This window comes from Lepisosteus platostomus, chromosome 1, assembly GCF_059453375.1.
Source record: "Lepisosteus platostomus isolate fLepPlt1 chromosome 1, fLepPlt1.hap1, whole genome shotgun sequence".
Classification (NCBI taxonomy): Eukaryota; Metazoa; Chordata; class Actinopteri; order Semionotiformes; family Lepisosteidae; genus Lepisosteus; species Lepisosteus platostomus.
Genome location: NC_142611.1, coordinates 69,093,878 through 69,231,136, shown reverse-complemented (window position 1 = coordinate 69,231,136; position 137,259 = coordinate 69,093,878). Strand labels below are relative to the sequence as shown.

At 52.7% G+C, this 137,259-nt stretch overlaps 7 protein-coding genes and 1 pseudogene across 18 annotated transcripts; 3 read left to right on the top strand and 5 right to left on the bottom strand.

The window, feature by feature from the left end:
• Positions 1-1,042: 1,042 nt before the first annotated feature.
• Positions 1,043-11,731, bottom strand: tmbim6 (transmembrane BAX inhibitor motif containing 6). 3 transcript variants are annotated; one of them, XM_088635397.1, is made up of 10 exons: positions 11,581-11,731; positions 9,768-9,864; positions 8,540-8,648; positions 7,843-7,963; positions 7,381-7,429; positions 6,687-6,784; positions 6,265-6,344; positions 5,521-5,621; positions 4,126-4,201; positions 1,043-3,377 (listed from the first exon to the last, which is right to left on the bottom strand). In XM_088635397.1, the coding sequence occupies exons 2-10, from the start codon at positions 9,821-9,823 to the stop codon at positions 3,354-3,356; spliced, it is 714 nt and encodes a 237-aa protein (XP_088491523.1). In that variant the 5' UTR covers positions 9,824-9,864; positions 11,581-11,731; the 3' UTR covers positions 1,043-3,353. The 3 variants fall into 3 exon arrangements, with proteins under 3 accessions (XP_088491523.1, XP_088491545.1, XP_088491535.1); XM_088635419.1 differs by lacking the exon at positions 11,581-11,731 and adding an exon at positions 11,357-11,380; XM_088635409.1 differs by lacking the exon at positions 11,581-11,731 and adding an exon at positions 10,748-10,891.
• A 5,200-nt stretch (positions 11,732-16,931) lies between these two features.
• fmnl3 (formin-like 3) lies at positions 16,932-71,141 on the top strand. Of its 6 annotated transcripts, XR_015939552.1 has the most exons (28): positions 16,932-17,621; positions 38,021-38,104; positions 38,368-38,448; positions 39,403-39,479; positions 42,875-42,958; positions 43,847-43,996; positions 47,366-47,474; positions 48,660-48,736; positions 49,604-49,697; positions 51,275-51,349; positions 52,267-52,377; positions 52,682-52,831; positions 55,153-55,254; positions 55,758-56,085; positions 56,693-56,782; positions 57,252-57,376; positions 57,503-57,705; positions 59,026-59,260; positions 59,447-59,515; positions 59,928-60,008; positions 60,786-60,915; positions 61,443-61,603; positions 61,826-61,927; positions 63,027-63,119; positions 63,616-63,742; positions 65,217-65,324; positions 65,863-65,903; positions 68,202-71,141. XR_015939552.1 is itself a non-coding variant. In XM_088635368.1 (27 exons), the coding sequence occupies exons 1-27, from the start codon at positions 17,508-17,510 to the stop codon at positions 68,238-68,240; spliced, it is 3,132 nt and encodes a 1,043-aa protein (XP_088491494.1). In that variant the 5' UTR covers positions 16,932-17,507; the 3' UTR covers positions 68,241-71,141. The 6 variants fall into 6 exon arrangements, 5 of the variants coding, with proteins under 5 accessions (XP_088491494.1, XP_088491473.1, XP_088491486.1 ...); XM_088635368.1 differs by lacking the exon at positions 65,217-65,324; XM_088635347.1 differs by lacking the exon at positions 65,863-65,903.
• A 1,584-nt stretch (positions 71,142-72,725) lies between these two features.
• Positions 72,726-74,851, bottom strand: LOC148678628 (uncharacterized; annotated as a pseudogene). Its single transcript, XR_015939546.1, has 2 exons — positions 74,736-74,851; positions 72,726-73,403 (listed from the first exon to the last, which is right to left on the bottom strand). The product of XR_015939546.1 is annotated as an uncharacterized LOC148678628 (transcript).
• A 3,661-nt stretch (positions 74,852-78,512) lies between these two features.
• Positions 78,513-87,526, top strand: LOC148678627 (uncharacterized). The gene is made up of 6 exons (XM_088635325.1): positions 78,513-78,863; positions 82,274-82,354; positions 82,922-82,957; positions 83,764-83,925; positions 84,371-84,454; positions 85,367-87,526. Exons 1-6 carry the CDS (start codon positions 78,768-78,770, stop codon positions 85,985-85,987), a joined length of 1,080 nt encoding a protein of 359 aa, XP_088491451.1. The 5' UTR covers positions 78,513-78,767; the 3' UTR covers positions 85,988-87,526.
• Positions 87,527-88,075: 549 nt separating this feature from the next.
• LOC148678626 (ras-related protein Rab-5B-like) lies at positions 88,076-97,209 on the bottom strand. 2 transcript variants are annotated; one of them, XM_088635301.1, is made up of 6 exons: positions 97,064-97,209; positions 94,708-94,959; positions 93,605-93,756; positions 93,247-93,369; positions 92,079-92,172; positions 88,076-91,191 (listed from the first exon to the last, which is right to left on the bottom strand). In XM_088635301.1, exons 2-6 carry the CDS (start codon positions 94,865-94,867, stop codon positions 91,067-91,069), a joined length of 654 nt encoding a protein of 217 aa, XP_088491427.1. In that variant the 5' UTR covers positions 94,868-94,959; positions 97,064-97,209; the 3' UTR covers positions 88,076-91,066. The 2 variants fall into 2 exon arrangements, with proteins under 2 accessions (XP_088491427.1, XP_088491437.1); XM_088635311.1 differs by having other exon boundaries at positions 97,022-97,127.
• Positions 97,210-99,281: 2,072 nt separating this feature from the next.
• cdk2 (cyclin dependent kinase 2) lies at positions 99,282-108,713 on the bottom strand. Of its 2 annotated transcripts, none has more exons than XM_088635279.1 (7): positions 108,284-108,713; positions 107,479-107,556; positions 105,465-105,585; positions 104,054-104,224; positions 102,970-103,071; positions 102,073-102,276; positions 99,282-100,831 (listed from the first exon to the last, which is right to left on the bottom strand). In XM_088635279.1, exons 1-7 carry the CDS (start codon positions 108,397-108,399, stop codon positions 100,727-100,729), a joined length of 897 nt encoding a protein of 298 aa, XP_088491405.1. In that variant the 5' UTR covers positions 108,400-108,713; the 3' UTR covers positions 99,282-100,726. The 2 variants fall into 2 exon arrangements, with proteins under 2 accessions (XP_088491405.1, XP_088491415.1); XM_088635289.1 differs by lacking the exon at positions 108,284-108,713 and adding an exon at positions 107,840-107,972.
• A 5,906-nt stretch (positions 108,714-114,619) lies between these two features.
• Positions 114,620-128,929, top strand: pmela (premelanosome protein a). 2 transcript variants are annotated; one of them, XM_088635263.1, is made up of 12 exons: positions 114,620-114,779; positions 119,664-119,765; positions 120,472-120,618; positions 121,311-121,451; positions 121,954-122,115; positions 123,142-123,459; positions 124,098-124,478; positions 124,891-125,064; positions 125,875-125,974; positions 126,837-127,042; positions 128,128-128,218; positions 128,352-128,929. In XM_088635263.1, the coding sequence occupies exons 1-12, from the start codon at positions 114,716-114,718 to the stop codon at positions 128,515-128,517; spliced, it is 2,052 nt and encodes a 683-aa protein (XP_088491389.1). In that variant the 5' UTR covers positions 114,620-114,715; the 3' UTR covers positions 128,518-128,929. The 2 variants fall into 2 exon arrangements, with proteins under 2 accessions (XP_088491389.1, XP_088491380.1); XM_088635254.1 differs by having other exon boundaries at positions 128,349-128,929.
• A 3,185-nt stretch (positions 128,930-132,114) lies between these two features.
• Positions 132,115-136,710, bottom strand: LOC148678623 (tubulin alpha-1B chain-like). Its single transcript, XM_088635240.1, has 4 exons — positions 136,558-136,710; positions 133,762-133,984; positions 133,511-133,659; positions 132,115-133,392 (listed from the first exon to the last, which is right to left on the bottom strand). The coding sequence occupies exons 1-4, from the start codon at positions 136,558-136,560 to the stop codon at positions 132,412-132,414; spliced, it is 1,356 nt and encodes a 451-aa protein (XP_088491366.1). The 5' UTR covers positions 136,561-136,710; the 3' UTR covers positions 132,115-132,411.
• Positions 136,711-137,259: the final 549 nt, after the last annotated feature.

The window sequence follows — 137,259 nt, the reverse complement described above, 5'->3', positions numbered from 1 at the left end:
AGACCTGGAGAACGAGATCTCACTCTCCTGTATACTTGTATATGGCTGGAATGACAAATAAACTTGAATGTCTAAACTGTAGTTATAGCAAATTAGAATGTGAAAAAATAAGAAGGGGGGGATATTCATTTCCCAAAAAAAACTGAAATGTAGTACATCAGAAAGTCTGGAAGTCACACTGCCTTGTCGAGGAGCCAAGTCTCTCCCGAGGCTGCTCTGGAGTCACACACCTGTACACACACACACTAGTATATACCCACACCTGTATAGACATTCACACATCCACAGTCACACTCATATCATAGTAACTGTATACACAGTCATGCCTCTACACACACATATACACCCACAGCTGTATATACTGTACATTCACACATCCTCAGTCACACTCACATCACATATAGTTACTGTATACAGTCATTCCTCTACACACACACATATATACACCCACAGCTGTATATACTGTACATTCACACATCCACAGTCACACTCACATCACATATCAGTTACTGTATACACAGTCATGCCTCTACACACACATATACACCCACAGCTGTATATAGTCATACATTCACACCTGTACACACATCCAGTCACACTCATACACACACACCTGTCACACCTGTACAGTCATTCCTATACACCCACACCTGTGCAGTAACTGCTGTACACCCACCCAGTCACACCTGTGCACAGTCACTCTCGTACACCCAGTCATACCTGTACCCACACCTGTGCACAGTCACTTTTGTACACCCACCCACAGGTTTGTGCTTCCTCCTTTTGACTGCTGCTCTATCCGTTCCTCTTCTGTACTCCACTGAAAGGAAACTCAAAAAGGTGATGGGATTTATAGTGAACTTGTTAAAGACAACACCAGTGATTTACTTTGTAGAGACCAGATCACCATTCAGGTCTTTTGCTACACACAATTTTCACAGACACTGTGAATCCCACACACAATTAAACTTTTCTAAACCATGATGCATTATGCGCACAAGACAACTGGCCCTGAACATCAAGCCATGACAAGAGAACAATCTTAATTTAATCCGTTTATTTTAACAAATCTTACATTTACTGAGCAAAATTTATAACCCCCAATTATTGAAAACAAAAATGCTTGAAAATGCTTGCTCTTCACAGTATTGAGATATGCTTTTTTCCCCATTTTTTATAACAGATTTTCACCTATAAAAGCATAATGTCATTTTTTTATATAAAAAAAGCCATCTTTGCCGACAGTCTGGTAAACTGCTAGTGTAATTGGCACTTTCAAGGAGACGAGATTCTTCCCAAGCAGAAGGAAATAAAAGGGGTTTGGCTTCTATGCCGCTGGGGTTCCCCTTAAATAAATGATCAACTAAAGGGCCCGTTACACCTTGAATCTATCGGTCGCCCTCAGAAAGCAGGGGCGCGGTACCCAGTTCTCAAACGTCTTCAGGGCTCCATCACTTAGGCTGCAGAACAGGTCCCGAACTGGCGGAGGCCGTGTCTGGCGCCAGGAGCACGCGACACTTTGCCAGGTGAGAGAGCTCCCAGAGGGACTACTGCCGTTCTCAAACCGCCTCACAGCGGCGGCAGCCTTCTCGCTGCCACTTGTACCTAGTCTGGAATAAAAGAAGCTGCAAGCGCTTCACGCTTCACATGCGGCTACACGACAGCGGTCAAGGAAGTCACTTGGCTTGTGGAGGGTTCAGAAATGGGACCCCCTTCCGCTAGTGCTACCTCAATACAGAGTATTCCAACACTCCTTAGCTTTACGGTCCTATCGCTCTCATCTCCCATCATCTCTCTACTCTGGACAGGCACACAGTCAGTCAGCAGAGAGACTGTGCCAGACATTTCCTCAGTCTCGGAGAAGAAGTCCCCCCGTCAGGAATGCTCTGGGAAGCAGCGTGAGCTGACACAGTAGCTTTGTTAGTTGACCTCGCCCAGCTGTCTGCAGCTTTCAGACCACAAAATGTAAAGTGCTAAAACTAAAGCAAATTTAAGACTTCTTACACGATGCAAAGCTGCAGAGGAGGAGAAGGAAGTTGATCAGACTGGACTGGATTTTCTGACAAAGGAAATAAGACCCTCGTGGACACAGGATCCAGCTGTTAGTGCAAATCCTGTTCCAGGCGATGCTTTGATATTAACGGCTGGAGTCTACAAGGGGGGGAGGGGCTGTAACAAGAGTATCTGCTACTTTAACCAAAGGAAAGGAATTTCTCCCCAAATGTCAGAGGGAAAAGCAGAGCCAGCCTGGCAGCTACCTTAGTACAGGCAGCTCTATTCCATGTTGACACTGTTCTGCAGCTCAGAGGTGTTTTGAAAAATAAAATCATCATTAACCACATCTTCATTCCCTATCCAGACCATTCCAAAATGATCCGCAGAGACAAAATATGGCCACCACTACACTGAGCCAAATGTGCTTTGTGCTTCCTGGATACTCCTGAACTCCACTGGGAATATGCAAGTCCCACTGGATACCAGGCATCTGCTTAACAAATAATGAACATGCCTTCTCAGGATGACAAACTTAAGAAGCCTGGACATCATCGGGCTGATTAAAGGGAGGCAGTCTAAGGCTAGTTAGGAAATTTGAGCAACTAAAGCCCAATGTTCTCCTCTCAGTACCAGGAATCAGAGTTTTGCATGAATAAATGCACATTGTTCACAATCAAATTAAGCCATCATTCTGAAAACACCAAACTCAGCTGAAAAATATCATAGAAACATCTCCTATAGCACTCCTACAAGAGACATTACGCAAGGCTCTTTCAATTTTACAGATCTGCATTTCAAATCAGGAGCGATCGAATTAAGACGCACAAACAAAAATAAAAGCTATTACTCTCACTGACGCACAGGCAGAAATGTAGGAGCAAGGAAGGATGGCTTCGCTTTTAAGTAGTGAGCAGGGAAGACAGAGGAACTGAGATAAATTATGCAAGAGGAGGAAAGAACGGCTTGAGTTACAAACCACCCAAAAGATTTCCAAAGAACCCACTAATGCACTCAGACCCTCTTCCCCAAAAGATTTATGTTAAAGACATGTGACAGCAGTTTTGTTCAGCAGCAATTGCACTGGAAAGCTGGGAAGTCCTCCTCAGTATAACGTTACCAGCTGCTCCACCTGCTGGCAGGTCTGATCACTGCAGCTTTGACATTAACACTGCCATGCAATCCCTTAAGATTCTCCTTAACTGTGAAGCCAAACTCGCATGGGAAATTAATAAGACACTATGTTAAAGAAAGACTATAATTAAGAGGCGGGGACGAAAGCACCAAAAGCGTTTCAGATACTATTCCTTGTCACAGATTTTAATTTGAGAGAATGTTCACAGATTTCGCTTCATTTCCATCTACTTCTTCTCCTTCTTCTTCTCCTGCAGAAGACAGACCACATCGAAAGGTTAAGAGAGGCACCAGTCAAGTAAAAAAAAATTCGATCCAGGATAAGGGATATTATTCACTCTTTAGTTCAATCCAGTTTTCAGTTCAATGGGTATGAAGTTATTTGGAACCTGAAAGCTGAATTCACTGCCCCAGACAGAGCAAGTGTGAAATTCAGCTGAACAGAGACGGCACTAAAACAAAATAATCAATAAGCTCTGCCGGCAGCTCTCTTTCACAATGCACAGCCAGCTGGAGTCTAAAACAATGCCTTCAGAACAAAAGAGCAAGCAAGTGCACAAAAACCCTAAAACAGAAGTAAAACAGCCCTTTTCCAGGTTGAGAAGTTCAGGTGGGTAGTGGCGTCAGCATGCGTAGGCTGCAAAGGAATCAGTAAAGGTTTATTCCAACTGAAAAGAGAAGAAAAACACTTTTGAAATACTGTTTCTTCTCTTTTCAGCATGGAATCAACCTTTACTTGCTCCTTTTTACAGTCGGTTTTACAGTTGTTTTCATTTTTTTACTGTAAGCCTTGGTTGCTCTTTTGCTCTGATGGCAACGTCTCCTGCTCCTCTCGCCTCTAATGCAAAAGCAATTCAGGTGCGAGCCGGAGACCACTGACCCCCCCCCCCGACTGAGAACCCACAACTCAAATCTTTAACTCAAACTCATGGCCATGCAGGACACCCAGCTCCCGGATCCTTTGTCCTTACCCATCCCCAAGCCCCACTGAGGCCTCACCTTCTCGTTCATGGCCAGGATCACCATGAGCTTTCTGAAGATGGTCACGAAGTCCAGGAAGAGGTCCACGCAGTGCCTGCAAAGAGAACACACGACTGCTGGGTGAGCTCACCACCGGGTGTCTGGTGGGATGCAAACACGGTGCCTTGAGGACACTGACTGCTGTCAACAACAGCTTCTTGGATAGGGGACCAAAAAGATGGAGACTCTGCCCCTCTTTCAAGCTGGAGACGAACTGCACAGAAAGGCAGTGGAGTTATCTAGCCCCAGTCCTCCTCAGCTGACTGTCTCAAACCAGCACACATCTGTTAAGACTATGGCTGTCTCTCGCACCAGGCCCAGTGTTGAGCTGCCAACTGAAGAGGATCTACAGGTAGAGATGAGACACCCCCGTACCCAGTGTGGCCTTCCGGTTCTCACAAAGCTGATGACTAAGGAGGGAGTCTCTGACAACACTGACAAATTGACAGGATTAAATCTGCCTTACTCTGTAGAGCATAATCTCTACCTCTTTTACCTCTTAAATATCTGACCCCTGCTTAAGGGTGTTCCAGAACAATAACAAATGATTTTGCCTACTTCACAGCAAGAATTACTTTCCAAGTAATGGTCATTTCTGTCTGACTTGGCAAGAGAAGGACTGCTTTTCCTTCACATGTTAGTAAACTGTCCCAGGCAGAGGAATGACAGCTGTGAGGAGAGGAGTAGTGGAGGCTCTGTTTAGGAATTATATACCACGCAATTCTGGAAGTGTGTCTGCTGAAATTCAAACACACAGCACACAAGGAGAAGCACTTGGAGACAGGGATGATAATCTGCCTGGACAACAATTTCTTCACTCTGTCCTCCTAAGAACTGAAGAGGAAGGGAGAGAGACACATGGAGGACCTCCCAGGAAGTTTTCCGATGTAGCGGACTTCAGCTTTCTGAGAAACTGAAACACAGACAGCAACTGTTTCAACCCAGCCATCAACAATGAGGCCCCACCTAATGGGCTCTGTGCACTACAGGAATAAACAGACTGAGTGCAGCTCCTGGGATAACGGGCCTGGATCACATCCAACGGGCTGCTACTGAACAAACAAGCCACAGCCAGCCTTCATGCGCATCCAGCATGGATCAGGCCTGGCCTGAGGCCAGACTGAAACGAGTACAAAGCAACAGCTCATAAGAGTTTCATCAGAAGAGCCCATCGCCACGTCAGGCCTGGGAACGGGCTCCTGGAAAGCCCCAGAGCTGAACCAGGCTGAACGCCTTCCTGCAGACTCTACAACACCACAGGACCCACAACTACGACCCGGCCGGGTCTCAGCAGAACTTGTGAAAAAGCTGCGCAGACGAACAAATGCACAGCACAGGCTCTTCGGTCATTTTAAATTAAGGGGCAATTCTCACCAAATGTAGTCCTTGTCACCCATCTCTGCCTTTTCAATGATGAGCTGGGTGTCGAAAAGCACAAAGCCACACATCAGCATCAGCCCGATGTACATGTGAGCCTGCAGAGAGAAACAGTGCGTTACTGAACACAGGACACAACATGGCTCCGTTTACTGTCCTGCACAAGGGGAAGAACAATGAACAATACTCTCAAGGTTCTGAACTACATACAGAAGAGCGTGTAAATCACTTTTGAGAGATGCCCTCAAATATCTGTTAAGAGTTTTCCGTGACTCTTTATGGCCTGTCTGGAACTGAAAAGGTCTGGCCTTCTGGCATGTAGTGTCATGGCAAACAGCAAAACGGTTAGTTCCATTAAAGTGAAATCAGCCAGTTTTCTTTCTGAACTACAAGAAATCTATATTTCACATTTTAGTTCTGGTAGTAACGCCCAAAGATTTTAATAGTTTTTCTTATTTGTGGTCTCATTTCCCCATCATGTGGCCATGACAGAGAGGTATAAGCCGATCTAACTCATTTGATATATACCACAGAAGCCATGTGGAAAAATTGTCTTTGATAATGGATGATTAGCCTGATTACACACAGAATATAACTTTAAATACCGCAGCTTATATATTAAGATTCTGTAGACATTCTGGGGATCCAGCTTAAAACTTCAGGACTTTTATGGGCCTCCTGCTGCACTGTGAAGCTCCTCTGGCCTCTTACTGAAAAATGAAGGCAGTCTTGTAGCCTTACCTTGAAGAGCATCACTGAGCCAAAGAACATGTTGAACAAAGAGAGCAGGAACAGGAGGGACAGACCGGACATCAGTGTGCCTGCAGGAAACAGAAGCTCTTTGTGAAGCACACAGACAGATGCCCATCATTTCAAAAGACATTTTCCAGGAACAAAATATCCCAAAAACTGAATCTGCGAGGGGTCTTCGTTTCCAATGCTTGAAAACACATGGTGATTGAGGGCGCCCGGATTGCAGCCCCAGGAGCTTTTGTAACTCCTTCAGACCTGGACAGGAAGGTCTGGCCCAAATATCGCAGCGCTGGTCTAATCAAGACCGAAACAAGGCTACTGAGCCCTCTTCCTAAGGTCTTGTGTACACCTCTGCCTCTCACTCGGAGTTCAAACGGCCCCACACCCGCCAGCGGGCTCCGCAGCCTTACCCCCCAGGAAGAGGTAGCTCCGGCGCTGAGCGTACAGGGCGCTCATGGTGAAGCACGCGAAGATGATGGAGGTGCCCAGGAACGCGGTCACAATGATGCTGTGGAAGAAACATGTAGCCGGTGAGACTTAGGAAAGTTTTGCGTTTCTCTAACAGACAGAAGGGCTACAGGCTGAAAAGCTGGAGAGGTCAGGGAAACAATGACTCATTCACGTTTGACCTCGGCATGTGCCAATCTCTTAGCAGCACGGAACGATAAAAGCTTTTTTTCCTCCTACTGTATATCTTCTAGCTTCAGACTCAATCCTGAAGCTGCAGAGAGACGCCATCAATCAAGATCACAAGGCATTGTTTTCTGAACATGTTAAAACTACAAAGACCACTTCCCCTCTCTGTCTCACTACTGGTGTAAGGAAGGTGGGAAACCACAGATTCTGTTCAATAGTCATATTTGATGGATAATCTATGGTCTTAAGTGGTATGAAAACAGTATATTAAAGTTAAGCACTGCTTTACAGTGATTTCTGTACATGTGGAACAAAAGGTTGCAAGCCCAGGCACAGCAGGCACAATCCAGCGATGCGGGCTTCACCCTGTATGGGAAGAGTCTCCGTGTCGTATGTCATATACGTGCTTTATCGAAAAAGTCAGACGTCATCAGAAAGCAGATGACGACTGCTGCCGACAGGTCTTACCTGGGGTTGATGGCGATGACAAAGTCCATGACAGGGCCTAGCCCGACACCTAGCATCGGAGAGACAGCGCAAGACCAGAATGAGAACCCGCATGGACAGCCAGCACAGACCCAGGGGCAGACCCTGGCATGCACACACCCATCTGCCCCACATCGGTGAGCAGAGCTGGGGCAGCCCAGATCCTCAAAGACTGATCCTCCATCCCCTGCTTCTCAGATGCTCAGAAATATTTTACTGACTCCCAGACAGAAAGAGAGAGCTCTTGTTATGAGCCGCTGCAATTCGCACCCTTTACTGTGAGAGCCTGAGCAGAAGATGGCAATCAAACAGTTCAGAATGTCACTTTAATTGCATTAAAAAAAACAATTAAAAGCAAAGGAGGACTGGTCCATCTTCCATGCAATCTATGTGGGGTCTGCATGCTTGTCTCTTGAAAGGCATGAGACAGGGCTGTGACCTCACCTGTGAAGAATGCAAAGCCCGCCAGGATGCCCAGCCTCTTCTTCTCCGTCTCTGGGCAGTGAGGGGTCATCGCCAGCCAGGCCATCATTCCCAGGGAGCCCAGGAGGGACAGGACTCCGCCCTGGAAGAGCGGCACAGGCCTCAGTTCAAACACTTGGCAAACCCCACTGGGTACAAAACCCCCTGAGGACACCCGGTCTGTATTCAACTCATCTCCGAGAAAAGAAATATGTAAAACAACAAGGTCCGCTACGTGCAAAAACCTCTCTTCATTATAAAAAATAAACCTCCCCCCCAAGACATCACACACATTCCAATGCAAGATGTCTCAGAAATTCAAAGGCAGACTCCCACCACTCTTTAAAGCAGCCCAGCAGTCCGGGCCCTTGTAATTAGGAGTAACTTCTCTGGTTCCAATTAGCCTATACGCCCTCCTCTCACAGTTCACAGATGCAGGACACCTGCAGATCTAGGATGACCACTAACAGATGCAAAGCAGCAGTAAAATATTCCTCCGCTTCCTGCTGACACCTGCTGGATCCAGCTCATCCCAGGCAAACCCATCTGACCTGCCCCCCCCGGCTCCTGGGCTCGGAGGTGCTGCTTTCCATGACAGCCGTGTTTTGCCAACAGCGGAAGGGAGGAAGGGAGGGAGGGAGGGAGGGAGCCGCGGACAAGGCCCAGGGCAGAGCCTTACCTGGAAGAGCCGGGTGACGACGTGGACGTAGGCGCCGGCCCCCGCCACGAACATGCACACGGCCAGGCTGGAGTACACATTCTTCAGGTGCTGCTGGGTGGACCGCGAGCTGCAGGAGAGCAAGGCGTCAGGCTGCCTCTCTGGCCAGAACGGACGCTGTCCGGCCTCGAGGCTCGCAAGCCGGCTTTCCCGACTTTCAGAAAGGAACGGTTCTGGAGCCCCGGCCAGTCCTGGCTCGGCCCATTCTCTTGCGCTCCCCCTAGCTGTGAGCGCTGCCATCGGATACCTACAGCAGGGCACCGCTGCAGGTGGAACACGAGCGACACAATCTCGCCAGCCTGTCTGCTGGCCTTGACATTCAACCGCCCCCACTTTTTAAAAACAAATTAAAAGCTCAGCCGCTCTGGCTTCAAAGTTAGAGAGACAGATGTTCCCCTTTCTTCATTTCTCATTAAAAGAGCCAAGCAACATTCTGGTATTCCTCAGTAGTCCGGCCACGGAAAGCAATTAAAAGAAAGCTCAAGAACACAACTTTAAAGTTAAGGTCCAAAACACAGAATACGTCTATCCTAGCAAGTGTGCTATCTCTGCAGGTTGCCCTACTGGAAACGTTTCTATGGGGTGTCAGTTTAGACACACCAAGAAGCAGCAGGGTTTTTCCAATGAGAAGAATCCTGAAGGTGTCATTTCTGATGATTTACCCCAACACTACAAAGGAACAACAGTCTCAGAGATGAGAGATTAGCACATTGGACCACACAGAGACAGTGTCTTCCCACAAACTGTCAGATTACTGAACTCTACCCCTACCACCGGCTCACACTGATGTTTTTCTCACACTTTTTTTTTTTAAGTTGTATGTTACTTAACTTGTTGCTGCTGCTGTTCTGTGTTTGTTTTTGGCGATTCCTTTAATGTCTTTGTATTGGAGCATACAAGCAAATAAGCATTTCACTGCACATAACAAATAAACTGAACACAGTAATGTTAATAAGACACAGCAGCCACATTCAAAAGAATGTTATGAAGAAATAAGAAATAAAAATGTGATGAGTGCATCACTGTCTGAAGGATTATTTGAATCGACTTTCATCCTAACCCTTCTGGAACAGTCGACCCTGCCCTCCTCAGCCAGCAGGCGTCACGTGTCGACAGACACTTTCAGGGGAAAACCCAAACACCTGCTCCCACCAGACAGAAAATCCCCATCTCAAGAAAGAGTACTCACATCTGTGAAAACTTAAACAGCGCGTCAAAGTTGATACTGCGGTCAAACATGTTCATCTTGAGTCGATGTCTCCGAGTCTGCTCGGTAGCTGGAGAACCTGCAGGGAAAGAGAGACAAGCCAGTGACCTCTCCTTTCGCCTCAGACTGTGTAGGAGCTGGCCTAGTTACTGAGGAACTCAGGTGGAACAAAATCTGAAAGACTATGAGGAACGGGAACAGAGATTAACACCCATGACACAGAGCATTCAGCAGACAAAACACGCCAGTTCTTTACACAGCCAGCGGGGGGAGCCGTGGAGCTCACCTCCCAAACTCCATGGTGGGGTCCCCTGGTAATCACCTTGATGGGACACCTGGGCTGTTTTTCTAGGCCGGGTAGCAAGCAGAAGTGCAAGACGGACTAAACAACCTCCCCTAGCCTGTCAACTTCCTTACCTTGCTGCTCATAACAGGCCTAGTGTGAAAACCATAACGGTTTTGGAAACCACCATGTTTTGCAGCAGAAAGAATACTTTCTGCTTTCACTTTCTCAATAAACAACCCTGCAGCCTGAGGATTAAACCACGGCCTATTTACTGACGTGCCATGCTGTGGGTGAACTTGACACGAGTGAAATTCCCCTCCATAAACGCAAAACTGCTTGTCTTTTCCGAGATCAGACCTTGGTGGGGGGGTTTTATACATTCACTTGGCTCGCTGTTCACCATTCCCGGGTCCGCCGCAGCACCAGGAACACCACACGGCGCTGGAAAGCGGCTCTGGCGGGGATGATCTGATCCCACACACGACGCTGTACCGGATTTAGAAACTGCGGTTACGCAAGTCGCGTCGCCCCTCAGAAAATCCTGCGGCCGCAGCTCCGACTGTCAAAGTCCACCCGCGCTCCAGCAATTTCTAACACGCCCCCCCTTCCACTGCACGACTCCCGAATCAGCGCCATTTCTACCAAACGCAATGACGGTTTTTTTTTTTAATTGTACCTGGAAGACGAGATCGGTGAATCTGCCCATTAAATCGCAGGTGTTGAAACTGCACAAGGCTGCGCGGGGCCCCCAGTGGGGCGGCCGCGGACTAAAACACGTCTCCCGGCGTCTCCACGGCAGCGAGTGACGAAACTCTGCTGTAATCGCGGCTCACACCGCGTACCGGTCACGTACACGTACCGGGACACGGAGGCCGCCGGCTGGACGGGCCGTCCCGGGCCCTGTCCCCGATCCCTGCGGGGGCTGCGTCCTCAGGCCGGTGCAAACCGTAGGCCCCGGACACACCTGCGCCGTTGTTTTCTAAACAAACCGCGATTTTAAAAACCCCAGACGGAAACAACGACGCCCCCCGTGCCCTGCGCACTGCCTGAAGCGGCAGGCGGACGGCGGAATTAAGAAAGAAACGCGATTTTAGTACCGTTACGCCGACGTTTGAACAGCTAAACGCGTATCGGGGATTTATTTATTTTGTAATCGAGTCGGAGCTACAGAGGCCGCAGCGTAAGGATATTAATTGTATGCCGAAGAGACACGAGCCCGGAGTGGAAAGACACGTCGCTGCTTCGCCTCCAGGCTTGCGGCCGGCGGCCATCCGGCTGTACCGGCCCCTCGCCGGGAGCCGCCGCCAGACTGGTGCGCGTCTCCCCCGGCCCAGCGCTCCTCCGCCAGCCGCTCCCCTCCTCCTGGCTCCTCCGCACGCTGGCTTCCGCTCCTAAACCCACTGTCTGTCCCAATCCACACCACCACACTCCCCGGCAACACACACGTCGCCTTCCTATTGTTATTATTTGTTCTTACGAAGTAAAAAAACCGATGAGGTGTGTATTTACCCGTACGTGCAGAGCCTTGTGTTGTCGTTCGCTTCTCTCTCTCCGACTGTCTTGTTCCGTCTTCTCCTCACGCACGTAGCGCGTCGTGACGTCACGGCAGACCCTCCCCTCGGCGTAGCGAACTGCGTGTGAAACTGAAAGTGAGGCGTTTAGGTTCATATATTTTTTTGTGATTTTTTTTCTATAAAACAGGCCGGGCTGCTGGTTATGTTGGATTTAGGCTCATACGCTCTGGATGTCCTATTTTTTTTGTCCTGTTTTAGAGACCTAAAATATCGGTCCGACCGGGATTTGTAAAATTCCAAAAATTGTCCGGGATTTTGTTTTGCTCGTTACTCGGACTGTGTAAACAAGCTTAGCCCTGCATATTTTCGTGTTCTATGCATTACTGGTAGATGAACAAGTAATAGGTTTATTCCATGCTGAAAAAAAGAAGAGAGAAAAAACACAACGTTTCGGCCGTGGAGCCTGAAGAACCTGAAGAAGGCTCCACGGCCGAAACGTTGTGTTTTTTCTCTTCTTTTTTTCAGCATGGAATAAACCTACTACTTGGTCCTTTGCAGCCTACGCATGCTGACGCAGCTCCCCACTTGAGCTATTACTGGTAGATGTTTTGAACTTACACGCAGCGTAGCCTGAAAAGGATTTTTGTGTGTGACTGTTTTCATGGCCATGACAACAACGTTTAACTTGTTTCATTATATTTCAAAATGTTTTGTTAAAAGTGATAATTTTTGCAACCAATGAGGACTTCCCTTAAGTTATGATGTCTTCATTTTTTCCTCAGATGTTGAGACTTTTTTTGGTGTTTAAATGAAAAAAAAAACTTTGTTTAAAATAGGGCTATATTTTTTTTCCTTGTTTGCAATTATGGAAGAGAATTAGCAACCCTGCGATTGTTTAAAAGTTTACCAAGAGGTTTAATAAAAACTAGAGAGTTTAAATTTATTTTTTATTAGAAAAAGATTCATTACTTTGGAGGCATGTGTCTAGTGTCGATTATCCCCCCCTTCCTCTTTGTTTAAACCAAAATATAGTCACCCTAGCTTAAATCTTGAAAGTCAAGAGTATCATCTTAAAATAAATCTTTTTCTGCGTTTTGGTGACGTGCTGTATAGATTAATTGTAGCGTGTTCTCTTATCTATAAATTAGATGATACATAAAATTATCATCAATAATATGATATATTATAGAGCAGGTTTCTGGACACTCCACTCAAGACTCTTCACAGGTAAAGGGGATCCCCTCCACCACCAGCAGTGTGCAGCCCCACCTGGATGATGTGACAGCAGCCATAGTCCTCCAGTACCTCCCCACACACCAGCTCTCAGTGGGGAGGAGAGCAGAGTGATGAAGCCAGTTCAGAGATGGGGATTATTAGGAGTTCATAATTGTTAAAGGTCAATGGGAAATTTGACCAGGTAACACCCACACTCTTTTTGAGGAACACACTGGGATTTTTAATGATCACAGAAAGTCAGGACTTCAGTTTTACATCTCATCTAAAGTATGGAGCCTGTTTACAGTATAGTGGCCCCCTCACCATACTGGGGCATTAGGACCCACACAGACTACAGGGTGAGCGCCCCCTACTGGCCCCACTAACACCTCTTCCAGCATCAACCTTAGTTTTCCCCAGGTGGTCTCTCAGCCAGGTACTGACCAGGCTCACAACTAATAATAATAATTGCTTACACTTATATAGTGCTTTTCTGGACACTCCACTCAAAGAGCTTTACAGTTAATGGGGACTCCCCTCCACCACCAGCTGTGTGCAGCCCCACCTGGATGATGTGACGGCAGCCATAGCGCACCAGTACGCTCCTCACACACCAGCTCTCAGTGGGGAGGAGAACAGAGTAATGAAGCCAGTTCAGAGATGGGGATTATTAGGAGGCCAACTGCTGGGCTTCAGTGGGTTGCCAGTTGTGAGTTGCAGGGTGATATGGCTGCTGGGAATTGAATTAATAAATTTAACAAAAATCTTGAACATATAAATCTAGACATGTAAAAAGTAGTGGCATACAAAGTAGTTTATATTTAAAGGTGTTTATGCATATATGATGAGAAAAAGTATATATATATTAAGTAAAACATAAAATCTACTGTCCAAACTAAGCAGGTTAATAGCCACAGGAGTAAAAGATAACTTAGTTCTAAGTGGAGTCTTGGAAGGAGATCAGGTTCACTGGCAAATTTTACTGGACACCAATCATTTTGCTGGCTACCTGCACAGTCCTGCTGTCTGTCTTTATTGCATGTATTCAGGCTACGGCAGTGAATGTCAGGACAGATTCAATGACAGTTCTATAGAATGAAGTCATTGTTGCAGTGCACATATTAAAAGGGTGGCGTTTTCTCACGAACAACAATCGCTGTTGGCTCCTCTTACATGGGGCTCCCATGGTTTGGGATCACTGTGATGGAAAGAACGGTGTAGATGTACAGCGTGCCTGGGAAGTCCTAACCGTTTGAAAATGTGTACCCGTTTCTGTGCGGGACGTGTTTGTGAGAAACCGGTTTGGCGCTGAAGTAGGTCAGAGTGGGTCGGCGATCCTCACTGCGGGTGCTGCAGAGCTGCAGGGTCCGCCGGTTGTCACGGTATCGGAGCTCTGAGCGAGGCGGTTGCGTCGCCGGGGAGGGGGACCCCCGTCAGCGTGCAGGGCAGCAAGCGGAATTGATTTTCAAACTGAGCAGTGGAAAGAAATGAGGAGAAGCGAAGTTTCGGCTGTGGAGCCTCCTCAGTGGTGTGAGGAAGTGTCCGTTTTTTTTACTGCTTGCTTACGTCAGTCAGTGATGGGCTTAATGGGTCCAAATCGCTGCACAGTAAGTGTCGCTGAGGAGTGAGTACGAGTTAAAAAGAACAAAAACAAGAATAATATACTTCATTTTTATGTAGCGCCTTTAAAAGTGGCTTCTCAAAGAGCTTTACAGAACAACAAAAAACGAATTCCAGTCAAGTCCTTTCAGGCTCTCAGAGCCCAGTAGAGAGGCGAGCTGTGCTCTGTACCGCAGGTGGTGTTTGGTGGTAATTTTGCGGAATAAATAATTACTGCAAAGCAGACGTTTTACTCCAGGGATCAGGATGCAGAGGGTGAGATATTGCAGTGAAAGAGTAGTGAACCACCAGTACTTCCTAATTACTGATTTCTGAAACTTATGAGAATACATGAACCTGATGCAATTATTAATTAATAATCCCTACACTTATACAGGGCTTTTCTGGACACAATGTGACTGCAGCCAGAGTGGGCCAGTACACTCCCCACACACCAGCTCTCAGTGGGGACGAGAGCAGAGTGATGAAGCCAGTTCAGAGATGGGGATTATAAGGAGGCCATGATTGGTGAAGGCCAGGGGGACGTTTGGCCAGGACGCCAAGGTTACACCCCTACTCTTTTTGAGAAACACCCTGGGGTTTTTAATGACACAGAGAGTCAGGACTCTCAGTTTTACACCTCATCTGAAGGACGGTGTCTTTTTACAGTATAGAGTCCCGTCACTATACTGGGGCATTAGGACCCACATAGACCACAGGGTGAGCGCCCCCTGCTGGTTCCTTCTGAACCATACAAGAGGTACATTCATTCATTAGGAAGACCTCTTGTGTCAACAGAGCACAGAGAAACGCAAACTGGTGGTCACAAGTGGATACTACATGGTAGTGAACTTAAAACCAACAACAGGAGGAATTCCTTTACCCGAAGGGTGGTGGGAGTATGGAACAAGCGATTCAAACATCTTGTTGGGACTGATTTTTTAAAAGAAAATAAGCTTTATTTTTATTGACATATACAATTCTTACAAATAATAAAATTGTAGCATACAATTTATACAAGTATACAAAATAGCTCATAAAAGGTTATTGTCCATTATCCAATTTAGCAAGTAGTCGTTAAGGCTGGATTCACGGAACAAAGTCCCTCCAAGCCTCCCGGGTTTCGCCACCTGCTTTAGTCTCCAAAAACCCATCCTGGCTCTGAAACTGCGGTTGTCCGGTTCTCTGCAGGTGGTGCTGTTTTCCCTTCAGGCCCTGTGCTGGGCCCACAGACGTTTAATAATAATAATAATAATAATAATAATAATAATAATTGCTTACACTTATATAGCGCTTTTCTGGACACTCCACTCAAAGCGCTTTACAGGTAATGGGGACTCCCCTCCACCACCACCAATGTGCAGCCCCACCTGGATGATGCGACAGCAGCCATAGTGCGCCAGAACGCTCACCACACATCAGCTATCAGTGGGGAGGAGAGCAGAGTAATGAAGCCAATTCATAGAGGGGGATTGTTAGGAGGCCATGATTGATAAAGGCTGATGGGAAATTTGGCCAAGACGCCGGGGTAACACCTCTACTCTTTTCGAGAAACGCCCTGGGATTTTTAATGACCATAGAGAGTCAGGACCTCGGTTTTACGTCTCATCCGAAGGATAGCGCCTGTTTACAGTATAGTGTCCCCATCACTATACTGGGGCATTAGGACCCACATGAGCTACAGGGTGAGCGCCCCCTGCTGGCCCCACTAACACCTCTTCCAGCAGCAACCTTAGTTTTTCCCAGGAGGTCTCCCATCCAGGTACTGACCAGGCTCACACCTGCTGAGCTTTCCAGCACTACATTTCGAGGGAGGAACCTCACCTGACTATGACTCCATTCTTCCTCTGAGGTTCCCTAGCACCCTCTCCTCCAGCTCTCTCGCCCTCCTCCCTGTGCTGTGTCCTGGGGAGCTGAGGCCCAGGCAGTGTGCTGTGGAGGCCGGCTGCAGGAGACAGCATCATTAGGGCCTCATGGGAACTGGTGGAGGCAGGGTGTCCCGTTGGGCCAACCCTGGGTTTGGTCCTCACCCTGCTATGTCTTCAGAGGTCCCAGGGACGGGCTGTCACCCTGCAGCTACCTGCTGCCATCGGGACAACCAATTTGTTGTTGTTTTTTTAATTCGCAGAACAGCACCCTGCGTTTTATGACGTTTTCCAGATGCAAGAAGTCCTAAGAAAGAAAGTCAGGGGTTTCCTGCACCACCTCGTGTTAATTTAGGTAAACAAGGCCAGGACTCGTGATAACCAGGGGAGTTGGAGAAACACCCCATTGATCCCTTTGAAAGATTTCTACTCATCCCCGACGCAGCCTTGCAGTAGATGGAGCCTTCCACCGGGTGGCAGCAGAGTGCCCTTCTCGGCCGCTCTCTGAAGAAATCCGGGTTCTTTGTAAACAGGGCGGCCAACATCAAAGGCAAGACCAGCTCTTTAGCATACCGTGACGGACGGCTGGTCCGGCCAATCGCGTTGGCCGTGGGGCCTGAAGGGGGGCGGGCGCGGGGGATCTGATTGCATGGAGCGCCATCCTCCGAGCTCGAGCCCCACAGCCTCGCCACAATAATGAATGGAAAGTCAGAGCAGCCAAGTCAGAATAGCAGATATGCGGTCGGATAAAATGATTTCATCAAACCAGGGACGTGCATCCAGACTCTGGTAGACTGGGCGAACCCCACAGGACACGCGAGGTTTGAAGGCTGGAGTTAACGTCTGTGTAGATATTTTAACTTTTTAAAACTTTTTGTTTTGCCTTTTTCTTACAACTTTAAAAAAACAAACTTTTTTTTTACTCCTAAAAGGCGTCTATCGAGTTTTCTACAGGAACGCGAGCTGAAGTAAAGCGGATTTTATTATTATTATTTTTTTACTGTACGTTTTGACTTGCGTTGCGAGCCAGCCGGAGATGTGAAGAGCAGTTTCGGAGGAGAGACCGTAGGCAGGGGGAGCGGACGGACGGATGGATTTGGGGAGATTTCCGAATTGTTTGGGGGGAAACGACCTGCCTGGAACCAGCGGAAATACCCTTTGTGGTGGAGTCTGAGCGAAGGACAGGGCTCGGCTCTCGAAGGGAAATCTGTCGGTGTGCGCCGGTCTTGCCCGGAGCGCAGACATGGGGAATGTGGAGAGTGTGGACGGGCAGCCGGAGGTGAAGGCGCATTTCGTGCCTCACAAGGTGCCCATGCCCGACGCCTGCGAGCTGGAGGAGCGGTTCGCGCTGGTGCTGGTGAGTCGGCTTGTGTGTGTGTGCGTGTGTGTGTGTTCTTTCTTTCCTGCGAGCTTAATTGACGTTTTTGTGAAGAATTGCGGCGGGCGGGTATAATTAACTTCACGGTGGGTCTGCGAGTGGGGGGATCTGATGGACTTCTCGCCTTTGTCTGGGGGGGGGAGAGAAAAAAACCGGTCCCGGGGGAATTGCTGTGTGGCGAGTGGGAGCTGTTCGCACGTTTTTAAAGTTATTTCCCACCTGTTAATGTCGTCGTCGTTGTTGTAGTAGTTTGACACTCGGATAAAACGGTGTTTTGGGTCAGTGTGCGCTGGCATGCCTCTCAAAAGTTGAAATGGAAAAAAAAAGAAATCGCATCTCTTAATTACTGTTATTCAAACGCGCAGCGTGCGTCTCCCCCTCGCTTTCTGGGGCGACTGAAGCCCGACTCGGGTAACAAACTGCCGAAGTTTGGGCTGGGGGGGAGAGAGAGAGGGAGAGTTTTCCGAGTTTTTACAGCCCTCGGAATGACAGAGGCGCAACTTCTGTGGATAAAGAAGTCGCGGTGGACTTTTTTTTTTTGTTCGCTCGACTTTACTTGCTCTCTGCGCTGTGGAGTTGCTGATATTGTAAAATTACGCGACCTGGCCCCTCCCACCGCTCCCCCGCGGGTCTCTTGTTTCTGAAAGCCAGGCGGCCGGGGCTCTGGGAGCGGGGGAGCGGGGGGTCTCAGCCCGGGCTCCTGCCCCGGTGGCTCTCCCAGCGGCGAGCCGAGGGGGCAGGAGAGCTGCAGACGCACCGCCGGCAGGCGCGGGTGTCTCCCGGGCAGGAGCGGATGTGCGGCGCCGTTGCCACGCAGCCGCCTCGGGGGGCGAAAGAAACTTCGGGGGAAGCAGCTCGATGCAGACACTGGCGCAGCTGTGCTTTTATCCAGTTCTGAAAAAGTCCCGAAGCACGGGTGGCGTTGTGTTTTGGAATCCCCGTGCGAATTTCCCACCCCGCGCGCTCTCCTACACGTTTCCACACCCCGCTACACGGCGCAGCGAGCGGGGGCGACGTCCCTGCCGCTGGCGTGTGCGCGGAGGACTCGTGGAATGAGCAGCCTGGAAGACCTGAGCGGGGGAAGCTGGGCGATCTCGGTTGTTGTAGTGTTTAAGTATCGCCCCCGTGGACGCCCACATCAGCTGTGATGATATCAGCCTTTAAGGCGTTATTGCTTGCCGTGTTAAGTTAGGCGCACAGGAGCGACACCAGAGTATGTACGCGTGATTCCCAGATCTGGGCGTCTCCTTGTTTATGTTCGCATGTCCCCTGTCCGTCTCCCCGGTGTGGGCCGGGCAGGTCGGCGGTACTGGTGCGGGACATGGTTGCCATGGTTTCCCGCTGTGCAGCCGCCTCTGGTGCGACTGGAGCCGTTGGACTCACTTTTCGGCACAGAGACGCTTTCTCGGAGGATGGCGTTGGTCTGGCAGGAGAGGGAGGAGGGCAGGGCAGCACGAAACCCCCCTGCCCACGCGGTTTTGTTGTTATTTATCACGGATTCGTGTTTCTGGGGTAACTGTAGTAGCCTGGGAGGAGGGAGCAGGGGGCCGATGAGGCACAGACATGGGAGACTGACTGAAACGTTGGAAGAATGCCCCCTGTGTCTCTGGCAGAGCCAAACACAGGCGAGGTGAGGCTTCTGTTTCTTTAATGGAGGCCGCCAGGCTGCACCCCTCAGAGCCGCTGCTGACTCCTGGCCAGGCTCATGGGAGCCCAGAGCCCATCCAGGAAGTGCAGGGTGGCGCCACACCCTGGTGGGGGCTTGATGGAATAATCAGGGCATTGCTGTGGCCACCCGTCCAGTCAGTCCTCTGACCACCGGCCTGAGGGGGCGGCGCAGAGATTGTGGCTTTTATCACAGTCCCGCTGGATTCACTGGAACTCAGTCGCCCCGAGACTGGGACCCGGGGCGTCGATGTTGACCCCCTAGGTTCATGGCGGCAGAGAAGCAGCTCTCGGGGACGGACGCACCCCTGTTCGCTTTCGCGCTGCCTACGTGGAGCACAGCAAAGAGCCGTCTCCACGGTTTCCCTTCCTCTCTCTCTCTCTGTACTCCACTGCAGAGAGGCTGTGCCTGCCTGCCCTGTGGGCTTAAGTATAGGAGGGGACAGGCCTGGTCTCTCATTACCCTCTCTGAATTACACAGGAGCCCTCTCCGGCCCTTCCTGGCATCGGCGCGGTTTTTCTGTCCCGCTGTTGGCTCGGCTCTTGTCCCGCCCGCAGCTGCGTGTCTCGTCGGCTCTGTGCTCTTGTCCGTAGACTGTCCCTCGGCGCTCTTGTCGGTAGGCGCTGCTGGGGTCCCTGTCCGCTCTGCCCAGGTGGGGAATGAGCCCCTCGCTCTGGACAGCGGGCACCACAGCTCCTTGGTCAGTCCAGCAGGTGTGGTGGGTCCCTTACATGGCAGAAAGGGCCAGCAGAAGAGCAGGGGAGGACCTCGATACAGGCAGGGCGGCCATGTGCTGGTTCGCACTACTGCCTCCCGGCTCCAGACCCCTGGGTTTGATTTCAGACTGGGGGGCCTGTCTGTGTGGAGCATGCATGTTTTGTCCTGCATGGGGTCTCACCGGGTGCTGCAGTTTCTCCCCTCCCAGAGACCTGTGGGTTAAATTTGATTTGTAGCAGTCGATGGTCCCCCTTTCAAGAGCTGTCAGCGGGCTTTGAAGGGTCTCCTTGCCTCTGTGGTTTGTCTGATGCGTTGATGTTCGTCTATGACTTCATTGTACAAATATAACCATCCTGCACATGTTCGAAACGGCTAGTGATTTATGGAGACCTAAGAAACTATTAAGAGTTCTGCTTTTGAGACAAACACGAGTCTCCATCTCAGTGATGGGCTTGTCAACTCCTGCTGCCTTCATTCAGCCAATAAGCAGCATTGGTTTACGCAAAGGGTTGTGGGTGTATGGAGCAAGCTACCCCACCACGTGATTAAAGGCAAGATCCTCGTTTTCTTTCAAAACACTGCTGGGCAGAATCCTCGGATCTGTTCGCTCCCATCTGTCAGGCGGGCCAGCTGGCCCAATTGTCCTCCATCCTTCCAAATGAACATAACTGTGTGCGTGTTCATCTGAAAACCAGCCACATCGTGGGGGGGGGGTTCTGTCCAGCCCACCTGGAGCCCTGTCTCCCGTGATGTGCTGGACAGATTGAGAAGAAGCAGCCAGTGTGGTTCCTGCTGCATCCATGGACAGTCCCTCCACAAGCAGGGAGTGCTCAGCCTGCTCTGTGTTGAGTGAGCAGCAGTTTAATACTCATTACCGGAAGGTCATGGGTTCGAATCCAAGGTCAGATACTGCCATTGTACTCGTGAGTTGTTCCAGTAAATAACCCAGCTGTATACATGGGTGCAAATGTAAGTCGCTTTGGAACAATGCAATGGCCGGATATTATTAGTAGATTAGTAATAGTGTGTATGTCTGTGTGTCCTGGTGTGGTGTGTGGCTGGCAGAGCATTCCCGTTTACAAGCAGCACACGTCAACGCTGGTGGGGTCACGACGATGGTGTCTCAGTCCTGCTGGGTAGTCCTGACTTTGTCGCCCCCAATGCCACAAATTAATGGCTCATTATCTGCTCTTGCAGGCAGTCTCCTCTGAAATGGAACTTCCATATCTGTACATTGGTCACACGCGAAGATCTTGTCTGCCTTAAAAATGTCAAAATGGAAAAGGAAGATAAAGCTTCGAAGCTGTTCAGTTGCAGGGGGAGATTAATTTTTTCTCTTTTGATTTGTTTCTTTTCCCTCTTCTATGAAAGAGGGAAAAACAACTCTCAGCACAGAAACACACCCTGTGTAAGGAGTGAAGTCGTGTCATCGTGTTCTGGTTCACACTGCGCATGGAGGACATGACTCTTGTCAGCACCAGCCAAGTGTTTCTGGACACTGAAGCTCTGCAGTAATGTGCCACTGCTATGCTCTGCTCTGCCCTGAGCTGCTTTTCTCTGTGCTGCGATGCTCTTCTTTCTTCTGCTATGTGATGCTCTGTGCTGCTCTGTTTTGAGCTGCGGTGCTCTTCTGTGCCCTGTGCTGCTCTGTTTTGAGCTGCGGTGCTCTTCCGTGCCCTGTGCTGCTCTGTTTTGAGCTGCGGTGCTCTTCCGTGCCCTGTGCTGCTCTGTTTTGAGCTGCGGTGCTCTTCCGTGCCCTGTGCTGCTCTGTTTTGAGCTGCGGTGCTCTTCTCTGCCCTGTGCTGCGGTGCTCTTCCGTGCCCTGTGCTGCTCTGTTTTGAGCTGCGGTGCTCTTCCGTGCCCTGTGCTGCTCTGTTTTGAGCTGCGGTGCTCTTCTCTGCCCTGTGCTGCTCTGTTTTGAGCTGCGGTGCTCTTCTCTGCCCTGTGCTGCTCTGTTTTGAGCTGCGGTGCTCTTCCGTGCCCTGTGCTGCTCTGTTTTGAGCTGCGGTGCTCTTCCGTGCCCTGTGCTGCTCTGTTTTGAGCTGCGGTGCTCTTCGCTGCCCTGTGCTGCTCTGTTTTGAGCTGCGGTGCTCTTCGCTGCCCTGTGCTGCTCTGTTTTGAGCTGCGGTGCTCTTCCGTGCCCTGTGCTGCTCTGTTTTGAGCTGCGGTGCTCTTCCGTGCCCTGTGCTGCTCTGTTTTGAGCTGCGGTGCTCTTCCGTGCCCTGTGCTGCTCTGTTTTGAGCTGCGGTGCTCTTCCGTGCCCTGTGCTGCTCTGTTTTGAGCTGCGGTGCTCTTCCGTGCCCTGTGCTGCTCTGTTTTGAGCTGCGGTGCTCTTCCGTGCCCTGTGCTGCTCTGTTTTGAGCTGCGGTGCTCTTCCGTGCCCTGTGCTGCTCTGTTTTGAGCTGCGGTGCTCTTCTCTGCCCTGTGCTGCTCTATGCTGCTCAATGCTGTTCTGTTCGGGTCTGTTCTGGTCCTCCTGCAGTGAAGGGGGCTTTCTGAAGTCCCTGCTGTGCTGTCGGCTGCTCAACACGCTTGAGCTAAACACCAGTTTGGGTCTTTGCAGGAATGTTGGCACTTAAATTCATCGTGGTTTCAGTATTCAGTCTCCAGTTTGTCATGTTGCAGTGGTGACTAGTGTGTTGCTGTGCTCAGGGGTTGATCGAGGTCGGCACTGAAGTTCAGCTCGGAGACCACCAGGGGCCCACCAGCTCAAGCCCCTGGCGGCTGTCCCAGCCGATGAGCGAGCTCAGCTCGTGGCCTGCCCCCAGATTCCTAATGGCAAACCCAGCTGTGAGTTAGAATAACCCAGCGGCTCCACTTGCTAACCTGCCCCCCGTCAGTGGCTCCAGGCGAGCGCTGAATGATCAGTATGTTATGAATGCAGACCCGGAGCATTGCACTTTCCTCACGCTGGCTGGCGCAGGTGTGTCCTGTCCCTGCCAGGAATTCAGCCTTTCCGTCCTCCAGCCGGGCGTGTTAACGGTGTCGCACTGAGAGCAAGGGCTCCCCAGAGAGGGTCCCCTCACCTCCTCGCTCTGCACGGCCTCGTGCCCCCACCAGAACCACGTGCGCGTTCAGGCGGCTGCACATCTGGGCCGGGCCGGTCTGGGCTGTGGTGCTCCAGCCGTCTGTGTCTCCTGTCCAGGAGTCTCCCTCCTGGGGCAGTTCCTTGTGCGCCGTCCGGCACAGGCTGCGGTCTTCCCTCCTGTCCAGGGCTGCTCCGCAGGTGTCTGTGTGACGTTCATTTCTCCATGCTGGTTCTGCCCGATGGCAGCCAGTTCTGGACTGTGCGGATTAGTCAAGCCGAGCTCTGAAGCAGGTATTGCTGAAATCCAGTGAGGTTTTCTAATATTGACTGAGCCTCGGGTTATATCGAGTTCAGCTGGAATGAAAACCGGGAAAAGGGGACCAGGATTCGAGAGATTGTTCTTGTATGATCGTTCGATGACCTCAGGAGCGTGGAACTACTTCAGGAATGTGAAGAATGCGCTGTCTGGCGCTCGGCAGACACTGAAAGGGTTAAGTTGGGGCCGGGAAGCTGTGGCGTGTCCTCCCGCAGCAGGACGCAGCGGCTGTGTGAGAGAGCGGGCGAGGACCAGGCTGGACCAGTCCCATCAGCTGCCCGGGGAAGACCTGGGTCTGGCCCCTGTAAGACCGAAGGGCTGCCAGCAGGGCGATGGGCGGGCGGAGCTGCAGTCCGAAGTCCTCCTCCCAGCCTGGCTCAACCCCAGCGTCCTCTGCCCCCTCGCGAGCGGGTCAGGCTCTGGGCCGCGCTCCTCACTGCAGGCTGAAACTGACCCTCCGGCACAGTGGAGGAGCCCTTACCCCCCCACCCCCCCCTCCCTCTCGCGTTTCCCCGCCGCGTCTCGGAAGGCGGCCGGCGCTCGTGGTGTAATGATGTAATGGCTGTGGCCCTGTGCGCCTCGTTAGAGCCCCGGCCTGATCGCTTTAGCAGGCTTCGGAGGAGGGGGGGGTGACACCCTGGGGTCGGGTTAACCTCCTGTGTGCCAGCCCAGCTAGGAAGTGCAGCTCTTGCCAACAGAGTTACGGGCTCGCAGGCACCCTGGTCCGTCACCGAGAGGCACTGTGGTGCAGCCTGAGCTCAGCTGACAGCAGGCAGGGCCCCAGGGGCAGCGGGTCCTCACCGCACTGCTGCTCTCACTGGTCCAACTGCAGGACCCCAGGGGCAGCGGGTCCTCACCGCACTGCTGCTCTCACTGGTCCAACTGCAGGACCCCAGGGGCAGCGGGTCCTCGCCGCACTGCTGCTCTCACTGGTCCAACTGCAGGACCCCAGGGGCAGCGGGTCCTCGTGTCCTCGTAGTGGAGCCACTCGGCAGCCCTCAGGCACGTTCCCTCTCGGAAGATTCCTGTCATGCTTTCAAGGCGGCAACCCTGTGCACCTAGACAGAACTTTGAGAATTTAAATTATTAGAAAAAAAACAATTAGGGAAAACTCGGAGCTCGGAGGGGGTTTTATTTTAACTAGAAAGCGAGAAAATGACCAGAGCAGCTCACTTTCCTTGGGAAACGGATCAGGTTCCCGTCACACAGCAGTGTAAGTCATTTAGGGGCGTCCCTGCAGGCCCTGTCGAGGCTCTGCGTGTTTGACTGCAGCTGCACCAGCAGGGCTTGACGTCCAGGAGCTGGGGGTCCTGTCGGCTCTCCTTTGACAAGGCATGAGAGGTGCCTTGAAGCCGAGTGGGTGAGGAAAGATCGGAAAATGTTCCCTTTCTGTTCCTCAGCTGACGCAGGGTGAATGTTCAGGGTACCTTCTGTACACCAGTGTTCGTGAGACTCTGCGGGGGCCGCTGTCCTTCAGTAACACACAGCAGCCTGTCTCTCAAAGGGAGTTTGCCTGTGATTTATTTCTAAGGTGGAGCTCTGACCTCCTACGCTGACTTTTAAAGGTTTCAGTATATATAGAAACCTGCAGCCTGTGTGATCTTATATCAAAATGGGGGTGTGGCAAGCCGAGTTGAGGACCGATTCAGGCCTCTGCCTGAAAGCGCTGGGACTCTGTGTCCTCATGAGGGAAGGGGCTGGGACAGTTTCGAGGGCACTCGCTATGAGCACAGGGGTGTCCCTGCAGCTCGGCCGGCTGTGTGGTTCCTCTCTCTAGCCCCATGCAGGAATCGCCCCGCTGCTCTGAGGTTTTTAACAGGTCACCCCCCTTTGTCAGCCATATCTAACAGTAAGAAAATATAACTATAGGTGCTCCCCTCACCAGAGGGGTATCGGAGCATTTGGAGGGTACAGGGAGAGAGGGAGAGGAGGTGGGGGGGGTGTTGGGTGGTGTTGAGGGTACAGGAGAGGGAGAGAGAGAGAGGGGACTGGAGGGGGTGTGTTGAGGGTACAGGAGAGGGAGAGAGGGAGGGGGTGTGTTGAGGGTACAGGAGAGGGAGAGAGAGAGGGGACTGGAGGGGGGTGTTGAGGGTACAGGAGAGGGAGAGAGAGAGAGAGAGGGGACTGGAGGGGGGGGTGTTGAGGGTACAGGAGAGGGAGAGAGAGAGAGAGGGGACTGGAGGGGGTGTGTTGAGGGTACAGGAGAGGGAGAGAGAGAGAGAGGGGACTGGAGGGGGGGGTGTTGAGGGTACAGGAGAGGGAGAGAGAGAGAGAGAGGGGACTGGAGGGGGGGTGTTGAGGGTACAGGAGAGGGAGAGAGAGAGAGAGGGGACTGGAGGGGGTGTGTTGAGGGTACAGGAGAGGGAGAGAGAGAGAGAGAGGGGACTGGAGGGGGGGTGTTGAGGGTACAGGAGAGGGAGAGAGAGAGAGAGAGGGGACTGGAGGGGGGGTGTTGAGGGTACAGGAGAGGGAGAGAGAGAGAGAGGGGACTGGAGGGGGTGTGTTGAGGGTACAGGAGAGGGAGAGAGAGAGAGAGGGGACTGGAGGGGGGGTGTTGAGGGTACAGGAGAGGGAGAGAGAGAGAGAGGGGACTGGAGGGGGGGGTGTTGAGGGTACAGGAGAGGGAGAGAGAGAGAGAGAGGGGACTGGAGGGGGGGTGTTGAGGGTACAGGAGAGGGAGAGAGAGAGAGAGGGGACTGGAGGGGGTGTGTTGAGGGTACAGGAGAGGGAGAGAGAGAGAGAGAGGGGACTGGAGGGGGTGTGTTGAGGGTACAGGAGAGGGAGAGAGAGAGGGGACTGGAGGGGGGGTGTTGAGGGTACAGGAGAGGGAGAGAGAGAGAGAGAGGGGACTGGAGGGGGTGTGTTGAGGGTACAGGAGAGGGAGAGAGAGAGAGAGGGGACTGGAGGGGGTGTGTTGAGGGTACAGGAGAGGGAGAGAGAGAGAGAGGGGACTGGAGGGGGGTGTTGAGGGTACAGGAGAGGGAGAGAGAGAGAGAGAGGGGACTGGAGGGGGGGTGTTGAGGGTACAGGAGAGGGAGAGAGAGAGAGAGAGGGGACTGGAGGGGGGGGTGTTGAGGGTACAGGAGAGGGAGAGAGAGAGAGAGGGGACTGGAGGGGGTGTGTTGAGGGTACAGGAGAGGGAGAGAGAGAGGGGACTGGAGGGGGGGTGTTGAGGGTACAGGAGAGGGAGAGAGAGAGAGAGGGGACTGGAGGGGGTGTGTTGAGGGTACAGGAGAGGGAGAGAGAGAGAGAGGGGACTGGAGGGGGGTGTTGAGGGTACAGGAGAGGGAGAGAGAGAGAGAGAGAGGGGACTGGAGGGGGGTGTTGAGGGTACAGGAGAGGGAGAGAGGGGGTACAGGAGGGGGTGTCAGGCCTGTGCATGCAGGCGGTAGTTGAGGCCTTGGCTGGGTGGCAGTGCAGTTTCCTCCTCAGTACAATAGGGCTCTGTCGGAGTGTTGTTTTAAAGGGGCCTAGACTCAAAGGCCAGCCTCCTCTGCACTGTGCTTTTCTTACCCAGGTGCCCCAGGATAGAAGCAAGTCCAGTTCCAGCGATAAACGCACAGTTCTTGGGCAGGTCTCCAGCACACACACTCATGGTGTGCGTACAGAGCTCTGTGATAAAGTCTGTTCTCATGTCCTGGGGAAACGAGCTTCTGACAGTGTCCTGTGTTTTTCTGGCTACCTGATTCTTCAAGGAAACAGGGTGAGGTCAGGTCTCAGATTATGAACTCTTTCTCTTTTTCACTGGGCTCTCACAGACTCAGAGTCTAGTTTTGTTACTGGTCTTGATGCCTGATCTGCAGTAACCCCTAACTGTTGTGCACAAGAGATTTTGTGACCTGCGGGTGCTCGGCCTCTCTTTGAAAGGTGATTGTGGTCTGGCGCTGGTGGATGGGACAGTTCTGCAGGCGGGTGGGCGGGCTCGGGGCTGTGCGGGGGGGGAGGATGATTTATGTGCACCTGAGCGAGATGCTGCAGTCTTCCCCTTGGCTCAGGTATTCTAGCAATGCCAGTAAAGAAGAAGAAGGTGCATATGCACACGTGACACTTTACAGAGTCGCACTAGACAGAAGTGAAGCCCTTGTTGATCCTGTTGGGAAGATTGCTCCCCCCCCCCCCCCCCCCCCCCCACACACACACACACACACACACACACACACACAGACACACACCCTGGCCAAAATCAGGAGGTGCCTGGATGAGAGACCCTCAGATCTGGTACGCCCCATCGCGAGCAGGCTAGATCAGCAGCATGGGCTGTGTCTGGGGCGTTCTTGTGCGCCGTATGCGAGTTTGTTAATGAAAGATATGGCTGACAGAAACGGAACAGGCCTCACTCTGTAACGAAGCTGTGCAAGAGCGGGGCAAGCGGGCTTCACGGACAGCCGCTCGCTGGCGGCTGCTGCGATCCGCGCTCGGCTGGGGCCCTCGAAGAGAGGAAACGGCTGCCTGTGTCGGCCCGCGCGATCCGGAAGAGCGCGCTCCTCGCGGGACTGGCTCTGTGAGAGGGGAGCTCCGCAGCGCAGAGGAAGAGAGCCTCGCTGGTCTGATTTAGAGCATATCGCCGATGCTTTCGTTAAGTGAGCTGGCATTTGTCGCACGAAGGAAAAGCTGGTCTGCAAAGGCTGTAGGGTCGTTGGTATCTGATCCCCCAGTGCCTCAGTTGAACACGTCGCCTGTTCTGCTGATCACAGCTTGCCTGTTCCAGAACACTGCCAAGTGAATGGGGAGAGTTGCTGGACGGTGGGCAGTGCCCACCTCCACACGCCATTATAGTTTGTTGGGTGGGAGGAATGAAGTCGAATGGCTGTAGCTGCACAGTTTAGCTCCGGCATGGCACCGGCACAGCTGAGCTGCAAAAAGGAGTCTGTGTGCTGTAGCCAGGCTGGCTGAAAATAGATCTCGAGGACGAGCTGGTTTTCCGGCCCAGAGGAGGAAACGAAAGCCCTGTGTTTCCTGAGCCCGTCTGTCTATCTCTGGTCCGCTGAACCAGGAGCAGCTCTCACTGGCAGGCTGCTGCGGTCGTCATGTCTGATTTCTGCTCACGATTCTCCGCGTGGCCCGATCCCACACGACTCGAAGGCCTCTTGCGGTTCAGTGTCATAAGAGTTTCGATTGATTTTTTTTTCTTCATTTCTGCATTTTCACAGCCAGCCAGGGGTTCCCAATCCTAATCCTGGCGGCTCGCGCGCCTCCTGGGTTTTGTTCCAGCCGAGCCCTCAGATGCACGATCGAACCCTTGACTGGCCTGAGAACATTAACCTGAATTGTATGTTCCCTGCTCTTAAACATGTTGGAGCTTTAACTGTTGGACTATGTAACAATGAAATCAAATCTCAAACTTGTGACTAGATACAGATATTCCAGCGAAGCCGCTTCTCGGATCCCGTAGGCCTCCAGTGATCTCGTGCGGGTGGGCTGGCATGAGAACCAGTGGGGCAGCGGGACCAGGACTGGGAACCACTTGTTTCAAGGGAAGCTGTCGAAGGGCAGGAAGCGCCACGCCCACTCACCCCTGCAGTTATTCCCTTGTCATCCCACAGCCTCTGGGGACAGCGTGGCTGATCCGCTCCTCAAACTGGAAAGGCCGAAGTCCCCCCCCCCCACTAGGCTGCAGGAATTGGGATCGGGATTGCAGGACTGAATCAGGACCGTGCCGTTGGCCGGCATTGGTCAGGCACTGCCAGACTGGCTGGGTGTCTCCATCCCGCTGTCCGCACGCGCAGAAATCCGTCATTCTCTTCTCCAGGCACCTCGGCCAAGTCTGGATTCCCGCTCGTTGTGAGTGAGAGAAGTACGGGACGGCCTGATGCCGTTTCAGACCTGCCTGCTCCCCAGTGTGTCAGAGAGACTGAAGGCCTGCGGGCTCTTCCTCTTGTCTTCTTTTTGTCTGCCTGACCTGGAGTTTGCCGTTACCGCCGTTGCGGGCGTGAAGGAGAGCTGCTCTCCACTGTGGCGCTGTGGCCGCAGGCGGAGAGAGAGAGGTTATTATTAGCTGTGGAAGTTTACAGGAAACGGTCTCGGTCAGACACAAGGGCACTCTGGGAAAGCAGTCGGGCCCGGCTCTGCTGCTGGGATGCCTGCCACGAGCCGACTCGGCACAGCTCCGGCCCGGAGCACACAGCCTCCTTTGTGCCGCTCTCCCCTTTGTTGCGATCGCGGGGTTCGGATTACCGGCCGGCCCCCCGGATCAGGTGTCCGCCCGGAGAAAGGGAGGCCGTGTTTTCTCACAGCGGCTGTGACTCGGGGGCGCCTGAAGCTCTCCAGCAGGAACCCGAGACGTGTCGGCGGGGGGGGCGGGACCAGGGAGCTCTCGGCTCGCGGTCCGACCGGTATCGCCACACGGGGTGGAGGGCGGGCCGGTCTCCCGTGTTGTGTTCAAGCTTCCAGGGGGATGTGGCAGAGAGAGGCGTGAGCCAACCTGGCTGGGGACCCCACCCATCTCCAGAGTCTGGATCAGCTGAAGCGGCCGTTGGGGACCTGCTGCCGAGTCTGGGTTCAGGGACTCGGCAGCACATGTAGGAATCGGATCACGTTAGGAGGTGTAAGCCAGACCTATTCAGAGCAGGACACGCTGGAGCGGTGGGTGAATACCGTAGGTTTTTGCGTTTTTATGCGCTGGGAGAAACAGCAGCACAAGCACACGGAAGCTCAGCCGCGCTTTTCCTCCTGGGCAGAGCGATGCAAAAGAAGTAATTAGGCTTGCAGTATCCAGAAGCTGGCGCTGGCCTCCTTACACAGCTGATAAAACCGGAAACGGATCAAACTGCTGTGCAAGAGGAGGCCCGTCGGAGGCCCCTGACCTCTGACCTCTGAACTCTGACCGCCCCTGTGGGTGCAGATGGCTCCGCTCTGCACACTCTGCAAGGAGCAGCACCAGCCAATACAAACGGAGGAAAAGGACAGGCCGTAGCCATTTGATCCATTAGGTTTGTTAGAGCTCTTTATTGAGCAGAGCTGCTTCCTGAACAGTGTCAGAATCGCCTTTAACACAACAGTAAAGTCCTAAATGCAAATCCTAGTCGTGTCCTCTTGGAGCTGGGATCCTTGTTTGGCAAGTGGCTATGGACCTCCGGCTCAGTAACTTTTCAGTACTTGAAACAGGCCCCTTGTTGCCTCCTGTATTCTGGAGTAGAGATGCTGTTCCTTTGACCTGTCTGCGAGAGCCTGCAGGCCCGAGTGTGTGCCTAGGGGCCTCCTCAGCCACGTGGCTGGTCTGTCGCCCCAGAACAGTCGCTGGGCAGCCCCCCCCCCAGTCTCTCTGCTCCCCGTGCCCCTCGAAAAATTAGGGAGCTTCTTTCTGCCTCCGATTTGTTGTTTTTTTTAACATCTTTCAGGAGGGACAGAACTGAAGCATCAGGCCAGATCCCCAGCCTGGAGAACTAGCGGTGTGTGTTTCCGAGCGTCAGTCTTATCACTCCGGCTGCAGACGGAGCCCCGCCTTGCCCTGCCTTGCCCTGCCCGCAGCGGCAGTGATAGGGGAGGGAGACGTGGAGGGTGTGGCCTGGGGGGGGGGGGTGGGGGCTCAGCCGGTCGGGATTGGTGCCGTTTTCTCTTTCAGATGGGTACCGGAAAATGCACGGCACGGCAGACCCTGCCGCAGTGCAGACTTCCCTGTGTTCGCAATCCCGAGATCCTCCGGCGTGGAGAGGGACTGCTCCTCCCAGTACTGGTGACCCGCTTGGCTTGTGTGGCCAGACTGGCCTGAGCCTTGATTGCCCAGTAGCCCAGAGGGTGCTAAAGCCCGGAGCTGGAGAACAAGGAGAGCGTTTCTCTTTTCTGCTCTCCCACTCTGAATGGTGGTGGTAGGATGTGGTGGTCCAGCAGTGTCCTCTGTGGTTACTGTTGGGATACCAAGCATCGATCTGGGTGGGAGTGCCACCAATTCCCGGAGTGAATCGGAGAAAACGCTGAAGCTCCAGAAAAAACTCTTCGAGAGGCGTAGCAATCTGCCCACTAAAACCCTTTCATCTTAAGGGATATTCTGAAATTGTTCGTTTACAAGGCAGCACAGTGGTGAGCGTTGCTGCCCTGCAGAGCTGGGGCCCTGGGCTCCATTCCAGACCTGGGTGCTGTCTGTGTGGAGTTTGCATGTTCTCCCTGTGTTCAGGTGGGTTTCCTCTGGCTGCTCTGATTTCCTCCCACAGTCCAAATACATACTGGAGGGATCATTGGCCCTGGTTTGAGTGTGAGCTGAACGCCTGCCGCCTCACAGCTTTTCCTCCAGACTCCCACGAGGAAGTGAGAGCACTGTGGCGTTGCACCTGGCAATGACTCGGGCCTGGAAAATGCCAGGCCGAGATGTGTGAGGTTGTGCTCCGGGATACGAGGTTCTGGAAAGGCTGGCGTTATATTCAACACTGGGGTGCTGACAGGGACATCAAGGCAGTGTTTAAAAAATCAGCTCAGTTTAATCAGGGAGGCTGATTATACCTCATCAGAGAAGAGCCCAGATGCCCTGTCATTGCGCACTCAGTGGAGGTGGGCTGTATTTAAAAATAAATCCTGCGTCGTACAGAGCCAGCGGCTTTTGGAAGAATAGGCTATTTTGTGGTTTGCCCTGACGCAATGATTTCCTGTCTGACTCCCTGTGTGTAATGCTGAGCTCCAGTCTGAGGGAGCAGGGGGGGGTTGTGGACAGAAGAGGCAGAAGGTTGGGGACAATTAAAATGAGCACATTTACAGACATCAGTAATGTGACAAATGACAGGAGCCGTTTGGCCCATATAGCTAGTTACTTTAGTAGTTAATTGATCCCAGGATCACATCCAGCTGTTTCTTGAAAGTAGCAAGGATGTTGACTTTAACAACAAGGCTGGGACAGCTCGTTGCACACTCCCACCACCCTTTGCGTAAAGAAGCGCCTCCCGTTCTGCGTATTAAAATCACCTCCAAATATTTTACACTTGTGTTTTCTGCTTTTGCTGGTCATTAGGAAGACGTCCACTGAGCGGTTTTTTGTCTGTGCCTTTGAGGATTTTCAATAGGAACTTTGGCGTTTGTTCAGGCAGCAAATAAAAACTTGAAGCCATGTGAGCTCGCCCACTCCAGTAGCTATCCCTGAAATCTCTGTCGGCTCCCTGCATGAAAGCCCAGGGTGCTGTCGATGGGTGATCTGGCTCAGATGAGACCTGGGCTTCGGTCGGGACGGGTTCCGCCCCGCCAGCCCTCCTGCATCAGCTTTGACCTGCCTGTGGCTCCTCTCGCTGACCCCTCCGCGCGCGTGCGACGGGAGTCTGGGCGCGACCCCCCCCCCCCCCCCACCGTCCGCTGAGCAGCCACTTCCTGACGGAGAACTCCCTTCCCTCCTCCCGTGTCCTTGCGGCCGCGCTATTGATCGAAATCCCACAGATCCGACGCCGGAGCTGGCAGCTGAGCACCGTCGTGGCCCTGAACTCGCGTGTCGCGGAGGCAGGCTGCCGGCGCGGTAGAAAAGGACAGTTACACTCTCGTTGCGGTCTTTGTTCAGATCCCGACCTGCGTTTTCCTGCAGTTCCCAGTCCACCCTGCTCCCTTTCAAGGTTTCGGCTCCCTTCCGGCGCAGAGGGGCATCCTGGGATCCTGGCTGGGAGCCGAGCGGGGATCCCCTTTTCCCAGATCTCCACAGCCGCCTGCGCTCTGCGGACTGCAGGCATGTCTGTCCGCGCCTTAGATTGTCAAGAAGGTCCTTCGGCCGTTGTTTGGTTTCTAGTAGTTGAGTGATCCAAGTGTGGCATTGAGATGATTCCTAAAGGACCCCCTGTTTTTACAAATAATGATTGAAGCGACCCGCTTGTGGGACATTCCAAGCATACAGGCTCTGGCCCTACAGCTGTAAAGCAGCTGCCCACAGGCTTGGGTAGAGTAGGGCCTCAGTCCGGGGAGAGGGAGGTTCATGACTGGCCGGACAGAGAGTCATTCAGGTCAGCTCCTGAATCCTCAGACCTCAGACCCCAGTCCCATCTGCACGAGACATCAGGGCGTCTTGAGAATCTTGCTTTTGACTTTGCTTCGCTTGCTTCTAACTCTTCCCTTTGTAAATGCATGCCGTGGGCATCGCCAGGGCGTGGCAGGGTGAGCTGGGAAGGTCTTACCCAGCTGTGGCAGCGTGCACCTGGAAAAGTCGGCTTGAACGGTGTTTTTTGCCTTCGTTTCCTGTCCATCAGTCTGAAGGAGAGCCGGTTCTTCAGCCCGTCCTGCTGAGACTGTGCTGCCGATGGAGGACTTTCAGACATGGGGGGTGGGGGCGCTGCTCGTGCCAGCTGGCAGTCTGCCCGGGTGCTGTATTTCAATCCTACCCTTTGTCCGTCCGTCCACTGACACGCTGCCTTGAAAAACGCTTAGTCCCGCAGCCTTGTGGTGCGTTCATTGCTTTTCATTTTCCTCTGACGTGGAGCTTTGAAGTTGCTCTCCTGCTCTCTCGGGGCTCCATTACCTCACTGGTCGTGCGCTGCGGCCTCTTCGTTGCGGTCAGAACAGGCACGCTTTGCTGGTTTTTCAGAACGGGGGCCTCTGTTCCGTTTGCGTAGCCTCCCTCGGGGACTCTCTGTGCGATGTGCTCGGTGTCCAGCCGGGACTCGACTGTCCCTCTCCCCCCCCCCGTAGCTGGTGACGCAGCCCAGACGGGAACTGGTGACTTCTGGGATACAGGGCTGTATCTGCGCTCCCAGCAGGGGGAGCCGCTGGGGAGTCCTTGCTCTGCATTGGTGTGCACTTTCCCTTCCTCTTCTTCTCCAGGGACGTGCTCTGGTTGCAGGCAGAGTCTTTGAGACAATCTGAAACTGCATGCCTTGCGAAACTAAACTGCCTGACTGAGGCGATTCTTCCAGAGTGAGGCAGTAAGCAAGTTGGGGAGGGTCAAGGGACTACAGGACTCCACTGCGGTCTTCTCCCTTGCAGAGTTTTGAGATGATCAGCCTCTTGGTTACTGTTGCTCGGTGTAGGGGTCAAAGGTGTGGTTGTGCGAAAGACCTGGAGTGGATTGGAAACTGCAACACTGACCTACACTGCGGAGCTCCTGGTAGGAAATGCAGCTGGGCTCCCACCAGGCAGAGAGTGTGGTCAGTCAGCAACACCACCACCACACAATCCCTGTGCTGGCAGCCACTGACGCCAGCCCTGGTGCCCTGGGGTACCTGGATTCAGGCCGGGGCAGCTGATGTGCCCTTTGGGGGGGTTGTGTGAGGGAGACAGCTGCACTGCACCTGGCCTGTGGTTCGGACTGTGCGGAGGGCCACAAGAGAGAAGCAGGCCCTTCACCCCTGTGGTTGATTTGGCTGCTGGGAGCTTCTTGACCCACTAATCTCATCCTGCCTTTTCTCAGTCTCCCAGGACCCGCGACCCGGCTCTTGCTAAGCTCCCACCACCCTCTGCGTAAAGTAACGCCCTTAATATCCTGTGTGTGTCCTCAGGTCACTGTTCAGCCATTGGCCTTCCGGGCGGCCTGGACCCTTAACCTTTCAGGATTGTGAATATTTGCACGAGGTTTTGAACACAGACATGAGATGGGAGATGACGATCAGACATTTTCCACGGCTTCTTGCGCTGTAGAGTCAACGAAGGACTTTGATCCATTTTAGCGGCTCGGCCACCGTCCGCTGGCCTCGGTGCCGAGCGAGAGGTCGGCCTCCTGGCCAGGCAGCAGGGCAGCGGGCTCGCCGTGATCCGTGTGGGCGGTGCCCGGTTTGCTCTTCTTCGGGCGAGAAGGAGGAGGAGGAGGAGGAGGGAGAAGGCGAGATGGACAGGGTGCAAGATCGCCGCCTTCAGCGTCTCCCCCAGTCACAGAGCTGGGATTCGGATGCAGGAAGGAGGTCCCGCTGCAGCCCCAGCAAGGGAGAATTTATAGGCAATTTGTAACCATTGTAAACAGGACGCATTCCTTTTTTAATTCTGGCCATCTGGAGCGCTCGGCGCTTCCAGGGCTGTTTCTTGTAGGTCTGGCTTGGCAGCCGTTGCAGTTTTTGAAAGCCGGGACCTGATTTGACAGTTCCTATTGTAATTTGGCCGAAACTCACAGAGAGAAATCTGGGTCTCTTTCCTGCTTGAAAGAAATGTTTTGCTTTGTTTCTTTTCATGCGCTTGGTTTTTCTCCTGGGCAGAGAGCGCTGAAAGCCGAAATCCTGTGTCTGGCCATGCACGTGCTATGGCACTGTTCAGCACCGACGCAGCCCGGCTCGCAGGTGTTGTCATCCCCAAGGGGCTTGAGCAGGCGAGGAGAGTCCATAGGCGCTGCCACGGGCACACCGCTGGTTGGGCCTCGGTTTAGTGTCGCCACCGAAGGTCGGAGCACGAGGGGGCGCAGGGAAAGGCTCAGCGAGTCGGAGGCATAGCTGGGGTTTGAACCGGGAACCTCTAACCTTCCACAATTGGAGCTCCTGGCCTGCTCCTGTCACAGAGCAGCTGACCCTCCCCATCCCCCAAAGGAAACACTCGGGCGCGTGAGGACCCGGACGCTCGATCTCCACACCCCTCGATTATTGTTCATCCCTGCGAGCTGCTACAGCCGCTGCATCAACTTGCTTCTCTGTACGTGTGCTGATTGGTTTAAACCTCCTGCCCCTGCTACAGGGACATGAGCGCGTGCTTGGCGCAGGGGCGTGTCCTCAGGCTGGCCAGGCGATTGGTCCATTAGCTGTCACTCAAAGCTGCTAGAGGCGGGACCTCCTCTAGCACTCCATGCTGTGAGAGTGTGGGCAGTGGCCCTGCGGAGATATCCCGAAGAGCTGGTCAGGTCTTGATCGTGCCTCCAGTGTGACGTGTCCCCTGAGAGGCACTGTGGGACTTTCTACATGACCACAGGGGGCGAGTCTGATCTCTGCACCCTCTCCTGCTGGAATTCCCCATTCAGGGCCCTGGCTGTGATCCACTCCCTCTCCTCTGTCACATCTCCCTCATTCCCTCCCTCCCTGGACGCGGCGACGCCGGCGCGAGGTTACGGCTACCGCTCCCTGAGGAAGTGGCTGACCTGCACCCATGCTGAGCCAGTGACCCCCCCCCCTCTCAGATGACCCCCAAGCGTGAATCATCTGTGCTCTGCAGTTTTGCTTCCTCTTCCTGGGCTCTGTGGGAACCTGTTCTTTGCCAAGTGGAAGCCAAGCCGTCACCGGGCCTGGCCCTGCTGGGTCAACGCCACCTCTCCCCGGTGCCCAGTTCTTCCCAGAGATAAAACACCATCCCAGCACTGCTTCTGTCTTCAGGTGCGGATTGGATAATACACACTGTCCGAGTCCCAGTCACCTAAAACCACCATCGCAGTTCTCCGACTGATCACACTGAAGACGACAGCCAGGAAGGTCTTCTTTGAGCTGAGTTTCCTCTCCTCCCCACTGCTCTCGCCTCGGGGATTCTGGGATTCCGGCTGATGTTTTCTGGCACTTTCCTCGCTGGGCGTGGTGGCTGGCTGTCCTGCTCCAAGATGCCTGTTTCCACTGCGGTCGCTAGGGGCACAGAGCCACGAGGAAAACCAAATGCCATTTTTGCACTAAAATCAGTTTAGACCATTTTGTGTCATTAAGCTCTCTCTATCCCTGGGTAGCAGAACGAGAGAGGAAAGTTTGGGTAAAACCAGAAGTTAAAAAATAAGGGCATCCCCTGCCCATCCAGAAAGCCAAATCTGTTTTATAATAGAGAAGCTAGTCAGAAAACTGGACCTCACCCTGCATCAGAGGAAAAAAAAAGTTCCTTAGATACCCTCGCGTGTATACTAGCGATACAGTCAAAGCCGTCAAAACATGCAGATGTTATGAAACGGAAGAGCTGGTGAGCTAAAAAAAAAAAATCTGAAGCCGCAGAGATGGAATGATCTCATGCAGCTCAGGCCAGGAAGCCATCAGCCAGCACAGGAAGTGAGGTCATCGGCTGCCGCCCAAGCTGGAGCGAGGGAGAGAGATTCTGATCCGTGGGTTAGGGGTCACGGGGACCACCCACCGATTCCAGTCAGGAGCTCCAGCGTACTCACAGCGGCTTGGCAGACATCCCTGGAATCGTCAGCCACCTCGCTGTGAAACGTGGAGAATGGGAGGCTGGAAGTCTCCCGCCTTTAGAAACCTGTGGCTGATCTGCACTGGTAGACAGGCCGGCTGTAGGGGACAGCCTGCAGGTCTGTGTGCAAGGCCGGCTGTGCACTTCTCACCTGGAAGAGCTGTGGGTGGTGCCTCTCAAGTCATAGTCTGCTCAGTTTAGTCTGCAGGCACCTGACTGACAGATGGCCTCTCTGTTTCCATGTATACATGCAGGGAGTCTGCCTAGGGAGCCCTTTTCCTCATGCTTCAGCATTAATAATGGTGTCATTTCTTCTAAACAAATGCACAGAACTGTGACGTTTTCAGCTCCCACCTTTTCAGCTGCCAAAGTGCCCCCCCATTCCCCCCCCCCGCATTGGACGTATCTGGGAGTGAAAGTTTTCTGTTGACCCTCCCAGGAAGACTGTGGCCCCTCACGGCCCTGGTAGACATCTACACACAAGAGCATCCTGCATGGGGGACTGCAGAGCAGGAGCGCACTGCCCCTCAGTCCTGGGCGCCATGTGAGCGGCCCGCGGGGGGTCTGGGGCAGGGGCAGGGGCAGGGGGAGGCGGGTGTGATGCCTTGCGGACGCGCATGAACGCGCCGCAGTGATTTAAGCGGGTCCCGCGGCTGTCAGTTCCTCACCGCTGCCCCTCTCTGCCGTTTCAGAACTCCATGAACTTGCCCCCCGATAAAGCTCGGCTCCTGCGGCAGTACGACAACGAGAAGAAGTGGGACCTGATCTGTGACCAGGTAGGGCAGGGCTGTGCTCGGCGGCCGTAATTCGGCTCTGTGCTCAAAATCGGAAGGACAGCGGGAAGCCATCCTGCCGCCTTGACCCAGGTCTGTTGAGCGCCGTGTGAACGCTGTGTGAAGAGCGCTGGGGCTCAGTGGCATTGCCGAGCTCAGGAGCAGTGTCCAGCAGGCCTGGGGTCCCCAGGAGCAGCACTGGCCGGCCTCCCGTTCCAGGGAGGCTCCGGTTCCCTCATGTCGCTGCGTTTCTCCCTGCATTACAGGAGAGGTTCCAGGTGAAGAATCCCCCCCACACCTACATCCAGAAGCTCCGGGGGTTCTTGGATCCAGGAGTGACGCGGAAGGTAGGAAAAGGAGTGGCAGATGACCGAGTGGGTTTAATGCCAGGTTTCTTCTCTCTCTCCATCAGATCGCTCTCCATTCTCCGCCCTCCCCTCTCTCTCTCTCTCTCCTCTCAATTCAAGTCAAGGTGCTTTATTGGCATGACCGATGGGTACAATCAGTGTTGCCCAGCAAATAAAAATAAAATGAACATGAAACCAAATAAAAAAATACAAATAAAATCTACAGACATTTACAACAAAGGCACATCATAATACATCCACAAGCAAGCATGTGGAGCATTACTGGGAGACAGGCTCACTGTTCCTCAGGCTGTGACAGGAGATCACATACTGGGCTGCCAGTTCAACTGAGTTCCCTCCTCCCTCTCCCAGTAGGATTGGGAGCTGTTGTGTGATTCTGGCCTCTCTCTCTATCCCAACAGCTTTCTCCCCTCCCTGCTCTGTTTTCCAAGACTCCTGAACATGTTGCTTGTTTTGATGATTGCAGGCTCCTGATAAATGCAGTTTTGGGGCCCTGGGAGTGGCTCACCCAGTGAAGCCGCTCCCCTGAGCGCGGGTTCGAGCCCCGGTGGTGTCACTGGCCGGCTGTGACAGGGATATCCCAGTGGCTGAGCGCCACCAGGGTCAGGGTGGGACTCGTTGGCCAGGGTGTCCCTGCACCTCCCAGTCAGCTCCGGCCTTTCTGCATGAGCTAGGAATCCTTTTCTCAATTCAATTCAACTTTATTGTCATTAAACTTACACAGGTGCATAGTATAATGAAAAGTGTTTCTCATTGGTCACTCAGGTGCAGTATATAAATAGGACAGAAGATAAGACAATAGACAGTAACACAATAGCAATAACAGTAACATGTAATAACATAACATAAATAACATGTAATCAAGTAATCTGGAGACAACGGAAGTACTGTTAAAGTAAAAGTGGTGTCTCCCTCTCTTTCTCCCTGTTCAAGAAATTCCGCCGACGAGTGCAGGAGTCCACCAAGGTGCTGAGGGAGCTGGAGATCTCTCTGAGGACCAATCACATCGGGTGAGCATGCCACTTCCTGTTCCTCTCGCCCAATCGGCAGCCAGCCCATCGGTACCGTGATGAAGAAACTGTCCTTCCCAATTCCCAAGTGAATGATTAAACTGCGAGTTTTGGCATCTGTTGCTCGTGTCATTATGCTCATATTTTTTGCTTGTGTTTTTACGTTCTTATGATACCACTAGCGGCACAGTAGTATTACAGTTAGCATCTGTCTGGAGCTTGCATGTTATCCCCATGGGCAGTGTGAGCTTTCTGTCTGCTCTGGTTTCCTCACAAAGCACAGGATGTCCAGGTTGGTCAAGATGTTTAGATCATTCCTTGTATGTGTGCAGGTGTGTGGGTACTCTGTGATGGACTGGCGTCCCACCTGAGGGGTACCTGCCATCTGCTGGGTTAGTCTCCTGCTCACTGCACTGCATGAACTGTATTGGACTGAAAGTTTATGAAAATTGATGGATAACCAATATACCAGATACTTATCATGAACAGTGTAGATAACCAACTGTGCCAGACAGCTGCACCCTTCTTTGTGACAAGATCGTGATGTGCAAAACACGAAAGTGAGCTGGGTGTTGTTTGTGAGTTTCTCTGCCCTCCGCGCTGCTCAGCGGCGAGATTGGAATAGTTTGTCGGACACTTACTCCATTGTGCTGGACTTGCACAGCCGGAGCTGGGAAAGGAGCAGGAAAGTCTCTGGGCGGGTCTGAAATTGGCACCGGCTGCTGGAGAAGCCAGCTTTCCTGTGTGTGTGAGTGTGTGTCCGAGCTTCTGGCTCAGGCAGAAGGCCACGCCCAGGGGTGTGGACAGCGAGGGGCCAGAGCACAGGCCTGTTGCCCGACTGCGTGACGTGGGGGAGGGAAATGAATCTGGGAAATGCTATTGTGCGTTTCACTCCCTCTTCCCCTGTCTCTCGGACTGGCCAGGGGGGAAAGAGAACGCCCATTCTGGGTCCCTGCGATGGGCCCCCGGTGCCAGGCTTTGCCCTTTCTCCAGAGCGGTGCTATTGTGCGGCCGCCCACCAGCCGCTTGCGCGGGCAGAGGGCCTGGCTGGGCATCAGGAGCAGCAGACAATGGAGCCAGTGGTCAGCAGCCTCAGAGCTCTTCTCTGGCTCGCTAACCCCACATCTACTGGCCCAACACCCCACACACACACACACATGCGAGAGAGAGATAGCGCCCTTCTTCTGGGGCCAGGCGAACGCCAGGCCGGCCGTGTCTGAGCTGTGTGCCCCCTCAGGCCTGTCCGGGGTTCGACCCGACTGGGCTTTCTCTCCCGAGTCCCCCCCTTTTCTGTAACCAGGGCGCAGGACAAAGCAGGGGTCAGTTCAGGTCTCATTCCAAGCAAGAGAACACAAGCTGCATAGCGTGATTTCAGTAGGAACAAACGAGAGGCGTTCATCCAGCCCGTCCAGTCGTTAGTAGCTAATTCATTCCAGGATCTCATCCAAGTATTTCTTGAAAGAATACTTGGAGGGTATTGGCTTCAACGACGTGGGTGAGTGGCTTGTTCCACACTTATCTATTCATACTTCTATGACTTCCCACAATATTCCAGATGAAGCTTTAGCAGAGCGTTTTAAACCACTGGATTTAAATTCTACACTGTTTTTCCCAAACATCTCGTTCCCAGCGGCGTCTAGAAGATGTAAAGGATGTGCCGAACAAACTCCTCAGTCCTTTACGGGAGTAGGATGCTCTGCTCCGCTCCGGAGTCTCTCAGCCTGACTGTGTGTGAAAGTTGTGTGCTGGGCGATCAGTCAGGGTCGGGCCCTGTCCGATAGCCGGCTGGCCACGGCTCCGCTGTCCTCGGTTCGGGCCCGAGGCTGGGCAGCTGGGCCCCCGGGGGCCTTGAATCCCAGGGTCGGCACCTCGCAGGTCCTACAGGACGGCGGCCGTCTCCCTCGCCCCGGCCGCTCGGACTTGTGGGACGTGGCCTGCCGACCACAGCAGCAGGAATGAGGTCCCAGGCGGACGCACCGAAATCCCACTCGCAGGCCTCCTCCTCCTCCTCCTCCTCCTCCTCCCTGCTTCTGCTCGTGGAGGTTTTGGAAGGTTCCTGGGCAGGAATGAAGCCGCTGGCTGTTTGTACGCAGTGTCCGAACTTTGAACCCTAGCGGTTTGTTATTCCTAAGCATGCCAGGAGAACCCAAAATAGCATCTGGACAGACAGGAAAAGAGGGGGGAGAGCAGAGGGGCTGGGGGGGGGGGGGTAGTGGTAGACAGGAAATGGATGATTTGAGCAGACCCCTCCCCCCTCGCTCTCAGGGAAATGCGACATTGTCTGCGGAGCGGAGGGGTGTCCATGTTTATCCTGCAGTCCTGGCGGGAGACTGGCCTTGCAGCAGCCTGATGCTGCCCACATCACGAGGAGAGCATCTCGGGAAATTAGCTTTGAAATCTGGTCCTCAGGGGCCCCAGGGCTAGAAAGACAATAAATATGGAGCCCCAGAGAGGCATATACATGATCTATATATCCACCCCGAACATTTCTGGAATTACCAGAAACTAAAGAGAAACTGGCCTTCTTCTTCTTTAACTAAGTGCCTCCCACATTCTTTCCAAGCTCGTGATGGGAATTAAAGCATTTGCTTTTAAGCGTTGGAGCTCAGAACAGTAAAGTAATGGTTTACTGTAATGTGTTCTCACCACCCAGCTGCCAGGGCTGTGCGGAACGTTTCTTGGGGGTCACTGACAGTGCTGGGGAAGCTGCTGGGCGACTCTAAGGACCGATATAGCGCCTTGCCAGTGGAGTGGGAAGGGCCTGGCGACCAGAGCCAGTGAGACACCCGAGGGGTCTTCTCAAAGTGTAAATCGTGGACCGGTGTCCACGCTCTTTCGGTATCACGCTCCTTTTAAGAAGAAAACTGACAGATATGTAGTTTTTAAAATAAAATTAACATATTAAATTGGTGAAAGAAATTAGCAGCCCAGGCCCATGGCTTCCTACTTCTGGTGAATCCAACACACTGAACCCAAGCAGCTGCTCAGGAAGTAGAACTGCAGTTGCATTTGGGACAAGGGTTGGAGGTTCTGCTGTACACAAAGAGGTGTGGGTGTCTGGAACAGGCTACTCATGCTGTGTTGTGGGAATCTGCTTCACTGGGAGTTTACTTAGCGTGGACTTATCATCTCTCCCCCGCGTGCGTTTCTAAACTCGGCGCTGTCTGAAGCTTTCTCCCGGCGCTGCGTGTCCAAGCAGGACCGTTCTGAGGGCAGTGCAGGGAGCCCGCCAGCGGCAGGTGCCAGAGGGGTCGGCGGGGCTTCTGCCAGGTGGTGGTGGGATGTTAGCCGCCAGAGTGGCCTCAGGGCTAGAGGAGGCCACAGTGGGAGCGTCACACATGCTCCATGTCCGTGTCTGAGACTGACCAAGCCCGGCGCCCATGTGTGTCTCACAGGTGGGTGCGGGAGTTCCTCAACGATGAGAACAAGGGCCTGGACGTGCTGGTGGAGTACCTGTCCTTCGCCCAGTGTGCCGTCATGTGAGTATGGCTGCCGGTCACCTGTCGCACACCGTGTGCAGTGCTCGCAGGCCTTCTGCACACCCCCTTGTTGAGGAGCAGAGGAGAGTCACCCACACCTGCCCCTGGGACCTCTCTGCTCATACTGTCCCAAGCGGAGCCGAGGATCGGCAAGGGTCTGAAGGAAAGGGCTGATGGGACTGTTTTTTTGGCACAATTTCAGATCAGTAAAGCGCAAGGCATTCTGTTAATACACTGGTCGAGCTCAGCCTGTTGCACAGAACAGTAAAGTAATGGTTCTGGAAGAAGGTTTACAGTAAAGTAATGGTGCTGGAAGAAGGTTTACCCGGACACCCGCACATGAGCAGATGAATGAGCCAGGCTTTCTGCTCTCCGAAGTACAGGACAGTCCAGGCCTTTTGAGATCAGATGCCTGTGCAGCCCAGACAGTCCTGCGGTGTTTCAGGTCGGCCAATGCAGGGGTGCACCACCCCCTGCAGGACAGGCTGGAGAAGCCCTGTCCTCGTTCCAGCCAGACCGGAGCTGTGACTCAGCTGCAGCAGTGGGATCATGTGAAGTCCTGTGCTCATGTCTGCTGTGTGTAACCCACATGTTCCCAGAGGCGTGATGACCATTAGTCATTGTGATGTGGAATGGTAACTTGGTACGATCTGATGTCTTTGTGCAGCTGACTTTCGCCCATTTGTTACAGGACCTGTCAGTCACAGGACCGCGTGGATGTGCTTGAATGCCTCGCTGCCTGCCTGGCAGTCCCCCTGCTTCAGTGGCTTGTGCTGTACTGTAATATGCCATGCTGTACCCTTATCCCAGCCCTCCCTGTGCTGTGCTGTGGAGCTAACCCCGTCTGTCTGTCTGTCTGTCGTGTCTGTCTGTCTGTCTGTGATGCAGGTTTGATTTTGAGAATCTGGAGAATGGGGAGGACGGGGTGTTAGACAAGGCCAAGTCCTGGAGCAGGTCTATCGAGGATCTGCACCAGAGCTCTGCCCAGGCTTTCAGCAGCAGCAGTCTGGCTCGCTCTGCCCGCCAGTCTGTGCTCCGGTATGTAACCTCCCAGCGCCTGCTGCTCGAGCGCGGGAGTGCTGCGCCCGGCCAGGGCAGGGGGGCGGGGGGGAGCTCTCGGCTTGGTGCAGGTCGAGGGCGATGCCTGCGTGGGCAGGTGTCCCACACTCGGGACCGGGCGAACAGGACCTCGGTGGGTTACCGGATTCTGCTGAGGGCACAGGCCTTGCATGAGCGAAACTGCCCCTGGTGGTGCAGGAGGTGGCGGAGGGACACGGTGAGACATGATGTGGCCGGCAGGGGTGGCAGCTCTCCTCCAGGCTGTGCCAACTCTCCAGTAGGGCCCCATGGGCAGAGAATTGCTGTGGCAGGGCCACATCTTTACAAGGAAGGGCTCACTGGGCTCATCCCTCTGCTGGTGCAATGGTGCCAGTGTTCCAGTCCGGTTTTAAAGAGATGCACGGTTCTGCATTAAAAGCCTATTTTAGTTGGCAGTCATATAGCAAGTGTGATGCTGTTTTTGCGGTGCTTAAGACTTCAGCATTGTGCATTCCCATTGCTCATTGCTCTTGCACCCTGGTATTGGCATTAAAATTGGAACAAGTCAAATATCCTCCTCTGCCCCAGTAACATCACGGCCCCCTCACCTCCTTACTCTGACGTTCCACTCTCCCCGCCCCTGGGGCCAAGGCTCTGCAGAATCCGGGGTACCCCCCCCCGTGCGCCCTGACCGTTCCGGGGTAGCAGAAGCAGCTGCGCAGGTCCCCGCGCCCCGCGGGTCAGGGCCGGGGCAGCTGCTGTGCAGGTGTGGGACCCCTGGCTCGGGAGCAGCCGCCTCCTGCGCTCCGCTAACGCGTGACTCTAATCCGAGAGATGCTCTGGCCTGTGCTTGACTGCACTGGAATGTGCGCTGTGTTTCTGGCGGGGTAGGTAAGTTCTCCTCCCTTTCTCTTGTTGCTGTGTTGTGATCATTAGACTTGATTAAGCTGACTCAGGCTGAGCATTGGCATTTAGTCAAAAGAGAGACGGGGGAGGGGGGGGGGGGTCATGTTTCAAAATTCGTTACGAAAAATGAATTTACATGCTATCGAATTCAGCTTCGGATGTGGCTTCCAGATGACTTTATGAAGTCTTTGCTTGCTATGTGGCTCAGCGGAGCGTTTCAGCAATGATGATGTGCGGGTAGCGGAGGTCCCGTCAGCTCTTGGCAGGGGTCGCTGTGCAGCGCGAGCAGGGAGAGCCTCTTAAAGCCTCAGGCTTTGACAGAGCAGCGCCAAGCACATGACGAGAGCCACAAGGAGGCTCTCGAGAACCTCTTGGGCGCCTGGCCCGAGTCGCTGGCCGGGAGAGAGTCGCACCGCACCAGCGCCCCCCTGTGGACAGAGTGCAGCAGGCGCCCTGGCCCTGGCCGCGGGTGTGGGATGGCCCGAGGTGACACGTCTCGGACAGGGGGGGGTGGGGTCCTAGTGGCAAGAGGACGTCGTTGGGCCCATCCTGCTCGTTTGGTCGCTTCGTCAATGGGGTGATCGGATTGGATCTGAGCCACTTGAAGAATCCCGCTGTCGCAGGAGGGCCACCCCTGCTGTCTGACTGAATGGAAGGCATGTCGCGCTTTTAGTGTGAACACCCCCACCATCACCCAGCCCCGCAGAGCGAGCGGCGCCCAGCCCGCGGGTTTGGAGAGAGCTTGCAGTGGAGGTGAACTGGCGAGGCGCCGAGAGGTTCAGGAATGAATGCGGCGCGCTTCCGATGCGTCCCGAGCACCTCCGAGTCGCTCCCCCCTCCCTCCCCGCGGACAGCCTGCTGTCGGGGGCTCCCGCTTCGATCTGTGCAGGAGCCGTGGCCCCCGAACGAACAGGGGGAGCAGGCCGGATTCCCAGCAGCCAAGCAGGGGACCCCGGCTCCGTCGGCCGACGGAGTCTCGGGGCGCCCAGGTGTTCACGTGCTCCCCGCGGCAGCAGCTTGGTGCACTCGTGCGAGGAGCCTGTCCCCATCAAACCACATCCGCCCCCCCCAGTCACGTCTGTCTGCTGCTGCCGGGGACGCGCTGGGGCTGCGGGCAGGAAGCGGTGTCTGTTTCAGAGAAACGGCTGCTGAGCGCGGAGCCGGGCTGCAGCAGCCTGCCTGGCTCTTGTGCTCGCTTGGCTCTCGCTGAGCTTTCAGCTCTCTGACAGGGTAGCGCTGAGCATCAGCATCGCCTGTTTCCTGTCGGGTCACGTCTGGGCCGCTGCACTGCCTGGCGGGGTCTGCTTCCGCGCGCTGCTTTTTCTCCCGGGCTTCTGAAAGCATTGCTGATGGTGGGCGCTGTTTGGTGGAGAGCCAGGGGCTGATCTGGCCTCCTTTCAGGCTCTGATGTCCAGTATCGTTCATCCAGCCCGTCCTGTTCCCTCCGATCTGCAGCCCTAAGATTGTCAGCAGCCGTTTGCAAGGCAGGCGAATGTCATTCGAGGAGCTGGTACCTTCGCGGTGGTATTGAGCCAGAAACCCTGCTCTTAAGCGCCGCTGGGGTTATTTTCCTGTTTGCTGAATGGTGGCTGCAGTCCCTGGCTGTGTAATATGCTGTTGCGAGCCACCTGCAGGTCATTAGGTTTTGATCTTAATGAAAGCAGCTGAGAAAGCTGGTAAATGGGCCTCAGTCCAGTAGCCTGGGACCCACTTTGTGTCTACAGGAAGCTCTTTTCTGTGACAATGAGGCAAGAGCCTTCTGATTCACATGCAAATGAAGTCACTCTGCATGTTTTAGACCTAGCTCATCAGGTGACTCGCCAGCTTGTCCCAGTCCCAGCAGTAATTTAAACTTCCAGTCTTTCAATGTTTGAGTTGAACTCATTGCTGACCTTGGAGAGCAGCAGCGTGGTAGACTTCCTTGTAGCCTCTTATTCACTACAACTGGAGATGTGTCTGACCCAGTTGGGCAGATGCACACAGGGCTCTGGAGTAGGTGTCAAGTCAGACCAATCAGCATGAGAGAGCAGAGTCAGGCGTAGGATGTTGCTGTTTTTCATCTCGTGCTTGAACTTGAGTTTCAAAATAGAACTCATGACTCCATCTGTTGGCTCTTTTTTGTCAAGCCTTTAAAATGTGAGGAACTCACTGCAGTTAGAAAACCTGTAGCACTCTAGGTCTACGGGTTTAACAATGAGGGAACCTCTTTGCTGTTTTTGCATTTGATCAAATAGAAAGAAGACAATATTGATGCCGCTTGAGTTACAGTGCAGAAACCCCATTGCTGTTAATAGACAGTGTTAGAGTCGAGTACGTATTGACCAGTGTTTCCAACCATACTGCCAAGGTATGTAGATTGGTAAAAAGCAAACAGTGAGCATGAAAGACCCTGTCCATACTGCCTTATTAGTGTGTAATACCCACTCTCTTGTGTGTAATATGCACTGTCTGGTCTCCTTGCAGCTATAACACACTGTCCAACAGCAAGACCATCAAGAATTCCCGGCTGGTCAGCCAGAAGGATGACGTACACGTCTGCATCATGTGCCTGCGAGCGGTCATGAACTATCAGGTCAGCAGAGGATCGTGTTGTCTGCACTGTCCACAGGACTGACACGGGACCTCTCAGAACTTCCACTGCAGGAGATTGATGAACAGTCCATAGCAGTGTGATCCATTCCTGGCTTTACAAGCTTTGTGGTCTTGCTGGGGCTGGTCTGATGACGGACACAAGCTTTGTATGTTAACGCAGTGGTGAGAGAAATGCCCTGCTTGCCTGCTTGTGTTTCTGCTCATTTGGATTAGGCACAAGCCCCCTCTAGTGGCTGCTTCTGTACTTGCATGCAGGAATCATTAGTGCCATTTGAAAGTAAGGCCCTGAACCCCTCAACAAAATAATAATAATAATACACTTATAAAGCTCTTTTCTGGAAACTCCACTTGAAGCGCTTTACAAATAATGGGGACTCCCCTCCACCACCACCAATGTCTGGATAATGTGACAGCAGCCAGAGTGCTCCAGTACCTCCCCACACACCAGCTCTCAGTGGGGAGGAGAACAGAGTGATGAAGCCAGCTCATAGATGGGGATTATTAGGAGGCCATGATTGGTAAGGGCCAATGGGAAATTTGGCCAGGATGCCTGGGTAACTGATGCCTGCTGTTTTGAGAAACACAGAGAGAGTCAGGACCTCAGTTTTACATCTCATCCCGAAAGACGGTGCCTTTTTACAGTATAGTGTCCCCGTTACTATACTGGGGCATTAGGACCCACACAGACCGCTGGGGGAGAGCCCCCTGCTGGCCCCACTAACACCTCTTCCAGCAGCAGCCTTGGCTTCTACCAGGAGTCTCCCATCCAGGTACTGGCCAGGCTCACAGCTGCTGAGCTTCAGTGGGCTGCCATCTGCGAGTTGCAGGCTGATACGGCTGCTGGCTTGTTAACGTGTTAAGCAGGCAGCTCAAGTGAAACAGATCTAAAGAATACTGACCTAATTAAGACAGTATGTTGCAACTAATCTTAAAACATTTCATAATGTGGCACAGTTAGTGCCAATTCGCAGCTTGTGCAGTGAGAGGTGGAAGTTATCCACAGCAAAAGACATTAGGCATTAGTGTGGCCAGTGTTTCTTGGATCAGTTGTAGCTCTCGTGCCAGGTGACCAGTGTGTAGGAAAAGCTCACCATGTGGCTGAACTCGGTAGCTCAGATTGCCTTGAGGCCGTGTGTCTTACTGTCCTGTCCCCCTCTCTCTCCAGTACGGGTTTAACCTGGTCATGTCACACCCACACGCTGTCAATGAGATTGCCCTCAGCTTGAACAACAAGAACTCCAGGTAAGGGCAGAGTGGATTCTGCTGTGTGATTTGTGCTAACAGACGCCACTGGGAAAATAAAAGGCCTCTGAATTCTCCAAGTTGAAGACTGCCCACAGTTTCCCATTTTAGAGCTGCATCTGAGGGACATTGTGGATATAGCTGTCATTTAGGAGTGTTTTGCTGGTCTACAGAGATCTGCATGGAGTACTGACATACAGAAGACATGATGGATGGATGGACTAATACCCTCAGTCATTTATTTCCTTTTTTTTAATGGTGTAATGTTAGCATGCCCTAAGGGGTTGGGCAGCCAGTTGACCTTGGACCCCTAAAGGTTCTTTTTCTCCTTACTAAGGAGGTTTTGGTTCCTCTCCTTCTGGTCTTCTGTTCTGTTCCCAAAATGTATGCTTACTTGCATTGTTAAGCACCTTGGGGTAACTTGTTATGAAAGGCGCTATATAAAAAATAAATTGATTGATTAATCTGCAGACGCATGCACTGAGCTTGGTCTGCCCCTGAGTGAAGAGGTGCCCCCTGTTTCCAGTCCCACACACTCTGCCCTCTGGTCTTGGCCCTCTGCTTTGGGAGACAGCTTGTCACTTTGCAGCTGGTAATTTAGAGAACTGTGGACTTTCAGTCCAGGGCTCCTGCCTGATCAGGCTTCAGTAGGGATTATTCTGCAGGGATGCGCACAGAGATGAGCGCTGTTCCTAAGCAAAGTGCATCGTAGAGTATCGGTAGGAGCCCTCTCAGCTCTGTGTCGTACTGCCGCCAAGTCCCAGGGGGCAGCAGAGAGCGGTGGACTCATTCCCACAAGGCCGTGGGCTCAGACCCTCGGAGACGGCACTGTGGAAGCCGGTTCTAATGGCCTGTCGTTTTCTCCAGAACGAAGGCGCTGGTCTTGGAGCTCCTTGCTGCTGTCTGCCTGGTGAGGGGAGGCCACGAGATCATCCTGTCGGCGTTCGACAACTTCAAAGAGGTAACCATGTCGCCCGGCCCCGAGCACCTTTGTCCCGGACTCCGCCTTGCACGAGACCGGCAGTCTCTTCCCTGGGAGCTGCTGCTGTTTGAGCTCGGAGGTTTAGAATATCCTTAATATGATTATGAGGAGGCCATGACTGGTAAGGGCCAATGGGAAATCTGGCCAGGATGCTAGGGTAACACCCCTACTCTTTTCAAAAAACGCCCTGGGCTTTTTAATGACCACAGAGAGTCACGACCTCGGTTTTACGTCTCATCCATCACTATAATGGGGCATTAGGACCCACACAGACCGCAGTGAGCGCCCCCTACTGGTTCCATTAACACCTCTTCCAGCCACAACCTGCTGGTTGAGAGTTGCTGGATGGTTTGGCTGCTGCACAGTGGGAGGGAACTCTGTGTGATGGTGGTGGGAGCAACAGCCATTCGTCTTGGGACCGAGTGCCTTTTCAGGAATGCCAGATGCGAGGAAATGGCTCTGGATTTCACGATAAGGAACTCCGTGTTCCCTCTGGGGCTTCAGTAAATGAGCCTCTTTTTTCTTTCCCCGGAGGCTCGGAGCAAACGCTTCATGTAGCGTCAGTAGTGAGGCCCGCTGATCTGGCAAAGTACAGGAACTGGCCAATTTAGAGAACCGTGGAAGTTAAGAGTGCGCCTGGAGAGCAGCGTTCTAGTCTGGCCAGTCGGTCGCATGGTTGAAGCAAGTCTGCTCAGCGCAGAGATTTAAAACGCAGAGTTTTAGAGCACACCAGCTCAATAAAGGTCAGGTCATTTGTATTCCAATTTATCTGATCAGCTTTTTATAAAGGCTCCCAAGAAGAGAAGGCGGTGTTGTCTAGCCTTGCTGCTTCTGTGTTACAGAATTATTAAAAAGTGAAAATAAAAGAGGTGGGCTTCCTACATGTCTCTCACCTCTGGACCTACCCTGAGTCTGGTGTTGATTCCCCCTCCTCACTTTGCTGCGTGTGGGACCGCAGCTGGAGGCAAACTCTCTAATCTTGGTTTTTTGTTTCTTTCCCAAGAATTCCCATAATTGGGGAACAATTTTCTCCACAAATGAGCACTAGCTGGAGTACTAGGGCAGATTACTATCAAAAAAATCAGAAACCAAAAAACAAATTGGACACCTGGAAGAGGATGAAAGACCTACATCATTTTTGCAAGGAGTGTTGTGTTTTTTATAAAGCATGACACTGGCATTTTTTTTCTTCTTTTAGAACCTCCTTTTAATAATAAAAACATCACTTAAATGTTATCTTGTTCTCTGACCCGGGGAGGAATAATGTGTTTGAAGCAGATTAGGACTGCACAGCGCTCTAAAGCCCACTGGTGAACCGAAGCCTGTGTATCGCTAAAATCGGTCCTCACCTCATTTCCTGCCACAACAGATTAGCTGATACAGTAGACCGCAGTGCGGGATAAGGCAGAGAATGCATTCAAGTATTTGAAGCGGGATGGAAAAAAGTCAAATGTTCAGAAACGGATGGTTATTGTACCTACATTTTAAAAGAATTTAAGTCGTGCTGTTCTTGCCACTCATTAAACAGTCAACGTTTCTTCCCTGTTCGCGGTCAGGTGTGTAAGGAGAAGCATCGCTTCGAGAAGCTGATGGAGTATTTCCGCAGTGAGGAAGGCAACATCGACTTCATGGTGAGCTCATGGCCCTGGCAGCACTGCCCAGGTCCTGCCCGAATGCGTGACGTCAGCGTTTCCGCAGAACCCCAGCCCTGGTCCCGAAGTCTTCTGTCTGCCTCCGAGGAGAATACCGCCAGTTCCGTATCGCTGCCGCCGCAAACATGTTCTGCCGACAACACCTGTGCAACTTAGGGACCTTGTTCCAGGGCGACAGCCGGTGCCAGTGTTCAAAATCATGTCCAGAGGCGCGATCGGAAGAAAACCATCTCACGGTGGTGTGGGTCCCTGAGGGGTCACGTGCTCAAATCCTGGGTGGGCAAAGCTGTAGCACGCTCGGGCAGGGAACATCAGTCCCTCTGCTCCAGTCAAATGCTTCTCTGAGGAAGAGTCACTTGGGATGAAAACATCAGCCACATAAATTGAAATGAGCATCTCGGAACATCTGATTGGGTGCAGAGCCAGTTCATCAATCCCTGGCACACAGGTGGTTTTATATGGGCAGGGAGAGACGTGTGTGCTGTATGTGTGCTGTTGCGTGTCTGTGACTCCTGTTTGTTTTAGTGTGTATTTGTTTTATGCTGAGGGTTGTTTTTCTACAGTGTTGTATGATGATGCCAAAGACAAATATCCACCCTTTTGGATGGACAATAAATGATCATGTCCTAAAAACACACCCACAGTTGGCTATTTCAAACTTTAAATCATCCGTGAATTGCATGATTTGTGCAGTAACGGCTACAGCACTTTGAAATGTGAGGATCCTGAATGGACATGCAGGTTTCCCGGGATAAGTCCGGAGGATCCCCACTGTGCGCTTGAGGGGCTGTTGAGGTTCCTTGATGGAAGAGCTTCTGTCGAGGGGAGACTCCTGGTGTTCGGGGGGCCGTGGGGTGGGCTGTGTCAGCGGCTCCGTGACCGTCTCTTCTGTGCAGGTGGCCTGCATGCAGTTCATCAACATTGTGGTCCACTCGGTGGAGGACATGAACTTCAGGGTCCACCTGCAGTACGAGTTCACCAAGCTGGGCCTGGACGACTTCCTGGAGGTGAGTCCCCTCTCCCAGCGTGCCATGCCATGTAACTCTTTGAAGAAGGGCTTGTGGGATTGACGAGACGTGCTGGGTTGGGCTCTGTGAGAGCAGCGCCCCCTGCTGGCCCCCGCTCTCTCCTGCCTTTCCTGTCCACGTGGGTCACCTCTCCCCCGAGCAGCACAGGGGGCGCGGCTGGAGAGCCCAGTCCCAGAGCTACTGACAAATTCCAGATATGGAAAGACGGAATGGAGCAGGCCAGCTGGCGCGGTGCTGGCGATGTAGTGCTCGAGGGGGTGACCGTGTGGACTCTTCCTTCCAGAAATCGAGGCACACGGAGAGCGACAAGCTGTCCGTGCAGATCCAGGCCTACCTGGACAACGTGTTTGATGTGGGAGGCCTCCTGGAAGATGCGGAGACCAAGAATGTGGCGCTGGAGAAGGTGGAGGAGCTGGAGGAGCACCTGTCTCATGTAAGAGCAGCCCCTTCACTGACGCACTGTGTCACTGTTATTCCCTCTTCTTGACATCCCCAGCGCGAGCACGCCTGCAGCTGTTGGGGTGCGAGCTCATGACTGGGGCTTGGCGCTGTCTCTACTGTGTGTCTGTATGTCGCTGTGTGTGTCTATGTCACTGTGTGTCGCTCTGTGCGTCTGTCTCTACTGTGTGTCTATATGTCACTGTGTGTCGCTCTGTGTGTCTGTCACTGTGTGTGTCTATATGTCGCTGTGTGTGTCACTGTGTGTGTCTGTATGTCACTCTATGAGTCTATATGTCACTGTGTGTGTCTGTCAGTGTGTGTCACTGTGTGAGTCTATATGTCACTGTGTGTGTCACTGTGTGAGTCTAAATGTTGCTGTGTGTGTCTGTCAGTGTGCGTCACTGTGTGTGTCTATGTCACTGTGTAAGTCTATATGTCAGTGTGTCACTGTGTGTGTCTATGTCACTGTGTGTGTCTATGTCACTGTGTGAATCTATATGTTGCTGTGTGTGTCTATGTCAAAGAAAAAAAACTGGAACTTCTGTGCTTAACCGAAACCTGGCACAAACAAACCGGTGGACTCCTGTTTAACCAATCAGTCCCTCCTGGGTATGGTTTGTTTGACCTTCCGGTCTGTCAGGCAGAGGCGGGGGCATCATTGTCATTTACAACCTTTTTTACAGTCTAAGTCCTATTACTATACCTCCTCCCTCTTCTTTTGAGTGCCTTGTTTTAAATGTTTCTATCCCCCAATCTACTATTATTGCCACAGTTTATAGACCACCCAAACCCACCACATCTATTTTAGATTTGATTCCCACCACTTTATTTCAGACCTGTTTCTCTTCTCTCTGTCCCATTGTCCTCAACATTGTACATGAATCCATGAGCACTGGCGTTGTACGGTCTCAAAACTGCTGCCATTACAGTCCTGTAACCCTATCTGTAGATGGTTCTGTACTTGTGCTTCAATCAAAATTAAAAAACCTTGGGGTTATATTCGATTCTGGCTTAACATTCCACCCACATGTGCAGCATACTGTCAAAACATCTTTTTTTCACCTTAGAAATATCACTAGACTATGCCCTATTCTATCATTAACTGTGGCTGAAAAGCTGATCAACACATTTGTGTTCTCTTGAATTGACTACTGTAATGCTCTACTCGCTGGGGTATCTAAATCTACTCTGAACAAACTGCAGTATGTCCAAATTTCGGCAGCCAGAATCCTGACCAGGTCTAGTGCAAGTGTTCACATTACTCCTATCCTGGAGTCCTTGCACTGGCTTCCGGTCAAATTCTGTGTAGACTTTAAAATCCTCTTGCTCACCTATAAGGCTCTACATGGCTTGGCACCTCAGTACCTGTCTGAACTATTATCGCCCTACTCCCCACCTCGCAACCTTCTCTCTTCTAATTCTGCTCTCCTTACTGTCCCCCAAGCCCGTCTACATTGTATGGGTGACAGGGCCTTCTCCTGTTATGCCCCCAAGTTCTGGAACTCTCTCCCCAAAGATATCAGAGAGTCACCTTCTCTAAACTCCTTCAAATCCAGACTCAAAACCCTCTTCTTTAGAAAAGCCTTTACTGAACTGGTTCCATTCTTTACCCCTCTGCTCTTCTTAGGACCACCATCCACGGTCTCTTCTATATATTGTTATTGTGTTTTATCTTGTGTATTCTTTTTATTGATTGTTGTTGTCATCCTGTAAAGCTCCTTGAGAAGCCACCTTTAAAGGCGCTATATAAAATAGTTTATTATTATTATGTCGCTGTGCGTCACTGTGTGTCTATATGTCGCTGTGTGTGTCTATATGTCGTACTGTGTGTCACTGTGTCTGTTGCTGTAAACGTCTATAAGTCGTTGTGTATATGACATTGTGTGTCTGTGCCCTTGCGCTTCGTGTCCAGAATCGTCTGTCATTCCAGCCCTGCGTGACGCCCCCATCGAAAACAATCTGCGCGATTCTCCCTCTGCGAGCATGATGTGCTCTGTTCTCTGTGCTTTGTTTTATAGCCTTCGCAACCTTTAGTTTCATTATTCAGCACCCCAAATGCTTGGAAATGATTCTTTTTAGACTGTGAGCTCAGGGCTGGGGAATTTCCAGAGAATTCCGAGGTGAGAGGAGGCAGGAGGTAACTAAATGCTTTCCCAGAAGCTGCCGTTCCCTGCCGTTCCTGCAGGGAGGAGAGAGGGATGTCTGTGGCGCCCTGGTGCTGTGTCACAGGGCCTGGTAGCTCTCATTTCATATTGATCAGACTGCGCTCGTGGCAGCGCAGTGATCCCTGCCCTCTCCCGGCCTCTGTTACAGCTGAACGAGAAGCTGCTGGACGTGGAGAATGAGAACATGACCAGGGTGGCCGAGCTGGAGAAGCAGCTGCTGCACAAGGACAAGGAGCTGGAGGCTGTCAAGGTAGGGCCACCTGCTGTCTCCTGCCCCTGCCCCTGCCCCTGCCCGGGCTCAACAGGAAGGGAGAGGAGGGGTGCTGGCAGTTTCCGGCTAAGAGCAAGTCATTCCAGTCTGCACTGCATCTCGAGATGCGGCTAGTGTTATTTTCCTCAATCTTTTATCCTGCAAACAAGCTGCGTGTTCTTTTGCGACTCCAGGCTGCACTGACGGCCTGCTGAGCAGGGAGATCTGTAATGTGAAAGATCTGGCTGAGGTCTCTAAGCCTTAAGAGAGCTTAGTGAGCAAGCAGAGCCAAGATGGGGTGGAAACTGAAGTGACGAGGGCAGGCTTTTCATCCTTTAATGTGTCGTGTGCGTGCCCGCAGAGGCCCTCGTCTTTAACACTGTTCCCAGTGGTTACAGCAGTCAGTTCATTGGAACACGTTGGAACGGGTCCAGGATCCGCGGGCTTGCTGGCGGAGTGTGTGGCTCTGCCGTGCTCAACGTCTCCCCCTTGTGGCTGCGCAGGAGACCTACGAGTCGACCAGCTCCCAGGTGCACACGCTGCGGCGCATGATCAAGGAGAAGGACGAGGCCTTCCAGCGGCACTTCAACATCGAGAAGCGGCTGCAGGAGCTGGAACAGCAGGGCAGCATCCGCGTGCGCAAGCAGCCCGACGGGGACATCGCCATCGAACCCCTGGGGGTGCAGTCGGAGGGGCCGGGGGCTCCGGGGGCTCCGGGGGGTCCGGGGGGTCTGGGGGGTCTGGGACCCGGGGACGGCAGCCGTCCCGCAGCCCCTGAACCCCCACCTCCACCCCCGCCCCCGCCACCCCCACCTCTGCCACCTGCACCAGGTACCCTTTGCCCTGCCCTCCAGCCCTGCAGTGATTCAGATAGACACTGAAGCGGGAACACGTTAAACTTCTGTCCTGACTCTTCCTGGTTATGATAAATCCTAGGGCATTACCCAAGTGTCCTGGTCAACTTCAGCCCCTGGCCCTTTAACAAACATGGCCTTTTAATCATCCCCATCTCTGAACTGGCTTCATCACTGTCTTCCTCCCCACTGAGAGCTGACGTGGGGTGAGCGTACTGGTGGTGGAGGGGAGTCCCCATTACCTGTAAAGTGGAGCGTCCTGTATAAAGTTCTGTATAAGTGTAAGGAAGTATTGCTAAGTGGAGAGCCTCGTGGAGATGCAGTTCAGAAAGACAGCGTAGTAAGCGTACGTGTGTTAACCTTGCAGAGAATGCAACAGGGGTTCTGCTTTTCCGGAAAGGTTTTCTCATACAATAATCTCTCCTTGTCGGCAAACACAGCTGGAAGTGCATCACAGCTGTTGTGCGCATATAACTGAGCGGTTAATATTACGGCATGGGGCTTGACATTAATTCAGCTATTAACTGTAGAATCTATGACATCGTCAGTTCCTTCATTTGACTCGTTCTTTTCTCCTTCCTCAGGGGAGTGTGTTATGATCCCGCCCCCTCCCCCGCTGGCCCCGCCTCTCCCAGGAGCCTCGCCTTCCGTCATCCTCAGTTTCGGCCTATCAGGTGAGGGAACTTTCTGAGGCATGGAGCCGTGAGACCAGGCAGGTGTTTCTGCTTCCTCTCCTGAGGTCCTAAGGTGTTCTTGTGTTGTTATTCATTCCAGCTGAAGCCCATCCACAGGGCAGGTACATGAAATTGAGCACAAGATGTTTTGCATATGTGAGAAAGTAGAAAGTAGTAGAAAGTTACAGGAGTGTCTTCCATAGTGCAATATCTGTTAGTGTCTGAATCATGCAAGCCTAATCTGTTAGGGTTGCTCAGTCAATCTATTTGGTCAAAACAGTTATAAAACAAGACAATATGGAGTTCTTCTGTTTGCTAAACATCTTGGCTTAGGTGTTTTGGAAAAAGACCAACTTCACTACATTAAGCCTAAGTAATAAAGACCAGGGTGTCCTGAGAGTTAAAAGCTGGCCGCCCATGCTGTCTCTGTGGGCTTGCTGTTCACGCTCTGATGAAGTTTGGTCTGCAGCCATCAGGATAAAGAAGCCCATCAAGACCAAGTTCCGCCTGCCTGTCTTCAACTGGACCGCACTGAAGCCCAACCAGATCAACGGCACCGTGTTCAACGAGATCGATGACGAGCGTGTGCTCGAGGTGAGAGACTGTGTCCACGTGGTCTGTCCCTCCTTCCTCTCGCTCCTCCTCCTCTCCCTGTCTCTTCACCCTTGTCTCTCCATCGGTGTGTGTCATCGGACATCTTGTGTGTATGTCCCCCGAAAGGAGCTGGACCTGGACCAGTTTGAGGAGCTGTTCAAGACCAAGGCACAAGGCCCCCTGGTGGACCTCTCCTGCACCAAGAACAAGGTGTCCCAGAAGGCCCTCAACAAGGTCACCCTGCTGGATGCCAACCGCTCCAAGAACCTGGCCATCACACTACGAAAGGCGGGGAAGACCACCGAGGAGATCTGCCGAGCCATCCAAACGTGTGTATCCCCTGCCCTTCCTGCACCAGTCCAGGCCCTTGCAAACGATTGATCATAACATCCAGCCCTCCCTGCCACAAACCAGCCCCAACCAAACGATTGCTCATAACATCCAGCCCTCCCTGCCGCAAACCAGCCCTAACCAAACGATTGCTCATAACATCCAGCCCTCCCTGCCACAAACCAACCCCAACCAAACAATTGCTCATAACATCCAGCCCTCCCTGCCTCAAGAAGCCCCAACCAAACGATTGCTCATAACATCCAGCCCTCCCTGCCACAAACCAGCCCCAATCAAAGGATTGCTGATAACATCCAGCCCTCCCCGCAACAACCCAGACCCTTCCAAACAATCAATAATAAAATCCAGCCCTCCCTGCAACAAAACAGCCCCTTCCAAACAATTGACAAACTTTACTTCTTTCACCATACTTTGAGCAAAATACTTTGCCAACCATTCATGCTTCAAAAATGTTTTTGAAAACATATCCTTAAAATGCAGGTAAAATGTTGTAAGGCAGAGTCCCGGCTTTTCTTTCAGCTCCAAATCATCTCTTTTCCAAACTGTGACCAGTGCTCGTCATAACCGCTTGCTGACCGCTTAAGAGTGACAGCTGAATTGCTTTTGCTAAATGTGTGACATGCTCACTGGGAAACTGGCGATTTTCAGTAGGCATTTTAATATGGAGCGTTAAGTTTAAGTGTGTTTTAGAAACTCTTGTAGTTCCTGCGTATGATTGCCTGCGTGTACATCAGACAGCTGTAACTGGATTGTCATTCTGAGATCAGCACTTGGTGTTGCCAGAGCCTGGCAGTCCTGATGTTTGTCTTGAAACGCTTCTTGGGGTCTCGTGAACAAGTGGGAAACGCAGCCCAGTCAGTCTTATACCGTAGGTCACCTGTTTTTAAAGATGTAGTGGAAGAAACACCTGTTGGCTCCTGATAAATTAAGCAAGTACTCTGTTCATATAAGAGGACTATGGACCTTGAAGGCTGAAGAGCACTTAGATTTTAGTATTGAGCTAATTTAAATTAAATGTCATTAATTTAATCTGTTCTAGATTTAATGGTGACCTACAACTGCAGCACAAGGTACAGATCTCTGTTCTAGACTGAAGAAATTGAGTTCCCTTTAACCTGTTCACATACTGTAGCTCAGCTGCCTGACGCCAGGAGCCCGTCCTGCTCTTTCCCAGCCTGCAGCAGCCTGGGCTGGTGGGAGAGGGGTGGTGGTGGTGGTGGTGCTGGGGGGGGGGGTGTGTCTGGTGTTCAGTTCCCCCCGGGGCCTGACGAGTGCCCGCTGCGCTCCTCGCCGCGCAGGTTCGACCTGAAGGCCCTGCCGGTGGACTTCGTGGAGTGCCTGATGCGCTGCCTGCCCACGGAGGCGGAGGTGAAGGTGCTGCGGCAGTACGAGCGCGAGCGGCGGCCGCTGGACCAGCTGGCCGAGGAGGACCGCTTCATGCTGCTCTTCAGCAAGATCGAGAGGCTCACCCAGAGGATGAGCATCATCACCTTCGTGGGCAACTTCCAGGACAACCTGTCCATGCTGACCCCGGTAACTCGGCCTCCCTGCCCTCTGCCTGTCCAGCGCGGCCACGCTGACACCCTGTGTGAGAGAGAGAAAGTTCTTGAGTGTTCTTGAGATGTGGAGCTTTCGAAGTTGAAGGCACGTTGTGTAGCCTTCCTGGTTAATGGAGCTGGCCTCTGTCGACCTCTGACCTCTTGACCTCCTTTTCCCCAGCAACTGAATGCCATCATCGCTGCGTCTGCGTCCATGAAGTCATCGCCCAAGCTGAAGAGGATGCTGGAGGTAAGGTGCCAGCCCGGGCTGTCCCCCTTCTGCCCCCGGGGGTGCCACACAGCCGCGAATCCTGATGGGCAATGGTGGCGCTGGGCTTATCCAGGTCCCCGTGTTCGGCGTTCCATATTTTATACATAAATATTGGATCATGGGCGGGGACACTGTGTTTTGAGGTACCCTCTTTCATTAAAGAGTTTATGTACCTCTTGGGTCCCCCTGTCCTGAGGGGTGAGATGGGACGCCCGAGTAGCACTGGCTTCCGAAAAGGTGTTAAGGCTGAAGCGGATTAAAAGGTTTGAGGTAAATCGCGTCAACCAGGGGCCATTGTCTGGGATGTAGTGCTGTGATCTGCCACAGGCCCTCCGGTGAGTAATGTTTTGTCCCAGCCATCGCAGTGCTCAGCTCCTCTCTCCCTGTGCAGATTATCCTGGCCTTGGGGAACTACATGAACAGCAGCAAGAGAGGGGCTGTCTACGGGTTTAAACTTCAAAGCCTGGATCTGGTAAGATCTGCTGTTGTGCGTGTGTGTGTGTAGGGGGGTATTTTGTACTTTACAAGATCAGGGAAGGAAGGAGGAAAAAGAATCAAGCTGGAAAGTAACACAAAAACCTTGTTAAATAAAGAATCCATCTTTAAAAGTAATCACAGACTCCTACAAACAGCAACCAGAGGCAGAACACTCCGCTTCTCTCACTGTGTGCAGCCACAGAAATGTACATGAAAACATACGATAGGTTACAAATTCTGTAACCTATATCGGGGCCATATGTCAGTGTGCCACATGGGGGCACCCACTGTGTTAATCCTCTGATAACTAGTCTTCAGTTGGCTCTCTTTCTTGATCCAGCAGTTAATTGCTTATCTGTGGGACAGCAGGCTTTGCGCCACGTACACAGCCCACCTCCTGGAGGTCTGGTTGCTGGTGTCGTGATGATCTGTGAATTGCACTGGAGGATCCCAGAGATCCTGGCTAGGCAGCGTGGTGCTGTGTTCAGTACCCCCACTGTCTGTGTAAAGATGCGTCTCCCATTTCTCTTCAAGAGGCTCCCAAACGTAAGGCCTCCCCTGTTTTTCTGGAAGATGATCAGTACCTTTCAGGATTGTTTCAGGAACCTTTTTTTTTATTATTTGAACACAAATCTAATCCAGGGCCACATACACTGCTCCCCTCCCCACTGCAGCAAACGGACACTGAATTTCTGTGCGTGTCTCGGGCTCAGCCTGAAGGGCGCAGCGTTTCTTCACAGGCCGTGTCCTCTCTCTCTCTCTCTCTGCGCAGCTCTTGGACACTAAATCCACCGACCGGAAGATGACCCTGCTGCACTACATCGCCCTGATTGTGAAGGAGAAGTACCCCGAGCTGTCCACCTTCGGGAGCGAGCTGCACTTCATCGACAAGGCTGCCGCAGGTCAGGCCGCAGTCAAGGGGGTGACCGCATGAGGGGTTTCAGCAGAGAATCTCGCCCGCGGGAGGGGGGCTCTGCATGGGGACGAGTCATCGGGGGCGGGGGGAGTCTCACTGTAAGAATCAGGAGCTCAGTAGGCTCTCCTTCTTCCAGAATGAATTGCAATGGGGCAGAATTAATTGCAATCCATGGGCCAGCAGGGTTTATTCCACAGCATTCTGCCCACGGTGGCATTCCTGAGGTCCGGGATTGTGTGAGGGTTCCCTCGGCACACCTTGCTCTTTAGCAGTCTGGGAGGTGTGGCTTCAGCAGCCCTTCCGGAGGGAGACTGCAGCCAGGGGGTCCCGAGTGGCGTCGGAAGCCTTGGGGGGGGGGGTGCAGGCGCTCTGCAGGCAGGCGGCGACAGGGCCCGTTCCCAGCGAGCTCTTCGGCAGCGCTGCAGGCCGCCCCGCAGGGTGGTGAATACTGGGCTGGGGGCCGCGGGGCCGCGGGGCCGCTGTGTGTGTCTGACGCCGCCGGCGGTCTTGCAGTGTCCCTGGAGAACGTGCTGCTGGACGTGCGGGAGCAGGGCCGCGGGATGGACCTGGTGCGCCGGGAGTGCAGCCTGCACGACCACGCGGTGCTCAAGGCCTTCGTCAGCAGCAGCGAGGCCCAGCTGGAAAAGCTGCAGAGAGACGCCAAGACCGCGGAGGTACCAAGCCGCTGCGCAGCCCTTACAGCGTCCCCTTTCGGGGCTGCCCCTGCAAAATTGAAGGGAAGGGTTATACTTCAAAGAGCCCGAGTATCACTTCTCAACCCTGTTCTCTCCTCTCACCCCCCTTCCTCCTCTCCCGCCTCGTCCTTTCCTAATCCTCCCCCTCTCTGCCCCTCCTCCTCCTCCCCCCCTCCCTGGCCTTGCTCTTGTCCCTCGCAGGAGGCCTTTAACATCGTGGTGCAGTATTTCGGGGAGAACGCCAAGACCACCCCTCCGTCGGCCTTCTTCCCCGTGTTCGTGCGCTTCGTCAGGGCCTACAAGGTAAGGTCAGAGGCCCGCCGGTCATCATCGTGAGCCCATGACCGCCTGACCGCAGCCTGAGAGACCCGCTCGGGTCCGCAGGCCTGGAACCCCCAGGAGCGGAGGGACTTCTCTTCGCTGTCTGCGAACTCCATCGCGCTCGGTTTCGGGACGTCCGCTTTGCCTCTGTGCCCTGGGGGTGTCTTTCAGGCTGCCGGACAGCACACTGGAGTGTAGCCACTCACAGGAGGTCACGGAAGGTTAAGTAAATATCCCTTCGTGGAGAGGGCGTCCCGTGGCAGGGTGGCCAGCAGTGGGAGTCGAGATGAGTGTGACCACCTGTTCCAGACCCCAGTTTTCGGGTTTTCGGTGGGGTTGGGCAGCTGGCCGGCTCACTCCTCCATCTGACTCTGCTAAACTGTTTTGCCTTCCTCGCGCACTGTTGGATCATTAGCTCTGGGAAGCCCCGAGGCCTCCTCGTTGCCGTCCCGAGAGATGAGTAGCCCAGGAAGTGGGAACTGAAGCCAAAGCCTCGCGCACAGTCGCTCGCAGGGCCAGAGGTTAACGACAGGAAGGAGCCGCCGGGCCCCACCGCTCCAGCCCCGGACGCCCTGCTTCCTGAGATTGTTCTCCATGGATTTATTACCCCGAGTGCAGCCGGCACGCAGAGGCTCTGCCAAGGGCTGTGCGTGCTGTACGGCCGGCGGTATTCACTGCTTCCCGGTTTGTTTAAGTAGGGGGTTCGGTCCGTACACATGGGGCCACAGCGGGCGCGTTCCTGTGGACAGCAGCGGGCATCGGGGAGCAGCGGGATGCTCGCAGCGAGCCGACGTGCTGGAGAGCGAACCGTAAGGGGGGGCGGTCCCCTGTGTGTGTTACCCCCAGCACCTCAGCCGTCAAAGCCACAGCAGAGGGGCCTGCTCCTGTCTTCCAGCGCCTTCGGAGTAACGCGGGCACAGACCGTTCCACCTTTCGCCCTTGCAATGTACAAAGCACAGTCCTCAGGCGAAACCGGGCCCCGCTGTTTGGCCGATGAGGGCCTGATGCGCCCTGCCTCGCTCCTCTTGGGGTGCGTGTGGGCAGGCCTCACAGACGTCCCTGTGTCTGTCTCTGTGCGCAGGAGGCGGAGCAGGACAACGAGCTGAGGAAGAAGCAGGAGGCGGCCATGCGGGAGAAGCTCCTGGCCCAGGAAGCCAAACAGCAGGACCAGAAGGTAGGAGCGGGCCTGGGGTGGGCCTGACACGGGTCCGAGGTGGCTACAGTTTTTGGAGGGCCATCATCTCTCCTCTAAAGGTGGCAGAAGCAGCAGTTCACAAGGGAACAGGACAGGATTGCAGCCACTGCCGCTGTTTCTAATGTTCAGGGTGCTCTTACAGTTTATTAGCCTATTCAAACCACTACTGTGAACACGGAGCTCCGTGGCGCAGTGGTATTGTGTTCCTGTCTAAATGGGAACACTGGGGAGCATGTTGCCATGACTGGTGACAGACAGTAGAGGGTGCTATGTTGCCTCTTAATGGTTGCATGTGCCTCCTGGGGGGCACCAGTGAATTTTGCTTCCTCTGGTGTGTATTTCACAAAACTGTCTGAAGTTGAATAAGATTGATACTCTTGCACCACATACACTGGGAACCAACGATAAACTGACCATCGGCAAAAAATGTAATGCAAATGCAAAGCACCGATAACTGTGGCTGAACTGCACGCAGACACAGGCGCAGAAGACCAAGCGCCAGCAGCAACAGGACCTGATCGCGGAGCTGAGGCGACGGCAGGCCAAGGACCACCGGCCCGTGTACGAGGGCAAAGATGGCACTCTGGAGGACATCATTACAGGTATGGTGCAGGCGTCTCCCTCAGTCTGTAGGACACCAGCCCAGGTAGGGCGTAGGCGTCTCCCTTGGTCTATAGGACACCAGCTCAGGGCACAGGCGTCTCCCTTACTCTGTAAGATGCTGGCCCAGGTAGGGCGCAGGCATCTCCCTCACTCTGTGGGACACCAGCTCAGGTAGGGCAGAGGGATCTCTGTCACTCTGTAGGACACCAGCCCAGGGATGGTGCAAGCGTCTCCCTCAGTCTATAGGACACCAGCTCAGGGCACAGGCGTCTTTCTTACTCTGTAAGATGCCAGCCAAGACAGGGCCAGGCGTCTCCCTCACTCTGTGGGACACCAGCTCGGGTAGGGCAGAGGTGTCTCTCACTCTGTAGGACACCAGCCCAGGGATGGCGCAAGCGTCTCCCTCAGTCTATAGGACACCAGCTCAGGGCACAGGCGTCTCCCTTACTCTGTAAGATGCCAGCCAAGACAGGGCCAGACGTCTCCCTCACTCTGTGGGACACCAGCTCAGGTAGGGCAGAGGTGTCTCTCACTCTGTAGGACAACAGCCCAGGTAGGGCAGAGGCGTCTCCCTCATTCTGTGGGACACCAGCTCAGGTAGGGCGCAGGCGTCTCCCTCACTCTTTGGAACACCAGCCCAGGTAGGGCGCAGGCGTCTCCCTCACTCTTTGGAACACCAGCCCAGGTAGGGCGCAGGCGTCTTCCTCACTCTGTAGGACACCAGCCCAGGTAGGCCGCAGGTGTCTCCCTCACTCTGTAGGACACCAGCCCAGGTAGGGCGCAGGCGTCTCCCTCACTCTGTAGGACACCAGCCCAGGTAGGGCGCAGGCATCTCCATCTACAGCATCTTTAAAACCACGGGCGTTTATCATTACCAGCATAGCCTTACCTGATGGAAGACAGGTGATCCCATGTCTACATGTGTCCCCCTGTACCCCTGCCTAGCACCCTGCTCCTGTACTAGACTTCTTCCCAGCCTTCCTTCCTGAAACGCCCCCGTCACTGCAGCTCACACACAGCCCATAGTGCCACCCTCTTCCCTTTTAGGCAGAGGGATTAAAACTCCCAAGAAGGGGACTTTGCCTTCTACGTGTGATAGAAAAGGCTCCCTCGTCCTCACCATTAGGAGCTCCCCTTCAAAACCACAGGCTAACATCACAGCTTCCTCGCCTGCTGTGATCTAAATAAGAACATGAAATGTTGCTGCTTCCTGAAGGTCCTGTATTGTTAGAAATAAAAACAGGACTTTGAAGATAAAAGCAAGGGTGAACCGTTTTAAACAGAACTGCCTGGAAGTGGCTCTCTGCGTTCTGCCGGAGGGCAGGAATTCATACCTGAGGTGGTCGGCTGTGCTTAATTGCCTTTACAATCATTCCCTTTCCTGTAACTTGCTGACTTCGACAGGGAAGGGATTTTGTACCAGCGCCCAGTCTGCCGGGCGATGGGTGTGACATCTTCTCTCTCTGCCCGCAGTGCTCAAGAGCGTTCCCTTCACCGCCCGAACGGCCAAGCGAGGCTCGCGCTTCTTCTGCGACGCCAACCTCTACGACGAGTCCAACTGTTAGCCCCCCCTACCCCAAGGTCACCCCCTGCCCCGGTGACTCTGCATGCCGTTAGTTAGAGCTCTGCATGGCCCCTGCCGGTCCCCGGACTCGAGTCCTCCTTACTAACCCAGCCGTCCGGTAGCGGTGCGGCGTGCGTCCATGAGCGCCCTCCACAGGTGAAGTCAAGCCTCTTTACAGAAGCTGTGTGCACACGGCCTCCCCCCCCCCCCGTTGACATCGTGACCTCTTGACCTTGCGACCTACCCGGAAAGTCCTCTTCTGAGGAAGACGGGCAGACTGCCTGGGAAGCTGCTGCAGCTCATCTCCAGCCCCGTGTTCCTGGATGGGCCCACACAGCCTGCCCAGGAATAAAAGCAGCAGCAGGTCAAGCAACAGGTCGGATCTGATGCCTAGCGGGTCGAGGCCGGTGGAAGGCGGTCCTTCCCAGTGTGCGCAACTTTTCCCTAAAGAGGCTTGGCTTTCACGGTTCAGTCCTATTAACTGTGGCTCGTTCTGTCAACCTCCACCTTGTTAACCTCCTTCTCTCCCCCTGCTCCTTGTGCCTCTCCATCTAGAAGGAAGAGCGATCTCTAAGTGTAGTCCTTCCACACAGCGGGTAAGACTGGCAGCGTATCTCGGCATCGCAAAGCTTGCCGCCTACCTGCTACAGCGAGCCTCCCAAACTGAATGACAGGCCAGCTCAGCACAGCTGACTTATTTTTTTCCCTGCTGCCCCATGGGAAATGGGAAATGTAAATAGTTACATTTCGGAGTTAATAAGACAAGAAAAACAAAGACCCTAACAGAAGCATAAGGCTTTGGCAGGTTTGCCCTGTGTTGTCAGAGCTGCTGTGATGCTTTCGACGAGCGTCGTTGTGATCTGTGCACATGCTTCACCTGGACGTGGTCAGGAGATGAAAGGCTTCGGGCTGCTTTGCGTAAACAGCCAGATGTTGTGTTTGGAGGTTTTTGGCAGCTGTACAATACCAATAGGTGGCGCTGTCTGCGGCCTGAAATCCTGATAGTGATCTGCAGGAAGCCCTGAGGAAGGAGGTTGGCTTCCTCCTCCAGCACATCCTTAACCGTCTGCATGGGAGTGTCTGCCTGCTTGTGCTCTGCATTCAACTAACCCCTAACTTGGTTTTGCATTAATGACGCTTACCAGCCTTGATGTGCGCCCTTCTTATGAAAGCAAATATACTGGGCAAAAATATCCAGGTAAATCTTGGCCAGTAGCATCCCTTATCAATATCTCATTTGATTGCAAAAAAACGCGCAAGCCAGCGATTTCTGAAACATTTGCACTGCCTTCCCACTGACAGTGCATTGACTTCACGTGTCTGCTGGTATGTTGACAAACTGTGTGTCCACTTCGTCTGTGCTCTCCTCAGACAATGTGTCTCCAACAAAGCACAGGAGGCGTCTTAGTGTGGCTGCAGCCTTCAGCAGAAAATTGGCAAGCATAGGAAATCCTTTTCAGCACCGGGGAGACACACAGCGAGAGAGATCTTGTTCCATTGCCTTGGCTGGAGATGAGGTTCTACTTTTTGCAACCTGGTCAGCATTGCTGATGTACAGCTAAGAGAAGAGTGATAGCATAAACCACCTGGATTTGACACCCTTCTTTAAAACCGATTGTGACAGAAGACACGTTACTGCAGCCTTTATTAAGGTGTTTCCTCCTGTGGGCAATCAGAGTTGCACATATCTTAGGCAGCCTGTCACATGGCTTTGGCAGAGGCAGTTCTCTCTGTTCAGGTCATATCCCAGGCTTTGAAATGGAAGCACTGTTCTCTCCTGTCCTCTGACCTGATCCCTGCTGAAACGGTACGGGATAAACATTTTCCCACATGTCTAGAGCTGGATGGGCAGAGATAGTCTGTGATGCCAAAGCTGTGTGGCGGAACGCCTGCAGGATGTGTAAGCCAGACCAGGGGGGAGATTTCTGATAAGTTGCAATGTAACGTATCCTGTTCTGTTGAATACTGAAGCTAATGTAGTTCAAGCAGGAAGCTGTGTCAGTGTGCGTAGGCTGCAAAGGAACAAGTAAAGGTTTATTCCCTGCTGAAAAGAGAAGAAAGGAAACACAACGTTTTGTCTGTGGAGTCTTCTTCGGGTGAGAGGAAGACCTCATACTCACACCCGAAGAAGGCTCAGAAGCCCAGAGACGGTTTCCTTTCTTCTCTTTTCAGCAGGGAATAAACCTTAACTTGTTCCTACTGAAGCTAATGCTTCCTTTCTTGTTCCAGTAAGAGCAGGAACAGTACTTTCTTAATTCTGAGGACCAGTCTGTGCACACAGTGCTTTGGAAATTAGTTACCCTGTTCAAAGACCTCCACTGTGGATACTGCATGGTGGTCAAGGTGTGTGGTACCTGGGTCCACTTCCTTTGGCTCTGAGCATCTTCTCACAGCTGTTGAGTATGTCCACTGAGATTCTGGACACAAACTGCAGTCACCCTCAGCCAACGTTGGCTCCCTTCAGTGTGTGCTTCCATCATGAAGGGGCTTGACCACGTTACCCCTGGGGCCGTTGGCGTGAGTGTAAAATGTCACCGCTTGACGGCGTGCAGTTTTCACAGGCCAGCTTTCTAAACTCCCTGCGTGCATGAAGAGGCCAGGCTGCAATGGAACAGGATCGTCCCTGTGCCCGCGGTGAGACTGCTGGCACGAAGTCTGTTTGGGCAGAACAGTGGAGGTGTTTGAAGAAGCGTGACCCCTGACCTCTGACCTCTGTCTTTCTTGGAGAGAGGTGTCTCTGTCCCTCCTGCTTGGCGAGGCCGAGGGAGGGGCACGTCCTTCACCACCTACACCGTCGTGCCCCGTCAGCCTGCAGGTGCCAGTCTCTCTTGCCAGCTGCCATCCGTGGCGTGTGCCGAAGCCATAACCTTGCCCTTCTGCCCTCTCGCCCTCAGACCTCCGAAATCAGCCCTTCCTGCGTGCCGACGCGGTGATCCGCAACGGCTGGAGAAGACTGTGAGACCCGCCGCCATCGGATCCGGAAGCGGGTCCTCTGTGCAAACCGCCCACTCCGCCCCACCCCTCCCTCCCCACCCAAAAACAATCAGAGCCTGCGTTCAGGCATTGCACACTTCCTCCAGTCACAGGCCCGCGTCTGCAAGGAGAGGAGCACACGTTTTAATTTATTCTTTTTTCGAGACTTTTGAAGTTGAGTGGCGGTGGCCGAAGGCTGGGGTGTTCGCCCGCGCCAGAGGCGCTGTGTCCGGCAGGAAGCCGCGATGCGCGGCCCCTCAGACCTGCCCCGCACTGCAGGGGGCGCTCTGAAAGACAGCAGCAGTTCGGCCTCCTCTATGCCCCCAGCTGGTCCTCGGCCGTCTCCACGGAGACCAGAGGGCTGCCCAGTTTGTGTGCTGGACTGGCCCTGTGCTGTGGACCTGCTTTGGCCTTCGTTGCCAGAACCGCCGACGGTTCCCTCTTTTCCAGCTCCGGGTGGGAATGCCCGCCAGGTGCCTGGAGCGCGATGAGAAAACAGACAAGCTAGCAGAACCAAACTGCTGGACTTCTCTTTTTTTTAAAGAAGTGCCTCAATGTTATGACAGTATTATTTTCAAAAGCATCTTGTTCTTATGTTTTTTTAATGTTTTATAAGCCTTTATGTTAGGTTTTATACATTCCTGTTGTATTGTCCTGTATGTCTTAAATATCAATACTGTACAGAAACTATGCAATGTCTTAATCTGACTTCCAGCTTTAAATAAGGCCTTTATTGTGTGCAACATGACTTTCTGGATTCTGGAGGACTAGAGGAAACTTGGACATCTTTATACTGTACTGGCTAATTCAGCCTGTTACTTCTGCATTTGTTTTTACAGTGGCACTCCTAAGTGCTTTCCACACATTCTCACTGGTCATGGTGTGTTGTACAGCTGCTGTGCTTTTACTCTTCTCAATCCCAGCCCGAGTAACAGTCTTGCTGGAAAACTCTGTCCCACTATCCAGGCAGACACGAGGCAAGCTGAGGGCAGTGCAGGTAAAGACCACATCAGTTATATTCCTCTCCCCCTCGTCCGCTGTTGTGAGCTGTCAGGCGTGATATCGCTGCCACAGTCTGGCGTGTCGGAGGGATCCGTTCCCCGAGCGAGGTCTGGTGTCCTTAATATCCAAGACTGGGTCTGCTGTTTTGTGCAGCGCCCATCTTGTCAGACAACAAGCCCACGGCAGCTGTCTGCCCGAGTGCATGCTGGGATTAAACGAGCCCTTGCTCAGGCGAGATCATGCCCCGCGTGTGACAAGAGACACGAGGATCCTACGGCAGCCTCCGTTAAACGGTGGAAGTGCTTGTAAGCTTGCTTCCTAGAAACGTTTACATTTTGAAGAGGGGAAAGGAGCAGGGCAAACGAACGCCCTGCACTAGGCTGATGGAGTCCAGAGTAACTCGACCACGCAGGAGCCTGAGGCGAATAGTACCTGCTCTCCTGATGCTGCTTTTTTTTCTTCAGACAAAATTGACCTGCCTTCACAACAAAATAACCTTTTAAGCGTGAAATTCACTTAAGGGAACTTTTCGTTTCCCACAAATACAAAATGACAACATTTTCACCGATTAACTTGTGGCTCTTATAGCCATATTGCACTCTCGCACCTGCGGCTGTTTAATGCCAGTGCCTTATTCTGTATTGTTTTCTTAAAAAACACAGGCCAAGACTGTCTCTTAAAGCCGAGAATTCCTCTGTGCCTATTGTTGATGGAGGCGATTGTATTTAGCCTGACTAACCCCCTTGGAAGCAACTTCCAGCTGGCAGACCGTAAGGTATCCAGATCCGCAGTAGCTCTCCTCATGACTCCTGCGGGACCCGACAGGCAGCGAGACCAGGGACTCCCAGAGCTGGCAGCCCCCGCTGTCCTCGGCCTCCTGCCGCAAAAGCTATGCAACAGCTCTGACTGTAGCTGGTACTCTTGTTTTAGACAGAGCACCTCTTGACAAAGACGATTCGATGCCAAAGATGAAACGGGACAAAGTGCAGAGTGGATCCAAAGCCATTTTTATTGTCGTGTTCATGAAGTCCTTGAGGCGTGTGCCTTGATTTGAAGATCTGTTCTTTGGCGGGGGAGAGACTGCCGGCCTGCAGGCATTTACTTCAGGTGAGGCCTGACCGCACAGCCCTGCTTGTATTCCCCGTCCGCAGGACTGGTTGGGCGTTACTCCCCTCTGCTCTGGCGTGACTTGCCACCACAGGGGCTGTGCGGGCAGAACCCCCCCCCCTGTCCGTAACCGGCAGTCTCACCTCCCCCTGCCCGGGACACGGGACGCGGTTCTCGCAGACGCCAGCGGATGTCCAGAGCCGCAGCCCGGCCCAGGGACGGTTTACTCACCAGGGGGCCGAGGCCTGGACGCTGGCTGTTGTGGGCTCTTCTGCCTCCGGGGGGCGCTGCTCCAGCGCTGCCCTGTGGACGTTTATCCGGGTTCCTGTTCCGGGCAGCGCCGGGCCAGCGCCTCACCTTGCCGATGCTATTGACTGGGTTTGACCGAATGGTCGCTGGTGAGAAGCTGTTCCACCCGCGAAGCAGAAAAGGAGTGACTGTCGCCGATCTGCTGGCGAGCAGCAGTCCACTGTCCGTCGCTGATGTTTGAGTCAGGGGTGGGCGCTGGCCTCTTCTCGGACCCGCGCTTTCCACAGCTTTCCCAGAATCCCAGTGGACACTACTTCCTTAATATTGTAACATACGTTATCCTTTTTTTTTTACGTGTTGTAAATGTATGAAGGAAAAAAAAGTGTTCTACCAATCCTGTATAACACTACTTGTAAAAAAAATAAGCGAAAGCAAATTTTTGTGCTGCGCCCAATGAAGTTAATAAATCTTCTTAATAAAAGGCTAGCCCGTTCCCCTGGAAACGTGTGCTTTTTCAGTGGTCTGCCATTGCCTCTAACTATGACAGGATTTCCTGTTACCCCAAAAATACCAGGAAACTAGTCCCTCCAAAACCATCGGGGATCCACTGGGGGTTTTATTTTAACATGAATACTTCTCCTTCTACAAACCCCAAGAGAGAAAACTGATGAACACGCACGTGGGCTCCTGCCCAGGGATGAGAGAGCAGCGCACAATGATCAGTGATGGACCCTGCCTCGGACTGTGGCTTTAGTCGTTTACTATGTTGCCTGCTCAGGCGGGGCAGAAACGGTGTTTCCCCGCAGAACAGAACACTTTGTGCAGCTCTTAAAGGGCTTATTAAGCTGTTTTCCATAATGCTATGAAATTGGCTTTCAGAAAGTCTTGGATCAATGAGAACTATCAGCACCTAATGTACGTGAGTAAGAAAGGTCTATGTTCAGTGTTGCACTATGCACAGTTTGTGTTCGTGTGTCCAGAGTGTGTGAGGACATTTACTCTTTGTGCTCAGTGTCGGTATGTGTGTTCAGTGTGTCGTCACCGGCTAAGTGTCCAGTTTTCACTGCAGGAATGTGTCTAGCCCCGATCTTCCCTTCTCCTTCTTCCTGGTGTATATGTGAGACTTGTGCCGCCTTTCTGCCTGCTCGCTCTCTCCCCACACCACTCTCTCTCTCCGGATCCTTGTCTTTCCTTCTCCCTCTCCCATTCCCCCCTGCTCCTGTCCCTCTCGGGCTCCTCTTTGCGCTCCTCTGGCTCAGTCCTGCCACGCTCAGCAGGTGGTCGACCCTTCCACTCGCACGCAGTGGCAGCACAAAACCAGGACAGAAGTGTGAAACAGTGGACAGACCCAGCTGACCATCAGGCCTGACTAACCAGAAGCTGTGCGGGAGGGGTTACACTTTCCTGGCTAAAAGGATAGTTTATCGGTTCATCAATTGTCTGCTAAAGAGTCATCACTGAAGCCAGTGACTTGAATTGATTTTGCTGCACTACACTATGTCTCTCTAGAATCAGGTCTGGAAATTGAGCAGAATACTTGCTTAACCAATTGATAACTTCAAAGTGTTCTTTGTAGGAAGAGGTGATTAAGACTCCAGGACTCAGGCTGCAGGGCCCCCTGTTAAGTCACAAAACCGGTGTGTGGGGTATTCAGACACACGAGTGTGAGGATGTCAAACCCAGTTTGACTGGTGACCTTTGACCCCTGCTGGTTCAACCTATCCCCTGATCTGCGCCTGTGTTTTTTTATCGGTGACGACCTGATTTCTGTGGATGTGCACCGCAGATACTAGAGTCTGTTAGGAATCTGGAATCTGCAGAAAACGAGAAACTGAAGAACATTCACTAAGCTGAGGAGAGACTTCGGAGCCCCAGCCTCGAATCCACTCCATGTGAGCAGAGCAGACGCACACAGGAGGGGTGTTCAGGAGGAAGAGGGGATCCCCATGCGATTGTCGAGACCGGCAAGCTTTTCCCACCCCTGTATGGACAACACATTCATCGAAACAAACTACCCCATATTGTTCCAGTTCGTGGAAAATACACCTTGTGCAGAAACTGAAAACATGCGGAACTCACACAGAACATGCTGCAGAAGTTTTTTTATTGGTTACAGACTTCTAGAAAGAGGTGAAGCAGGACTCATGTAGGCCCGTGCTGTGCATGTACATCTCTGCCCGGGCCCGCGTGCGAGAGCGGGGTTCGTCAGCTCCCCACGTTACTTCTGGCGCCGCAGTAAAGCCTTGAGTCTCGGCAGGTACATGGCAGGTGCCCGGACAACATCCAGGACCCTGATGGCCCTAGGGTCCCAGACGCAGGTCTCCTCCAGCCCCGAGGGGTTTAGGTTGTAGGATTTGGGCGGCACCCAGGCTGCGTCGTACCCGGCCTTGTGCCAGGTCGTCCTCAGGGGGTCGTTCTGCTTGGTGATGGCTTTCACCCAGCCCAGCTTCACGCGCAGCTTGAACAGGACCCTCATGGGAGGGGGCAGGTCCAGGGGGTACCGCTCAGCCTTGCGGTAGTCCCTGCTGACGTAGACGCCCCTTCCCAGCATGCCTGAACTCGACTGCTGGAAGCCGCGTATCAGGATGGACTCGCGGCGTTCGGCCGAGTGCCGTGGTACATGGTGAAGATCTTGAAGCGTCCGCGAGGGGCCTTCTGCACAGAAAGCTGACGGTCCAGCAGGGTTTCGGGGGCTGAGACCAGCAAGGTGTCGTTCTGCAGCCGGGCCGGGTCGGCCAGACCAGTGGATATGAACACGCCCACAACTTCAGGGAAGAATCAGACAAGAGAGTCAGATCCGTCTTTCTGACTGTGGAACTAATCTAGGAATTGCTCATTAAAATTTCATTAGGAATAACAACACCCAAGAATTAAGCGTATTGAAGGTTTTTTGAGTGTTTAAGTCACAGGAAACGTGGATTTACCCACTTAGTTGAGAGCTGACCCCCTGGCCACAGGACTGCAAAGCGAAGAGTGACCATGGGTCAGCTGGAGATGGGGAGGAGGAGGCGGGGAAGGGGGTTACCGTACGTACAGGATTTAGAATGTTGTAGGTGAGGAAATGACATTGGGATTGATTACAAATTACTGACAGCTGAGGCTGTTGTCATTCCTCCTTTCGTTATAAACTCCATTAATGGCCTACATCTTGATTTATAGTCGTATTATAGATTCTGTGGGCCTGTCTTCAGTTTTGAGCTGAAATAATTTCATGTCCATAATGAATCTGCTGTTTGGCTCGGTACTTGCAATGGACACCTGTCTTTAACATTCTTAATTTCTACTGGGCTACAACACTTGAGTTCTCCCAGCTCTTCTGGGTGTGTTCTGTGAATTCTCTATCATAAGGTTAAAGCAATAGGCGGCTTAGCAGCTTTCTGTATTTGCTCTTTTCAAACGTTTCTCCTAAAAGAAAATGAAAGTGAGTTTTGGAAAACAGAAAAAGTATTGCATACAAAAGTGTCCTTGTTCTAAAAATATTGACCACAGTATGCATTATTCTCCACCTGATCTCTCAATATCAGTAACAGCTCAGATTTCTCCACACACACCGTCGGTGTAACGAACAGTTCTTTCCGGACCCTATGCGGACGACACAGTCCGACTGAGAGGGGAAACACTAGGGAAACGTCATGCAGGAAAACGGGGCAGAAGACAGGGGGGCGTGTCCAAGGTGCGCTGGTGCACGGGGGAGGTGTGGCCGAGGCGAACAATCCGAGAGTAGTCCTTAGGGAAAATCCAAAACGCAAGGGTAAGTCCAAAACCAGGAGATCCATCAGAGCAAGAATTAAAAAACCACGAAGGCCGGGTCGGAACCGGCGGACGGGGAACAGGAACGGGACCAGGCGCTTCCTGGTCCCGGACTCGCACGATATGGAAATCAGATGCAGAGCCCGGATGAGCGTCACCGCCTGGCTTTTAAGGTGGGCTGGGAATAGGGAGCAGGTGCATGGAATAAAGTCTTGAGTGATAGGGCTGGAGCACCCTTAAGGAGGGGGAACTAATATCGTGACAGTCGGACTGCAAGTTAACGTTGAAAGTGTAGCCGTTACTTTTTGAGAGTCCTTCTCCTTCTTCAGGAGGAAACAGACACTCACCCAAGACTGCAAACACCATCATGTTTCCGCAGGCCATGGTTAAACACCGAGATGCTATCAAAACGCTCACGTCCACCTGGAAGAGAGAATTTCAGATGCTCTTTCTCCGGAGAAGTTTCTAGAGATGAGGGGCTCACGCTGGGCTCTCGCTTTTACATCTGCTGCCCAGGCCGGTGGGAAAACAGGTCCCCTCTCTCTCCGGGGCTCCCTTGACTCAGAACTGGACCCACAGAGTGAACTGGGAACCCCTTTACCCGTCCTGCTAACACCAAGTGGTCAGCTCTCAAAACCCCCTCTTTTTACACCCTAAAAAAGACAAACTGAGGAGAACGTCTGCTTCACAGTGCAGAAAGAGACAAACCAGCTACAAAGAAGAGAAAAGCAGAGACCAGTGAAGGAATTTACCGTTTCCAATGTTGCTCAATCGGCAGACAGATGACACGTCTTTCATTTGAAGCAATTATTCCCCGTTTCAACAATTAATTGTTCAGGAGACGCAGAATATTCCAACAGTTGTGGAAAGTACAGGAAAACATATTTTCAAAGATTGACCCCAGGTTCAGACTGTGGGTATTCATTTCTACAGATATGTTTGTCTGCACCCCTATTCCCATTGGGTGTTAACGCAGTGCGGGGCGACGTCCCCTTTGATTAACAAAGCGTTGGTTATCAAGACAGCCTGATATAGAGGTTTCCCTTTCAAGTCTTACCTGACAGTGTGAAGAAGGACGCAGGCTCTTCCAATCCAACAGCATCGGCCTGCTTTTAAATGTGCTCGGAGTGGCAAAACAGCAGCTGTAGAGTGTTGTGAATTAAGATAAGATAAATGTTATCGCTTCCTATTTATACAGATATTATAGATTTTTATTGCATCCTTACCTTAGCACTTTTTAGCCCGCCTTAGTACATATTAGCTCATCGCGTTGTGCCCAGTGTCAAGAGGCTTTGAAGCCGGGAAAACGTTGCTAGACAGGGCAGTGTGGAGTAATGCTAAGGGCTCTGGACTCCTTACTGGAGGTTGAGGGTTCAAGCCTCTGCTACAGACGCTGCTGTTGATGGCTTCTGCTCAGTGCTTCATCTCAGGGGCTCCAGTCCACCCAGCTGTACCCAGGAGGGTCACCCCGAGATGGACAAGCAAGGGGGAGGTGACCCCTCAGTCCGCTCTGTCCGACATGTGAACCTGTGGGGGGGAAGTGAGGAATTTACACCCCACACACTGTACACTTGTTCTGTGTTAAGCTGTCAACAATGTAAAAATGAATTTCCCAAGAAAACAGCTGTTCCATGTGAGCTGTTATTCACCTAGATAAGAAATTAGACAGCAGCCGTGAACTGAATGGATGCACTGTCTTTCTGTTTAACTTCTTCAATCCAGGAAGACCTTGACAAGCCGGACAAGAGGAGTTTAGTTTTATTTACAACAGGAAAAATGCCCCATTATCAACCTGTGGATCTCTTTCATGCAGGAAACACCTTCTTTAGAGCAGTGTCTGCAATTCTTCTTGGAGTCAGTCCAGGGAAGAGTCACCACAAACACTCCCAGACCTACAGGAATGTCCTGGACTGACAGGCTAGAGAGAAAACACAGAAAACTACCAGGAGCCCTAATTCCCTTTCCACACACAGCTCTGAAGCTGAACACAAGCAGCAAACTACAAGACATAGACATGTAATAAACATAAAATGTACTGTTTTAGGATTTAATTATGTCTATTTTCTATTTATTATAAAAGCACAAAATTACAAAGTGCACCAAAATTCTGGCATGTTAAATTAAATATATCAAAGTTTTCGAAAGTTACATTAGACGGAAATCGTTTATCTAGATCAATGCGAGGATGTTAGTCATTAAAAGAGACATCAGAAGATTAACAATAACAAGATTGATTTGCTTTAAGCCATGATTTCACTAAATGTTTTTTAAATGTTATGAAATTAGATGATTGTCTAATGCTAGATGGCATTGTATTCCAGAATCCAGATGCTCTTGATGAAAATGCTGACTTTCCGGACTCAGTGGCTCTATACTGTACCAGTCATCTCCAGCAGAGGCTCTTGTGTTTGTGACTGTCAAACCCAGAGTGATATAAAACATTTCACAGGAGGGGGACTAAGATTATTTATGAATATAAAAAACAGGCAGGCATCTGCAAAGCACATGTAAATGATCAAATGACAGTAGATGAGTTATTATAGTTCTTCATTCTGTTATATACTGGTGATGGTGCGTTGATTTCTTGTCCTCAGTGTTTTCTTGTACAATGTAAACAGAGGTCTGAGCATAGTTTTTCCCACCTGTGACCAACTTGTTATACAAGTGCGTATATAATACATGTATAACTTATCAGCATCTGTAGTTCACAGACGTTCAGGTGGGTAGCTGCTTCAGCACACGTAGGCTGCATAGGAACAATGAATAGGTTTATTCCATGCTGAACACAACGTTTCAGCTGTTCTGCTCACACCTGAAGCATCTGTAGTTAGCTGTTTTAGGATATATCCAAAGTTCGTGAGATTACGTTTGACTGTTTACAACCATTTTCACGTGTTTTTGGACATAGGATTTGAATCAATAGCAATCCCAAGACATGTAAAACGAGACGCAAATTTACCATTTTCACCATTTACAACAGTAGGATCATTCATGTCTCCTTCTTCTTCATATACAAGCACCTACAGAGCATCATGTTTACATTCAATATGAGGCATGTATTTGAAAGCCAGTCTCATATTTTTCTCACGGTAAAATTAGTTTAGTTTATGGGATATTTGTTATGTGGATTTTGCATGTACAGTACATAAAGAACTATGTCATCAGTGAACCTCTGTATATTCATTTCATACATACAAGTAGGAAATCAATAATAAGCTGTCTACAAGACCCTGCAACTCATAACTGGCAGCTCACTGAAGCTCAGCAGGTGTGACCCTCGTCAGTACCTGGACCTCCTGGGAAACACTAAGGCTGCAGCTGGAAGAGGTAGTAGTGGGGCCAGCAGGGGGCGCTCACCCTGCGATCTGTGTGGGTCCTAATGGGTCCAGTACTGGGATGGAGACACTAAAATGTAAAAAGGCGCCGTCCTTCGGATGAGATGTAAAACCGAGGTCCAGACTCTCAGTGGTCATTAAAAAACCCAGGACATTTCTCAAAAAGAGTAGGGGTGTAACCCCAGCATCCTGGTCAAATTTCCCCCTGGCCTTTACCAATCAAGGCCTCCTAATAATCCCCATCTCTGAACTGGCTTCATCACTCTGTTCTCCTCCTCACTGAGAGCTGGTGTGTGGGGAGGTACTGGAGCACTCTGGCTGCTGTCGCATCATCCAGGTGGTGGAGGAGAGTCCCCATTACCTGTGAAGCACTTAGACTGGTGTCTAGAAAATGCCTTTCTTAAATGTAAAAAACGGTACACCCCCATTATCAAGTTTGGATTTCATTTGTTCAATAAGCAACAGGGGAAACTCTAAGGAAGTTTGCATTTTACACCGAGAACGGGAGCTACTTCATTACACAGAGGGATGCAGGGAACTTCGCTGAAATTGGGATATAGTGTTCTTCCCAATATCCCAATCACTGTCCACGGGCGTGCTACATACAGCACAGGAGCTGAGCTCTCTTGAGGCTTAGTAAATACATTCTTAGTATTTACTCTCCTAATATCGTAAAGGAATTGATTTTCCAAAGTCGCAGACCGCCAGCTACCGAAACATTATCGAGTCGCGTTTCGTAGAGTAACCGAAGGGCTACAATGCAGGTACTGTAGATGTCAGTTGTTGAAAATGGAGGCTGGGTTGAGAGACAACCCCCAGGCAGGACTCGCCCGTCGCTGAGTAATGTAGCGTTCAAGTCAGGAGCGAAACAACTAGACCAGCCCATCAGCTTTGCTCTTCGGTAACCTCCTCCCACCGCCTGGGCGAGACTTGTTTGTGTTGCTGAAGAGGTAGCAGCCTCACTGCCTGTGTACTGCGCCGGAACCGTGGGCCTTCCTTGGGCGGCTCTGGAGGGATTTTGAGGGGTACCCGCCTGTTTCAGCCATGCCCGCCGGGACGGAGAGAACAGGGACGCCTCGGAAACGCGGTTTATCCAAGGGAATGAGCGAGGATGAGTCCTTGCGGCATATCATTAAAGAGGTGAGGGGGAAAAACACACACATTTACTACGCGTTTTAACCTTGCGTGTGAATGAAAACATTTACCAAGCTCCAACTGTTGTTTAGTAAACTTAACCACACGGCCTCGCTCCTCAAGGCGTTGGCGAACGGAGTTAACAAGAGGGAGGGTTGAAAATGAGTCTTAATACGCGTTTTAATAAAAGTAAGAGTCGGTTTCATCAGGGTATCTGGGAATGCGGTTTAGTGGCTTTGATTCAGCGATTTCCTTTTAAAATTGGGAATGAAATGTTTGTTCTCGAAACAAAGTCTCGGGTTTCCCTAATAATTCGTCAGATTCAAGTCCTTGGGATGACAGATTCGCGGTTAAAATCACAGATGCTCTTGTTTGTAGACTGCCCTTAGCTGAAGACGAACGAAGGTACCGTAAATAACAAAAACGGTAAAATCAGCGTATTGTCTCAGTAATTAAAGAAGGATCACGAGGGGCGACGAAGAATAGTTTTCGCAATACTGAGTAGTTCCTTTTTTTTTGTGCAAGACTTGTAGCGCGTCCTTTGATGTGTTACTGGAAGTAGGGGCAGAACTCGACTCCCTCGGCTCTTGGGTTTTGTTGTCTCGCTTCTCTGTTCGTTTCCGTAATAGGAAACAGCCCACGGCGCGCTTGCGGGTCCCGAGTTCACAGCTGCCCTTTGGGGGTGTCGTATCTGTCCCGTGCCCTGGCCCCAGCTTTTCCATAAGGGTGCCGGCTCGCTTCGCTTCGGCTCTGTTTAGGGAAAAGCAGGCTTATCTCCTGCCTGTTTTTCGCCTAATTTAGCGGTGTTTGTCACCCACGGTCGTGGGGGGAGAGGGTTTGCTGTTCTTGTTCAGCCAGCACAGATAAGGGGAAGGTCCCGACGGGACTGGGCTGTGCTTGTGGCCGGGATGAGCATCTGAGCTCCGGCACACTCGCTTTCCTCAGGAGGGTGGCAGCCTGAAGCCGAGTGCACCAGCTCAGTGGGCATGGCCAATGCTGGGCTGAGCTGTTGGCCCACAGCTGGGACTGGCCCGGTTCTGGCGCCTCTGCAAGCGCAGCACTGCTGTGAGCAGCACTGTGACAGACTCCCTGTGCCCAGGTGTGTGTCTCCAGGGCAGGGGAGGGTTTGACGTGGCTCAAGTGGCCGAGCGATTATCTGACCCCTGCAGGGCGGCCGTAGTGATGGTCAGCTCTGGGTGGCGGCCCAGGATGCTCCGTACCCTGAATCCTGTGTCTGGGACGAAGGGTCAGGAGAGACTCCATGGTGCAGGTCAGAGTCCAGACTGAGCTCTGTGGGGACACGCGGGGAGGACCGATATCCAGAGCAACGTCCCTACGGGTGCCTCCCGTCCCTGTCCCACTCCGGCCCAGACAGGCCTGGGCATTCCCTCCTCGCAGCCCGATCGCCCAGCCGGCGCCATGACTTCACGGCTCACTCGCGCCGGCAGTGACTGTGTCCGGCTGCAGCTCGCCCCAGCCCGCGCCCCGGTCCAGAGCTCCGCGCCCCAGACCCCAGCAGCGTGGTCGGCACTGTAGCTCCCGTGCCGTGATGCTTGCTAACAGGGCGATGAGGGACAGACAGGCTGGCCCCTCCAGTCTGACTGCTTCTCACATTGTGCTGCCCTGGTGACGGTGTAGCAGCTGTCAGCGAGACCTCCGACAAGTCTGCCTCATTGTTTGTGTGGCCATGGCTTAGCTAATTGCTTTATCCAAGGCAACAGGCTGTCAGGTACTGAACGGAAAGTGACACAGTGCACCCGTCCCTCATGTTGAGGACGGTTCAGACCTGACTGCAGACAGCTGAGCTCCGCAGTGAGTGCGGGTTTGGACCGTAGGACTGGCAGGGGCTCAGGAATCTGCTGCAGGGCAGGTAGAGGTGTTGCCCTGGGCTTATTTGTGTGTCTCTTGCACACACACCGGCGCTGGTTCCTCAGAACTCAGGCTGGGCCATCGCCCTTCCCCTGCCCTGTTCGCAAACAGGAATTCAGGGTTGGTGGGAGAAGGGCGAGACATTCTTGCGAAGGGTGTGAGTGCATTTGTGTGGAAAATGCTCAGTTAGTAGCGTTGTTTCCTTTTCTGGAGGCACCCCTGCCTTGTCCAAGCATGGAGTTTTCGCCCCCAAGTCTGGTTTTGTGAAAATCGACACTCCCACACTGCCGGCCTGCTGTTAGTGATTAATAACTTCCGACTGGGGTGGAAATGATGTGATGTGAAAAGTGGGGCGAGGGTCCCCAGCCCAGAAACCCCACTCCGGCGGCCCCCTCGCCCACTTTATGGGGGGTCTGGGTCACCCAGGAGGCCAGCCCGCCTGGAGCGAGTCGTGTCGCTGGGCGTGCGCCGCAGTGCGAGTCCTCTGGCTTGTCGAGAGTCGTTTACTGCTCCCTGCCCGTCTCGCGCGGAGCGGAGAGGGTGTGATCGCTCCTTTAGAAATGTTCCTCTGTGAACTCACACTCTGACAGCCTCGCCTTTGTCTGTCTTATCTTGTGACGTGCGTGTTCGTTTTGTTGCAAGGGTGCAGGGACTTTCGGGGTGGCGTAGCATTAGTGTGGGTGAGCCCTCGGTCTGGTGACTGAGCCAAACCCAGTTGGGTTGGGGCTTCGAGTCCCTGCTGCTGACGAGGTGAATTTAACATTCGTAAAACTGGCTTCTTCGTGATCGTTCTGCCCGAAGGGGTCTTGTGTGGAAGAAGATCAGAGCGAGTAAAAACGGAGCTGAAGGCTGTCAAGCGCAACTCTTAAATTGGCAGCCTGACAGGCTTGGATCGTGAGGCGAGTCAGCCTCACCCTGCGCCCTGTCCCAGTACCCAGCACCCAGATCCCGCAGCTCAAGGTGGTCTTGGTTTCGCGCTGTGATGAGCACTCCAGGTTCTGTGTCAGCTGTGTGGGGAATGACAGGCTGGAGACGACTGTACAGGCTCCCTGACAGTTTTGCTGCCAGTTCTGTTACAGTGGGGCGTGATAATCGCAGAGGGAGAGAGTGCAGGCTCAATTCATGTTTATTCTAACTGATCACTTGGGAATCACTGTTATTTCTTTTAGTTGATCAGTTAAAGCTGTAGTGCTTTAGTACTTTAATTATCATAATAAGGGAGGACTACTTATGTCTTTTAACCGCACATACTATTATGTGATGGTATGGGGTGGACTTGATATGAATTTGGCTATGTGTGATGATTCTCTGCACTGACCCGTGCGAATGTCGAGACCTTGCTGTGCAGTACCCCAGTACTGTATGGTGTCCCAGCACTGTACCCCAGTGAGACGTCTTGGTCAGGTAAGGGTTAAATACAGTGTGAGCTTGCTGCTGCCCTGTGTGCTCTGGTCAGGGCGGGGATCGCTCTCTCAGTGGGGTGTAGAGGAGAATTGTGGGGCCCGGAGGAGACGGGGTGTCTGAGCTCTCGCTGTCCTTTCTTCCAGACCGAGGGCTCTGCCAGGCGCCTGCCCCAGGCCGACAGCAAGCTGGGCTCTGGCCGGAAGCTGGAGAGAGCAGAGACCCAGGTAAGAGCCCTGCAGCCCCTGTGAGACTGAGAGCGTTTCTTTCCACTGCGTGTGCGTGTGCGTGTGCGTGTGCGTGTGCGTGTGCGTGTGCGTGTGCGTGTGCGTGTGCTGCGGTAGTGTGTGTGTGTGTGTGTGTGTGTGTGTGCGGAGTGCGGCGGTAGTGTGTGTGTGTGCGGAGTGCGGCGGTAGTGTGTGTGTGTGCGGAGTGCGGCGGTAGTGTGTGTGTGTGTGTGGGGCGCCGCGGGAGTGTGTGTGCGGGGCGCTGCTGGACAAGCAGTTAACCCGAAGTCTCGTAAAACACAAGAGCTTCAGTAGCACCCAGGTTGCTCTCGGCTCGCGACAGTGTGATATCTCTCCTGGTGTGTCGTCAGAAGAAAGTGTGAGAAGGAGGCAGCCTCACTGACTCAGGGCTCGAGAGTGACTCTCGGTATCGGTGCTAAAAAATGTCTTGCGTGTTGCGTTTGTCTGCTCCAGCAGGCTCCTAAATTCTCAGAAGAGTGTACCCCTCTTTCTTCCACAGGAATGTGACGATCATTCATATATTTTGTATTTTCTCCTTTCTGCCAGTCTGAAGAGGATCTGATTATGGGGCATCCTGAGATGGTAATTATGTCTTGCTGATTACATAGAAGAATAATCCAGACTTTGTCAGAGCTCGTTGAAAGAAGGCAGCTAACTACAGAATGCCTCTCTCGTCTTGCTCTGAGGACCAGAGAGAAGACTGTATGTATGTGTCAGTCTGCCAGTGGGCTGTGAAGCTGTGTTGTCTAGTCCCCGTGCTCTTGGGACCTGCCTGTCCTTCTGTGTGTCTTGTCTGTGTGTTTAAAAATGGTCTGTGCTGTAATGTCAGCCGGCCTGTGTGCTGTCTGTGTGTTTAAAGATGGCCTGTGCTGTATTGTCAGCCAGCCTGTGTGCTGTCTGAGTGTTTAAAGACGGCCTGTGTTGTATTGTCAGCCGGCCTGTGTGCTGTCTGAGTGTTTAAAGACGGCCTGTGCTGTAATGTCAGCCGGCCTGTGTGCTGTCTGTGTGTTTAAAGACGGCCTGTGCTGTATTGTCAGCCGGCCTGTGTGCTGTCTGTGTGTTTAAAGACGGCTTGTGCTGTATTGTCAGCCGGCCTGTGTCCTGTCTGTGTGTTTAAAGACGGCCTGTGTTGTATTGTCAGCCGGCCTGTGTGCTGTCTGAGTGTTTAAAGACGGCCTGTGCTGTAATGTCAGCCGGCCTGTGTGCTGTCTGAGTGTTTAAAGACGGCCTGTGCTGTATCGTCAGCCAGCCTGTGTGCTGTCTGAGTGTTGGCCATGGAGCGTCTCCCAGTCTGCTGCTTGGTGGTCTGTTTTTGTTTGGCAGTTTTAGTGTCCCGGTGAGGGCTGTTTTCTGCTCTCCCTGTGTCTCAATGCCTGTGCCTCCCTCAGCCCGACCTCCAGGAGAGCTATGACGAAGCCCTGCAGGACATCCGGGCCCTGGAGCTGCAGCGGGAGGTGCTGCTGTTCGAGGTGGACTGCCTACGGGAAACGCTGGGGGAGGTGGAAGAGCTGCTGGCCGAAGCCCGGCGCGAGGGCACCGACGCCATGATGGTATGCCAGCCTCCGCCACACGCCACGGCACGCACAGTGCAGGAAGACAGCCGCTGCTGTCCTGAAGAGCCCCTAGTGCTGACCCACCAATGACAAATGGATCCTTTGGACGCTCTTTGCAAGAGATCACTGTACCTGCATGTGTCCTTTTGCTTTGTATGGACTTGTAAAGAACAGTGTGTCTGCATTGTGATTGCTGATGCAGACAGTTTTATATTTAGTGAGAGAATCTGACATGGAGCCAAAGCATCATGAGCTCAGTAACCAGGTATACAGCCTGCAAAGCTGAAGCAAGGTGAAACTGGACTCTGCAGGTCACACGAGCCTGGTGTCCGAGCAGCCTTACTGACGGGCCAGATGGGGAGGATGGCCTCCTCTCTCTTCTTACAGGTTCAGCCTGCGCTGGCTTTGTGTGGCTGTGACTGACTCTTCTGTCCGTTTTCAGGAGCTGGAGAGGGAGAGGCAGGCCAGGACGCAGCTGGAGATCAAACTGGACATCCTGGCGCAGGAAGTGCAGAGACTCAGAGAGGTGAGTGGCCCGACGTCCCAGCCTGCCTGTCTGGGGCTCCTGCTCAGTCCCACCTCTCTGGCCAGCGTGGTCATTGCTGGCCCTGAAGTGGCTTTGAAAAGGCTGCAGACCCCCTCCCCAACAGTGTACTTCACAGGAAAGCTGCTGAATTACAAGCATTGTTCAAACTGAGAGCATCTCGTGGATGAAAGTCTTGTGGCTTTAGGAGACTGGGATGTTGTGTTTGTGGGCAGGACAGTGGCACAGTGGTTCGCACTGCTGCCTCACAGCGCTGGGGCCCTGGGTGCAGTTCCAGATCTGAGGTGCTGTCTGTGTGGAGTTTGTATGTTCTCCCCGTGTTCATGTGGGTTTCCTCCCGCAGTCGAAAGACAAGGTGGTAGTGTAATTGGCTTCTGAGAAAATCAGTCCTGTTGTGAGTGTGTGTCCCGCGCTGGGTTGGGTTTGTGTCCAGAGTGTATCCAGCCTTGCACCCAGTGCTTGCTGGGATAGGCTACGGCTACTTTCCAACCCAAAATTGGAAGAAGCGGTTACAAAATGGATTTGGGGTATTTCGTTTTAATCCTGGAGTCCTGCAACGCCATTTTAATGTGAATGGCAAATCTGTCCGAACCAGGTTTTAAAGAGTCTGTGCTTGGCGGTCTTACAATGAAAGGTTTCATACCCTCATTGACAGCATTGGCTCTAAATTCATGTTAAAAACGTTTACTCTATTTTAGATATGATTTAATTATTATAGATGTAGTTAATAAATGTTTTCTTATTTTTAGATAGTATTTTATATATTCAGATCTTTCCAATGTGGGGATTACAGTAGATCAGCCTTCCTTCCCAGCAGTCAGAACTGTCAGCCAGCCGTGAGCGGTGAGCTCTGTGCTCACGGCGCCAGCTGACCACCTGCCTTCTGCCCCCCAGGAGAAACTGGCCGTTCCTGCGGAGCCCGCTGGCCCCCTGGTCAAGCCCGGAGAGGAGCAGGCGGGCCTGGAGGAGAAGGAGGAGGAGGTGGCGGCGGCAGCGAAGGCGCAGAATGTCTCCCAGCCGGTCAGTGAACCAGACGGGGCCTCGGGCTCGGCAGAAACGGGACCGTCCGAGGACGAGGCCGAAACCACCGATGCGGGGGGCGTCTCAGCCTCATTTCTCTCGAGAGGGGAGGAGGTGCCCGCAGCGGAGCCAGGGGTCCCTACTTCCCCGCAGCGGGGGGCCCAGCAGGAGACTCTGCCCCCCCAGAGTGAGGAGGAAGCCCAGGCAGTGGAGTGTGCGCCCCCCCTGTCTGCAGCGGGGGAAGACAGCCCCCTGATGAAGTTCCAGAAGCTGGTCCACAGGACTCTGGCCCAGCTCCCGGGGCTGCAGGTGGCTACAGAAGTCCAGGATGCAGCTAAAGCCCAAATCAGGTCCCGGAGCAGCCTGGAGCCCCCCCTGCAGACCGAAGGGCCTCCTGAGGAGCCTCCAGCTGATTCCCTCCACTCATCCCTGGAATCCCTGACCAGGAAAGACAGCACTGAATCCAAGAATTCCGATTCCTGCACAGTCTCCTAAACCTGTCGGCAGAGAAGGATGAGCTGCAGAAAATGCAAATTGCACAAGTTGGAGCAGCTAGGCCAGTTTCAGTGCTCTTATTAATCCAGGACTGGCTGCACAGCAGAGCGGAGCTCCTCTCCCAGGGCAATCAATTTCCATTTCATTTCTGTCATGTCTGAGTCAACATGGGCTCTGTCTTTGTGCCTCTCCCCCATGGAGAAGGACCTCTTTTAGCTGGTATAATCTTGGCAGAGAGTTTTTTTTTAAATTTTAAACGATTTAAGTGAGACTTCCACACATTTCCAGTTCCATGTCGAGAAGCAGAATACACAGACCTTCACTACTGTGCATTGTAAACAGGATACATATAGATAGACGTTTTAACTACTGTAGAGGGCTGATGTTTCACAGAGCTCCATAATCTCACAGCATAAACCATAAAGTTAGCTAAGTCACGGCAGTCTGAAATTACCCAGCAGTCTCCAGGAGCCGGGTGGTCCTGGCGGCTGCTCTGGCTCCTGAGACTCACCGTTTCAGGGGAGGAAGATACCAGTGCCTTTGTCAATCTGGACTGTCATCTCCAGCTTCATTTTAATGGGCAGCCATCAGTGAGGATTTAGGGATCCTGGATCTTCTGATTCCTGGTATGATGGATGATTCTTCCACGGACCAAGGCCCAGGTCCACAGGCGCCCTGCAGTTTGTTCACATCTCCGATGACCCTCTCAGGCTTCAGTCTAAATCCTGCTTCTGATCTGATGCGGTTTGTTTTTAAGAAGGGATGGTAGTGGTGGCACCTAAGGGGAAAATGGATCTAGGTCTTTCTCCAGTGCTTCCTCTTGTTATAACTCGTTTCCACCAAGGATCTCGGGAGTCCCAGTCCCAGGAGGTGACTCCGTAGAGGCTTGATCTTGAAGAGGAGAGGGACAGCAGGAAAAATCCTGTTCCTGTTCAGGGCTCCTGTTGACCGGCTGCAGTTTTTGAGCCTGTGTGCTGTTGGGCCTGGTCGGGGAGAAGCGTGTGTGTGCAGGGAGTGTGCTGTGGTGGCGATGGCAGCCGAGGAAGGTCTGGGTGTGCCGATGGCCACTGCTGGGGTGGGAGCATGCAGGCTGGTATTTCCAGCTTCTCGGCAGGTAGAAGCTCCACTTTCTTTTTACTGTAGTCAGATGCTTCCTAAACTGGGACGTGTGCTTTTCTTAAAGTTTGAAGTAGATTAACCACTGACACTCTTAACCAGAGTTAGCCTGTCTTTTAAAATGGTTCCGAACACTTGTGAGCACTGTAGTTGTACACAGTCTGGTTTGTTTAGCGCCTGAAGTAAGGTTTTGACTCACAGGATTCACGCACATATCTTCCTGGGGTGGCTGTTGTCTCACAGGGATGCTGGTGCTCAGCTTTCACAGCAAAGCCATCTTACTGGACATATAGGGAAAAGAGCTTTCACTGCTTTAGGTCAGTTATGGTAATTCAATGCATTTGTCAATTTAAAATGTGTGCTTGTACCACATGTATTGGGGAAACTGCATTTCTTTAAGAATAAAAAAGGCTTTTAAATTTATCTGGCTTTTGATGCATTTGTCAACAAAGGTACTCAGTGCACACCATTCTACAGGAAGATTAATTTACTGCTGAGAACAGAGGCTTTACACAGAGAGGTGGGGGAGTCTGGAACAAGCCATTCACCCGTGTAGTTGATGCTGGTGTCCCAGATTCAAGAAACAGCTGGAGGAGATCCTCTGAACCAAGTTACTCACACTCAACTGAGCTGAACAGACCCACTGACGTTTATTGTAGCGGAGCCAGTAAGGTGATGTCATCGCCCTCCCTGGGCGTAGCAGGGACCTCAGCTGCCTGGGCTGGGGGTGGTCTCCTTTAGCTCATGCGGCTGGTTCCCTGTTGCGTTACGCCGGAGACCCGGGTTCGCGCCCCAGGTGTTGCGGGACGAAACGGGTGGCGGAGGGCACGAGCCCGTGCGGAACCGCAACATAACTGTAACTCACTGTGTTCTTCTCCAGAGTGAGAAGATACAGAGTGGATATAGTGACAAAACTAAACCAAGCTTTGGCCTGTTGCCCTAACAAAAAAAATGGCATAGTCCAACAATATAATAAGAAAGGCAATTTATTTAGTTCATACAAGTAGACAGTACTTCTGTTTGCAGTAATCCTGTACTTACATTAAATACATTATGGTGCCTTTACCGATTGCAGCCTCCTGGCCAAGGAGTTTTTATACTTATTGTAGCAATAGCTTGAATTAAAAAAAAGTATATTGCGGTAAGAGACTGGGTTAAAATACTGCTTTCCCCTTTTAACACAGCAGGCTCCTGTTCTCCCCATGTTTCTCTGCAGAAAGGGCTCAGCTGCAGCTCTGTGCATCAGCAGGGTCCTCCGAGTGCAGACATGACTGCCACAGAAGAGCAGGGACAACACCTCTGTCTTCACAAGACAGGCCAGGCAGTGGAGGGCCAAGGACCACAGCAAGCAAGCAGGGATGCCTCACGCCTGACATTCGTCATTGGACAGCAGCCACTGATCTGCCATGAAGCCGTTTCTCCACCGGCAGTTGACCATACCGCTGCTCCAGTGCACTGCTCAAGCCGAGAACCCCACGTTCTTCAAACCTGGAGCTCCAGAGCCCCTCTCACAGAGACGTAACCACACACACATCCCGCCATTCATGTATATACAGGACCGGTTAGCACAGAAAAACAGTATTTAACATGGAAGAACTTGCATTTATATCATTTCCTCAACCCCACAAGGAGAACACATTTATGTAAGACAGGGGGGAAGGCGGAATGGACGAGCACAAGGATTTGTAAGAGGTGGAATGCCACAAATTTAGCAAGAAAAAAAATGCTTGTCTTGCCTGTTTGACAGGGTGATTGCACAACCTCTGCTCTGACGTGAACTAAAGATCATGAGCACTGCTGTATCCCAGAGGTCATGTGAAGATCGCTGCAGGGGTCACAGGACCCCCCCGCAGTGACGCCTATCAAAGGTCACATGACCTCAGCTGTGTCCCAGCAGCCGGAGTGGACGTGGTGGTAGAGTCGGACCAAGAGTCTGTCTGCACTAGTGCACAGGCCTGTCCTGGGATCTGCTGCAAGGCGGGTCTCTGCACTTCTTGGCTCTCAGTTCCTCTCTGGAGCACAGTCCCACAGGCCTGTATCCTTTCGGTCAAGCTGGCTGCTTGCTTGCAAAGCCAGCAAGCAGATACAGAAACAGAACACCAGCAGTCATCCCCTGTGATGCGCGACAGGGGATCTTATAGCTATCTGCTCCTCAAACTGCACTGTGAGAACAGTGTAGTCCATCTGCATACACACCAGAGGGCACTAGCAGGCCCCCAGCATGCACCGCAGCTAGGACACAGCTGGTGCTCATATGGAACTGAACACTTTCCTTGTGGTTCAAACGCCCTCGCTCTAGAACACCCCTTTCACAGTGCAGTTGTTTGATCAGCCCGCCCTACACCTGTACAGCAATGCTCACGTCCCTGGAAGGCGCATGGGTAACTGTTCCTTAGTGCCTTGTGAGCAAGGCAGTACAGACTCGCCCCACTGCCCACACCCAGCCCCGCCCTGCCTCATGGCAGAAGCACTGGTTAGAGGGCTCATTCCCACCCCACAGGGGAACCCAAGCTCAAGTCACAGGTCACAGGTCTACTATCAGCACAGATATGGATAAACCTGCCCCCTTGGGGAACTGGCCCCCGATTTTCACCTACAATCAGCATCAACGCACTTCTTAGAAATTTGGGAAATTGGAAACAAAGCTCTCACCTTGGTGCACAGGCTGTACAAACTTGAAATACCCATATCTGCCAACACTGCTATATCTAGAATCTGGCCTCCACCACTGTAGAAAACATGCACTAATCGGCATCCCCCTCCTGCCTCATCCAGAACAACAGACCCCCCCCACCACCACCTCCACCAGCCAGGACCCCGCTCCTGGTGAATGTGCATCAGCACTAGCTCGTCCACACTGCTGCTGTAGCCAGGAACTCCTTCCCCTCTCTTCAGAAACAGCAAGGCAAACCTGGCTGCAACCACAGAGCCAGAAGCCGAGGGTTGCCTCCACCGTTTTAATGCAGTGTCAGGTCTGCGGCAGCTCTCCCACTCGGATAAGGCTGGCCGGAGTGTTAATACTAGGCGAGACCCTCCCCTCCGCACCAGGGGCATGCAGGTCTCCCTGCTGCCCAGCAGAGCTCCCCCCCGCCTAGGTCTGCCCAGCCCAGGACCTCTGGCCCCAGCATGGCCAGACAGCTGATCTGATCTCAGCCTCCAGAGCGCACCTGGGCCACCTACAGGGCCTGACGTCAATGCATCCCCCATCAACTTCAACACTCAAGCCTGAGCCCCAGCTCCACCCACTTGAACACACAATCAATCAACACAGGAGAAATATTTTACCCGCCTTCATGGTGCTGCCGCTGTGTAAAAAAAAAAAACACTGAGCCCATGGATTCCCCCCCCACATCATCCCGAGTCGTTCTGGCCCCCCGGGAAAGACTTCGAGAGCAGACCCGCGCCTCGGTGAAGACGCGGATCCACAGTCACAACCCCGTGTTCTTCAGGGAGAGAGCAGGAAAGTCGGGGTCCTGCGCGTCCTTGGCGATGTTTCAGCTGTGTACTAAAGAGCGATGGAGGGCCGAGCGGCCGGTGGGCGGGGCAGTGTGCCGAGGTGACTAGGGACCCGCGTGACCCTGCTGTGAACGACCGGGTTTATTATCAAGGCGATAAGCTGCAGAAGTTCTGGGTGGGGGGAGGGGAAGGCAGGCCGCTGGTGCGCTCACAGCTACACTCTCTCCAGCACCCAGACTGTCTCCGCCGCGGCGTTCTGACCAAGGCCAGACCAGCTCGTGAGAACCGGCCGCACCCAGCCAGCTCTCCCGCCTCCGTGAGCGCAGGCAACCCTGTGATCGGGAGACAGGGGGCGACTCTGAGCCCAGGGCAGAGGCCCAGCAGGTCGTCTGGGGGGGAGGACAGACGTGGGCTGCGCAGGGCTCGGCTTGAGACACAGGACCCTGACACGCGCACAGCCCGGACTCCGGCGGACCCCGCGCCCCCCTCCCCCCGCCCCCGCGCCCCTCAGTTCCCACAGCACTGGCTGCCCGCGGGCTGGCTGGGCTGCCTGAGGTCCACTCCAGCACGGCCCCCCCCGCCCGGGGCCGCCCCTCCGCCACCCTGGGGGTCACTCTTTGGCAACTTCTTGGCTGAAAGAGAGAGAGGAGACGGCGGAGAAACCATGAGTAGGGGGGGTGTGAAACTCAATCCTCTTCTCTCGTGCCCCAGACCTCCTCACACTTTTTGGAAGTGCTGCCCACTGCTAAGGATTCAACAGCATCTGGATGCTCTCAAAACAGCAAACCTCCACAGTGAAGCCCATTGCTTCGTACTGAGAATCGTGAAGGTATCCTATACCTATACATATATATCCTATACCTGCATTTTCCCTCTCTGGTTCCCATCACAGCCCCGAGAGCGGGCTCCCCATCACAGCCCCGGGACCCCGAGACCGGGGAGCGCGCGCCCCATCACAGCCCCGGGACCGGGGAGCGCGCGCCCCATCACAGCCCCGGGACCGGGGAGCGCGCGCCCCATCACAGCCCCGGGACCGGGGAGCGCGCGCCCCATCACAGCCCCGGGACCGGGGAGCGCGCGCCCCATCACAGCCCCGGGACCGGGGAGCGCGCGCCCCATCACAGCCCCGGGACCCCGGGACCGGGGAGCGCGCGCCCCATCACAGCCCCGGGACCCCGAGACCGGGGAGCGCGCGCCCCATCACAGCCCCGGGACCCCGAGACCGGGGAGCGCGCGCCCCATCACAGCCCCGGGACCCCGAGACCGGGGAGCGCGCGCCCCATCACAGCCCCGGGACCCCGAGACCGGGGAGCGCGCGCCCCATCACAGCCCCGGGACCCCGAGACCGGGGAGCGCGCGCCCCATCACAGCCCCGGGACCCCGAGACCGGGGAGCGCGCGCCCCATCACAGCCCCCAGCCCTGACCCACACAGCACCCCACCAGCACGAGCCGCAGAACTGTTCTCAGACCGCAGGAGGGGTCAGCCTGCACGCCAGGGAGCTGGGCACAGCGCCTCACCTATGGCCAGGAAGAGGTCGTTGACGTTCATGGCCGTCTTGGCAGAGGTCTCCATGAACAGGAGGCTGTTGTCATCGGCGTAGGCTTGGGCTTCCTGTCAGGAACACAGACGGACAGGGTGAGGCACAGTGGCAACACACACCGGAAAACCGAGCTGGAGCATCGAAAATAAAACTGCACACAAAGTAATAGAGATGCAGATCTGGAGTCCCACTCTGAAAGCACATAGACAACAAACCCCACGGAGATGGACAGACATGCACAGAGCTCAGTTCTAATGCTGCGCAGCCTGACTGATCAACAATTACAGCTCTCGCAGGCAGGGAGGCCAGTGACCTGTACAGAGCTGGGGTCCCATCCAAGACTGACTGCACTCAAAGGGAATCTGGCCAACACTGGCTGTACTCTTTTTCAACAACAGATACTCCGTTCACATGGGAAAACAATGTGCTCTTTCTGAACAGAGCAGAGTTACAGGTTCTTTCAGCACGCAGCAGGGGTTTATAGGTGCGCCCTGCTGTAAAAAAGGGGTTTCCAGATCATCATTGTGAATAAGAATTTGCTCTCAGTTGACCTACTAGGTTAAATAAGGCTGAGACAAAGGACGTGAGACACAGAGACAGGGAGACAAGGACAAAACACAGTCATCTTCACAAGCACAACACTTCAGATGGTATCACTCGAACATTCGCAAGTGCTGGAGGTCCCGGATATACAGTACGCCAGTTTTATGGAGGAGAAAGTCACAGCATACAGAAGAGCAACATAACAGGGATGCCGTGTACTTCTCATTGACTCTGGAATTTCTGTTCTGTACTTTCACAGGGACACAGCTGGGGACACAGGTGAGAGCAGGCAGGAGGGGACAGGCCAGAGGGGCACAGGCGAGACCAGGCGAGAGGGGGCATGGCCAGGCGCATAGTGAGGACAGGCAAGAGGGGCCGGGCGCACAGGCAAGAACAGGCAGGAGGGGACAGGGCCGGGCCGGGCCGGGCGAGAACAGGCAGGAGGGGACAGGGCCGGGTGAGAGGGGAACAGGCGAGAACAGGCAGGAGGGTACAGGGCTGGGCGAGAGGGGACAGGGCCAGGTGCACAGCTGGGGACAGGCGGGAGGGGACAGGGCCCGGGCGCACAGGGGAGAGGGGACAGGGCCCGGGCGCACATGTACCTCGTACTCCACGGCCCTGCTGGCCGCCAGGTCGGCCTTGTTCCCCGCCAGCGCGATGACAATGTTGGGGCTGGCCTGCCGCTGCAGCTCCTTCACCCACGTCTTGGCCCGTCCGAACGTCTCCTGCGGCCCAAACACACCGTTAAGCCAATACGCACCAACCCCGTCCTGCAGGGGGCGCTCCTGCGCCAACCAGAGAGACAAGGCCACAAGCGGTGAAGAGCTCCACCACACACAGTGGGGCTGCCTACCGCAAACCCGTGGTTTACCAAAGGTCAGGCTGTTGCGCTTTACTGGTTATCTCACATGATTTCTGCTATAGCTCATGCTGCCGAGCCGCGTGTTCAGGGCTCCATACCGCGTTGGTGATGTCGTACACCACAATGGCGGCCTGCGCTCCTCTGTAGTACATGGGCGCCAGGCTGTGGTAGCGCTCCTGTCCCGCCGTGTCCCAGATCTCAAACTTCACTGTGGCGTCGTCCAGGCAGACCGACTGAGTCAGGAAAGCAGCTGGGAGAGAGAGAGGGAGGGAGGGAGAGAGAGGGAGGGAGGGAGGGAGGGAGAAAGAGAATGGCTACAGCCTCAGTGACCACAGCCTGGCCATAGAAACTGAGCGACACAGGCAGACCCCGCTGTCCAGAGAGGACTGCCAGCGGGTAGAGACAGAGACAGAGGTGCACTTCCTACTGCACTGCGACAGATACTCTGGGATTAGACAAACATTCCTCCCCCAATTTACACAGCTAATCCCAGAATTCCCACACCTGCTAGAATCACAACAGGTCCCAATCCTACTGGGAGAGGGAGAACTCAGTTGAACTGGCAGCCCAGTATTAGATCTCCTGTCACAGCCTGAGGAACAGTGAGCCTGTCTCCCAGTAATGCTCCATATGCTTCTATGAAAATGTCTTACAATACAGACATACAAATGTCACTAAATGTCTGTAGATTTTATGCCAATTCTATTTGTATTGCTTTGCCAACACTGATTTACTCATTGGTCAAGCCAATAGAGCACCTTGAATTGACAGAGAGACAAGGGCAAGGAAACTATTTGGAGAGAGAATGAGAATCAGAGACTCATTTCACTGGACAAGAAACATGTGGGGAGCTCATAATTATGAGACTCTAACGAGACTTGACCCATTAAGATAACACAGGTCTTAAGCAAATATTAACTGAAATAAGAGTTTAGTTCATGAAAATAATTAAAGCTAATTAAATTCTCAACTAATCCACACACTGACAGCACTGAGTGACTTGACTGCAGGCTGGTCAGCGGGCCGGTCAGCAGGGAGGGAAAGTGTGCTGGTCAGCGGGCCGGTCAGCAGGTGGGGAAAGTGTGCTGGTCAGCGGGCCGGTCAGCAGGTGGGGAAAGTGTGCTGGTCAGCGGGCCGGTCAGCGAGGTCGGGGGGAGGAAGTGGGCCGGTCAGCGCTGGCATCACGAGCAGGGCCTCTCACCCCCGATGGTGCTCTCCTGGTACTCGTGGAACTGGCCCTTGACGAAGCGCAGCACCAGGCTGGACTTGCCCACGGCCGACTCCCCCAGCAGCACCAGCTTGAACTGGCACGCCTTGCTGGGCTGTGGCTGGCCGTTCGGCCGCAAGGGGCGCCCCGCCATCGCTGGCCAGCAGGGGGCGCTGCGGAGGTCACGTGGAGGGGCTGGATGACGCTGCGACCGGAACGCTGGCTGGAGCTCACCGCCGGGGAAACCTGCGGAGACACAGAGCACGTCCTCTCACCGAAGACAGCCCCCCAACAGCGCAGGGGGGCTGTCTCCTCCAGGCACACCCCCACGCCTGACCACAGCCCCCTGGCTGCCCATCTCTCTCCAGCAGCCACTCACCGCCTACCTGCAACAGGCAGGCTGGGAGCCCACTGGGACTCTTCTCCAGGCTGCTCAGGGTCTCCCCGATATTGGAGGGGGGTCCCCTTCACCCCCCTCCTCCAGCACAGCCCCACCTGATGGACACAGCAGCGAGCCTGCACTGGCAGGAGGTGAGACTGCACCAGCGCAGAGTGGAACCCAGCCTGGAGACAGGGGCTTCACACTCCTCCTCTCAAGAACACCACCCCGCGCTCTGAGCTCTGTTGAACGTCTCAGCTGAAGAAATGAGACTCCTACAGCCCAGTCTAGACCGTACTGGGGTACTGGTGTAGGGATTCTGGTGTAGGCGGAAGAGCGCCCCCTACTAGGCCACCGCAGCCGCAGCCTGGATTTGCAAAGAGATCAGCAGTCCCGGTACTGACCCGGTCCATCCAGCCGTGCTGAGCCCCTGAGGCCTAATGGAGTGACCTTAACCTCACTGCCAGCAGCGCTGCCCAGGAACACTGCTGGGCAAACAGGCATCCAGGAAACCCATCACACTCGCCTCCTCGCTCCCAACAGACGCGGGTCCGGAGGATCGGAGTCTCAGCCCCGAGCAGGGCTGAGCGGAGGGTCACGCTGGGACGGGCGGTGGGACGCCCGCCCGCCCGGTTCGAGTTCACCCCAAAAAAGCCGCGGCTGAACTGCGGAGGCTGGTGTAACCGAGCAGCGGTCAGCAACCCACAGCGCGAAACACGCGGGGAAAAGGGACACGAGACTCCGACTGCTAAGCGGTTTGAGCCAGTTCCGGATTTCACCTTCGTCGGCTTCGGCCGACACTTGGCATCGCGGGGTCTTACGGTTTCTCAGCTGGGGTACAGCAGAGCACCCCCGAGAAGCGAGTTTGATTTAGACGGCCCCCTTTTAATTTCTCCCGCTTCATCAACACGCCGCACAAACCCTGGAGTGGGCCGGCTCGGCCTTCAGAGTTTCCCCGACAGCTCTGAGCCTCTCCGGCTCCGGCACAGGACACGGGACCCAAGCGCCTCTCGCCGAGCCGTACAATGAAGACCAACCCTTTCATTTTCTGTCGATTTCAGTCCCTGGAGCGGAAGACCCATTAACCTCATAGCACACTTAGCCTGAAACCTGCCTCCGATGCCCTGCTGTCCGGAACTCGCCCCGCAGCCTGGCTGGACACAGAGGACAGCCTGTGGACGTGTGCCGGGTGACACGGCCGCCGCTGCCAGAAACCCTCCCCGGAAACAAACGGCTTTATTTACAGCACCGCTGCCTCACTCGGCACCGCGGACGGGCTGATAATGGCCAATAACGGCCTGAGCAGGACCGCCGGTACTCAGCTCAGGCTAACCGGGCAATCCTTTCCGGCAGAGGCTCTCGGGCTCACGGCCAGCGGAGGAAAGGAGAGGAGAGGATTCAAAACACCGTGAACATCTAACACACACCCCCAGAAAGAAAAACGAGTTTCACACCGTCCTCCGAGCGGCAAAACCGAAAGGCTCTTTAAGGTGGGCTGGGAGCAGGAAAGAGCTGAGCCCCGCAGCTGAGACACAAAGCCCGCAGAGACTCGGCTACTACTACTTTGTAGCCACGCCGGCTTCAGCGAGAGGAGCCGAGCCGAGCCCAGAGCCACTTCTCCCCGCGCAGCGCCGGGCTGCGGGCGGGCAGGGAGCTTCACAGACGGCGGGGAGAGTCGACAGGCGCCCGGCCCAACAGCATCACCGGTAACGGAGAGGAAAGAGGGAAGGAGGGAGGTGGTATGTGGAGGTGGGGGGGGTGGAAGATTTCTGACGGTTGACAATAAATATGATTGTTTCCCACCCCCACCTCTGCTGTCTCCCTGCAAGACCCACCCAGCCGCCAGCCCCGCAGCGCAAAAGATCATCCGGCATCAAACAGTTAGCTAGCCGTGGACGGGAATACGACAGGCAGCGCCAGACCCAATACCTGAGGCCGGCCGAGCCCCCTTCTCTCTCCGTTAAGTCCTACCTGTCGCTCCGTCACTCCCTCTCTCTCGATGCCCCGTTGCTTCGCTCTCGGACCTGCGGAGTGTCGCTCGACTCAACCGAACTTTCTTCGGGGTTGATGGACAGGCGCTCTAAGCAATGGGGCGGCGGTGTGGGTGGAGCTACAGGCTTCAGGGACCCGAGACTTGAAGCTCATTGGTTAAGGGCGGTCAACGCCCACACGGAACTGGGCGTGGCTTGGACCTGTGGGTCGTGCAATCCAGTCAAACTTTCAGATGGTGGATGCTTTCGAATTGGCGTGCGTGGGAATGAGGCAGGGCGTAGCTTTATTTCGTTTGCTGGCCCGTCCTGCCATGTGAAAATGTTAAGTAATTTACACGCACAACGCCGTCCTGCAAACGGACTTCCTGAAGAAGAGAGGTCATTTAGTCAACAAACACATCACAAACCTTATGAATACCGAGAGCTGGAGCAGGCGATGCCGACTATTCAGACAGTAATGAGACCTCCCTCCTGTGCAAAAGCACTTTGTAACATAAATAAGGTAACAAGTGAAAGGAGGCCGCTGTGTAGCGAGCAGCTAATTGATCGGTGATCTCACCCATCTGCCTCATGTTCATTTTAAAAGCACTTCCCTGCAGTTTAAACTTGTTTTTTTTTTTCTCCAGTAATAACAGCAGCAGTAAATCACAGTGGCTACAGGGGCACTCCTAATGATACACAGACCCAATTGTCCTTATTTTTCACTTATTTCTGTTGAAGTCCTTTTAATAATCATTGCTATAAGGTACCCTACAATAACATAAACACTGTACTCAGTGAACCACTGGGATGACCCTGCTGGTAAATGGGTTAATGTGAATATTTGTTTATGCATACTAAAGAGAGTCAAGTCTTCTGCAACATGATGATGTTGTCTTCTGCAACATCAGGAGGGATGTTTCCTCTGTGATTTGATGTAGGCCACGGAGGGGCACAACAGTCCTGGGGGGGGATGGACTGGTTTTCCTTCTGCCCGAGTCCTTAATTACCTGATTGAACTCATGCCTGGCTGAACTGGACAAGCCACAGCCTCTCCTTGTTCTAGAGAAGATGGAGATCTTGAAGACTCGTAAACCTGCTGGCCAGCGCCCCCCTGAGGACCCCGCTGGTAGCCCTGCCAGTGGGCGCAGGCCTCCATGAACGAGCCCAGGTGGGGTGGTCTCTCCCTTGAAAGCCGCCCTGAGCTCCAGCTCGGTCAGGCCCAGGTATCTGCTCTCTGCTGGGCACCTGCAGCGGTACGACCAGCAGCCTGGTTCGCCTGCCTGCTTATTTAACTGTGCCCCCAGCCTTACCAGCCTTATCTTACCTATAAAATTCATAAAGTAATGTCCTGTGTCTTGAAAAGCAAAACATAAAGGTTAAAGGTTAACGGTTAAAGGTTCGGTCTGAGCAGCCGAGCCCGGCTGGTGGGGGAGACACTGGGATCACTAGGAAGATAAGATAAGATCACTTTATTGGCCATATACAATTTCTAGCATTAAGAATTTGTCTTTTCGCATACCCCAGCTTGCTCTCCATGAGACACACAGACAGGGAGAGAAGCTTGGGGTCAGAGCGCAGGGTCAGCGATTTATACAGCGCCCCTGGAGCAGCTGGGGTTAAGGGCCTTGCTCAGGGGTCCAACGGAGTAGGATTCCTCTGCCGGCCGCGGGATTTGAACCAGCAACCTTCCAGCCACAGGCGCAGATCCTTAGCCAGAGAACAACCAAACCCACCCCCTAGAAGAAACTCTGCTGAAAGCTTAAAAGCAAACTACTGGCTTTTAGAGAACTGTGGGCATTGAGCAAGTTCCCACTTCCCAGTGGATGAACTGATCGCCACACACAAGTCCAGCTTTTCATATTTATAATATTTCTCCACACACAACACGTATAGAGATTATATCTCTTTATGCAATTTAACACCAATCCTGTTTCATTGCCTTATATTGGTGCACAGCCTACGTGCCAGTCAATACAGCTTGGCAGGGCTGGTATCTGAGCAGTGCAGCCCAAGGGGTGCAGCTCTTAGAGTCCCAAGAGCCGGGGTGCACAGCCCTGTTCCTGATGGGGCACAGGAGCTGCAGGTTCTCACCCTGGCCCGCTTCTAAACACCACGAACTGGGCACCCTCATACCAGAGCACCCCAATGTGAACCGGGGCACATGATGCTCATCGCACACCCTCACCTGTGCACATCCAGCAACACAGACACGACAGTGTGAGAACAAGGCAGTCTTTATCAATCACCCACACAAAACCTCCTTCCTACAACCAGTTAAAACTGACACTCTCACGCAGCGTCTTAACACAACAGAGAACTTGCAGAAAAATCGTTTTCCAAAACGGAAAACACAACCTCAACAGCGGCAGAGAAAACAGGCTGTACCTCCCACTTGTAAAACCGAAAACCTAAATAAAACATACTGGGATTCGGAGTCAAGTAAGAACTGAATTTAATCATTAAAAATAAACGAAAATGGGAACCATCACTCCCCCCCACCCCCCGCAACGCACCTGTAACTCAAACCGATCACAGACTGGGACGTGGGACGCTGGGGAGGACAAGACGCCTGGCGGTGCCTTCTCGTCCTCCAGGCCAAGGGTCACGAGAACGATTTCCTTGTGAGAGCTCTGGGGTGGGGTCGCCCCATCTGCAGAGCGCCCCCTTGTGATCAGACCCCACCACCACGGCTCAATTAAGTTGTCGACTGGGCCATGACCTGCGTCCAGCCTCCCTGCCGCCCTGAGTGGCAGGAGATCCTGGCAGCCGCACGAGAGGAGGGACAAGGAACTCCGACACGGCACTAGGGCATGCTGGGACAGATCGCTGCGCTGTGCTAGGGACAGCACTGCCAGGCCATCCCCGGGTCCTGGGACAGGGGCTCTGTGTCGACTCGGTCTGTGGACAAACACGGCCGCCCCTTGAAAACTACTGCAGCCACCCGGGCCGAGCGCACAGCACAGCGGCTGGGAGTCCAGCCGAGAAACCCTGCCACGCCAGGCGCTGCAGGCGCATCGACACACGGCGAGGGAGGAGAGCCGACTGCGTTTGAACGGGAGGGAAGGAGGGAGGGCTGCTTACCGAGCAAGCAGGGCAAGTACCTCATGAGAACACGTGGCCGCCGCCCTTCAGAAGCAGATCACAGTGCCTCCGGATCCAATGAAGCAAAGCTCAGGGTGCAGGTAAGCTGGCAACTCACGGGTTAGCGCCCCCGAAACTGCGGCCAGCGGCCAGGCACCCTCCCAGCATTTACCGATCAGACCAGGAGAGCAACCGGCTGGTCTGGGGCGGGGCACCAGCCGAACACGACCACGACCCTTTCTACTCAAACACCAGATCTTGGTTGATTTTCTTCACAGCGGCTGCCTGAACTGAACCAGCCCACAGAAAGGAGAATAGAGAACAGGCTCCCGGCTCTAACAACATCACGAGGCCACGATTAAACAGAGAGGCGAAAGCAACCCTAAGCACCAGTGAAGAGCTCAGCTTTCTCAACAGTCAGACAACAAGAGGAGGTTTATGGCCATTCAATTACAAAACCGCGCACCAAGGCACCACTCGGGTCTTTCAAGCAAACAGAGATGAGTCCCGTCTGAAGCCAACAGGGCGTCCTGTCCCAGGGTGTCCTTCCGAATTCGCCTGCCCCGCGGCCGCGCGGCTGTCAGGGGCGCAGCTGCGGCAGGGGCATGGTGACATCCCGGAAGAAGCGGTGGAGCAGCGCGTTCTTGGCCGAGATCCTCTTGTTGGGGTCGTAGTGCAGCATTTGCTTGGAAAAACACAAACAGAAGGAGAGAAATGAGTCAGGGCACGTTAACAGGAGAGCAGGTGAGACTGACTTATTTCTGGGAGGGGCGTGTCCCTCGTTTACCAGACTGCGGGCGCCCGGGTCTGCAGGACTGAGTACCCACTGGTGTCTCACCTCCTTGGTCTTTCTGACCAGCGCCCACCCGATGGCATTAGAACATAGTACATTTAACACCTCAGCATTCTCCCCCCTCCCACCCGAGGACAAGCAAGCTCTGGGGAGTCATGAGGAATAATTATTCCCGTAGTCTGAAGGACCAGCATGCACGGGGGCTGCTCACTTGACATCACCCCGACAGACTGAAGGACCAGCATGCACAGGGGCTGCTTACTTGACATCACCCCGACAGACTGAAGGACCAGCATGCACAGGGGCTGCTCACTTGACATCAGCCCCAGCAGACTGAAGGACCAGCATGCACAGGGGCTGCTCACTTGACATCACCCCGACAGACTGAAGGACCAGCATGCACAGGGGCTGCTCACTTGACATCACCCCGACAGACTGAAGGACCAGCATGCACAGGGGCTGCTTACTTGACATCACCCCGACAGACTGAAGGACCAGCATGCACAGGGGCTGCTCACTTGACATCAGCCCCAGCAGACTGAAGGACCAGCATGCACAGGGGCTGCTCACTTGACATCAGCCCCAGCAGACTGAAGGACCAGCATGCACAGGGGCTGCTCACTTGACATCAGCCCCAGCAGACTGAAGGACCAGCATGCACAGGGGCTGCTCACTTGACATCAGCCCCAGCAGACTGAAGGACCAGCATGCACAGGGGCTGCTCACTTGACATCAGCCCCAGCAGACTGAAGGACCAGCATGCACAGGGGCTGCTCACTTGACATCAGCCCCAGCAGACTGAAGGACCAGCATGCACAGGGGCTGCTCACTTGACATCAGCCCCAGCAGACTGAAGGACCAGCATGCACAGGAGCTGCTCACTTGACATCAGCCCCAGCAGACGGAAGGACCAGCATGCACAGGGGCTGCTCACTTGACATCAGCCCCAGCAGACGGAAGGACCAGCATGCACAGGGGCTGCTCACTTGACATCACCCTGGCAGTCTGAAGGACCAGCATGCACAGAGGCTGCTCACTTGACATCACCCCGGCAGTCTGAAGGACCAGCATGCACAGTCCCCGAGATGTAGCCGCCCAGACACCCGAGCCCGCACTGCACAACGAGGACTTACTGCCAGAAGGTCTCTGCCATCTTCGTCCAGAGGTGGCACAACCTTGGACAGGTCCTGGCGCGCCCACCTCGGGAAGGATGGCTTGTAGTCCGGCATGGAGGTGACCCCCGGCCACACCGTCTCGTCTGGCGTTCCCAGAGTGCGGAATATCCGGAAGAGCTGGTCGATTTCCGAGTCTCCAGGAAACAGCGCCCGTCTGGTGATCTAGGTAGGAAGGAGAGTTATTACAGCCAGTAGCCCGAGGCTGTGAAAGTCTGCAGAAACTACGAGCAGAATTACTGAAGGGCTCCCCAACCCTGGTCCCGGGGAGCCCCAATCCAAGTAGGTCTCATAAACGGCTGATACAACACAGATTTCTAAAGCTTCAGAGCCAATCCCCTGATTACTGAAGGTGGCTCCTCACATGAAGCCATCTAGAAATCTGGAACAAAATACAAAAACGTTTCAGCCCTCGAGGATCAAACTTTCTGTAACTGAGGAAATCTGAGAACTTGCATGCACTTTAAGTCTTTAGAAATTGTTGGCTTAGGGTAGCCCGTGACCCCGCCTTTAACCGGTTTCCGTAGATAACACATCTTAAGGACACTTAAGAAAGGAGTGGCTGGGCAGTTTGTTCCAGACACTCACTACTCCTTGTTCAAAGAAAGTGCTCTGTGAGTCCTACACGCCTTCCCTCTAAATGGCCGCTTTCAGACCTGGGGTCTGGCTTCACTGCTGCTCCTGAAGTCGTCCACTGGGTGGACTCGTTCAGAGCCTCTTGGGCTCTCGTGGGCATTCCTGAAGCCCCCTTGTGCTGCTGGATGTACCATCCGCCTGTCACCTGGCCGCTCCCGGGAATCTGGGAGGGGGAGACAGTGCCATCTCTCCAACAGAAAGCCTGCGGCCCCGAGATCTTACCATTTCTGCAAAGATGCAGCCCAGACTCCAGATGTCGACGGCTGTGGAGTAGAATTTGCAGCCCAGAAGGATCTCTGGAGCTCGGTACCACAGGGTCACCACCTGAGACAGAGGAGACAAGGCCTGAAACTCCTAGCTGGCCCTTCTCCTCAGGGATCTCAAGAGCGAGACTCCTCCCAGGGTTAATTAGTCGTGCTTCTGAGGACTAATAAAAGTTACAAACCAGAGAAGGCCATTCGGCCCATCTAGCGCGTCGAGGAGTTACTAACTGAAATCATCCAGCCATTGAAAGCCGTCAGGGTATCAGCTGCAACATCATGGCTGGGCAACCTGTTCCACACATCCACCACTCTCTGGGTAAGGAAGTGCCTACTGTTCGTGCACTGCCTTGTAGTTTACACTTGTGTCCCCTGGTTCATGTTTTCAATTCTGAAAGAGTCCATTAGGTCATGTTTGGCAGGGCCTTAAAAACTCCTAGTGCATTCCTCAAAAAGAGTAGGGGTGTTACCCCTGTGTGCTGGCCGATTGCCCCCTGGACTTTATCAATCATGGCCTCCCAATAATCCCCATCTCTGAACTGGCTTCATCACTCTGTTCTCCTCCCCACTGAGAGCTGGTGTGTGGGGAGGTACTGGTTCACTCTGACTGCTGTCGCATCATCCAGGTGGTGGAGGGGAGTCCCCATTACCTGTGAAGCACTTGAGTGAAATGCGCTGTATAAGTGTATTAATAATAATAATAATAATAATAATAATAATAATAATAATAATAATATTATAAGCTCTAGCTGCTCCACAGAGAAACACGGCTGAGCAGCTGTGCTGACCCTATTGTCCCTCCATATAAAGGCGTTTTGCTTTCAGCCCTAAATGCTCCCTCTAAACACACCGTTTTCCCTCTTTCCAAGACTTCCCCAGGCATGCAGACACCGTGTCCGGGATATCAAGGACACGTGGAAACTCAGGAGCGATGCACGGTGGCTCTTTCCCCAGCGCCCTGACAAGCCGGTGTGGGGCTGCTGTAGCCCACCGACGCCACCTACAACGTGACTGAGCTGTGCCTACATGGGCCCCCCAACCCTCACCTCATGGGTGTAGGTTCGCACGGGCACCCCAAAAGCACGTGCCAGCCCGAAGTCCGCCAGCTTGATCTCCCCCTGGGCGTTGATGAGCAGGTTCTGTGGCTTGAGGTCGCGGTGCAGGACGCGGTGAGAGTGACAGAACGCCAGGCCCTGCAGCAGCTGGAACAGGTAGCTCTGAGCACAAGATGGGGGGGTTTCATTAGTGCGTCTCAATTCACGGGCACTAGGGAGCTGGAAATTTAAGTGCATGTACAAGTACAGAGATACTGTGAGTGCAAAAAATAATTGAATGAAATGACAAAGCTTGAAGTGCATATAAAAAACAGTAAGAACTAAAACAATAGAAGAAAAAACATTATCCTTATTAATTTCATTCAGGTACAAGTGTACCCATTTCTGCAGCTAGGCAGGTTGCCGAAGCAGTCTGTGTGAAGAACTGTGCCCTCCTTGGATCTGAACCTGCAACCCTACGGCATGTCTTACTGTGGACACAGAGCAGCTGTGTGAATTTGCTGCTGGTATGTGCTCAGTGCTTCCAGTGAACAAGTCACTGTCCTGGGAGCTGAGCTCACTGCAGATGTAGGTGTCAAAGGGGAGCTGCAATGCTATTTTCATACTTCGGGGTTAGAAAGAATGAGAATGAGGGCATTTCAAACCGCAAGAAAAGTAAAACGTACACAGTAACTTCTAAAACCTCCAATCTACGTCACAAAATACAGTATATTAAATTTCCAGGTATGCACAGCACCATGTTCTGCGATTCAGAACAAGGCACCAATCTTCCAGTGAGGTGAGGCGGCCCCGTGACATTGTCAACAAGCAGGCTTGTGAATAAACCTCTTAATCCAATAGAAATATTGCTCTTGATGTCAAGACAGTATTGCAGACAAATACTACTTACTTGTTAACTCTACATGCAGATCACATTGGAACATTTCTGAGGTGGAATATCCACTGTACAACCTGTATTTATTTGATTGTACATCACACTACATTAGTCATCACGGTGACTAGTGAGCAGGAAGGGCCCCTTCACGTCACAATTCATGTGAATCCGCATGCGATTTTGCGACAACATGGCGACTTACAGTACTTTCACAAAGTTCAAGATTGTGTGCTTGATTCTAAATTTGTACATTTTGTTCTGTAACGTCAAGGAATTTTAATTTGGTTCCCCTTTAAGAGCATGACTCGAGTTCCAGCTCAGGGAGAGAGACAGAGTCTCAGGATGTCGGCGGCAGTGAGTGTCGGTCAGCTCAGCCCCGTGCCTGGTGGGGCTCGCTTGGGATACAGCACTGTCGGGGGGTGTCTGCCCCGGACTGACCCCAGGAGGAGGAGGAAGGAGCGCCTATCCCAGAAGAGGAGTCAGGTCCGTCTCTCGCCAGCATGGCCGCACTCCTGACACTTGCCGTACCTTGACCAGCGGCAGGGCGATGCCCGTGACCGGCGTGGAGTCCATGAACTTCTTGAGGTCCTGGTGCAGGAACTCGAACACCAGGTAGAGCTTGTTCTCCGTGTGGATGACATCGCGCAGCCTGCGGGGGAGAGCAGTCACATCAGCACGGACAGCGGCCCTGCTGCCGGGCCTGCGGGCCCAATCGGGCCGCACACGAGGCAGACAGAGAAAGGGAGAGGCACACAAGGACAGAGGGCCTGGGCAGAAACAGGACAGACGAAACTGCACACTGATTAGTACAGATCTGCACAGGAAGACACACACTGCACACTGCCCTGCGCACACACACTGGGTGCACTGCACGCACACTGGGCACAAAGCAACACACACTGGGTGCACCACACGCACACCGTGCACACAGCACACACACTGAAGGCACCGCATGCACACCGTGCACACAGCACACACACTGAAGGCACCGCATGCACACCGTGCACACAGCACACACACTGAAGGCACCGCATGCACACCGTGCACACAGCACACACACTGAAGGCACCACACGCACACCGTGCACACAGCACACACACTGAAGGCACCACACGCACACCGGGCAATCGGGGCGCACACTGAAGGCACCGCATGCACACTGGGCACACAGCACTCAGCACACACACTGAAGGCACCGCACACACACTGAAGGCACCGCACGCACACTGAAGGCACCGCACGCACACTGAAGGCACCGCATGCACACTGGGCACACAGCACTCAGCACACACACTGAAGGCACCGCACACACACTGAAGGCATCGCACGCACACTGGGCACACAGCACACACACTGAAGGCACCGCATGCACACTGGGCACACAGCACACACACTGAAGGCATCGCACGCACACTGGGCACACAGCACACACACTGAAGGCACCGCACACACACTGAAGGCATCGCACGCACACTGGGCACACAGCACACACACTGAAGGCACCGCATGCACACTGGGCACACAGCACACACACTGAAGGCACCGCATGCACACTGGGCACACAGCACACACACTGAAGGCACCGCATGCACACTGGACACACAGCACACACACTGAAGGCATCGCACGCACACTGGGCACGCCGGGCACACAGCACACACACTGAAGGCACCGCATGCACACTGGGCACACAGCACACACACTGAAGGCACCGCATGCACACTGGGCTCACAGCACACACACTGAAGGCACCGCATGCACACTGGGCACACAGCACACACACTGAAGGCACCGCACACACACTGGGCACACAGCACACACACTGAAGGCACCGCACACACACTGGGCACACAGCACACACACTGAAGGCATCGCACGCACACTGGGCACACCGGGCACACAGCACACACACTGAAGGCATCGCACGCACACTGGGCACGCCGGGCACACAGCACACACACTGAAGGCATCGCACGCACACTGGGCACGCCGGGCACACAGCACACACACTGAAGGCATCGCACGCACACTGGGCACGCCGGGCACACAGCACACACACTGAAGGCATCGCACGCACACTGGGCACGCCGGGCACAAAGCACACACACTGAAGGCATCGCACGCACACTGGGCACGCCGGGCGCACACTGAAGGCACCACACGCACACCGGACGCACTGCCTGGGGACTCAGCAGAGCAGGGAGAGGGACCGGGGAGTCTATTTACTTTCTTCAACGTGCTCATTCAAGACGGGGAACAGGAGATGCTCCTTTACACAAAGAGCTGTGGGTGTCTGGAGCAGGCATCCCAGCCGCATGTCTGACATTTATTGTTCCTTTACCTAGTAAACAACCAGACAAGCAAGGCAGGCAGGCAGGCAGGCCAAACGGCTTCCTATCATTCATGATCTCTCTTACAACCGCTGACATACACAAGCTGACAGCTGCACACACAACACCGACAGCAAGCAATAACACCAACAACCTGCCCCCTGCTCCCCGAACCCCTCACTTCCACACCCCCTGTAAGCGCCCGGACTCACTTGACAATGTTGGGGTGATTGAGTTCCTTCAGGAGGGAGATCTCTCGGATAGCAGTGCTGGGGACTCCCTCTGTCTCCCTGAAACACACGCAGTGAGCGACACCACGCTCAGTGACGACCAGCAGGACCCCCAACACTCGACAGAGCAACAACAGCTGAGGGACAGGCACCGATCCCAAGCACCTCAGCCAGAAAGGACGGGGCTCAACCCTGGCGGCCTCAGCCTGGCCTGGCTCAGCACCCTCTACATCAGTAGATACACATTTTTTCCCCAGATCAGAAACCCCCCCCAAAAAACACTTTGTTAACTCAGGACTTAAAGTAAACTCGTATAAAACAACAAGTAAAAATAAGAACACACCACGTCTGCATGGCTTAAATTAAGACTGAAGATTAAAACAAAGACAGGAGCCGGTTCATAGACACACAGCACAGCGGACACATCACAGCCCCAGAAAACTATACACAAAAGAAAGGGACTGAAGTCACCGCATGCCCAAGTCTTGAAGTTCACTCGCTCCGAGCGGCTCGGTCTCCGGTGAGTCCACAGGGTTTATAAGGCGCTTCCGTGACGTGGACGAGCCACCGAGCACCAGAGCGCTGCGTCTCAACCCCCACACGGAGGACCCGGACCCGGACCCGGACCCGGACCACAGATGCCCCGCAGGCGCCAGACGGGTGGCAGAGGAGAGGAGCTCCGCTTCGGGCGGCCGCGCGCTCACTCGCTCGCCCGCCCGCACGCGCGGCGCGCAGACGCCGTAAGGAAACACGCGCGCGCATCAGCAACAGGCTGGGCTCGACTCACGTATCTAGCCGGATCTTCTTCAGCGCCACCGTCTCGCCTGTCAGCTTGTTCTTGGCCTTGTAGACCACCCCGTAGGTCCCCTCGCCGATCTTCTCCACTTTCTGAAACGACTCCATGGTTCCTCCCCGCTCTGTGCCTCCACCCACCCCCAGCCCCCCAAAAAAATCCCTTTTGTTGGCCCGAGTGTCTCTGCCGCCGCTGCCGCCGCCGTCTGACCAAAAGACCGACACTCGCTCGACAAAGAACTTCTACGAGCACTTGCCGGGGGTTTGTGGCTGGAGACGGTCCGCCCGGTACCGATGGGGGAACACGAGAGGGGCCCCAAAACCAAAAAGACCCTCCAGCATTGACCTGTAACCCTCTCCCCCACAGCCCAGAAAACGGAAAGTAACTGAAAACCGCCAATTCCCGCGTTGAGGACGCCCCGCCCTCGGCTCCAAACCCCGGCGCAAGACCCCGCCCCTTTGTTATTTCGGCGTTCAATTGGGAAAAAGCTACCAAGCCACGCCCGCTTGGGACCGAGCCACGCCCATTATTGGACGTAACCCCGCCTCTTAGCCCGGACGTCCCCGCCCTCCACCATACAGAGGGACAAAGCGAGGCCTGTCGCTCCGGAAGAAGTGCGGAGCTGCATATCAACTTAAAGGCAGCAGTAGGCACCCGTAGCAACCCGCCTCAATTCAAATTTCACTTTCCCGAAGTGCAGTTGCTGTGCTCCACCACACCGAAAATCTCGTTCGAAAATTTCAGCTCGCAGTCTGTCTGTGACAGCACACGCTGCAATCCTCTAGTACACTGCACAAGCTGTTGAAAGGTGTTCTGATTTGTTATATTTTTATCGGGGGATTATCAAAGTATTATGTATAGTAGTATTTGCTCTTGATTTGTTTCAGGGATGAATGTGAGAATTAAGATGGACACAAATCTGGTATGCAAAAACCATAATTGCGTCTTTGAAACATAATTTAGGGATCTCAAATATTTTGAAAGAAAAAGACCAAACACTGCCTCTCCACCCTTCAGCTCCAAACACTAGCCCACACTGCAACCCTCTCTCCCAGTGCCTCAGCTCTAACCACTAGCCCACACTGCCTCTTTCTCTCCCAGTGCCTCAGCTCTAACCACTAGCCCACACTGCCTCTCTCTCTCTCTCCCAGTGCCTCAGCTCTAACCACTAGCCCACACTGCCTCCCTCCCTCACTCTCCAATCTCCACCTTCACACCAGTCACACTTTGCCGTTTCTGAGCAGATGTGTGACTGTCATGCAGATGTGATCCCGTGAGCACATGTGCAGCATCAGACAGATATCATAGTCTGTGCCCCCCCACCACCCCCTGTCTCGGAGGGACACTGCTCCAGGTCTTCCCAGTGGACTCTGAACATGCAGCTTTGTTGCTGAATCCTTGGGTGCAAAATCCCATCGCAGTCGGAGTCACAAGAGCTCCCATAATCCTGATTAACTCCACATTCCACACGCGATTTTGTGCTTCCCCTCATGTGGAGGTTTTCCGTCTGCAAGGATACTCTACTCTGCAGGGATAGATCACTATAACTCTTCACACTCACACTGCTGCCTGCGCAGCTACAATAGAGCAGAGATAATCAACACCGTTCGCTTTTACAGTATAGATCCACAGTGTTATGAAGGTGTTATTAAACCTTAGCCATATAGGGATGTGTAATTATGAACCTTTTGTTCTTGTAACTTTTTTACATGTAAGATGTAAGGTCCATCAAAATCCATGTGTCATTTAATTATAGATACATTTGATAATATTGTTAAGACTTAAGAGCCCATAAAATTAAAAACCAACGGGTTTACGTAACTATAAGGGGGGCACAGAGAGTGTTTTTAGTTTCAATTTGTAAATACAGGTTTAGGTTTCTTATTTCTTTCTATTTTGGATGTGGTGGTAATGGCAGGTCAGGAATGATCGACTGGTGTTATGAATGATTTTAGATTTGTATGAAAAAAAATGCCTCAACCCATCGAAACACAAATCCCAAATCTGCAGCAATACTCTTTGACCCTCAGCCCCTGTAAAACTCTGGAGCGCTTCTGTAACAGCTCTCAAGATTAAAGTTTCATAAGAACCAATTACCCCCAGACAGAACTGACCTCTCTGCCATAATCTCTGAACCTGGCTGGACCACTGGGCACGAGTCTCCGGCCTGCACCAGAGCCGGTCGCGACGAGGGGGGGCTGAGTAAGCCATAGCATACCAGGCTCACCGGCTCCAGCACTGCCCTTCAGGGGCACCGGTGCTGAACATCGGGGTACCAGAAACGTTCTGAGGCAGGAATTAAAGGAGACGCCAGAAGCTCGTCACAGTAATCTCATCACAATGCGTCCTCTAGAAAAGCAGCAGAGTTCAAATTCAGGCAGGGCGACGCCTCACGCTGATAAAGACATAATGCTTCCCTTACAAAAGGAGTACAAAGACTTAAAGGGAATTTACCTAAAATCTAAAGATTTAAATAAATAAAGTCCCTTTATTGATTTGTATAGTGCCTTTCATGCCAGAGTCAGCTGTGGTGTGGTGCAGTAAAGCATGGAGTGAGCATAGCAGCCCTACAGGAAACTGTAGTAAAAGTCAGTATGGAAGTACAGTAACAGCACAGGACTGTCAGGGAGAACACGGGGTGAGAAAATCTTTCATGAGGAACAGTATCAGTGTGCAACAGTCCTGTTACATGAGTTCATAAGGTCTTTGCAGAGCCCAGAGATTTAGGCAGAGTGGTATTTCTAAATGGTCAGGTTCTTCTGGGAACAATATCATAAGACTCCATTCTTGTGAGTCTCACCCCTGCTATTCTTGCAAAAAATGCCATTAAAAGCACTGTACGTTTCAACACAAAATCAGCTTGTGCACAACCCAGGTGAGGAATAATCGAACCTTCACCTCCGTTCACTTTCCTCAAAACCCTGCTGCAGATCAGCTCCCGCAGGATGTTAGGAGTATTCATTTATTGTCCAAATCATCCTTCCTTCTCCGAGTCCGGGGGCAGCCCAGGCAGGTTGGCCGGGGTGGGGGGGTGGGATTAAAAGGGCTCATTGTTAAGGGCTCCTGCAGCTTGTCTTGTGACCCCCCTCGCGCAGCTCTGTCAGGGCTGTGTGACTCAAGAGCTCACACACAAGAGCTCCTGAGCCGAGCGCTTTGTGAGGAGGCCTACCAGCATTCGTGGTTGTATTCATCAAGCACATGAGCAGCTCAGTGATGCTGCAGGCAGGGGCTTGGGTGCTTCAGTCTTGTTACGCGTGAGTTTGTAAGGTCTGTGCAAAGCCCAGGAATTCAGGGAAAGAATTTCTTAAAGTTCAAGTTCTTCTGTTCACGCTGTCCTATGACACAGCATTTTTGTAAAATTACCTCATTATAACTATATATATATAAATAACTATTATGAGCCCTGTTAATTTCAACATAAAGTATTCAGAAACTGTTTCTTTGGATCTGAATTTTAATCCTCAAGGACACCAAGTCTGCAGGTAAAAATAGCAGAGAAATGCACCATTTTTCTCTTGGTCTTTGTTAGGTCTTTGGCGAAGTGTCATGCAATTTTGGAGTGCGACACTGACACGTGTCCCCCTGTCACTGCTTCCTGTCCGAGTCTGCGGAACCCTCTTCAGGGCACGTGTTTTCTAAGGGACAGCTGGCGAACGTGGCGCAGGTCTTGGAGGAGCAGAGAAGGGCACACAGCGTGTGTGATGGCTCTGGCAGCAGAGACTGGAAACGGGGTTGTTACAGACATCATCCCTGCAGCACACCCCTGCCACAGCCCACTGTAGTGAGATTTAAACAGGACAATTGAGCAATCTGACTTTGAGCAATCTGCAGTCTGCAATATTGCAATCTGACTGTCTACTGATCTTTCCAAAAATGTTAAATGTGTCACTTTTATAAAAAAATACTATAGTAAAGCACATGTGGACCAGAGTTTCTAACCAGTGTCCCAGTATGCTGACTGGTGACAGTGTGCTGTTGGAGGCTGAATGAGATGGGCACATTAAAAATCTCCTGGTGTTTTTCCTAACCATGGGGTGTGAACCCTGGTGCCCTGGCCTAATTCCGCTCTGGGACTGTAGAGTCTGACCACACCCAAGTTCCCCCTAACCCAGCCACTGAAGCCGTTTCTGACCTGCTGTACAGCTGGACTGCTGTGTGTCGCCCAGGTGGAGCTGCTGATGAGTCCTGTCTTTCGGGATGAAGACATAATGGAAATAATAATAATAATAATAATAAACTTTATTTTATATAGCGCCTTTAAAGGTGGCTTCTCAAAGCGCTTTACAGAATGACAACAACAATAAATAAGAAGAATACACAAGATAAAACATAATAACAATATATAGAGGAGAGCGTGGATGGTGGTACTAAGAAAACCAGAGGGGTGAAGAATGGAACCAGTTCAGTAAAGGCTTTTCTGAAGAAGAGGGTTTTGAGTCTGGAGTTGAAGGAGTTTAGAGAAGTTTTAGAGAAGTTTAGAGAAGTTTTGACTCTGATATCCTTGGGGAGAGAGTTCCAGAGCTTGGGGGCATAACAGGAGAAGGCCCTGTCACCCATACAATGTAGACGGGCTTGGGGGACAGTAAGGAGAGCAGAATTAGAAGAGAGAAGGTTGTGAGGTGGGGAACAGGGCGATAATAGTTCAGACAGGTACTGAGGTGCCAAGCCACGCAGAGCCTTATAGGTGAGCATGAGGATTTTAAAGATGGGATTTGACCGGGAGCCAGTGCAAGGACTCCAGGATAGGAGTAATGTGATCATTTGCACTAGACCTGGTCAGGATTCTGGCTGCTGAGTTTTGGACATACTGCAGTTTGTTCAAAGTAGATTTAGATACCCCACCAAGTAGAGCATTACAGTAGTCAATTCGAGAGAACACAAATGTGTTGATCAGCTTTTCAGCCACAGCTAGTGATAGCATAGGACGTAGTCTAGCAATATTTCTGAGGTGAAAAAAAAGATGTTTTGACAGTATGCTGTACATGTTGGTCGAATGTTAAGCTAGAATCGAATATAACCCCAAGGTTTTTCAATTAAGATTGAAGCTCAAGTACAGAACCATCTACAGATAGGGTTACAGGACTGGCTTTAAGAAGTTGATGGGGGGTGCCAATAAGCATGACTTCGGTCTTGTCGCAGTTAAGATGAGGGAAGTTTTGAGTCATCCAAATTTTTATGTCAGAGATGCAATTAGATAGAATAGAGACAGCCACATCGGTGTCAGGTTTGGTATGGATGTATATTTGAGTATTGTCAGCGTAGAAATGAAAGCTGAGGCCAAGTGATCTTAAAAGCTGACCAAGTGGAAACATGTAAATGCTGAAGAGCAACGGACCCAGTATTGAGTCCTGAGGAACACCAGACTTAACAAGACCAATTTCAGACCTGAAATATTATTATTATTATTTTCATTCAAAATGGACCCAGAAGAAAAGGTGCTGTCTGTATGTGCATGTGGGTATACGCATGTGTATGTGTGTGTGTATGTGCATGTAGGTATATGCATGTGTATGTGTGTGTGTATGCACTTGTGTGTATGTGCATGTAGGTATACGCATGTGTATGTATGCACTTGTGTGTATGTGAATGTGTATGCACATGTGAGTGTGTGTATGCTTGTGAATATGTATGCTTGTGTACATGCACATGTATATACGTGAATGTGCATGTGCGTGTGCGTGTGCGTGTGTGCATGTATGTGCATATGTATCTAAGTGTGTGGGAACGTGTGTATATACATGTGTACTGTATGTCTGTGGGTGTCCTGTTTGTGTGTGTGTGCGTGAAGGAACATGTGTGTGCGTTTGTGTGTTTGCATATGTATCTGTGTGTGTGTATGTACATGTGTGTAGTGTATGTGTGTATATACTTGAATGTGCATGTATGTGTATGTTGATGTGTATGTACGTGTGTGTGTATGTGCGTATGTGAGTGTATATGTGTGTGTGCATGTGGGAGTGTATATGTGTGTGTGTCCGTGTATACATATACAGTGTGAGTGTATATGTGTGTGTATGTACTTGTGTGTATGTGTGGGTGTGAGTGCATATGCGCGTGTGCATGTGTGAGTGTATATGTGTGTGTGTGTGCATGTGTGTGTATATGCGTGTGTGTGTCAGTGTATACTGTATGTGTGTGAGTGTATATGCGTGTGTATGTGTGTGAGTGTGTGTGAGTGTATATGCATGTGTGTGTGCGTGTGTGTTTCAGTGTAGGTGCTCATGTGAGAAGCAGGGATGTCCTGAGGCTGACGGTCTGGTGAGGTCAGCAGTGAGAGGCGGGTTTATGCTAAGGAGCTCAGTGGAGCCCTTTTTAAAGAGACGCTGACACTCTGGTTCAGTCTCTTCGGCAATTCGGCAGGGTCCCCTGGATTTGAGAGGAACGAAAACTTTTTTGAGGAGAAGAGCAGAAAAACTCAGGCCCAGGATGCGGAATTGTCTGCTGGTGCTGGTGGCGGCTGTCCTCGCCGTGGTCTCAGCTCACCGCGAACGTAAGTCTGTCCAACAGCCTCTGTCCAGCCCGACCCTGGACAGGGGGTTCCCCGTGCTACTGTACTGCCTCTTTGTTTGTCTCTGCAAACATGGTTTAGCCAATTTCTGCTTTTTATCTTGCTAAGGTTTAATGTTTTTAGTATAAGTTTACAGAAATGTTGAATCAAAAGAGAAAAATAGAACTAAGCTGTAAAGTGAATATCTCAAAGCTCCTTAAACATGATTGGGAGTTTTAAGTTTTCTTATAAAAGCAGGGACTGGTTGCTCGTCTCATATCTCCAGACACTGCCGGTAAAGTTCTCTCTTTGAGAGACATGGCTATGTATCAGCCATGTGGTTTTTCAAACCTATACCCCTGTTATTGGATTAAAAAAATGTGACTTTTTCATGCACCCGTTTGTTAAAGGATTATTCAGAATTATTGTCCTAAATAAGAAGAAGCAAATACAGGGTTGTCTTTTGATTGTAAATCCAGCTGCAAGCATTTGATAACGGGGACATTAGAGACAACTGTCATTAGAATCCTAAAGCTCTGTTTTACTGTTATTCAGTTTTTAATGGAAGATTCACAAAACACATTAAAAGCTTTAATTTTTTTTTCTCTAAGGAGCAAGATTATCTGCATCCCACAAGAACTCCAGTGCAAATTCTAAATCTGTCTGAAATTCAAGAATAATATCCACCCGTAGACTTCCCTTTGCTCAATTTGTACTTGCTTGCAAATTGTGTGTTTTTACTAACAGCCATTCTTCCAAGCCTCTGTGGCCTGATATTCCAGGATTTCTCATTTTCTTCTGTCTGCAAGTCTCGGTAGAGACTCCCTGCTTTAAAATAACGTTGATCAAACACGCAGAACGGCGCCCAGACAGCTCATGTCAATAACGCAATATTAAAAGCAGTACAGAATGGCAAAAAGGTGCATGAACAGCCGTGATGATGATGGCAGCAGCTGCTGTGATTGAGTGATTTTTGGAGAACAGGCTCTTCTTTGCCCCCTTTGCCCTTTGCAGTATAGGTTGTTAATCTGCGCCACACCCTGGTTTGTACTGTGAGAGAAAATCTCTGAGCTTTTATTGGGTTCAGCTGAGACTAGTGTGAATGAATGTATAAGGGCTGATAATACATCAGCAGTTCAAGACAAACCAACAAACAGCCTCTGGCAGTCACTGGCCTTATCTGTTCTTTTCCAACATCCCTCATCCCTGTTGACTGAACCATGTCTGTGACATCTGGCCATCCATTTTTTAAGCACTTTATCCAGAACTGGGCTGCAGGGGGAGCTGGAGCCTATCCCAGTGAGCATCGGGCACAAGGCGGGGTACATCCTGGATGGGACACCCGTCCATCGTGGGACACACACAGAGGCACAGACACGCACACACTCACACCAGGACCGGTTTACCCAGAAGCCAATTGACCTACCAGTATGTCTCTGCACTGCGGGAGGAACTGTAGCACCCAGAGGAAACCCACACAAACGCAGGGAGAACATGCAGACTCCACACAGACAGCACCCTAGGTCTGGAATTGAACCCAGGGCCCCAGCGGTGTGAGGCGGCTGTGCTCACCACCATGCCGTCCGTAGCACATCAGGCCAAACTTTCCAAACTCAAGTTCATATTCAAATTCAAACATCTGTATTGGCATGGCCAGTAAGTTCCAGTGTTGCCAAAGGATATACACTCAATACCACATCTACATACACTTATAATGCAAATAGATCATAGGACATCTACATACTTACACATAACACTCTCCATCTGTCCCAGTAGGGGTGCAGGAATGCTTGGGCCTGAGGTCAGCAGGAGTGTGTGAAGTGATTGGAATAAACCTAGCACGGCACAGGGAAGGGACACAGGCCAGAGGGAGTCGGACCCAGGGCATTCATTGGGCTGCTTTTCGCCATCTATTCTTTAACAGAAGCAATGAAGGCTAACAGTTCATAACCAACACCTGCTGGAGAAAGCGTACGTTTGTAAAAGCAGTGACTTTTAATAGTGACTATTTCAGAGTGACTAGTTCCCCTGCAGATGCTAAAAAAGAGTATGTCTACTACAGCCCTGATCCAGCAGAGCACCAGTCAAGCAGGATTCCATTAAATCTTGCATTTCTAGAGACGTGAAACAACTTAATTGCAATTAATTAAGCAGGTGTATAAGCAGGTAGTGTTTGCACAGAAATTGATGTGCAATCCTTGTTCTCGTACTGGAGATGGTTTAGAAATGTGGATGCCTGGCTTTCCTGCGCTCATCAGAGCACAGGCCGAGCCCAGATGTAGCTGGTTCGAGTCTGAGCCTATGCGCTGATCTGACTGAGACTGAGGCTCGCCAGTCGACAGTGCCCTGCGGCAGGGGGGCAGGACCAGGGTGCCCCCGAAGGCCAGCCGGCTGTGATGTCCGCCCCCCCCCCCCCAGGCGCCGCTCGCTGGCGCCCTCACTGGGAATTCGGATCAGAAGAGGGAAGGGTGGAGTAACAGGAGAGGGCAGGCACAGCGACGAGCCAAGCTTGGGAACTAACTGTCAGTTTGTTTTTGCCAGGATAACAAAGAAAAACAGAGAATAATCCGTATTTTAAAAACGAAATAAAAACTGTGTCAGCCGAGGGGTAAGGCAGCAAAATTATTTCCTGCTGGCAACTTCAGAAAGATATTTTATTTCAGTTTGAATTATTCGGTACCTCTGGAGTAAACGCGTGCGTATAAAAGGCTCTGGGTCTTACAGGACTCACGGAGCTCTGCTCTGGGAGATGCGCACAGGCAGTTAAGGTTTATGGAAAAGGGCGCGATTTCAGGGATCAAAACTTCGACCCAGACAGCCTCTTCCTAAACCAAATCAGTTTTGCTTTTCTTAGCCATTAAGAATACAAGAGGGATCTTGTGTCCTTTAACGGGGCGTATCTTGAGAGTTCAGAAGCAATTAGCAAATTACTATAACATCAGTGAGCATGGCTAATGAATTTAGTCCTGGGTTTCTTTCCAGAACTAAATATCCGAGTGAAGCCTGCCAGATTGAGTTCCATTATACACAACAAAAAGATTTCAATACCATTCTAGAGAACCGTGGCCTGAATATTTTAGCAAAGTAACAAACTAGTGGCTATAAAAAAACAAAGTATAACGCCGAGATCATTGTTCACATGTGCTGATCTACAGGGACAAAGAATTCTCCTGCCTGCTCCCTTGCAGCCAAGTGGTTCTTAAGTTTGGCTTTGTTTTTGCAGCTGTAGGTTTGCTGGGATTGTTATTTTTCATAAGAAACTCCAACAAGGTGACGCTCTAAAGTCACTGACTGCACTGAGCCCTCAGCTGCTAACCAGCCGCTATCCCACAATCCATCTCTGCAAGAATTACCCAGACGCCATCATGGCAGGCCTGTCCACACTGCAGATACTCCTCACTGGGGCGTTCAGGGTGGGTTAAATTAACTAAGACCTGTAGTTTAGCCCAGGATACGAGAAGGATGAATAAGACATCTGAGTCCTATTTAACCAAAGGCCATCGCTACTGTCCTGTAACTGTGCCCTCTGTGTGCTGCCCTGTGAAATGCACCATAGATTCTGAATGCAAGCACTCAGCTGTAGAGACACCATCACTAGTACACTACAGATGAGCACACCACAGCCCTTTTTACAGAAACCGTTAATGGTCTAATGTCTAGTTTAATTAGCATTAAGAATATTAAGCGAGACGGGGACAACCAGCTGATTTTCGGCCTCAATGGAAGAAGAGGTATGTCCAGAGATACCTCTCTGCTCCCTGTCTCTGGGCTGTGTGGACAAAAACCCAGCCCATCCCATAGATCGCGGGGCCTGGAGTTCGAAAGGCTCGCTCCTTCCCAGAGCCGGGCTGCTGGATTAGGGCTTTAGCGGAGGCTCATCTGACAGTCACATGAAAGGGATTGAGGGGGATTGAGGGGGCCATGTGACTCAGTGCCTGGAACCCCCCTGCTCCTCCTCCTGCTCCTCAGGGCAAGCAGCTGAGCGCAGGACTGATCATGTGAAGAAACGTGGGGTCACAGCAGGGGTTGGGGAGCTGGGTGGAGGGGTGGGGGGCGAATAGGGAGGCTTTGAGCAGCAGTCTTCATTCTGGATATCCAGTGCTTTAGGCAAAAGAGCTTGGAGGAGAATGGGGCTCTACAGCGCGCCCAGTCAAGCACAGAGCCTGGCCCGGCCCTCACTAACAGGGAGATCCACACGTCTGGCAACCCAGGATCTGACCAGTGAGAAAAATGCCCTTTTGTTAGATATTTTCTTAAAACGATTAGGAAACTAAAAACCTTCAAAAATGTGAAGCTGGTTCAATTAAGCTCAAGCGCAATAAGCACTAGGAGACTCTCCTATTCTGAAGGCTGGAGAGCTGCCCAGATTCCTGTGAGCTGCTGTTCCCAGAAAACACAGGTCCATTGGCTTTTCCGAGTTTTATACCAGCCGGGGTTCAGAGACTTGAGCTGCTGTCCTACCTGCAGGACTCCACCTCTTCTAGATCCGTGCATCCGAGGAAGGGTGAGCTCTTCTGCAGTTCTCATCCCAGCTGGGAGCAAGATCCAAGTTAAAAGATCCAAACTGAAGAAAAGGCAGACAGCAGGTGTGCAATTCAGCTCTGAATCCACTTTTCAGCACTGCCGTTGTGACGAAGTCCGTGAGCAAAACCTGTTTTGTTTATGGTCTCAGGAAATCCAGCGGAAAAGAAAAGACTTTCCCTGCTGGTCAAAGGGGTGAGTTAGGGGTTTGTCTGGAGAATAGTTTAGTTTCATTTTTAGAGTCCAATCCGTGTGTGTCTTCCACCAGATCTGAGAGGTTTCCCAGTTAACTGCTACCTGAACTTATCCCTGCATAAAGGATGAGAGCAGAGGCTCTTTAATAACATGACTGTCTTCTCTCTCAAGCACCGAGGGGTTCCGAAGGCTTCATCCGGTACCGCTCCTGGAACTCCAGAATGTATCCGATGTGGAAACAGGGAGACCATCACAGCAGAAACTGCTGGACAGGTGGGAGCACGGCGCATGTATCTGATTTCAAATAACTCATGTTCGCATCACAATTAAGCATGTCTTTCTTTCTCTTTCCACTAACTCAGCAGTATAAAAGAGAACATTCGTGCTCTAGGGACAGATATGCGCATTCAATAAATCAGGCTTTGCTTTTAACCTGTCTTCTTTTGAGCTTTCAAATTCAAATTTCATTTGTGAGAGCTTTACTGGCATGACTGATGAGTTACAGTGTTACAGAAAGTGCATCTCTGTCTCTGTTTCTCCCTTCTGACTGTGGAGCACAGCCTGTCCTCTCTGGGCAGCCAGATCTATCTGTGTCCAGTTTCTATGGCCAGGCTGTGGTCACTGAGCCTGTCCTCTCTGGGCAGCCAGATCTATCTGTGTCCAGTTTCTATGGCCAGGCTGTGATCACTGAGCCTGTCCTCTCTGGGCAGCCAGCTCTGCCTGTGTCCAGTTTCTATGGCCAGGCTGTGGTCACTGAGCCTGTCCTCTCTGGACAGCCAGGTCTGCCTGTGTCCAGTTCATATGAAGAGGCTGTGATCACTGATCCTACACTTTGTCAGGGTGTGTAGGATCAGACTGTGCGCTCTGTTGAGATAACATGTGACACCCCTTCCTCTGCATGGTCCAGTTCTCCTCCAACTGAAGCTCAGAGTCATATCTTTGGGGAGCTCCGCACTCACTCAGTTTGCTCTGTCGCCAGGCGGAGACGTGACCTTCAACATCATTAACGACAGCCCGACCCTGACTGGAGCCAAGGTCTCCTTCAACATCGAGATCCGCTTCCCAGGCAACCAGACCGTGCTGCCGGATGGCCAGGTCGTGTGGGCTGAGAACTGCACAATCAATGGTGAGCTCTTCCCCGCTCTGCGGCTCGCGCCCCCTGCAATACTGTTCGTACCTCAGGACCTGGGCGTGTCTGTGTGGGTGTGACTCGCCCAGGCATATGTGGGCGTGTCTGTATGTGGGTGTATCTGCATGGGTGTGTCCATACATGGGCATGTCCATGTGTGGGCGTGTCTGTATGTGGGTGTGGATGTGCCTGGACAGGTGTGGGGGCGTGTCTATAAATGGGCATGTCCATCTATGGGCGTGACTATATATGGGCATGTGCATGGCTTGCACAAGCATGTGTGGGTGTGTCTGTATGTGGGCATGTCTGTGTGTGACAGCAGTGTGATAATTCGCAGGGGAAGCAAATAAGTGTTGCGCTGTGCCATTTCCTGTCCTTTTCCATGCCCAGTCTGTCATTTGCAGTCACAGCTAAGTCTACCAGGAAAAGCGGCTTAGCTCATAAACAGGAAATACCGGGGAAACAAAGTAGTGTTGCACTGTGCTGTGTTTTCTGGCGACGAATAAGTAGGGATGTGCAGCAGTGCAAGAATGATAAACATCCAGAGATCAAACGCAGTTAGAAAATGTCCTTTTTCTGTGTTGTCTAGTTTGCAGAGGCCAGCAGGAACACTGTTGGTCAGAAATGGAACATGCAGGAGAGCATGAGTTAAATAAAACACTTCCCTTTTCTGCACTCTATCTGTTTAGGGACTCACTTCCGGAAAGGAGAGGCTGTGTATCCAGACCATAATTCCTCAGAGGTATGGAACGGTACCTTTCCAGATGGGACCCCCTTTCCCAGGAACTCCAACAAGAAGCCCAGATTCGTATTTGTGTGGAAGACTTGGGGTAAGAAATCTGACCCAGCCCTACAGCTCAACCCCTCCAAACCTCAGACCATCTATTCTGCAGATACAGTCTGTCGCAGTCGCTGGACATGATTGTCATGTCGCACTGTTGTGTTGGGCCTCTGCTGGAAATCCAGTCTCTCCTGGATGATAATAAATGCTTGAATGCAATCGGATAATAAAGTTTGAATTGAAATATTGGGTCTGGAGGAGAAGACATTTAAAGGGGTGGAACTGTGGAGGTCAAGTGGACATTTCAGAGCTTCGCACTTGAGCCACAGGTAGCATACACATCCAATCAATCCCATTCATTTCCTTGACGTACATTTGCAGAGTTGGGGAGAACAATATCATTTACTTGCAGTCCACTTATTTTTCAAAGTCTAGTAGGTTTTTCTTTGCTTGTAAAATATCACGTTGTGCGCAAGTGAGGCAGCTGTCTGATGATTGTGCTCCTCTGCGTACTGCTGGAAGATGCCCATGTGTCTGTGTCTATGTCCCAGGACGGTACTGGCAGGTAGCTGGCGGCCCCTCTTCCTCCCTCACCATCGGCACAGGCAATGTTCCCCTGGGCTCCTACAACATGGAGGTGGTGATCTTCCACTGCCGCGGCAAGGACAAGTTCATACCCCTGGGGTACGCCTCCAGCCAGTTCTCCATCACAGGTAAGGGTCCGAGCGCCCAGCCGTGGAGCACTCAGCCTGGATACAGGCCAGTCCAGGTGATCTTCCCATTGTAAGAAGTCAGCAGGTCAGCAGAAACCTTCTGTGGCTCTTGCACATCGAGACATTGCACAGTGCCACTGGACACCCTGCTCACCAGAGACACCCTGCTCACCAGCTGGGCATGACCACCCTTTGCCTTGAGTGAAGTGCTGACCACTGATTGTCCAGCTGCCCCTGCACCGTCTTTAAACCACAATGAGAAAGGGAAAGAGAGATTTATATTTGATACTAAAAATCAGTGAATCCATGAAGTGATGTACTGTACTTTTTCCCACTGGACAGGAAGATGCTTAAGCAAGGTCTTACATACAGCTGAGGCCCTTAGTGGCCTAATAGAGAGCTTGAGCCAGCAGCCATATCGCCTTGCAACACCTGGCAGCCCACTGAAGCTCAGCAGCTGTGAGCCTGGTCAGTACCTGGATGGGAGACCTCCTGGGAAAAACTAAGGTTGCTGCTGGAAGAGGTGTTAGTGGGGCCAGCAGGGGGCGCTCACCCTGCGGTCTGTGTGGGTCCTAAAGCCCCGGACACTATTCTGCAAAAAAAGGTGCCATCCTTCAGATGAGATGTAAAACCGAGGTCCTGACTCTCTGTGGTTATTAAAAATCCCGGTGTGTTTTTCGAAAAGAGTAGGGGTTTTTCCCTGCTGTCCTGGCCTTTACCAATCATGGCCTCCTAATGATCCCCATCTCTGAACTGGCTTCATCACTCCGTTCTCCTCCCCACTGAGAGCTGGTGCGTGGGGAGCAGACTGGCGCATTCTGGCTGCCGTCGTATCATCCAGGTGAGGGTTACACATTGCTGGTGGTGGTGGGATTCCCCATTACCTGTAAAGTACTTTGAGTGGAGTGCCCTATGGAAGTGTAAGGATGAATTATTATTTGACGCTGGGCTGTGGTCCCAGTGGAGTTTCCAGTCAGTACGCCTGAACGATGGGACCCGCTGACGATCGCCTCCTGTCTCCGGCAGATCAGATCCCGTTTGCCGTGTCCCTGTCCCAGATGAATGATCTGAACCAGTCCGACAGCAGCTTCATCCAGAACCGGGCCATCGCCTTCACCGTCACCCTGCACGACCCCAGCCAGTACCTGCAGGCCGCCGACATCTCCTTCAACTGGGACTTCGGCGATAACAGCGGCGCCCTGATCTCCCGCGAGCTCACGGTCACCCACACCTACCTCACGCCCGGCTCCTTCCAGCCGCAGGTGGTCCTGCAGGCCACCATCCCCAACGTGGGCTGCGGCACCACGGCGGCACCCACCTCCTCTCCACAGGGGGGCTCCACCGGTGAGCTGGGGGGGGGGGGGGGGATGTGTCACAGTGTTGTAGGGCGTCTCCTTCTCCTTCCAATTCATTGAGAGGTTTTTCCACCATTTTCATCTCTTGTAAAAGCAGGAGCTGGTCTAGAAGTAAGCAAACAGCAGCTGGCATCACTGCAGAGACAGCAAGAGGAACAGAGATTTAAACTGCTTTGAAAACATTTGGAACATCAGAGAAGCTAACAGATGAGAGAGCGCCAGTGCTTTGTTGCTTGTCACTCAGACTATTTTACGTTTTGAGGAAGATAGACTTCACAAGGCAACGTGGCGTCCCACTGGCACACGAATCTAATCAAGCTTTTTTCCCCAGGCATCTGCTGCAACAACATGGCTGAGCAGCTTGTTCCAGACACCCACAACCCTTAGTGCAAAGGAGAGAATCCTAACCTTGGTCCTGCTTATATTCAGTGCTGATTTTTCATTTGTGTCCTCTGCAGTTTCCTCATGGATCCCATAGTTTTACGAGGTTTAAATTAAAAAAGGTCATGAAGGAGAACAAGTCATGTATAATTCCATGCTCAAAATTGGAAAGAAGAGACACAACATTTCGGGTGTCGAGCCCTAATTCTAACCCCTCCTCCTGTCCTCTCCTCTTTGTCTCACCAGCCCCAGCTGACCCATCGGCTTCTCCAGCTGCTGTGACAGTTAACTCGCCCACTGCAGTCAACATTGATCTGGCTGTGCCTGTCTCCCCCGGCGACGACATCGCCCTGGCTGCATCTGCGCAACCGGCAGAAACACCTGTGGAGGGAGAAGCAGCTGCCTCAGCTGCCCCAGCTGCCACTCCGGTCGTTTCAGCAGCTGTGCCGTCTGCACAGGACCCAACTCTTCCAGCTGCCTCAGCTGCTACAGCTGCACCAACTGCTCCAGCAAACACAGTCCTGCTCGAGGGCACAGTGGCCCTGGCTGCCTCAGTGGAGGCGGGAGCCTCTGTCACACCTGCAGCCGCAGGAGAGGCAGTCCAGACAGCGAGCCCGGAGATGGCAGGTGAGACTGGGTGGCATTACTGACAGCATCTCCACTCCGCGTGCTTTTCAGTGTCTACCTGAGGAGATTCTGTTACAGGTGTTGCACAGCCATTTGCTAAGCCAGATATTTTAAAAAGCCCCTGACTGAAGGTATCTCAGTGCTATAATGGTTGGGGGAACTGAGGCTATTATCAGCACAACACAGATGAACATGCCCAGTGCAATGGGCTTCAGAGCACTACGTGGCACTTTGCTTCCTCTACACCCTTTATAAGCAAGTATGATCAGGCTGTGTCATTGCCGAGGTGTGTAGACACTGTGGCACACAGCCAGGATCAGAGGGACGATTCCAACAGCTGTGCAGCAGGTATGACTGGCGACCAGCTGCTCCTCTGATCGCGCACTGCAATGACCACCCTGTCACTCCTCAGTTGCCCCGGCTGCCTCCACCACAGTACTGGCAGAGGGGGGGATCCAGGCAGTGACTGCCACGGGGGCGGAAGACGTGGTTGTGGTGGTGGCCAAGCGCCAGGCTCCAGAGACTCCCGCCAACGGCTGCTTCATCTACCGCTACGGCTCCTTCTCCACCAGCGTGGACGTCATCCGTGAGTTAGGGGCTGGGGCTCTGTGCGCCAACTGTTCTCTTCACTATAACACACTGATCTCAGCTATACTGATACTATAACACACTGATCTCTGCTGTACCAATACAATAACACAATGATCTCTGCTGTACCTATAGTATAACACACTGATCTCTGCTGTACCAATCCTTTAACATGTTGATCTTTGCTGTACCGATAATATAACACACAGAACTCTGCTCTATCAATCCCATAACATGCTGATCTCTGCTGTATCAGTACTATAAGACACTGATCTCAGTTGTACCAACACTATAACACACTGATCATGGCTATACCAACACTATAACACACTGATCTCGGCTGTACCAACACTATAACACACTGATCTCGGCTGTACCAATACCATAATAGTCCAGTCTCCCCTATATCCAGTACTACACTATTAACTCCATTCTCAGACTGCTCTAGACCGTCATCGCCTCTCAACAACAAGAACACCCCCATTGTCAGCTCTCTCCCACTAAACTTTCCATTCTCAGATGTCCAAACTGAACTTACAAAGACCTGAAAGGACAGTGTTACAGCTCAGCATCTTCCCCCATGAAGGCTTTCCATGGTACAAGCTAACAAGACGTGGGCAAGCTTGATGAGGCACACAGAGCACTGGGCAGCAGAGAGGTGTATAGTCAAGCACGGGTGCAAACTGACTGCTAGCCTACACATTTAACATGGTCCGGCCTATACATTGTTTGCGCTCCCCCAGTAACTGGGTGTTACCCTGAGCTGTCCCTGGAGCAAACTGACCTGGCTGTGTTTCTCCTTTCCCAGAGGGCATTGAGAGCGTGAATATTGTGGAGGTGGCCAATGTGGTCCTGGAGACAGAGGAGGAGCAGAACGCTGTGGACCTCACTGTCACCTGCCAGGGGAGGTGAGGACGTGCCTGGGAGCCTCTCTGAGCTCTTCCTGAGAGTCTCTGCTGTCCCCTGTGTGTCTTCTGCTCCCCGGTGTGTCTCCTGTTCCCCAGTTCTCCTTTGTTCCCAGTGTCTCCTGTTCCCCAGTTTTCCTTTGTTCCCAGTGTCTCCTGTTCCCCAGTATCTCCTTTGTTCCCCACTGTCTCTCCTGTTCCCCACTGTCTCTCCTGTTTCTCAGTGTCTCCTGTCCCCAGTGTCTCTCCTGTACCCCAGTGTCTCTTCTTTGTTCCTAGTGTCTCCTGTTCCCCAGTATCTCCTTTGTTCCCCACTGTCTCTCCTGTCCCCAGTGTCTCTCCTGTCCCCAGTGTCTCTCCTGTACCCCAGTGTCTCTCCTGTTTCTCAGTGTAGGAGGTACCACTTCTCAAACCTTGCCTTCATTGCAAGCAGAACCAGTTGTAAAAAATTTCAGTGCCCCTTTTTATGTGAACAGATCTGGGGCTGCCAGTCACCAGCCAGACTGACTCACTAGTTTGACTTTTGGAGGAGATGAAGGAAGTCCAGAGAGACGGACTTCCTGTGTCCCACTCCTCCCCTAGACACCCACCTTTCTTTGACCTGCGATCCCAGCATGCACTGGGCGTCCCACAGAGGTGGTCTCAGTTAGCGCTGGCAGTGCCCACCCTCCCAGAGCGCTGCACCGAGGAAGCCTGGCATTGGACAGTGGCAGGCGCCCTCCAGGCAGGCAGGTGGAGGCCAGGCTCGGGCCTCTCTGCAGGGAGACCGACGCCGTGGCCCTCAGCCCGTGGTGCGTGTGGTCTCGACAGGGCGGCACTCCCTCTCACGCCTCGCCCCTTCTCTCCGTCTCTCCGACCCCTCCAGCCTGCCCAACGAGGTCTGCATGGTGGTGTCCGACGCGGACTGCGCCATGCCCGTGCAGACGGTGTGCAGGGCCGTGCAGCAGCTGCCGGAGTGCCAGCTGATCCTGCGCCAGTTCTTCAACGACACCGGCGTCTTCTGCATCAACGTGACCTTGACCAACAACGTCAGCCTGGCCGCCACCAGCGCCCGCGTCAGCGTCACCACAGGTGCGTGGGGAGGGCGCCCCCTGCAGGCCTGACGTGGGAGGCCCCGGGAGAGCTCTAACTTTGATCCAGCCTGCCGCGGCATCACCCTCGTAAGAGCGTGAGAGAGGCGACAGATGAGAGCAGGTCCGTCTTGCCTGACTTGGTTGCACTGAACAGGCTTTGAAGTAGGTACTGGGTTCAAGCAGGGAGCTGCGTCAGCATGCGCAGGCTGCAAAGGAACAAGTAAAGGTTTATTCCCTGCTGAAAAGAGAAGAAAGGAAACACAATGTTTCGGCTGTGGAACCTTCTTCGGGCGCGTCAAGTGTGTCAGTTTGTCACACCTGAAGTGGATCCACAGCCGAAACGCTGTGTTTCTTTTCAGCGTGGAATAAACCTTTACGTGTTCCCGAACAGGCTTTGTTTCCCACAGACTTCCTGCCTGCCTCGCCAATTCACCATCACCCTCCTGAAGAGTATCTCCCAGGCACTGCTGTTACCAGCTCCACCTGTCCCTTAAATCTGTTGACTGCTGTCTGCACCAGAAGGATGCTATTGTAGGGATGCAAGCAGTCACAGTGTAGTCCAGTGCAGGCTTGAGATGAGTTTAATTGTGCCGAAAAAGGAAATTTCCAGAGAACGCTGAAAGAGACACACAAGGGGCATTTCCCACAGTGCCCTGAATCACAAAGGTGTTACAGAGGGTTTTACAGTCCAGCTACTATGAACAGGTGTTCGAGTCACCATTACCAAAAATGCTTCTACTTCGGGCCCAGTGCCTGTTCTTGATAATGTTGATAACAGCAGCAGACTGAATGAAGAATTCACTCAAGCCAGATCAGAAGAAATGGCCCCAGGCCAGAGTCAGGTTTCTACATTGTCTCAGAAAAAAAAAGATTTAATATCAGAGGCATTAGGTATTTCTTTTAAACTAAGGAACTGGTACCCCTGCCCCCCACTGGCGACACTGACGCTGCCCAGCTTCGTTACCCACCAGAGGGCACAGCTGTGCCAGCTCCCCGACAGGAGTGCTCCAGATATCCGTGAACGGAGACCGCTGTGGGTTTCGTGGAGCCCAGCAATGACCGGGACTTGTGTTTCGGTTGCAGGTTCGAGCTCTTCCACTGCTGGCACGGTGGCCATGGCGCTGGGGATCCTAACAGTCGCCTGTGCGGTGGCGGCAGTAGCTGTGACCTACAGGTGAGCACAACCACAGCATCCCACACCCCAGTGTGCTGTGCTGGATCGCTACCCAGCATGCCATCCACCACTCACACCACCCCATCGCGCCCACGCCAGCCTCAGACCCGGTGTCTTCCTCTCTCCCCAGCAGGCGCACCAAGCAGTACCAGCCACTGAGGGAGGACCCCGCGGGCAGCTCCTCGGGCAGCTCCTCGGGCAGCCCCAGAAGGTCCTCGTTTCCCATGCTGCTGTGGAACCTGCTGGGCCGCCAGCCAGCCGGAGAGAGCAGCCCACTGCTGCAGGGCCGGGTGGTCTGAACCGGGTCGGAGCCATAACCCCACCACCCTCTCACCCTCACACGCACACACACGTACACACTTGACATTCAGCACCTCTGTAAGTTTAATTTGAAAATCTGCAGCTCTTCAGACATGTCATGTCTTCATGTCAGGCAATGTCTGGGAATACTGCACCAACGATAAGCCAAGATTTAAAAATACCTTAGCACATCTGCTGTTTTGACAAAGTAAATCGGTTACACCTTCAAACATAAGGGACACTGGCTTTATATAAACCGTCCGCTGCCTGTGTGGAACTGTAATCATTTTCTCCGAAAAGTGAACAATTATTAAATTTCTGTGGGGGTTGTTGCCTCTCGAGGGAAAGATCATTGTTGTGTGTTTTTTAAATAAACAGTTCAAAGCCATTTTCTTCTGTACGGCATAATAACACCTGTCCTGTTGCCATTGTCTCTTCAGTCCGTCTCTGAGGTAAATACTGATGCCTTGATCTGCAGTGCGGTTGTAATCTTACGCGTATGTCCTTTCTCCGGTGTTCAGTAGACAAACTAGCCGCTGCGAACTGAAGACCCGGAACGTGTCCAGACCCGGCTCTAATAAACCTTGATCTTACACCCCGTGGCGTTTCCCCTCAAACAGGGTTTGTAGCAGAAAATAGAACAACGGCAAAACACAGTTTAAAAACGTTAAAATAAGAAAAACACAAAAGTGTTCAGATTACAAAAGCATCGAACCTGGGTGTAACGGGACATCACCTCCGAAACTTAAGCCCAAACCTTGCCGCTCGTCCTTACAGGCTCGCCACTGGGCCACTCATGCCTGTTAATTACACTCACCTCGAGTTTAAGTGGCAGAGACGCTCCAGTTGCGCATTTGAGTTTGACAAAAAGGCTGTGAATTTAACCCTGTGAAGTAGTAATAGCTTATTTCGGCCGCAAGAGGGCGGGGTTCGCTGGGGAAAAAAAAGCAGCCACCTCACATGACGACGGGCGCAGCACAGCAGGAGCGAGACTGGCAGAGCATTGTGGGAATCTGCGCGCACTGGTATAAGAAAAAGCAAACATGCTGGAAACGTTCACTCTGAAATTCGTTTTTTTTTTAATTCAAGTTATTGTTAAAGTGTCTCTAACACATACCTTGGAATCACAAGTTCTGCGGCTGAGCTTCGGAAACCGTATCGGAAACGTCGTTCACACCAGCTGGTTTCTGAATAAACGTTTATTCCAAATACAAGCATGTTTAGTTTTTCTTGAGTGGTTTTTCTCGGTGTGTATTGACAGCTGGTTACACAAGGGATAAGGGGAAATACTTGACACCTGAATGCATGGTTGATTTCTTCTCTGTTGTAGATACAGCTGACTTGGTAATGGGTATATATTTTCATAAGGTGCCGTTGGCCCACTGAGAGCAGACCACCACCTCGTACACCTGAGAGGACAAACAGAACCTGCTCTGGTAAATAATGTGAAAGTTTAGCCATCGTGGCCTCTAGCCAAGACACAGCTTGTTTCTCCCTGAAAAACATAGCATTACATTTAATATAGCGCTTTTCTGGACACTCCACTCAAAGCGCTTTACAGGTAATGGGGATCCCCTCCACCACCCCCAGTGTGCAGCCCCACCTGGATGATGCAACGGCAGCCATAGTGCGCCAGAACGCTCCCCACACACCAGCTATCAGTGGGGAGGAGAGCAGAGTGATGAAGTCAGTTCATAGAGGGGGATTATTAGGAGGCCATGATAGGTAAAGGCCAGGGGGAAATTTGGCCAGGACACTAGGGTAATACTTCTACTCTTTTTGAGAAACACCCTGGGATTTTTAATGACCACAGAGAGAGTCAGGACGTCGGTTTTACATTTCATCCAAAGGACGGTGCCTTTTTACAGTATAATGTCCCCATCACAGTACTGGGGCATTAGGACCCACACAGACCACAGGGTGAGCGCCCCCTGCTGGCCCCACTAACACCTCTTCCAGCAGCAACCTTAGTTTTTCCCAGGAGGTCTCCCATCCAGGTACTGACCAGGCTCACACCTGCTGAGCTTCAGTGGGCTGCCAGCTGTGAGTTGCAGGGTGGTATGGCTGCTGGCAAGCGCAAGATCTGCCTTCTCCCTCAGGTCTAACTGACCAGCAGCCCAGGGGTCAGAATTGCCCGGTGGGGCTGTGAAACCAGCTGTGATCCTCGAGATCTGGGGGTGTCGGAATCAACTGGACCCTTGATCGCTTTTCCTCCTTCGTTCCCGATACTCCAGAGCTCCAGCAGCGAGGGAGAAACCCAAATGCCAACTGTGGGACACAGCATCCGACTGAGCTCAGCAAACTCCCGGCTTGCTGTGCTCCGTTCTGTTCTTCCTGAAGGCGGAACGACTCTGTTTGTGCTCTGATCCCTCGCCGCTGCTCATCAGGTGGCACGAAGCCCGTCCATTCGAATTAACCACACCAGAGAATTACTGGGCCACCTCAAAGCCAGGCTTAGCGCTGCGGTAAAGAGCTTGCCCTGGACTACTGCTGAAGGCCCTGGAGAAGCGACACAGGCTCAGGGAACGTCTTTACCATAGCGTGTCAGCTGCCCAGCGTAATCACCGCCACCTTCACACTCAACCCAGATAAGACTCAGCTCGGAACCACCGAGTGGAAATGAGTCAGGTCACTAAACAATGAATCCTGTCAGCCTCAACTGTCCCCACTTACATCCCTGTAGAGATAAAACAATCTGTTTCAGTGCCAATTTGCTTAATGTATTCTGAGGAGCTTTACTTCAGTCAAGTGAAGAACAATTGTCAATGTCCCAGAGGAAAAAAAACAGGGACACTGGAGGGAAAATCAAATAGAGCCGTAAGCTCCAAACCCCTAATTGCCAAGAGAGAAAAGATCAATTTGTGGGACAGTCAAATTCCTCTCTCTTTGCTAGCGTTAATCCCGCATCAGCAGGGTCCGCTTGTTGGCACACCATTCGGTGGTTTGAACCAAATCTTTGAGCTGACGTTGCCATTAACTGCAACCGAGAAATACTCCAACCGGCACATCGCTCCGCCTGCCATCAGAGTGGGAGGCAGGGTGAAGAGAACAAAGTAATGTAGCCAATTCATAGAGGGGGTTTATTAGGAGGAATGGGAAATTTGGCCAGGACACCGGGGTTACACCCCTACTCTTTTCGAGAGACACCCTGGGATTTTTAATGACCACAGAGAGTCAGGACCTCAGTTTTACGTCTCATCCGAAGGACGGCACTTATTTACAGTATAGTGTCCCTGTCACTATACTGGGGCATTAGGACCCACATGGACCACAGGGTGAGCGCCCCCTGCTGGCCCCACTAACACCTCTTCCAGCAGCAACCTTAGTTTTTCCCCGGAGGTCTCTCATCCAGGTGCTGACCAGGCTCACACCTGCTGAGCTTCAGTGTGTTGCAGGGTGATATGGCTGCTGGCTATGGGACAGCCAAACTCCTGACTTATCAATCGTGGACTTCCAGTGATCTCAAGTACAGCACCACCATTAACATGTTTTTTAAAAACAATGCACAATGTTACAATTGATAGTGTTGGTTGCCTTTCCCCCTCAGACCAGATCAATCTCCATCTGTTCAGCATTGTAGACAAAACAAACACCAATTTAGTTTCACAATTTATTGCAGATCATTGTCAGAAGGTGTCAAGACAGTAAGAAGCAAATAACATTTAAAAAAATGATCACAGACATTAAAACAGTGATAAACAAAACCAATCTTGTAAAGATTATTTCCAACAATCACGGCACATTTCTTGTGACCATTTCAGTACCAACAGAACACATACCGCCAGTATGACAAGCCTACTAAAAGTCTCTAAACTAATAGCAGCTGAGATGTTAACTTCTGACTAATGATGAGCATGTTACAGTGATTGACAGGATAGAGTGGCCAATGGAAATTAATACTCCTCTCCTTCCTCCTCCCCCTCTCCCTCGATGGAGTCAACGCCCACCTCTTCATAATCCTTCTCCAGGGCTGCCATGTCCTCTCTGGCCTCAGAGAACTCGCCCTCCTCCATGCCCTCACCCACGTACCAGTGCACGAAGGCACGTTTGGCGTACATCAGGTCAAACTTGTGGTCCAGGCGGGCCCAGGCCTCGGCGATGGCGGTGGTGTTGCTCAGCATGCACACTGCCCTCTGCACCTTGGCCAGGTCTCCACCAGGCACCACAGTGGGAGGCTGGTAGTTGATACCAACCTTGAAACCAGTAGGACACCAGTCCACAAACTGGATGGTGCGCTTGGTCTTGATGGTGGCGATGGCAGCGTTGACATCTTTGGGCACCACGTCACCACGGTACAGCAGGCAGCAGGCCATGTACTTGCCGTGGCGGGGGTCACATTTCACCATCTGGTTGGCCGGCTCAAAGCAGGCATTGGTGATCTCAGCCACAGAAAGCTGCTCATGGTAGGCTTTCTCTGCAGAGATAACAGGGGCATAGGTGGCCAATGGGAAGTGGATACGAGGGTAGGGCACCAAATTGGTCTGGAACTCGGTCAGATCAACATTGAGGGCACCATCGAACCGGAGGGAGGCTGTGATAGAGGACACGATCTGGCTGATGAGCCTGTTGAGGTTGGTGTAGGTGGGGCGCTCGATATCGAGGTTCCTGCGGCAGATGTCATAAATGGCCTCGTTGTCGACCATGAAGGCACAGTCGGAGTGCTCCAGGGTGGTGTGGGTGGTCAGGATGGAGTTGTAGGGCTCCACCACAGCTGTGGACACCTGGGGAGCTGGGTAGATGGAGAACTCCAGCTTGGACTTCTTGCCGTAGTCGACAGACAGGCGTTCCATCAGCAGAGAGGTGAAACCAGAACCAGTACCACCTCCAAAGCTGTGGAAGACCAGGAAGCCCTGCAGACCTGTGCACTGGTCAGCCTGGAGAGAGAAGATGCATCTGGTTGACTACTGCAGAAGACAGATGTGCTCTCCATTCAATCTTCTCAATTCTTAACACGGGTGGTTTGGGCTGTTCAACATTCATTCAGATACCCACCAGTTTGCGGATCCTGTCCAGCACCAGGTCGATGATCTCTTTACCAATGGTGTAGTGCCCACGGGCGTAGTTGTTGGCAGCATCCTCCTTGCCAGTGATGAGCTGCTCAGGGTGGAACAGCTGGCGGTAGGTCCCAGTGCGCACCTCATCTGGGGAGAGACGGGTGAAGGGCTGTGAGCTCAGGGGCTCTGGAACAGGGAGGAAGAGGAACAGCCCTGATCCCCCTCCACTCCACAGCCTGCAGAGCTTACCGATGACTGTGGGCTCCAGGTCTACGAAGACAGCTCTCGGGACGTGCTTGCCCGCTCCGGTCTCGCTGAAGAAGGTGTTGAAGGAGTCGTCGCCACCTCCGATGGCCTTGTCACTGGGCATCTGGCCGTCCGGCTGGATCCCGTGCTCCAGGCAGTAGAGCTCCCAGCAGGCATTGCCAATCTGGACACCAGCCTGGCCGACATGGATGGAGATGCACTCACGCTGTGGAGAGAGAAAGAGAACAGTTAACAGGAGGAACTGGCTCAGAGGCACAAAGGAAATGCAGCAAGTATGTCAAGAGGGCATTTTGTGTATCTACATGCTCTTCATCTAGAAAGAGCACATGCAATCTGATTTTAGATTTTATCACCCCTAAAATCAGATAAGCACATGGAAGTAAAAACTAACGTGGGTTACACCGAGAACTCAAACAAGCACTTTCCAAAGTTCCGACTCACCTCTCCACATTGCAGTTTGATAAGCTTGGAAAATCAGATAGTTAAAGGACTCGTTTGTCATGCAAAACCAAGGAGACCAGTCAAGATATGATCTGTTCCTTGTTGCTTACAGGACTAATTACCTCCCGTCCGTTTATAGCATCTGACAAGAGTCAGATGTGTTTGACTTAACCATTTGAAATGCTTGCCATCTGCTTAATCACTGCAGAATCCTGCAGCCCCCGAGGCCAGAGGGTCAGTTTCCAGTAATCAGAGCCAGCGCCTCACGATCCAGGGAGGCTCCGGGATGCAGTCAGAGATCCTGCTGGGAAGAGGAGCCGCCCCTGTGCGGCAGAGCAGACCCAGAAGCGGCAGGGGGATCACGCCACGTCCTCCAGTCCCCCCCGCCCCCTGCTAGCTGCATGTACACTCGCACATGGGCACTGGGATCCACAGGAATGCGCGTTGCTGGGCAACGGTTACCCTGACAGCACTCGCTCAGAATTCCAATTACGGGGGCGGCTTCTATGCAGGAGAGATACCTGAACAGCTGACTACAAAGAAAAAGCCCAGACAAAGGCCAACGAGCTCATTACCACACTGTGTAGGTTTTGGCTGGTCCCGGAAAATCAGGATGAGAAGGCATCTATCAGAGCCCTGCAGTCTGCATTCCCTCAGCTCTGCACCCATCGGCCTGCGGGCTCAGCCACCCTCGCTCCCCGTCGGCACTGAACGCCTCTCCCTCGTGTGCGCGCTGTGGCAATGCAGTGTGTAGTCACGAACTCAAGCCTCACGTTCAGTAAGGAACCTGTTCAGAGCGCGAGGCAGCGGCGGCTTCCATCCCACTGCCGAGCCCCCCCCCACCCTGCCCGCGGGCCCGACCCGTCAGCACCGCCAGCCGGCTGTCCGATCCGGCTCTTTAATCCAAGCTGCGCGCCGACACGTTCCTGCCCTGCTCGGGGCTTTTAAAGATCATCCCTTGAGTTCAGTGCCAGGCTGTCGCTGTTTTTTTTTTTTTTATCCTGTGAGCAAGACGGTCTCAAAACCTGCCCACTGCCTCAATTCACAAGAACCCCAAGAGGTCTTGCATAAGCCAACAGGAAGCTCTGAACATGTGAAGTGTTTGTGCAGAGGGAGAATTTCACGCTGCTGAGGAAGACTGGAGGGATTTACCATCTTTACCAAGGTACCGGACCAGCTATACTATCACAGCACCACAAACACACAAAATGCACAGGAATACTCGTATTCAGTAAAAATAAAATGGAGGGGAGCGCGTCTTTCAGTTTTTAGAGGAGACTTTCCCGGTTCTCCCGGTCCAGAGAGACCTGCAGAGAACAGATGTTCGCCTGCCCCCCCCCCCAGGAGGGGGGTGAGTTCACCAGCACCGCTCCCCTCCCCCGCTGATGTCTCCGGCTCGCTCTCCGGCCGAATCAGCTCCGCCGAAGCCCCTCTGAAGGGAGAGAGGCCGCGGCTGCTGGGCGATTTCCCGCAGAGACACGGAGACATCTCAGACTCCCCTGTTTCTCCAGCTCACAGAGCACACCGCGGGCTTGAACACGCCGTGCAGAAAGACCGTGAACCCCCGAGTTCAAGCCTGGCTCATCCCCCCATCCCAGCACCACCGGAGAGACTTGACAAGATCCGCCGACAGGTACGTCGGCTCCAGACGTGGGCGTTTGTAATCCTGTCTCTGCCGTTGTATAACGGGCGTCGAGACAGAACCACGCTCATCGTTCAAAAGCTCTAAAAGACTAAGTGGGCAACATTTAAACGTTAAAACTCCTTCCGCCTTCGAAGACGGTCACGTCTTCGGCTGCCGGGGTCTCTCCCGGGTGGGACGGCCGGCGGTTTTCTCTCAGGCTGGGAAAGATGAACGATTTCTACCCCCTCCAGACAGACGTTTATGTTCTAAATTATAATACTAACGTTATGGATGTGCTCATTGCTGCAGCATCGCTCTTCCAAGAACCTGCAATACGAAATCACGTTCCGGCAAGAAACAAATTATTCTATAAAATTAAAATCGCTGCCAGATCACTCTCTCGGGATACCCCCCCCCTCCATCACCCACAATCTGGTGCCCGATAATCCTGCTGCTGCAGCTGTTCGACCGGCTACGGGTTTCTCCCATTCAAATTCAACAGGACGCTCTTCCTGTCCGGGTTTCACCGAACTGCCGGCCGGTGTAGCTAAAAACAATCACGACCGAGTTGCGCACGGACAGCCGTTTCTCTGTTCGCGTTTCGCCTCGCCGCCCGGCAGAAGGTACAGCGCTCTGAGCCAGGCAGGTGCGGGACACCGCCGGGGGAGCGCGATGCGCTGGGAAAGCAGATCTGGAAACGTCACGGTACTCACCATGCTTTCTGTTGAGGTGGGAAAAAAACAGGAGAAAACCAACAGAAGGGGGTGACTTGTGGTGTCTAACGGGGCGGTGCCGTTACTTGACCCGACAGCTAAGAGTCGATGCAGTAACTGGTGGGGGGCGCCCGCCGCGATCCCGCTTTTATGGCAGCACGCGGGAGGACGGGCTTGAATAAATTACTAAACTCGCGCGCGCAGGAGGCGTGAAGCGAGTGACGCGCTGATCAATTATTAACCAGAGCCCAGACGCCTTTATTTGCACGCTTGTATGTATCTTAATCATCGTTATGAGAAAGGCTGGTGTTTTGATGACCCCACAGAACTGCCGATGGTATATTTTAGGATCCGATTAACCAAGCACGCTATTTAATGTCAGCGAATAATGTTCTAAAACCGCAGCCGGTATTTTATTTTAATAACGTCGGAGCTTTACGCTCATGCTCGCGCGAACTAGATTGCGTCACTTTCCAGAACGAACCTACGGTACACAGCCCGGACGACCGACGTGCCCGAGCGGTATTATCACATGGACCGGAGGCACAGAGACGAGGGCTTCTGTACAAACCCTCTGTACTGTATGTGTTAGCTCTGAATCTCAGCCAGCAGATTTACAGCATCTTGCTCAACACACCCGTCCCGGACCAGCAGCAGACTGAGAAGGCAGAAGCTGACTCTGCTCAAATATTTTCAGAAGCC

What these genes read in the sequence shown, in the direction of transcription:
- tmbim6 (XM_088635397.1), bottom strand. Translation starts at nt 9,823, where the DNA reads ATGAACATGTTTGACCGCAGTATCAACTTTGACGCGCTGTTTAAGTTT. An exon ending in CTGTTTAAGTTTTCACAGAT is followed by an intron (nt 8,649 to 9,767) that starts GTGAGTACTCTT and finishes GCTCTCCTGCAG; the next exon opens with CTCGCGGTCCACCCAGCAGC. An exon ending in TCGTCACCCGGCTCTTCCAG is followed by an intron (nt 7,964 to 8,539) that starts GTAAGGCTCTGC and finishes CCGCTCTTCCAG; the next exon opens with GGCGGAGTCCTGTCCCTCCT.
- fmnl3 (XM_088635347.1), top strand. Translation starts at nt 17,508, where the DNA reads ATGGGGAATGTGGAGAGTGTGGACGGGCAGCCGGAGGTGAAGGCGCAT. An exon ending in GAGCGGTCATGAACTATCAG is followed by an intron (nt 47,475 to 48,659) that starts GTCAGCAGAGGA and finishes CTCTCTCTCCAG; the next exon opens with TACGGGTTTAACCTGGTCAT. An exon ending in AACTTCAAAGCCTGGATCTG is followed by an intron (nt 60,009 to 60,785) that starts GTAAGATCTGCT and finishes CTCTCTGCGCAG; the next exon opens with CTCTTGGACACTAAATCCAC.
- LOC148678627 (XM_088635325.1), top strand. Translation starts at nt 78,768, where the DNA reads ATGCCCGCCGGGACGGAGAGAACAGGGACGCCTCGGAAACGCGGTTTA. An exon ending in TGCGGCATATCATTAAAGAG is followed by an intron (nt 78,864 to 82,273) that starts GTGAGGGGGAAA and finishes CCTTTCTTCCAG; the next exon opens with ACCGAGGGCTCTGCCAGGCG. An exon ending in TGGAGAGAGCAGAGACCCAG is followed by an intron (nt 82,355 to 82,921) that starts GTAAGAGCCCTG and finishes CCTTTCTGCCAG; the next exon opens with TCTGAAGAGGATCTGATTAT.
- LOC148678626 (XM_088635301.1), bottom strand. Translation starts at nt 94,867, where the DNA reads ATGGCGGGGCGCCCCTTGCGGCCGAACGGCCAGCCACAGCCCAGCAAG. An exon ending in TGTACGACATCACCAACGCG is followed by an intron (nt 93,370 to 93,604) that starts GTATGGAGCCCT and finishes TTTGGGCCGCAG; the next exon opens with GAGACGTTCGGACGGGCCAA. An exon ending in GCAGGGCCGTGGAGTACGAG is followed by an intron (nt 92,173 to 93,246) that starts GTACATGTGCGC and finishes TGTTCCTGACAG; the next exon opens with GAAGCCCAAGCCTACGCCGA.
- cdk2 (XM_088635279.1), bottom strand. Translation starts at nt 108,399, where the DNA reads ATGGAGTCGTTTCAGAAAGTGGAGAAGATCGGCGAGGGGACCTACGGG. An exon ending in AAGAAGATCCGGCTAGATAC is followed by an intron (nt 107,557 to 108,283) that starts GTGAGTCGAGCC and finishes CGTGTGTTTCAG; the next exon opens with GGAGACAGAGGGAGTCCCCA. An exon ending in ATGGCAGAGACCTTCTGGCA is followed by an intron (nt 100,832 to 102,072) that starts GTAAGTCCTCGT and finishes TGTTTTTCCAAG; the next exon opens with CAAATGCTGCACTACGACCC.
- pmela (XM_088635254.1), top strand. Translation starts at nt 114,716, where the DNA reads ATGCGGAATTGTCTGCTGGTGCTGGTGGCGGCTGTCCTCGCCGTGGTC. An exon ending in GGTCTCAGCTCACCGCGAAC is followed by an intron (nt 114,780 to 119,663) that starts GTAAGTCTGTCC and finishes TTCTCTCTCAAG; the next exon opens with CACCGAGGGGTTCCGAAGGC. An exon ending in CCGCGTCAGCGTCACCACAG is followed by an intron (nt 127,043 to 128,127) that starts GTGCGTGGGGAG and finishes TTTCGGTTGCAG; the next exon opens with GTTCGAGCTCTTCCACTGCT.
- LOC148678623 (XM_088635240.1), bottom strand. An exon ending in CCTGGAGCCCACAGTCATCG is followed by an intron (nt 133,660 to 133,761) that starts GTAAGCTCTGCA and finishes GTCTCTCCCCAG; the next exon opens with ATGAGGTGCGCACTGGGACC. An exon ending in TGGACAGGATCCGCAAACTG is followed by an intron (nt 133,393 to 133,510) that starts GTGGGTATCTGA and finishes TTCTCTCTCCAG; the next exon opens with GCTGACCAGTGCACAGGTCT.